General features: G+C 41.8%; 2 protein-coding genes across 4 annotated transcripts; one reads left to right on the forward strand and one right to left on the reverse strand.

Annotated features, from left to right (window-relative positions):
• The first annotated feature begins 4,389 nt into the window (after nt 1–4,389).
• Nucleotides 4,390–8,927, forward strand: dclre1b (DNA cross-link repair 1B). Of its 2 annotated transcripts, XM_026155158.2 has the most exons (5): nt 4,390–4,575; nt 4,762–5,045; nt 5,766–5,931; nt 6,055–6,237; nt 6,975–8,927. In XM_026155158.2, the coding sequence occupies exons 2-5, from the start codon at nt 4,848–4,850 to the stop codon at nt 8,186–8,188; spliced, it is 1,761 nt and encodes a 586-aa protein (XP_026010943.1). In that variant the 5' UTR covers nt 4,390–4,575; nt 4,762–4,847; the 3' UTR covers nt 8,189–8,927. The 2 variants fall into 2 exon arrangements, with proteins under 2 accessions (XP_026010943.1, XP_080151038.1); XM_080294912.1 differs by having other exon boundaries at nt 4,390–5,045.
• Nucleotides 8,928–29,039: 20,112 nt separating this feature from the next.
• On the reverse strand, nt 29,040–120,155 carry cpne5a (copine Va). 2 transcript variants are annotated; one of them, XM_026154853.2, is made up of 21 exons: nt 119,671–120,155; nt 107,596–107,636; nt 106,713–106,759; nt 91,487–91,590; nt 90,343–90,382; nt 89,359–89,373; nt 89,122–89,198; nt 72,677–72,740; nt 68,328–68,431; nt 68,006–68,110; nt 65,679–65,720; nt 65,393–65,468; nt 62,213–62,266; nt 61,600–61,661; nt 42,934–42,980; nt 40,611–40,792; nt 37,685–37,812; nt 34,997–35,099; nt 32,385–32,442; nt 32,063–32,136; nt 29,040–30,749 (listed from the first exon to the last, which is right to left on the reverse strand). In XM_026154853.2, exons 1-21 carry the CDS (start codon nt 119,778–119,780, stop codon nt 30,564–30,566), a joined length of 1,719 nt encoding a protein of 572 aa, XP_026010638.1. In that variant the 5' UTR covers nt 119,781–120,155; the 3' UTR covers nt 29,040–30,563. The 2 variants fall into 2 exon arrangements, with proteins under 2 accessions (XP_026010638.1, XP_026010634.1); XM_026154849.2 differs by lacking the exon at nt 89,359–89,373.
• Nucleotides 120,156–144,179: the final 24,024 nt, after the last annotated feature.

Consider the following 144,179-nt stretch of genomic DNA (forward strand, 5'->3'; position numbering starts at 1 on the left):
GCTCCTGGATTTTTACCAGCCTGGTGTTTTTCCTCTCTCAGTAAACTGTATACTAAGCTCCTGTCACAGGGATACTCACATCAACTTAACACACTTGACTGAGCTTCAGGCCCACTGTGATTGTGTGTGTGTGTGTGTGTGTGTGTGTGTGTGTGTGTGTGTGTGTGTGTGTGTGTGTGTGTGTGTGTGTGCGCGTGCGTGCGTGCGTGCGTGCGTGCCTCATTACCAGCAGGGTAAAGTATTGTTCTGACGTTTGCATGCTTTACCAGCCTGACTGTAGTAATAGGTATAAACAAGGTTAACCCCATTTTCTGCAGCTGCTCAGTGCCAGTTCCTCTGAAGTTTCTCTAAGCAAATAACCAACAAAACACCCCAGTTCTGCAGGCACAAACACAACAATCACAACAGAGTACTTCTGTCTATTCCCATTGGACAGAATTACTGCAAACATTGCTCAGTGCTGGATGAGAAGTAAATTCAGCCCTTTCTGTGCTATACTGTGCCATACGTGCATTATGCACATGGGAAGCACTTTGCTAAATCACGAGCAAACGCACCATTTGTCTTGCACATTGATTCACTAAAGTATATGGCAGCCCTGTGATTGAAGTTTCTTTGGGGCCTGTTTGATCAATTATTTATCATGTCTTTTATTATGGTTTGGTGTGCAGGGCACCACTGGCAAAGCTGAGACATCTGTGAAGAGTAAAAGTAAAGTTACATTCATGTCCATTAAATTAATTCAGAATGATGGTCTCTGACCTCGCCTTTCTCTGAAGCTGCTCACTTTAATCCGGTTTCTTGTGCTTGTGTACGATTGTTTTTTTCCCTTGCGAGTAAATTATGCTTTTACTGCAAATTTGCTTCACACCCATCATTTGATGCATAAGCCATTTCAGTAAATTACCTACAATAATAGTTCTCCAACGCAGGAAGGAAAAGAGCTTCCAAAAAGGACAATTTAACCTAAACAGGAAATCTATGAAATCTTGTCCCAATTTACATGAGGAGCATAATAGTAGAGCGTCAACAGCGCTGACTTGGAAGCAATTGAAAATCTGTCATCTCAGCAGCAAGCCAGTCATGCGGAACATGTTGCATGCTATGTATATAAATCAGATTCCTGAATGATCACACTCGTCTTCATCCTATGGAGAAAAATGATGTGTTTGTTGGCAGTGTATTTTTGAGGAGCTGACAGTCAGTTGTCAGTGTTAGTCTTCCTGTGGGACAACAAGAGGATCTCTCTATCAAACAAACCTGTCTGCTTCTGCAGAAATTGTGCCAAATCTTTAAACTCTCATTTTATCATTAAATCTTTTGCTTATTGCTCGGTGCATGAACACTTGATGTGCTGATAGTAAGGAGAAATAGCCTATTACACGCAACATTACACAAATTCAGTACAGCACAAAGAAGGAACTGCAGCGTCAGTGTAGTAAACAATGCTTGACTCATCTCACCACCATCTTAAACCGCTCTCAAGTATTTAGTCGGGTGCATGTGGGGGCTGTGCACAATAAAATGTGTCTAAAAGCACGTTGGCGTTACAGCATGTTTCTTGTGCATTTTTCAAACGGCTCGTATTCTTATTCTTTCTTTAGCCCCCGTATCTGTTTGTTCCCTTTTCAGGGGAAAGAAATGCTGTTTTGATTAAATGCTAGTATGGCTGACATATTGACCATGTCCCAGCTTCTCCTGATAGACAATTAATGAGGGTTTTCAGCCCTGCAGCTTGCATGTTACCTATATTAATCCTCACTGCTGAGGATTTTTTCATATCCCTGCATCATATAAAAAGAAATTTTAAAACACTTGGAGCTCTCTGGGATGAAAATTAGAGTCATTTTTCTCTCTGTATGCAGCATTGCAATGACAGTAAGCTACGAATCATGGCTGTGCATTCTGCGGCCCTAAAACTGCACCCTTAGCTGGTCCGTGGGTGATTTCCACCATGCTGACTACATGCCACACCTCTCAGCTCACTCCTGAAAGTCCAATAAACTGAACTTATCAATTCACATGAGGGGAGAAACAATAGTGCTTTTGTGGTGCAGCTTCTCCACCTCTATAGGTGTTATACAGCAGTGTGGATAAGAAGGTAGTGCTCAACACACAGGGTAAAGAGGACTAGACAGCAATCATGCTACTGTACTGTGGTATCATGACACTGTTTTTATGTCACACAATGAGAGCATAAAAGGTGTGACCCTTGAAACCCCATTGAGGATGATGGAATGGCAGAGGCTGAAGCAGAGAAAATGAAACAAAGAGCGCAGAGACTGGAGGAGGGAGAAGGTGAGAGATAAACAGAGAAAGACAGATGGAATAAGTGAGAGAGGCTGCCAAAATGAGGATATGTGTCCTCACCAGCTTCTTCTAGCCTGCAACTTGTTCTTAGCCCCCGAGGGACATTTTTAGCTCATCACACATGTCTGTAAATATCTCTGCAGCAGGGAGAGTGTGTGTGCAGCACCACTGCATCATCCCAGAAGGGAAAGAGACATAAGCCGCCATCGCCACTGAGTCTGACTGTACAAATTTGTTGACTCAGATGAATGGGGGTAATAAAAATAGATCACACTGGTCTTTATTACCGTGGGGATGGTTATATATTTAGGAAAAAAAACTAGAGAATTAAGAGAAAAACTTTTATGGGACCACCGAATCTCATTTAATCATCGTTGTCATTGCCAAAAAACATCAAGTTGGTTTACATCTTTTTATCTGTATTAATTTAAGTAACATTTTGTAGTAGCATTTGATAGAGGGGAATAAAGGATATGGGGACATTTGCACACCGAAATTAGCGCAAGAGAATGTGTTAGATATAAAGCATTCCTTTTAAAAACAGCAGTGGCATATCACAGACTGTGCAGCCATCTGCTTTTGAAGCATCACTGGTACTGTCTCACAGCACTTTTGTTTTTTTTTTTTGTTTGTTTTTTTCTTCTTCTTGCAGAACACCATGACAGGAAAGACAGCTCCTGCTGACCTCAGCAACCTTTGGCTTGATACATGTAAACAGCTGCTAATTTTAATCTTCTCCCTGCACTGACATTCCTATAATATTTGAAGAATCACAACAAGGCACGGTGGTTTTGTGCACGCGTTATTTAAGGAATTTAATTATGTTCGTTGCTGATTGAGAAAGAATATACTAAATAATAATGAAGTGCGTTACTGTTTATTTATGCACAGTTGCATAATTATACTTAGAATATCTATGAGAAATATTTGTCCTGTTATCAATATTTTACTTGTCTCTAGACACTGTTTTAACACTGCAGCTGGAGGTGTGAACGTAGAGCAGCATTACCCCCAAAATAAACACATCTATTGCACATCAGGGACAAAATCTTTATTAGTTACAGTTTCCCGCTGTGGAACCATCACAAAGATGTGAAGTGAATAGTAACAGGGGTTCCACCGAATCCTTGCAGAGTGGGCGCATGCGTGCATTTGGGGGTGATATAATTAACTGTAAAGCAGCGTGTGATTAATGCGCTCCTGTATGGAAAGAGAACTCATGCCGCGTGATAAGAGAGGAATGCGCAGCAGTCCCAGGTATTATCCTGAAAAGTGAACAGCGTGCAAAGGAAAAGGGTGGAGAGGTGCGGGGGGTGGGGCGCTACAGTGAATTCCTATCATCACCATAGCAATGACCCCATTTAGCAGTACCCCCTTCTCAATGTATATAACAAATAATGCATATTGGGATGATGATTTTTATGAGTGTTACATATATATAGTCATATATTAGATACAGTAAGTAAGTCTCGAAGGTTTCAGAGGGGAATCAATCCATCATCCAAACACCAAAGTCTTCAGTATATCTCTCTCTTTTTTTTAGAATTGTTTAAAGCTTTAATATATTTCGGAAATAATCAAGCGCTCTTCTCTATCAATTTATAATCTCGTAAAATATGAGAAACACAATAAATGCCCTGCAAAGTTGCCATGAAGCGACTGTTTCCGCTCTATTGGCGCCATCTTGTGGATACTACAACAGTTTACTTACGTTGTGTATGTCTGGTAGCCTCCTGTATTGAATATATATTTTTAGAGATTTACAAATACAGTTTTAAAAATGGATATTGTTGAAATTGATTTGCTACATCCTTGGTTTCTTCCTATAAAAAGAAATTTCATTATTTTTCCTTTCCACTGTCGCCAAGTGCTGCTCCGAGGGGACCATTCGATGAGGTTTTCTCTTTAACATTGTAAGTTTTTAGTGTTTGCCTTACATCATAAAGCATATTGAGGTGACTGCTATTGCTGGGGGGGGGGGGGGGGGGGGGTGTTTCTAGTTTTTTTTATATGGATCCAGCCGAGTGCCGCCTTTTGGTGGCAGTATTGTAGATAAGCAGCATGACCGCTACAATAAAGAAAACAAAGAAGAAGAAGGAAAAGGAGGCGTTGAGCGTTAAATTGAAAACAGAAATGGCGGGGCTTAACAGCTGCTGTTAGCACCGCAACTGTGAAAATGTAACGACCGGCCAGCTGTTTAAGGTGCTCAAGGTTGGGCTGAAGATTTTCTGAACCTAAATCAGAGGTCAATACGAGAAAAAAAAAGTATGTAGCCTTTAGTAACGAGTGTTAAATTTGTATTTAGCGATTCCGTTAGCCAGAAGCCAGTGAAGGGTTTTGTTTTTTTGTTTATGTCAACACGCTGTTGTGTTTCTGCTGACATTTTAATACGCAGTTTGCTCTGTGACAACCTTAACTGCCCGTCAAACTCCCAACTATTACTTTAATTAGTCTCTAACAGCTGGCCACAGGCGAAAAACCCGTGACATCTATCGACTGACCACACAGCTGGATGACCTCAAGCGGTGGCAATAACAATGCCCGCAAACGGGAAAGTCATTCCCCACACGCCGCTGGCCGTGGACTTCTGGCATGTGCGGAAGTGTCCGGGTACCCGGCTGTTTTTCCTGTCCCACATGCACAGCGACCACACGACAGGTTTGACGTCCACGTGGAGCAATCGCCCCATCTACTGCTCACCTACAACCGCCACTTTGTTGAAACTCAAGCTGCAGGTAAGGGAGGGTGTAGTCATTAAAAATAAAGAAACAAATGCATGTTTGAGTGTAGAAGCAGTGCTGCACGGGATCTAAAACCTTTAATTATTGAATTAGAGCTCATTAGAGCTATTGGCTACACCTGGGCTCGCACAGCACAGGTATAATTAATGATTATCCAGCTACATGATTTTCTATAGCCAAGAAGCTGGAGTTTTGGAACAGAAAGAACAGTAACAAATGTGTTTGGCTACTGTAGAGCCCGACACAGAAGCAGCAGGTAAAATGGCAGATGTTCTGTACCAAGGACACTTTGACAGATGAAGTGTCAAACCCTCAACCCTGCAGTGGACAGCTATAGTATGCACACTTATAGAAAACATTAAGTGAGCGGCAGTTCTCTGGGCAAAAATGTCTTGCTGATGTCAGAAGAGACTGGCCAAGCTGTTTCACACTCATAGGAGGCAACAGTAACTCACATAAACATTCAATACTGCCAGGTTATAAACACAAGCATCTCTGATCTGAGTGCACAACATGTCAACCCTATACAAAATATACAATAACAGTGGTGTGTTATTTCTATAGTTTCCAAACTTTGATCTTTTATCAACCTTAAACGTGTTTCAGACTAAACCTGACCGTGATCTGGAGTAGTAGATATTCTGTTGCACCAAAGTCTTTTATAAGGTTTTGATGTTTTTTGGTTTTCCTCTGAATGTTTCCATGTCTGCTTAGGTGAAAGAACAGTGGATCCATCCTTTAGAAGTGGGTGAGCCATACCTACTCCCACTGGATGATATTGGCAAGGAGAGGCTCACGGTCACACTGATAGATGCCAACCACTGTCCAGGGGCTGTCATGTTTCTATTCGAAGGCTACTTTGGCTCCATTCTATACACTGGTCTGTTTCTCTGAAGCTTCTCAGACATTGAAAAATGCAATTTCTCAAGTTGTGTCCTGTTGGATTTAATTTCTCAAGTTTTTGGTATCACGTAAATTAACATTCCGCGCCGATTTATTTCAGGCGACTTTAGATACACTCCTTCAATGCTGCGTGAGCCATGCTTACGGACCTACGCCACTATAGATGTGCTGTACCTGGACAACACTAACTGTGACCCTAACCGTACCCTGCCATCAAGACAGCGAGCCACTCAACAGATTAAGGAGATTATTCGCAGCCACCCCAGCCACAATGTTATCATAGGTCAGTTTAAACAGCTTGCTGCAGCCCTGTCAGTTACTGTATTGTGACTGTGCATAAATGGCTTTTTTTGTATTTTTTTTATTGGGTGTATATGCTGCCAAAGATTAATAGGAGTTAGTGCTGTCAGCGTTAATCTTGTTAATACAACGTTAACACCACAACCGCATTAACGCGGCAAATCCCCGTTAGAGAGTTAACATGGATCGGCCCTGGCGAGGGCTGCACGTGTGTTGATGCCGTGCAGCCCTCGCCAGGGCCGATCCATGTTAACTCTCTAACGGGGATTTGCCGCGTTAATGCGGTTGTGGTGTTAACGTCGTATTAACGCTGACAGCACTAATAGGAACCTTAGCCTCACCACCACCATTAGGGGACAAAAGCTAATGTTACATACACAGGAGTCGCATTGCACTCTTTGCCAAAGGGTGTGTCTGACAACAGTACATGTAAAATTAACAAAAACAGCAATATCAGTATCAATGTTGGGATTGAAAAGAAGGATTTTTTAAAATTTGTTTTTTTTGTAGCTGTGCGATATTTTGAACACAAAGCTCTTCCTCAGATTTCTGATAAACACATTGTCTCACTTTCAAAGCTATTAATTCACATCCTCAGCTTAGAAGGTGATGATTTGTCATTCTTGTGTTCACAACTTGTTCCTGCTGATTCTCAGTAGCTAAAAAAAGGTCAGTTATTGCAGGTCTAAAGTTTTCTTGTTGCTTTATTCCGTCTTGCAGGCCTTTATTCCTTAGGTAAAGAGTCCCTGCTATTGGAGCTGGCGATGGAATTTAAAACCTGGATTGAGGTGAGCTTTGAGAGAATGGAGACCCTTAAAGCTCTGGAGCTGCCTGATGTCTTCACTACTGAGCCAGGGGCCGGCCGTATCAGAGCTGTGGACCAGTCAGAGATTTGTGCCTCTGCTTTGCACCAGTGGAACAAAGAACAACCAACTTTGGCCATCTTGCCCACCAGCAGGCCGCTGATCTCTTTCCACCCTTATGTCCATGTAGTACCCTATTCAGATCACTCCTCCTACCAAGAGCTGGAGGATTTTGTCTCAGCACTTAAACCTACCTGCCTTATACCCATTGTAGGAAAATGTGTACCTGGAAGTCTTTCTGCCTTACTCCCGCACAAAAAACGCCATGAAATCCTGGTACCAGAGTCAGTCCGACACTACATGTCGAGAGAGCCAGAGAGGCAACTCTGCTCATCAGCATACACTAGCCTTCGCCGCAAACACTTCCATCCTCTTGTTCCTAAAGGAGTGGTATTTGAGTCTCCTGTAAGGGGATCTGGGAAGTCATGTGAAGAAGCCTGGGAGGCAGAGTGTGTGGAGCAGGATGGATCTGGGGAAGAGACAGAAACAGAAAGTAGTGAAAAGGACTCTGACTGTATTCTCCTGGACCTGAGCAAAGAGCTCACCCCCAGCAGAAATGGAAGAGGGGCTGGAGATGTGTGGAACCTCAACATCGTCCAGACAGTCACAGAAGAAAGAGCGAGGGAAGGGTCAACGCCACTGAGCGAAATCGCACCGAGCCGCTTTTCTCCAGTGGAGATTCTGGCAAACACCAATGCCTGCTTGAAGCCCAGTGTGACCACAACGTTGTCTTTAGAAACAAGTGCCAAAATAATCAATAACCAGCACAGTGAGTGTGAGAACAACCACACATTGCCAATTGAGAATACCATGAGTCAGCACTGCGGGATTGATCAGAACGACAGCGTGACATTATTTCAGAACAGCCCTGATAATGATTCCTGTGCTTCATCCAGCCCACTGGCTTTGCTGAACTATGCATATATAGAGGAGCTTGAAAACAGACTTTTAAAGAACCTCCCCTTCTCAGAGGAGGACTTTAAGAGCTGCGGCCTCCTGCAGAAAGGTTTTGTGCAGCAGTTTACCCCTTCACCTTTACAGTATTCAAAAGACAATGACCTCTCAGACTGATTTTTGTTTGTGGTGATTTTGAGGTTGAAGTTTTTGCCTTCTTTTAGAGGCCTTTTTGTGTTTTTGTGTCGTCATAAGCACTTTAAAGCAGTTATCCTACTTGTTCCTGCGCTTTAATTCCTTGTGCTATTTCTATTTTCTATTTTTTTGTTGTTGGTGTGGCCTGGACGTTATTGGTTATTGAGCAGGAACAGTTAAGTGATGGTTTTTGTTTTTTGTTTCTTTAAGCTTTTCCCTCACGTTTGCATTTTTCTGTGTAAGATCGACAGAAAATAATTATTTCTCATTTGGAAGACGTTTTATCCGTTTGTTGGTCGGGATATGTTGGTCGGGGAAAACTAATCAGTGACTTTTTGTATGGACAAAGCTGAGGCACATTCTCAGTATTATGTGTTGGTCGTTTTCACACTTTAGGTGTACATGCTTCAGCTATACCAAACTATGGGGATACGTGTTAAGAAACCGCACTGCACCATGGGCCATTTTTGAGAATAGTGATGATTCTCAGTTTCTCTGTAAACACCACTGTTTATAGTTTAGTTTCACTCCTGTGTCCTTGTTTGTATATTAAGATATCAGCCACATGTTATTGCTTACTGAGCACTTTTTGTTCCTTTTTAGTTTAAACAATAATTAAACTAAACAATTTAGTTTACCGTAATTATTGCTCGTGGATACCACTGATGCTGCGTGATGCAACTTAACATCCATGTGAATAAACATTTTTTCTAAATGTGAACATGTGTTAGTTACTGTTTTGTATTTTTTAATGTTTTTGGTAGCACAACCAAATCTTTATTCAATCTGTACAGTTTGTGGATTTTGCTGGGAAAATTAGTTTTAAGTCTCAGGATTAGAATTACATGTGAGAGAATTTGGTACCAGATTCGTTTTTTTATTTAAGCTTCTGTTTTATGTTTAATTTAATGTCCTATCAGGTGACATAAGGAGTCCATTTTCACCCCAACACTTTAGAAAATGATCAACTCAATTAACAAAGCAAGTTAGCAGCGCTATTTGCAACAATAAACAAGCTGTGTACGTTACAGTCACCTCCTGTGACCGTTTAACAGCCCACTCTGACAGTGAAGCAACCTTTAAGAGAACAGAAATGATGAATCTCTTGAGCTTAAATAGTAAATATAATGTGGTTTGTGTTTTAGGCAGAAACTTTGAACCATAAAGGCTTAAAAGGCTTTCTCTGGTTCAGAATTTGGCTGTACCGTGCACCATGTGTTTTCTGAACATAAGTTGCAATGTTAAAGGTCAAATCTGATTCTGATCAATCAGCCTGCCTGAGTGATAAGCGAACAGTAACATTTTAGCAATACAAAAGCTGTGAAAAAGCAACACAAGGTTCAGTAAAATGTCATCTTTGTGGACCAAAATGTCCTGCCAGAATAATGAGTTTAATAAATTCCAAATCCCTGGATCTCTCCAGCTGATCCAGGAGAGGACAACCGCTGCCTAAGCAAAAACCCTTAGTGATCCCTCATGTGACAGGAGTATCGGGACAGATGAGGTGCATTTTTTCTAAACACAGCGTCTCCATAGTTTTTAAACCCTAAAACACTCTGCGCCAAAAGCTGGTCCACCCCAAAGATCGGGTCCCCTGACGCAAACGAAGCAATGTAGCGTACGCTGTTAAGTGCCAGGAGGATTTCCATTTCCTCTGGCGAAGCGGATGGCACAACACAGAAGAGCTAACTTGTCAGTGATTGTTTGATCAGTGGTCATGGCGATTTGCATACTAATGATGGAAGAACTGACCTCACAGCTCACTGTTCATTCAGTGGGCTAGTTTGTCATTATGCAATGAACAGTTTATACGGCACCTGCAGTGCGCTGAGACTGAAGAAGTCACTTGCATGGGTGACGAAACATTTCTCCCACTGAAAACACTACATCCACATGAACAGAATCAACCTTTGGGGCTCATGCAAAAAAAAAAAAAACATGTATTAAAACCACATGTTTGATAAAGGAAAGCATTTATCTTTAGAGAGATTGTTTTCTTGTGAAATAAAGTCAAAGGAACTCCAGTTATGGATGTAATTACATCGGAAGAAAAATGAATTTATTTGATTTTTTTGTGAATGTCATAATTTCCTCCTCACTTAATTTTTGCTAATAAAGCCACAAAATAATACTAATAAAATATTTACACAAGATGTATTTCTGTTGATTCAACATCATTTTTGTCATCTGTTGTCATACAGATCTGTTTTCTAACATAAATCTATTTGTTAATATCAAAATATTTAAAGTTGTTATTCACTGAGCACATGTTAATTTGCACTTTTTAAGATAACTCACTACTAGGGATGGGTATCGAAAACCGGTTCTTGTTGAGAACCGGTTCCCACTGTTTCAATTCCTTGGAATCGTTTGCCATTTTTGCAAACGATTCCCTTATCGATTCCAGTCGCCCCGAATGACGTCACCACGTTGCGGAGCGTCATTTACCTGGCAGGAAACATGGCGCCTAAGCGGCTCAAACGCTCAAAAGTTTGATTATACTTTATGAGAACCGATGACAACAGGGCAACTTGCAAAGTAGATATTTCATTTAAGGGAGGAAACACTACGAATATGCAAAAGCATTTGCTCACAAAACACGCGATGACACGCGTTTTTAATTCCGCTCCGGACTCGTGACTCTCAACCCAGCAGCAGCGCTAACGTTTGCACGTCCTCTCCCGTTAATGCGGCAGGTAAATAATCAACTAACAGTGCATATTATGTTAGCGCAATCTGCCTTATTACAAGACCTGCCATTACTGTACATGTAGGTGACCATGATGAGAGAGACAGACAGAGTCTGGCTGGCGCTCGCTGGCAGTTCTCGCTGCAGTCTACCGGTAGCGTCTCCTTTCAGGCCAGGATAGACTAATGTCACCGAGCAGTGTCTAAGTTTGTGGTCAAAGGCTTGCACCCATTTGCCACAGCAGATGCCCCCGATTTTTGGTAAGTGAATGTGTTTAATTGTAGGCAGGGACATTACTGGATATTCTTGTGTAATTGCCACAGAACAATTTATGTTATACTTTGTTATTGCTACAGAAGAATGTTGCAGCTTTAAGGCAGGGATGACTCCTGGAGTTGCTTTCTCACTGCATATGCTTTATTTCACAATCAGATCGATTCGATAACAAAAACATACAGCAGCTCCTCTCCTACTCCTAGCCCTTCGCTGCGGTGGAAAAAAGAACGACTTCAATCCCCTTCAAGGAACATACGTACAAAATAGTTTTCCTGATACACCAATGGGGCGTTCAATGCCATCTTGTAAATATGAGTACTCTGGCAGAGTAACAGTTCAAATGAAAAATACACCAGAACAAACAAGCAAACAAAAAAAGAAGTGTGGGGTACCTTTGAACCAATGAACAAAGTATAACAATTTATACTTTTTAACATAACCCGACCCCGTCAATATGTGATATGTCTCACAAGAATATTTATTTTATTATTTTACATTTACAATTTTTTTTTCCTGGGGACCCTGTGACACCCCATTGAAGAGCCGTAGGCTGGATCTCTCAAGATCTCACTGTTGGGTTTGTAAGGCCATGTTACTCCTAAATTTCTATCTTGTTCAAAGAGAAGATATAAAACAAAGCTCTGAGCTAATCGACCTTAGTGTTCTCCTTTTTTAAAAAAAAAAAAAGAATCGATAAGAGAATCGATAAAGAATCGAATCGTTAAACAGAATCGAAAATGGAATCGGAATCGTTAAAATCTTATCAATACCCATCCCTACTCACTACACAAACTGTAGCACAAAGATTTTCAGCATTATGTGTAAATGTAGGCTAAATATTCCCCAGCTGTTTCTTGCTGCAGTGCTCTTATTCTTCCCTAAGATGGCAGTAGTTTGTTAAAAAAAAAAAAACAGCTGTTTTTACTTTATGTCTTGCCTGTCATTTAAATGTGGTATGAAGGTTTTTTTAATTTATATATTAAAATGAATAGAATTGTGTTTTTGAACAAAATCCCAATTTTCACTCTCTGTTTTATATTAATGAGCATTAAGTTTGATAGTCACAAAAAATATTTGACTGCAGTTGGCATTCAGACCATTTCTCTAAAAAATACCAGATTCCTGCAGCGCTCTTATTGTGAAAGCCAAATCTTGACTAGTTTCAGTCCTTTCCATGTTCATACATAAAAGCTTGCACACTGCACTGACTGCAGAGAAGGACTAGATGTCCTTCCTTTTAAGTACCAAACACAATGGTGTCTTGGAGGCCTATCTGTTTTTTTGTTGTTGTTGTTTTTTTTTCTCTATAACACAGGGAGGGCATCGACTAAAGAAACTTCAGCTGAACCAAAATCCACTCTCCAAGAGGCTGGTTTGTGTTAAACTGAAACCACAGTAATATTTACATGACTGCATATAAAACTGCCAAAGAACACAGAAAAGGAGCAAAAACTCAAAATAAAAAGTGTGATGCAGTGTTCTTGAAACTCTGCAGCACAGCACAATGAGCAGTCCAATAGCTAAAAAAAAAAGTGCATCCTATCCAGCTATATCAACATTTCTTTTTTCTTGTTGTTGTTGGCTGTGACACTAACACGTCCCATTAGGCTGGACTTTGAAAAAAAAGTGCCTTGTGAAATGTTGTCTCTGTGTGAAGTTCAGAAATCTCTGAGGTGTCACACTGCGACATCGTAAAGTCACCATCAGCGGGTTGTCAGGCTGACATGAGCAGCCAACAGGAGTCTCCTCATGTGCTCAAAAAGGATGAATGACCAGCTCCTGCATGGTGTTTAGCAGCATGTGTGGAGGAGGGAGGGCCGCTCGGGCCTTACTGTGTGCAGATAGATGTTTATTACGACCACTAGCTGATTGTGCACATCCTTTATTTAAGTAAAAGTATTAATATAGCAGTATAAAAATTCTCTCCACTTGGATTACTATCATATTTAAAGGTCCTGTACTCCCCAAAAAGCTAAATTTGCATGTCTTTCCTCTAAATGTTTACATTGTTTTGCAGTACGTTTCCCTGTTTTGGTGACATCATCTGCAGAAATGTTTGTAACCTAGTGACAAGGGGTCACAAAACAGTGCCCTCTCTTCAATGCAATGAACTAGATGCCATTTGCTCAAAGAACCAAAAAGTTACAATTTTTAACAATAATTTAAAAGAAAAAAAAGTCATCTTGTGAATCTTTTCAGGTATGAAAATGCATCACATGCAGTTAACTAACATTACAGCTCAGCCAAGTGGGATGCCATTGACGTTTGCCTCCTGTCAATCTGTCAAAGTTTTGTTTCCTCCTAAAGTGATATGGGCGGACAGCGTACTTTCCTGCATGAAGCTGCTCACAACCATGTTGGTGGATGTATTTGTTTTAATAACCAAATGGATTTTTGGAAACTCACATCAAAATAATCTAGATGGGAAAACAGCACTGCGGGGCAGGGGAAAACATATAAATTTAACTTGGTGTTGCGCTGCCAATTTAATACTATTTTTTAAAGCCCAGACTCTACATATTTCCCACAGAATTTTGCATTTAATCATTTTCTTTGACAAAAAATATTTCTCCAGTTACTACCGCACCTCTAACCAGTGGCTTGCTGTGTTAAAAGGCACTGTGTGTTCCTCCTATACTGGTGTAAAATCTGTTTATGTAAAACCTGACATTTTTCACTTTAGTGTAGTATCTTTTGTTTGGTTTCAAATTCAGTGTGGCAACGTGTTAAGAAAGAAGAACAAAGATTGCAGCTATTCAAATGCTAACACTCTGGGCTGTTCTGCATCATTGGGTTATCATAATTGTTTTCAACACGGCAACTAATCTGGTTATTTTTTTTACATACGATAATCTCCTGGTTGATTTCAAAATAAACTGATTTGTTAGTTTAAAAAATCAGAATTATATGTCAAAATCAAAATAATCATTTAAATTTTTAATGTCTTCATGTCACAGTACTCACATCAGTTTAATTTAATAAAGAGGTATAATAATTATTTTCTGTCGAGGTATATGATCAACCTTAAATTCATAGTGTGGGACAGCAGTTAAGTAAATGTACACAGAGCTCACCATCAGTGCTGGCTACACCGCTGACAGAGGAGGAACACAGCACCAGTGAATGAGTTGCTCCATTTTCTGTGGATAACCAGGATGCAACCTGCCCCGTGGGGACTCCCAGAAATTCAGAGAGAAACACATTGTTTTGTTGAGCTCTTATAGTGCCTTGGCTTGTAGCCATTTGCAGTCTTTCATGGCAGTAAGGGGGGCAGAGTTGTGTCCTCCTAAGATTGGTTGAAATGCAATCAGGACAAGACAACACAAGATGCTCAATTTGCATTAAGATTTCTGCATATTTAACGTGAACCTGTTTTTCTCTCACTTGCAGCACCAATGCTATTTTAAGACTGTGCACTGGTATCATCAAAATAGAAAAAAACATGTTCGTGACTAAAATCCTGACAATAATTTGGGCCAGGGAGAAGAAGGGAGCAGGGTTTTTTGTCTTTATTTTTAACTTTTTTTTACACTGTGAATCTGAACCTCTGGCAGTGAGGCCAGGAAATGAAAGGAAATGGAGTGTCACGTACCCCCACAAACATCGCAGCAGGGCATTAGAGCTAAAGTAATGGATTCCTCACACACACCATTACTTCAAAGTGGAAAGCATGAAGACACTGCCACCTGCAAGGCCAAGCTCTCTTACCACAAGTAAAATAGAATGACATGGCCTCTACAATTCACTCAGCCCCACCTTCAAATCAATGATTTTACTAAGAGTAATAATCTGATTAGCACCGTCTCTGGTTAGTTCATAGTCTCTATAGTCTCTTTTACATACAGAAATAATTGCTGATCCAGGTCATTCACCCAGAATCACAATGTGGCTTTGAGTATTTAACATTTCTCCGTGTGCTGAAAAGAAGAATGATCCAGCTGTGTAATTTATAGCTCAGCTCAAGCAAGCGCTCTTTGTACATTCTTCAACTCTTACTAGGCACTAAAATCCACTTACCCTCAGGACCCACAAATAAAAAAAAGTTAATGTACATGACGGCTAGTACACCCAACTTTGGTTTTTAAGTATCAAAGCACTAAATCTCAGGAATCACAGACTGTTGCCTGCAGACTCTCTGCTGCAGTTGTAGAGGGAAATCTTTGAACAAGACAGGAGTGTTAACATTGTTTTGTTGTGTGTGTGTGTGGGGGGGGGGCTTCCAGGTTCACCAAAGCTTCTGAGCTTTACTGGGATCTTTGCCAACAGGTAATCCAGCTGTTTTTAATGCTTCTGAAGTGGTGCAGGAGAGATCCAGTTTTGACTGCCAGCCCTAGATTGCAGCTGTCGTTTCAAAGATTTGCCTGATGTTCTCCTTTAGACCTCTCAGTTGACATCTAGCACCTCTTCTTCCACCTGTTGTGGATCTTATTTATTGCTTGTTATTAAATATGCGTGGATCTTGTGAAATTTTCCATTTAGCCTAACTAGCTGAACTGCATATTCAATCATTTCTCAATTTTAGGCAGGTTATTCATTACTTTCAGCTGATTTTTGTTGTTGTTTTGTTTTTTATGTCTGCTCACTAAATAGTACTCACACACTGTGGATATATTTTTGGCATCTGCAGAAATAACTCTGGTTGCAAATCACAGTCTTAGACAACCTCATTATGTATGTGGCTGCTTTTCAGCACCACGGACAGCACCCAGTGGAATCCAGCCCTCTCAGTCTTCCCCGAATAGAAAATGAACCTTAAATTTTTATAATCGGAGGCAGTTTTTTTCCTTATCTTGTTTTTATGGAAGTAAAAAATATTGCTAATATGAAAATGAATGCGTTTTCCACAAAACTGGGTTTTGGTGGGTTTAAAGAAGCGTTCATCCATGATGCAGAGAGAGCCCTCTTCCCCACTCAAGCATTACAACTTGACTGCTCATGTCTGAAGCAGAGGAGAGAAAAGTAAAACCAAACCTATCAGCTTGACAGACCGCTTGACTTGACACAGGACTTTCCTCCAGGCAAAACCACTGAGCAACAGGATGGCCTTTTAACTGACTCCGCAGGAAAAAAAAATTTAGCCCTTATTTCATTTCCACTTTAATGTCTCAAATGCTGAATCTGTCAGTTTTCCGGAGCTCTTCAAAGACTCGGAGCTCAGCATAGGTGACATCAGAAGAGTACTGCAAGTCTTTCAGCAGAGCAAGACAGTAAATAAGAAAGCCACTGGTTTCTGCACTTTATAGTGATTTCTCTCAGTCCCTTTTTCCCTGACTGTCGCAGAGAGTTGGAATGATGAAGCAGAGCTGTGTCACACCCACACAGCAGCAGAGGCTGTTATCTTTTCGCTCACAGTCTACTGCTATTTCTGTTGCCTGTGCCAGTGTTTCTGCATGCGGTGGTATGGCAGTGCATGTGTCTGAGCGTGTTCGGAGGGGGTGAACACACAAGGATGAGCGGGAGTAAGAGGGATGAGACTGAGCCCTGTGGTTGCAAAACATCTTTGTTGACTGGAGAGAATGGCAGAAAAGAAGGATTTGGGGAGGAGAGGTAAAAAGCTTCCAAACGCAAACAGAAATAAAGGCAATTATTTTGAGAACTGTAGTCTTACGATTCTCTTTTCCAGTCAAATGTTCATTAAAATTATGAGTTTTTCAACATTTTAAAAAGAAGCCATGCTGTGCCACTTGTGCAAAACAAAATCATTAAATATTGTTCAGGGTTATCAGCATGCGAGCTTCTGAGCGTCATCAAAAACCGCTGCACTGCAGTGCATGGACTGATTCGCTCATTGCAATATTTCACTTTAAAAGAGCCTCAATGAGACAGCCTTGGCTTTACTAAGAGAGACTTTATTCTCTTTATTTCTTTTTTTTTCTTCCAGAGAGAAGTCAGTGATCAATCTCTCTTTGTTAAAATCCCCCAGACCATAGTAGGGAGTCTCAGGCTTGCACAGGCTCTGATCCAGCTATTTGTGAATGACTCATAGGATAGTGCTTCCCTGTGGCGGGCTCTGTCTTCCTCTCCTCACTCCTACTGTACTCCCATGCTCTCTCCTGCTGTTCTGTTCTCCCTCCCCTGTGCTGTCTCTAATCTCCTTTGCTCAATATTGCAGCCCCCCCACCCTCCCTCTGTCCTTTCTTCACCTGACAGCTTTTCTATCCTTCCAGTGCTCCTCTTTAAACTCACCGCTCACCTTCCTCCCCTTGATCATCTCCTCCCCTCTATATTTTCTCTCTTCTCAGTCCCAGAGATTAGACCAGCCCCAGATCACTGTAGAGGTAACCTAAGGTGTATAGTAAATACATTTAGAGTGCACTGCAGAGAAAGCAGCAGACAAAGCAGCTGTCAGTGTGGGAATGATTATCCAAGCACTACGTGAAAACTACCACCTACTTTGATTTATTTGAAATCTCCAAAGCCTGTTACTGCATGACAGGCTGGTCAAGTCGACAACTGTGGACTTTTCAGTTTGATGCTAAACGGCACACGCAAACCAGACACTGATTCTCACTACTGAAATAATTTATAGCTGCTGAAAGCGCTCAGAAATGCAGCAGCCTTTTTATTTGGATCAGAGTGTCTTTAAATCAGACTTCTCTTGTGAGATTTATTGTATACATCAAGAGATCAGAATAGTTACACCAAAAGGGGTGTCACATGTGCCATGATATGGCTGAAAGAGAGAGTTATAAATATGAGCAGTTTTAGAGATGCATTTTTCAACCCTGGGCAATTTGCCCACAGGGCCATAAATATAATGTTGTTTGTCCGCGTCCTCGAGAACAACATATAAAACTGTGGCTGGAAATTACTTTGTCTGAGCCTCGCTTACATATTTATAAATGAATAATATATAAATGAATCAGATTTATCTATATATTATTCCTAAGACTGTTAAGGTTTATTGTTATTATTGTGCTACAGGTTTAGTTATTAATGGCTCATCACAGTTGCTGCTGGCTGATTTATCAATTAATGAGCCAGTTTAGCCTCTAATTATGGTGTGAAGTGCAGTAATGTGCAAAAGTCTTGAGTCACTCCTCATTTCTTCATATTTTGCTGGGAAACATGCACATATATGGATGGAAATACAGTATAAAAGTATTATAATGAGCTTGAAAGTCAGTGTTTGATATGACCACCTGTATTCTTCAACACAGCCAAAGTTTTCTTTTAATTTCTTTAAGCAGTCTTCAAGTTCTCCAGGCTTCTTTAAGGACAATCAGAGCTCTTCTTTGGATTTTGGCTGCCTTTTGTTCCATCAAGATGATGTTTTTCTATGTTTGTATTGCATTGACAGTGCATTTTGGATCTTTGTCATGCTGACAAATACAGCCATTGCCAAACCAGATTCTTTCCAGATGGTTTCTGTGTTCCTAATTCCCCCAGTTCAATCAATTCTGACAACATCCCCAACGTCACTGGGTAAAACGCAGCCTCAAACAGACCCAAATATCCATACATATATAATGATTTCAATTTTAAAAATTTACATTTTGTATTCTTCTCTCCATCAAACCTGTTGCTGTTGATTTTCACTCTAGTTCTTGTGTGTAATTTGGCACACACCAGGTTTTTCTCACTTCCTTAAAAAGGTCTGCTTGACCCCTTTTAAGGCTTCTTATTTTAAAATGTTTTTTGTGAACAGCACGTAAGTGAACAGTAGATGCATCAATTAAGGAACGGGATAAGGCTGCTTATCTGTTATGTGTATGTGTGCTTTTTTTAATGAATAGTAGGTGAATGTTAAGTGGATTATTAAACATTCATATGAAAATGGTCAGGTTCAAGAACTGCAATGAAAATGAGTAAAATGACTGAGAGCGCAGTCCTACGACAAAATCACATTATTATGTCAAACTCCTTGGAAATAAAATATAAAGGAATGTCGGGTTGCCCGAGCCTTTTTCTCTAGGTTAGGCAGTTGTCACTTTAGTGTACAGGCAGTTAAACTGCACAGGCGCTAGTTTTATTAGTTGTAGACTGGGTTATTTATCTTCTCAGTCTTTGTATTTTTTGCTGCCATATAGAATCAAATAAAATCAGCAAAATACCCCTGACAGTTTCAATTTCGAGTTGTTTTTGTCTGTAATGGAAATGCATTTTTATGAGGAACAGGCTGTTCCAGCATGAAGCAAACAGTAAATAAGGCTCCCTCTGCAAGGGTATAATGATATTCAGTACACCGGACTCCCCCCTGAGAAGGCAGTACTATCATTCTGTGGGCACTCAGCTCATCTGCATTTTGTATTTGTTGAATGCTCATGGTGTTTTTTCACATTTTCACAATGCCTCAAGGTTAAATCGCCACTGTGTTCGTTAGTTTAACTCTAAAACAAACAGGTAATGCAAATATGAAATTGTTCTCTTTCTTTACAGTAAATTTGATGCAATAATTAAGATTATCAATCACATTTATTTTGTGAGTCGACGGCTATCTCAGCTGACAAGTCTCCAATACATTATCTCATATAGGTGGTAATGGGAAACCACCCACTGCTCCACTCTCGCTTCATTACAGTGCTCTGAAAATGCACTTTCTTTTATAATATCATTCCTTATCGGAAGCCTAATGATGATTTATAGCCGATAGGAGAACGTCTAGAGAATTGTGGCGGTGAGTGGGTTTGTGCTGTTGAGCGAGACCTGAGTTGTCGCCCCGAGGTGAGAGCAGTTCGTTTTGAATAGCAGAGCAGAAAGCTTACAAAGAGGTGTGCAGTTAGTGGGAGAAATGATTCGGAGTCCGAATCTGAAAAGAAATGTGTTTGCAGCTGACCTGAGCTCTACGCATTGATGGATGTCGTTCCACCCACCACTGCCAGACATGAAGGCAGCTCACCTTGCTACCAGAGAGAGGCTGTTTTAATTGGGAAAAGCTGGCAGTTCTGTGATGACATAGTATGAAGACATCTGGTTCTGGTTGGTTTCCAGGTCAATGCTGAAGCTGCAGTCCACCCTGATCTCTTATTAGAGTGGGTAAAGCATCTGCACACCTCTCTCCTCACCCTGATGAGCAAATTAAAAACAGTCTGAGCAGTATTACCTCTTGACCACACTGAGCTCTGACCTCATTATGCACCCAGAGTTAATTTGTTTATGTCGGAAATGAAAAGCTGTCATTTCTTAATATAAAAGGGGAAACTTTTAGTATTTATTTTGGCTCAGTTTTATATTTTCAGCAGTGAATATGTTGACTTTTTTTTTTTTACTGTGCCAACTTCATCATTTGACAATGTATTACAGATCTGTCCAAGACTGATGAACACATATTAACAAACTAAAGAGCCAACAAACTAAATAGATGTTACCAATATTTAATTTAGCCGTGTTAAAGAAATAGTTCCACTCCGTATCAAGTACAGCTGGCAGTAACAGTAGGAAGGGTCTCTCATTCCCAGTTCATAATATATGGATCCTTGTCAACGACCCCTTGACCTTACATGCCAACACATTGGCATCTAAGCCAAACGATCTCTTTCTAAACCTAAGCATTGGCTTTCACTGGCACTAAAAGAAAACCAGTAATCACAGCAGCATTTGTGGGGGGCAGCACTAGTTCTGAGGACAAGTGTACAGAAGATCCATAGTTTCTTAGCTTGTTCTGAATTTCTTCACATCTTTTCCCTATTTCACTTGATCACTTCTCATTTAAGGACAGAAAGCCTTTTGACCACATAGTTTTAGTTTGTTGTCCTCCACTTATTCATATAGATTATATGTTTATACAGCTATGGCTGGAATTTAGAGAAAATTCATTGTTCATTGTTCTTTCCCCACATTTTGACTGGATGTCTATTATGATGGTCAATCTTTGGTTCTGAATATAAATTAAATTTTGAATGAACAAAATGAGTTAATACGTGTTTGCATTAGAGTAAAGATGTGCTGATCGCAAATGGTTTTGAGCAAACTGTCTGCTGGTAGAAAAGTAAAGAAGTAAAGTGTTCCTCTAAGTGTATTTAGTCGATGTTTAAATATCTTTTTTTCTTTGTGTGTGTGTGTGTGGGGGGGGGGGGGGGGGGTCGTGTTATCTGCCACAAATCCAGAATAGCTAATTGGCGTAAGATCTTCTGAGCAGAGCTCTCATATGAGTGCTTTTTTTCATATTATACATGTAAAATGTTACATGCACTGTAAGTACGGTGTAATTCTATGTCATTAGCTGTTGATTTCCCTCTCTGCTGCTGCTGCTTGGTGGTTATTGTTCAAGCAGTAAGTGGGTGGGCAAGGGAGGTGTTGCCTCTATCTTAGGCTGGTAATTTATGACTCCAGCTGCTGTCTCCCTCTCCCCAGGTGGACAGCTTGATTCCTCAGCAGTGCATCTAATTAGGAAGAGAAAAACACATTTCTGAGGGAGGCACAGTCTATGAAAGGATGGCACTCATCCCTGATTGGACAACAGTTTCTCAAAGGAATAGATGCGTAGATACAAATTAGGGAGCCTGATAAAAATAATTAAATAAATAAGTAAATAAAATGGAGGAAAAAAACATAAATGTGAGGAAAGTGGTTTTTTGTTTCTAATCTATGATACACACTGAAATTTCTATTTGTCTTAAAATAGCAGCAACTCGGTGCATTTAAGTACGGTCAAGACAGCCTTGTGAAATTCAAACCAAGCATCAGAATGAGGAAGAAAGGTGATCTAAGTGACTTTGAAAGTGGCATGATTGTTGATGCCTGATGGAGTAGTCTGAGTGTTCAAAAAACTGTGGTTTTCTGACATAAACATCTCTAGGGTCTACAGAGAACAATCTGAAAACAAAAATATCCAGTGAGCAGCAGCTCTGTGGACGAAAAGGCTACAGCAGCAGAAGACCACACCAGGTGCCGCTCCTGTGACTACGAACAGGAAACTGCAGCTACAATTCGCATGAGATCAAATTACACAACAGAAGATTGGAAAAACATCAGCTGGTTTGATGAGGATTGATTTCTATTATAACATTTGGATGGCAGGGTCAGAATTTGGCTTTATTAACATGAGAGCATGGACCCATCCTGCCTGCTATTAATGATTCAGGCTGCTGGTGGTGTAACGGTGTGGGGGATGAGTATTGTTACTGACCAGGTCCCTCTTTTCATGATCATAGTGTCTCAATACAGTAGAGCACCTCAGGATGTCGTGAAACCTGAGATCGCCCCAATTAAAGTGGCTCTGAAAGCAAAAATTGGGTCCAAACCAGTACCCGTGCATTGTAGTGACCAGTGAGTGTATTTTGAAAATAAATGAGACTGAGTCTTTTATAGTTGTGGATGGAGTTTATATGTAATCTGCTATGTTGTTTCTGATGTAAGAGCTATAAGTTAAAACAGGTATAATTGCATAATATATATTTAAAAAGGGGCCTAATGTGAACCAACAGAGAAATATAGCCAGAATCTGCAGCTCCTATTGCCTTTTTGCAGCTTTATTGTGAGTTTCATCTCATTTTCAGTAGCCAAGGCCACAATATTTTGGTTCGCTGTCCCTGCTCTCATTGCTTTGTTTTCTCCCACAGCAGGCAGCTGTTTTCAGCAGAGCTCTAAAAAGCCACTATAATCCAGAAGCATAGCCAGATATCACATTAAGAGTGGATATAACAACATCAGATGGGCCTGACTGCAAGGCCCTAAGGCACAGTACTCTTGGCATGTAAAGTAACTTGTTCAATCACTAGGCACCCAAGTGAACAAACAGAAAATAAAGTAATTCCTGATGGAGATAGTAGCCTGGCCAGATAGCCACACACCTGCAGAGGCACTGCACTTCCAGGGTTCATATGCAAACATGAAAATAACTTACCCAGAATGACTAAAGTGAAACTATTTCAGGTCAGTTTGAACAGCAGAAAATATTAAGAAATTTCACTTTGTGGGCCAATCTAAGTGAAATTAACATTTTTGCCTAAATAATAAATACCAATAGACTAATTACATTTTAATCTGTACTGCAATGCATTATAAAAATGCAGCAAATCAGGACCAAACATAAGAACATGTATTTTAAGTTTATACATATACAGTTTACAGTGGTTAACTGTTCATGGCAGGGCACTGTCACCCTCAGACCACCAGGAAATGTCCCAGCGCTCCCAGCAGGGTGCCTGAATGTATCAGTGTAACTCTTTTCCTGTCATGTCCATGTCACAGCAGTTTCTCTTCTCCTCCGTGTATGTGTGTGTAAACCCATCTCCTCACACTCATAGTGGAGCCTAGGGCAATCTTTTAGCTGAAATATGAGAACTCCTCTTCCAAACACTTTCTTGTGTATTCGCAGGAACACACCTGCCAAGTGTGAAGCAGCACAAATAAACGATTGCTTAGAAAAGCAAAGAACACTGAGACAGGCAGACACTGAGAGATAATAATAACTTATTACTTTGATGCTTATTATTATGAAATTCAGTATAATAAACTCTGGGCTGCATGACAAATACACACTTGGTTTTAGTTTTTGCATAGATCTCTTAGCCTTGTCAAATCCTATTATATATTAGTATAAATTTACTAACATCATCTACTCATTATTTTTACATGATGTTATTTAATAAAGTTGCCACAAGCAAAATACACTTGAAATATATTCATTATCTATTATGAATATTTTTTCACTAAAGATGCAGCTAGTATTAGTAACCTAATGCTTAACCTACCTAAAATAGTGCCCCCCAACCCAGTGTCTGTATTTATGTCTGTTCATAATTTCCTATAAAAACAAAATGCTCATGGGATCACAGCACAGTTTTGAATGATACGTGAGTCTAAACTTCACTTTTCTGTTTCTCACATCATTAGTGTGAGAGAACATGAGGCAACATGCGCTGTTTTACCAATTTTTAGGCCTGAACCCCCCCTTTCTCTGCTGTGAGCTGAGCAGTATACTGGAAATAGACCATTCCTGGGAGACTGCAATATTTTGCTATTGCTATTTGGGATTATAGCACTTTTAACTTCTTTAACTTTAAGTCAGTGAAAATGTTACAATCGCACGTGATCCATTTTCATGAAACCTTGGTGACTAGGTAGTTATAGTACCTACTTGCTCAGCAGGAAGAGCAGATATTTCCCCATTAGAGATGGTGCCAACAAGAACTTTTTCTTTCTTTGCAGCTGCATGCATCACATCTGCCAGCCAGCCAAGTTCAAGCTGACATCCACGTCTGTGCAGACTTGAACTTTGGATATGAAATGTCATAACATCTACATATTAGTCTCTCAAACCCACAACTCTAGTTGCTACTTGGAGCTCTTTAGCTCATCTGTAGTGGCTCCCCTTTGCAAAAAGCTACATTAATATAAAATAATTAATAATAGAAACTTAACCTTAATTGTTAAATCTATACACATAAATGGTTAGTCATGAGTCCCCTTAGCTATGGATTCAAAATCCCTTAAAAACAAGCCATGGAGAAAATTGAAGAATTTAACTGTGCATAGACAGATGTGTTTTCTGCACATTAGCCAAAATAAAACCTTTATTTTTTTCATTACCCTTGTTATATTTGAAGCTTTTTATTTGTTTGATTTATAAGAATGCATGTAGGACTCAAAGAAGCTATAAAGCTGCATGCCACTTCACGATTGCTCAATTTTGTTTAGTAATAATAAGAAGAAGAAAACCGTTTTAGCTATCGACACTCTCTGATTCTATATATTTAGCAACAGCATGGTGTTAATGGCATTGTAATAAAACTGCAAAGCTGAAGTGCTAAATAATCATTAATACCCCACTGTAGAGTAATGTTACATCTATTAGCAAAGTTGATAGGCTCAGTTATACTTAATATACCTTGTAACCGTAATTAAAATGAAAGAGGATCAAATATACTTTCTCTCAAAGTTGGTAAATTCTTTTGTTACATTTTTTTGACAAAACAAACATTTCACCAACAGCTTAAATAAAAAGTCATACATGTCTCTACTGATAGTAAAGTTTACTAATCCCTGTATTAGACATTAGTGTTAAAATATCTGCATATTTAACATTTATTTAAGAGTTGCTACCAAAAGCATATTTGTGAGATCACAGTGACCTTCTAGTGCTTTCCTTATCAAATTCTAATCAGTTCATCCTTGAGTCCAAATAAGCATGTGCACCAGATGGGATCAAATTCTCTCCATACACTGTCTTCAAATAAATGTTACTTTCACAGCCAAAATCTAATCAGTCCATCCTTGAGGCCAAGTGAATGTTTTGTCACAGTTACATGCTGACATCCAGGAAAACATTAGGCCTCCAGGCATGTCTGCCAATGGTTTTGAGGTATACGAAAACATAACTTTGAAAGATTGAATACTGGACTTAGCTGTCATGAACAAACTGTTTATAAAGTCCTCGCTCAAAACATTAGACTGCATATCAATTTATGTTCACAACTTACTGGGAATAGTTATTGCACTGTGCAAGTTATTCGAGTGAGGCATGAGAACTGTGCTGTCTTCCTTCCAATTCGGTGTTACGATACCTACAGAAATACTCTGACGTCTCTGTAGCGGTTGGCTGTATTAGTGATGAGCAGGGTCAGAAGTATAAAGCACTAGTGGATGATTTTGTGGGGTGTGGTCTAGGAGAAATCATCTGCTTCTGAATGTGAATAAGAACGGAGGGATTGTAATTGACTTCAGAAGAAAGAAGACGGCTGTGTGACTTCTGTCCTTGAAATGGTTGATCTGGGCATCAACACTGACAACAGGCCGAACCAGAAGACTAACACAGAGGCTGTAAAGAAAAAGGAGATGAACAGGCACTACTTTTTCTGTGTGCAGCAAAATAATGGAGATTTTCTATCACTAATTTGTGGCAAGCACAGTGAACTTTGATGGGGGAGCAGCATCGGCGCTGGAGACACCAACAGAATGAATAAACTGATCAGGAAGGCTGGGTCTGTGACTGGCTGCAAACTGCACACTTTTGAAGTTGTGGTAGAGAGGAGGTCACTGAACAAACTGTTATCAATCATGTATAATCCTGACCACCTCTCTGCACCGCTTAGACAGGCAGCAGAGCAGTTACTCAAATAATCTCTCATTTGAAATCTCTTATTTGGATCCACTGCCACAAGGAGAGATACAAGGCATCTTTCACACTGCATGCTCATCACCATCTTTAATCTGTCTGGAAGAAAGTCATCTGCCAGATGTTATTATTGTTATTATTTCATCTAGAAAAAAAATCACAAATATAAATCAAATAATAAAGAATTTCTCATTCATTCATTAAAAATCCAACTGGTATTCTGCCAAAGTTGTCAATATTTTATTCATCTTAAGGCAATCCATTACAAAGCATTTCACAAACCACAGTATGACGACAATATCATGTCCAACACCTGGTTTGGAAATATTCAGCATGCAAGTCAAAGACCAAGAGAGGTATGTAAACAACCTGGGATAAAACAGGAGTAGTGGCAAGAAGAACCCATACAGTATGTGTCTCATAGGAACAGAATGAAAGAAACAATAGATGCAACATGCTGGATGGGGCCGTTTATCTCCAAATACATCCTAAGTAACGATAATGACGCACTGGCAGATGCACTAATCAGGTGAAATGATGGCAAACTACCAAACTTCCTGCCACTTTGGCACAAACATGCACATTTTCTAAAGAGGCCAAGTTCAACTACTGAACACACGTTGGCACTGAATGTTCTTTATGCGGGGCCTATGTACATAATTAGAGTTCAGCCTCAAACAGAATTTGAAAGGAAGTGGAAAAAAGAAACAAAGCCATTTCCACCAAGAGAAACGGAATAATTCTGTTGCTGCAAAAGACATCATTTATACTGAGCAATAAAATTCAGAGGTGTCAGAGGTGTTATTGATTATTTAGCTTTTTTTCCTATATTACTAAGGATTGAAGTTTCTGATTTCACTGGGGGAATTTGTTATTATCATCTCAGAAAAACAGCAGTGCTACTTTTTAAAAATTATTATTTAAAACTCCACAGACAAAGTTTGGAAATTTGCATGCGTTTCAGGTTTAACGAGCACAGTATATGTATGTATTATGTTTGCACGTATCCTATTCCCTCCTTAATGAGTGGGACAATCTGAAAGAAACTTTGGAAGAACATCGTCATACATAAAGCATTTCTAATGTTTTTAAAGATTTATTACAAATCCCAATTCTTTGGATTTTTACATTATGCTTTTTTCATTGTCCTGCAAATGCGATGGTTGTTCTCGTTTAGCGTTTGTTTTGTGTGTCACATACAATGTTTTTGAGTCATCATTAAATACTGAATGAAGCATTTCAAAAAGCAGTGCAGGCCTGCATATATTTATATTACTTATATTTATAAGTTATTGAGTTCATACTTCATCTTATGATAAATGTGTTCAGTACAAATTGTTTCCCTTAGATTGACTGAAAAATACAGTACAGTATGTAGCATTTTAAAACAAAGAATCCGTATTCATTTTGGGGGGTTGTTTTCCCATATTTTCAACCATACACTGAATTTTATCATTTGACATTTATAGAAATGCCCATAAACTTCTGTAAAAGAAAAAAAAAAGACTTATCAGGACATTTTCTGTTTTTTATAAAAAAAAAATTATCATCGTGTTAAATAGCTTTCTGTAGAGGCATACTGGTATTTTTGACCATTATGTAGCTCAGCCTAATTTGAAATGTGATGAACCAAGAAATCGGTCAGCAGATTAAACCCTGCTTTGTCTTCTGAGAGGGAAATGTCATCACTAATGAAAAAGTTTAAAGGAAAGAAACCCAAATATGGGGCTGGACTCATGACAGAAGGAGTTCAGCACCTCAGGACTGACTTTCTGCAGTATCATCAGACTCTTTCTGCTCTCTGAGAGCAACACAGCCATGGGAGTCAAAGAACAACAAACAAAAACTCTAAAGCAACATGAATTATGCAAACACATTTAACTCCGAACACAAAAGAAAACACAACCGAGATTCACATTCACAGAGAACAACACAAAAAAAATCTTTTTAAACGTTAGTTCTCCAGTTTCATTGAGTGAAATCATTTTGAAACACTGTGCTAACAAAACAGAAAGGAATTTCTTAATAAAACCCATGAATGTTTACTTTTTCCTTGAGGCCATGTAAATGCCACAGCTGAATTGTAAACAAGTCTTGACTTTGAATATTGTACAACAAGGCTCGATGACACTGGTAGCATTTATTACTTCAAAGATTCTTAGTGAAGAGCTGTAAGTATAAAAAAGTGCAGAGCAGTGGCGGAGACAGTGTGTACCAGCTCCTTTGGCTGAAATAGTCCTAATCTCACAAGTGTTTTATCATCTCCAACATTTTCTGTGTGTACATCTTAAAACATGCTGGCAGAATCACACCTGGGTAACTAAATTTGGATATGTTTCCATATAAATAGGCACATCTGGATCAAGATATTGAGTGACTATGTGAAAATGGCCATTATATATGGATAACTTGATGTACACAACTGGGCCACAACTGTCTTTTTTGTTTTTTTACACAATTTATACACAGTTGCCATAAAGATATATATATATATATATATATATATATATATATATATATATATATATATATATATATATATATATATATATATATATATATAGATAGATAGATAGATAGATAGATAGATAGATAGATAGATAGATAGATAGAGATATATATATATATATATATATATATATATATATATATATATATATATATATATATATATATATATATATATATATATAGATATATATATATATATATAGATATATATATATATAGATATATATATAGATATATATATATATATATATATATATATAGATATATATATAGATATATATATAGATATATATATATAGATATATATATATAGATATATATATAGATATATATATAGATATATATATAGATATATATATAGATATATATATATATATATATATAGATATATAGATATAGATATATAGATATATTAACAAGCTTAAACTAAATCTTAAAACAGAATTGTGCAATTGTGTTTTTAAGCATTTAAATAGCATCCCAATGAGTTATAAAAATGGGCCATTGTGCATTAGTATAAAACAAAATGATCTGAGAACAGTCGAGAGACAGAAGACAGCAGACAGGATGGAATAAAAAAAAAAAAGGTCTGTTTTTGTTTTGCGCAGTCACTTAAAAAAAACACTCAGTGCCTAAATATATTTTTTACTCTGTTGCAAGATTTATGATTGTTCAATCTTCATTCTGGGGAAAATCAAACAAATCAAATTTAATGAGGAGAAAAATGGCTGTTAGTTGACATCAGTCTTTCAAAAGTATATCGTATTTGAAGTCTCCTTTAAAAATACTGAACTAAATCTCAGATATTAAACTGTCACCACAACAAACATAATGGAAAGAAGCAGCAAGATGGAAAATGATGGCAGCATGAGAATAGTTTTATCTACGTTTCCTTGCATACTACATGGAAAAGTGAGTATGTGCTTGTTTTTATGATAGATACAAGTTCATTTAAATATCAGTATAATAGTAGTGATAATCCTTTTTAAAATAAAAAAGACAGTGTCAAAAAAAATTCAGGGCCCTTTCCATTATTGTCATTGTGGCTAGTCCTTTCAAAATAAGAGGTTTTTTTTAGCTTATCACCACTATTGCCTTTGTGCTTTTTATTTGGACAATATTTAGTGCATTCTGTAAATATAAATATAAGAAAGATGTATAAGACATGGTGCTAAAATATCTATATAGCAACAGCTCGCAGGAGGTGCTCTACTTTATAGCTTGCAATTAAAGATTATTCATAGGTGAACATGATTAATAAACTGCTGAATGGGTTTTGTCACATGCTCTTATATTACAGTCCTTATCAAAGTAGAAATGGGGGTCGTTTTTATTATACTGGTCACAAAATATAAGGTGGAAAACTTCTGGGGAAATATGACTTTAATACCCCACCCTTTAAAACCCCCTAAAATGAACAGATCATTCCTGCAATAAATAAATAAATTATTATACACATGATTTCCTAGTTTACACACATTGATTCCAAAAGGTATCACAAGCATGATACACACTGGCACATCCTAATATATTTATGCCTTCAAACAGGCCCTCTTTATGGGCTCACTTGCTATCCATTACATCACCATTTTGTCAGGTTAGACAGTGAACAACTGAAAGCTCCTTTCATACCGGTCTCTCAGCGCTCCGGTCCTCAAGCACTCAGAGAGTAAGCTCCCTCATCATAGCAGGTTCCCCTCTGCAGTCTCACTGCTCCAAACCACAATGGAGTCTCATCATCTTTGTGTTACGCTGGATTAATATTTACGGAAGGGCCTCAAAAGCATTTTTGCTTCAAAGAAGTGTTGGTGGAGACGGGTTCCCATCAATCTCAACCTTGCTCTGCCCGACGCAGAGCTATGTGTGTGTGGGCGGGGAGGGGCTCACACGGGGTTGGTCGGCGGCTCATCACTGGGCGAATACACTGGCACAGGGTTGGGTTTAATGGCTCTGCTCTTCATGTAGGAGATCAGTTGGTCAGGGATCTCAGCCAGTACGTCTTTAGCCAGTCGAGCCATGCTCAGCACATGGTTACCTGTGCGGTCCATGTAGTCTCTGAATGGTACAAACTGTTGTGACATGAGAAAGAAACACATTACTTTTAAAAATCCCTGAATCAAACTGGCAATGTTTTCCTGGTTTCCTGGCTGGTTCACTGAAATGATGACTCAAAGGAACACCAAGGTTTGAAAATTCTTTGTAATGTCCAGAAGGGGGCGACTCCTCTGATTACAGAGAGAATTTTATAAGCCATGTAGGTCTATAAGAAAATTAATTTAGTTTTGGTTAATTTATAAATTCTGCAAACAATTTTGTGCTAAGTTTATGGTCCTGTTATTGCAAGACTCCACAGTGGTAGATTGATGTGCATACAGTCATGTGGAAAACAATCAAGTTTTCTCACAACTATAAGATGTGCTGTGAAAGACACCCTTACTGCTTCCATGGGAGTTAAGACTAAGCTTAAGGAGCACCGAGGTGCTGCTAATCAAATGCACTTAAAATGATCCTCAGCCAGTGTGAGCACCTCTATTAAAGAAGACGTTTTGGCAAGTTGCTGGTTTAAAGCATTCACATGTGTTTTAACACATTTCCAGCAAATTCACCTCAAGCTCAGACTGTGCAATACTCGGACAAATTGCAAACCCACCCAAGAACTATGATTCAGACTCTACAGACTTCAGTTAGCATATTAAACATTAATGTTCATGACAGTACAATATGAAAAGACTGAATAAGTATGGCTTGTTTGGAAGGGTTTCCAGGAGAAAGTGTTGCATCTGAAAAAATCACAAAAGTGCTGTAACAATGAGAGATGAGACCATAATGCACAACACCACATCTGGACAAAATCAATCACAGCATTTCAGCACAAAACCTCATACCAGCTGTCGAGCACTGTGGTAATTTAGGCTTGTTTTGCAGTCACAGGACCTGGGCACCTTTTGGTCAATGAGTGAACCGTGAACTCCTACCAAAATATTCAAATGTAGGGTATCTGTCCAAAGTATGAAACCTGGCTAAAACTAGGTGATGCAACAGGACAACGATCCCAATCACAGTAGCAAATATAAACAGAATAGCCAAAAAAGAAAAGAATCCAGATGTAGCAATGACCCAGTCAAAGTCCAGAACTCAGCCTGACTGAAATGCTGCAGCGGTACCTGCATCTGTGCATAAACAAATGCTGACTGTATGTATGAATAAAGCAGCTGGAAGATAAAGAGATCACCGATATGATTGAAATTGAAAAATGTATGCTATACTTTAAGAGATATTTTGCACTGGAATAAAAAACAGAACATAAGGTCGCCGTTGCCTAATGTTTTTATGCCTATAGAAAATGAGCTGTTCCTTCCCGTGACGAGCCGAGACGTCTCACCTGTACAATGTCTCTCTCTGCCACCTTCCCCCGTGAGGAGATTCTGACATCATCACCATCCAGCTCAACCATTGCTACAGAGAACAAAAATGGATTTTTAAACAAATCTCTAGTATACCTCAGCATCAAAATTATGTATACACTCTTTTTTAGTTCATCATGAAACTTTCCAGAGCAAATATGTCTTCATACTGTGAAGTCATTTACAATATTTATTATTCTTTGCAGAAAGTCTGAGCTGGTTTAATAAAACAAACCATCCCTAATCCGAAGAGGCAACAAAGTGCTTTCCACATATTTTGTGTGTAGTTAGTATTCTCACCATCAAACTCAGCCTGGCCAACTCCAACAATGATGATAGACATGGGGAGTTTGGCTGCCTGTCATAAACAAGAAGAAGAGACAGTCAGTTGTCAGTCACATGCCAGGAATACAATATTTTCTTTCAAAAAAACAAAAAAGAACCAAAGCCATCAAAGTTTTTCGCAGAGCATGAAAGGGTTACATTTCCAATTACGTTTATTTATCCACCAACACACATCTCATTAAAACAGTCAGTATGAACCGACATGCACAATTCCCCAGAGAAGACATAAATGATAATGGGCAAGATAAAATAAGACAAATATAAATTAGAAATAGCATAAGAACGTTGTCTTGACTATGTTACACATCACATTGTGTTGTATAGTTTTGTTCCCAAAGGAGCCAAGAGAAAACGCAAAATGCATTATTCAAACCAGGGCCTTCAAGGTGGATACAACTGTCAGCACGCACAGAATTTGTTAGCTAACCAATATACACACATTCACAATCTCATAGTAAAGATAACATAAGGTTATGCAATGCTCTTGTAGTTTGCAGAAATCCTGCAAACACCACTCAGTATAAAACCCTTTATTCAAGTTTGCTTATAGAAATGATTCAAATGCTTTTAACATCAGAACAGAAAAGGGCCGCATGTTGTGTCTATTTAAACGACAGTCAAAACAAATCATAAATCTACAAGATAAAAGGGGGCATCTTCTCAACGGTTTGTGGTGTAGAGGTTACTGCACTGCATAAATTCAGACCATGGCATTGGTGTGCAGAACGTGAAAGCCCTGGCACGAATGAATGAATGATATATGCTTGTGGTAGAAATGCATTCACAGGGGCAAAAGTAGGTCAGCTTTCCTGGAAAAACCTCTCAAGGGGAGAGGCCTGTCACAGATAGGAGTAAATAGACTGAGGAGGACCTCCCCTTTCATGGTCTCTATCGTTTTTCTCTCTCAGTCTCTATTCCTGATTTATTTCTTTTCTCCACTAGTGTTATTCCTCATGACCTCTTGCTCTCGCACAAAATAGCCTATATATTCTATTTTCCCAGTTTCCAGCAGACCAAAACCCTCAGGTATATACTTGCCAGAGCTGATACTGTTGCTTGAGCTGCATTATTCAGTTTACACCATTTGTTACTTTGCGTGTACTGTAAAGTGTCACTCCTCCAGTTTTTCTGATGCTTCACTTTCACTGCAGAGAACCACAACAAATCTAAAGGGACTCAGTAGATATCCGCTGTGATATCAGCAGTTTCATTTAATATTAAAGGACTACAGAAATATTTTGGGACAGGAAGAATGGCACCACCATGTTTCAATCATGCCCATGAATTTAATTCTTCACAAAACTTTTACCACAAAATCTAAATATGTACATTGCCTCTGCAGTAGCTTTCATTTGATTCTGTACCAACACTGTTACGTATTCTGTATCAGGTTGCTCCATCTCACCGAAGCTCGAAGATGAAGACCCAAATTAAGCTCCCTAACAGGAAAATATCCACAGTTTTATGAGGTTCCTGAGTCAGTCTCACCCAAACAGCAAAGTGACAACTGCAGATATAATCTAAATTTCGCATACAAATTAATTTATGTCTGTTCCTCTCGGGCTAAAAGCAGGCTCTGCTTTACAATTTTATTAAAATGAAATTTTCAGTTTCAAGGAAAAACATCAAAGGAAAAGAGTTGCAGACTGTATTTACCTCTGAGGCTGTTCTGTCAGATAAGTGGATATCAATCCCTGAAGGCTAAGCTGTTTAAAATACAGTACCATACAGTGTGGCCATTAGCAGTAAAATTACCAGTCAATATTTGCTCTGTACAGTATTTTAAATTAGCTCTCATGACAGAGCACAGCCTGGAAGAAAGAAAAAAATATGCAGAGCTGAGTGTTGGACACAGTTACTTGTTTATGATTCATCGTTCCAGGGCAAAGGCTGAATACCTAATGAAGCTCTTCCATCCAAAGAGAGCGAAGTCAGGTCCAGTGGCTGCAGGATGTGGCAGGTTGAGGTTGAGCAGAGCGCAGAGCAGCAGACAAGATCTTAAAAGGAAGGTGTGGCTGTTCGAATGGTTTGATTAACAGTCGCAAATTCCCTTTAAACCCAGTCTGCTGGGGGTCTGAACACTGTGTTCCTGTAAGGCTCTACCCGCTCGACGATGACTGATCGTCAGCCTTACCTCTGCGGGCAGATTCCAGCCAAAGGTGAGCTGCAGTGTTGTCAAGACACATGAAATATGCAGCAGGCAGTATGGGACAAAACAAACACCATGAAACTTTAAAAAAATTGGCAACACTGTTGCCTCAGATCTCAGATCAGACAATGCATCTGTAGCACAGAGGTTGAATCTCAGCTGAGCCTCTAAGCCTCTTGAGGGTCTCAGAAAGAAATAAAAATATTGGACAAACTGAGCCTCTAAGAAGTGGGGTAGAAAACATCCCATAAATCCTCAAATCCAGTGCTACTGGCTTATAAACCCTCAAAGTAACAGAAAGCCTGAGAACAGTGCCACAGTAAGCTTAAAGCACCTGCAAAACCAATGTCCCGCAGAGTGGAGGAGAATGGAGAGAGAGAGGTTAATATCCTCAGGCTAGTGTTAAATCAGCACTTACATTCACTATGGCCTCCTTGGTCTGAGCCATGTCCGAAATCACTCCATCAGTGATGATGAGCAGGACAAAGTACTGAGATCCGTCCTGCACTGCTGCTGCATACCTGGGTGCAAGAAATGGTAAGTGGTAAATGGCCTGTATTTGTATAGCGCTTTAGTAGTCCCTAAGGACCCCAAAGCTCTTTACACAACCAGTCATCCACCCATTCACACACTGGTGATGACAAGTGTGTGAATGTGTTGTAGCCACAGCCACCCTGGGGCACCAGTAGGCAACGGGTGAAGTGTCTTGTCCCAAGGACACAACGACCGAGACTGTCCAAGCCGGGGCTCGAACCGGCAACCTTCCGATTACAAGGCGAACTCCCAACTCTTGAGCCACGATCGTGAAACTGACTGTGACAGAATGATTTAAGCACAACAGCTCATGTTAGAAAAAAAAAAAGTTATGAAAAGCGCGCATGCAGGAGCAACCAGAGAGAAACTCTTAGAGGAGCAGAAAACAACTGTGTGAGAGATAAAAAATACATTAAAAAATATATTCCTCAGAAACAAACTCTCTCCGCACAGTGTGTGACACAAGAGCTTAATATAGACACGTAAAGAAGAAAAATATGTTGTATAGCTCTTCACGTCTCAGAGGTCTATCTAGACACTCTTACGAAACCCATCAGAGACACCACAGTGAGTGTGGCCTAGATTCAATCGCCCATCGCTGGCTGCTCTATGAATAATTTGTTAAACTGTTTATGCAAGTGCAGCAGTCTTATTCTTCTGGAACATTATTGATTGCCTTGCATTCATCTTACTAGACTTGATGAGCAAAAAAAGAGGGAGAAATGTGGCAGATCATTGCAAGAGCCAAGGACAGGTCAGAGGTGAAGCTTCACTCTTTGCATCCTGCTTGGTCAAATTGACTGTGAGGCACCGACAGTTTAATCAAAGAGCGTGCCCTGTCTGTGACAACAGCAAAAGCGATGGCTGCTGTTTAGGGGATTAAAGTGGCATTTGTCTTCCTTAGCTGACTTACAACAATGTAGGCCACACTCACTGGAGACTGTTCAGCGTATTAGCAGAGTACTAACAGCAGAGTCAAACTCAATTTGTAGATTCCTACACAGATGAGATCCTTAAACTGGCTAAAACATTAACAACTCAACATCGTACATTTACTATACATTATGCATCATGCATGAACATCTTTCCCCCTTTTATCAACATTTCCTGACTTCAATAATTTATCAGCTTTCTGCTTGTGGTGGATGGAAAAGTTGAACATGCACATTAAACACAACTACTCAAATGAACTGCATTGTTAAGATCATTTCCTGGTTATGCAAATAGTTATCTTTTCATCAGTTTTAAATTGGACATCCTTCTGAGACTTTTATTTATTCTTTTTTTTTTATTCATTGACATTATGCATAAAGGTCTGCAGGGGAATGTTTTCTTTGGTGCGTTTTAAATTAAATTAATTTAAGCTGCAGTTTGTGCTTTCAGTTATCTCAACACCCTAATCTTTAGCTTCTGCCAGTTGTTAGTGAGGCATATAACAGGATTTTAAGCTCTAAGACTGGATGATTCCAGGCTTGAAATAGCTCCTCCCACTCTACAACATCACTGGGGAAAAGGATTCTTCACAGTTTATAACTGTTATTATACAAATCAGTAAGAGATAGAGAAAAGCAAATATTATCTACATGAAAACCTGCAAAACTAATACTGAAACAAAAAGTGACATAAAAGCCCTTCAGATGAAAACAAGTTACACATTTTCACTACTCAGACTACATTTCTCTGATCACATTTGTATTTTGATTTATCTTTTTGATTAAATACAGATGATCTACTTACTAGCAGATAGGAAAAAGCTCTATTTTAGCACCATAATAGTTTGTAATTACGTAAGGATGGATATGACATCCTTTAACCTTCTGTCAGCTGTAGGGGGTGGGCAGGACATATATATATATATCTATATATATAGATATATATGTTACATTTTGTTAGTTTAAATTTTGCGCGTCGTTTTATTGAATAAATCTTTTTGCATAAGCTCTATTATTCTACTACAAGATTAATCTTTATGGGGAAAATATTAACAAATACACTTGAAACACAGGTCACAGGGACACGTTATATACATGGGACTTAATATAGTAATATCACAACTGTTTTTAGCCGCAAACAGCACATTATGTCTTCTGTGTGTTTAATGTACTGCTGTCGGTTTGTAGGCACAGCTTTTTAATTCACTTTGTGCACTTACTCTATTTGCAGTGACAAGGAGTTTGTAATGGTGAATTAATGCCATGCCTCATTTACAGTAAAACTCATTAAGTGACTAGCGTGGCTCATCGATACATGTCACGAAAGGCTGCATGACCATTTACAAGTTCCCTCCCAGAGACGCCGCCTTACCTCCCCACGTTCATCACGTTATATGTCTGCAAAATAAACGTCTGGCACCACAAATCCCTGATTACCATTTCTATTTGTCTTAGCCTGGCAGCTGATTGTTTATTTTCCCTTCATTATTTCTACTCAATTCACAGAGAAACCATCACTCACTGTCCTAATGCCTCTGATGGCATGGCTGCCTGCTGAAGATTATTTACAGACTGACTTTCAAAGAAAGGGCGACTGCACTCTGTCATATATCCACTGGGACAGATGTTTGCGTTGGTACCTTGCCACATGATTAACAACAGGAGCAAAGTTGGTGGGCCCATACAGCTGAACTGTCTTAAGGCTTTGATGGTACGCTTCAAGAATCCCCTCCATACCATTACAGTACGGGTTGTCGACGTTGCCATTCTGAGGAAAAACAACAAGACATAAATGGTACAAAAACTACAACAATGGCAGAGTCAAACAATCAACAAAAATGTATTTAACCTGTTAAAATTAATCTCATGTTAAAGTGTTAAACTGTTAAAGTGATTAAAGTGATTTATTAGATTTTCAGATGAATACAAGTGGATGTGCTAAATACTCCAGTATGTTTGCTAGCTGGAAGGTCACTATGCTTATAAGCAGCAGCATGTTGGACCAAACCAGACTGGAAAGACTAGTGATAACCTGTTTTAAAGCTCTGTATTTGTATTAAGTTTAGCAGCAACCACATAGCGACACCACTTTCTACCCTCCCTGCTACAGAGATTTACTAACATAAAGGTAACACCACAGAAAATGACATAAAATTATTTATATAATATTATTTTTTTATTTTTTTGTTTCACACATGGTACAGCAGTAATGCATTCCCATACACAACCTTCCTTTCAATTAAAGTAACACTGTTTCCATGCATGAAAAGGAGCAGGAAGAAGAATAAATTCATAAATTCATAAATATATCAAGACAGACTATAAATAATTTTTAAAAAACACGACTTGCTTAAAAAAAACCTCTAGGAAACATCCAGCAAGAGCTGCTAGTGTTTTAATAAGCTGAGTGTGTGATGATGGTGAAACTGAAGAAGAGGGCTTAAGCCACCAATCATCAGAGTGATGCTACTTAAATTACTTTGATTTAGACACCAGGGTTACTCGAGTAGAACAATTCACTAGACCATTACCTGCACATCTGTGAAATCAAACATTGTGCAATCTTTATGCTGTACAGTAAAGTTCATGTGAAGGGGACTAGCAGGTTAAGGATCATTTCAGGTCCCATCGGTCAGCGGTGCATGTATGAAAACCATTCATGACTAAAACAATACAACATAACTTTTAACTGTGAATGGTAGTGGTTAAAATGTCTTTTTCTGTGTGGGCAGGATGGCCAGATTTCCTCAATCAAACAAAAGTAGTTTAAAAAATTAGCTAACACATTAAAGAATCAAATATTCATACAGAGCTTCATTTAAAGTAGTGTTTTGTGCCAATCATAGCCACAAACTGAACCATATCCACCGCGTGCCCAGCTAAGAGACAAAATTATTTATTTAGGACTACATTTATTTAATTTTTTAAAAGCAGTGCTCTCAGTCAATTTTACTCAACTACAAATCAAAATATTTAGCAAAGAAAAAGCTTAAGGAAGTTTGTGTGTTACAAATTTAACAAATGCAACAGAAAATTTAATTAAACAACATTTAGGCTTTTTAAAAATATTAAAATATAACCAGCGGTCTAACAGCTATTCCACTTTTTGCAATCAATTTTTAATGAAGAAGAAAACAGACTCCCCTGCACTGTCTGTAAAGCTCACCACTGAGACAGGTTCACAAATTATCAGCGGGATTTAAGCCATGTGAGGAAGAAAAGGTTAGGTCATTATTCAGTCATTCTTGAGCTCTTAAGCTGCTCTGATGCTTGAGTATTGTCCTACATAAAATTCATCGCCCTCTTGAATGCTGCAGTGTTGTGTGGTATCTTCCAATAGCTGGCAGAAGGTCTGGGAGTTGCATAAAAGCTCCAACTTGCTCATCCTTAATGAGCACAGTCCATACCAGAACCTTCACCACTGTGCTGGCGCCAGTGGTGAAGTGGTGTCTGATGTCTATAAGTGATCCAGCCGCACACATCCATCTAGAGGCACTCTCATTTCACCAGTTCTAAAACCTTTAAAAAACTCTGTCTTCATACATTTCCTGGACTAATCTCAAATATGAAATTTGTGAATGTTATTTTAGTGGTGGGCATGTTTTCTGTCTATGCACTTGGTAGTTTGTACCTCAGGACAACATGTTGACACTGAAGCATCACAGGTTTCTGCTAGTTTCATGTCTTTTACGATCAGTCTTGCAACCCTCTTTACTGTAAGCCAATAGCTCTTTAGATTTGCATGTTCTGGAGTTTGGAAATGTAGAAATAACAACAAGATCAAAAGACTCACTTGCTTTATAACTGTGCATGGAGAGTCGAGGAACTTCAGGTTGTAATTTGGTCAAAGCTAATCAGTATTGTAAATAATATAACAATAGTGATGCAGTAACTGTATGTGCCACGGGTACTTCTAAAATACTGGTGTGGAGTTGAGGGCTGAATGGCGTTTTGAAAACACTGTTTTAGCCGACAGAGATGTTCTTGTCAAACTTAGCTTCAAAGGTTAGCGTCCTTGCCCATTAAGGCACAGTCCAAAGCAAACATACACAGTATAAGAAACATTTCACTCAAGACTTAACTTTACTTTTAAACCCACTTACATGAGTATGGCAAGAAAAAAAGAGAGACTTCAATTATATGCCGAGATGAATCTTAATTCACAAGTTTTAATGGAAACATGGAGTGATGCAGACATTACCCTGTAGACACAGTCCTCATTAGGCTGTACTATGCAGCAGCCAGAGCACATTACTGAGTGAAGCTAAATTGATATAAGAAGCCGTCAGCCTTACAGAACCTAATTTGCACTATAAAAGGTAAATGGAATTCAGCCTGAGCTCCGCATGTCAGAGATGTAGCTGCTTTTATCTCAAAATGCACACATCTACACTGCACATTCAACATGCTTACCCACACGTAGAAAATAAACACACAAATGAGCACTCCCTGGGATCACCTCCAGTGGGAGGGCCAAAATCATCTTCCCACTGATTCAGATTAAGTCAATGAACCAGATGCCGAAATACAACGTCGGTGTCTAAAATAATCACATAGTTTACTCACCAGTGGAAACTCGTGGGAAACCCTCCAATCAGGGGGCAGCTTAGCACCGAATCCTAGGGCAGGGAACATCTTATCACTGTCATAGTCCTGGATGATCTCTCCAACTGCCTTCAGGGCCATGGCATAGGCATTCATCTGGTATGGGTTCATGTAGTGTAGTGAAGTGGACTGTGATGGATTTCCTTTTAAGAAGAGAGAAGTCAGAGTCACTGATGCAGACCATCAGACTGAGAGGAAACTGACAGCCGAGGCAGGGGAAACAAGAGCAAACTAAAGCTAAACTGAAGATTTGGGTTTGAGGAAATGACTGCCTTATTGAAAATAACTGTAAAACTTGATGTCTATTTATTTTGCACTATAAGGCTTCCCTCCAGATAATAAGAGCCCTTATTATCTCACAGAATTAATATGTTTGCTGATTTAGTAGTTGGATAATATTATTAAACAGATTAATGATATCACTGAATATATTTATCTCTTATTTTTATTACAACTTATCCCAGATGGATCTAATGAGTGTTCGTCAGAAACACAATAAATACTTGTGTTTGATTACACTAAAAAAGACGCTTCAGCTGAGAGGATTTGGCATCTGTGCTTGACTGGTCATCTACTTTTATATTTTAAAGCTTCAATGCCATTAAACATTATGCAGAGACAGATAACTAATTAAAATAAACACTGGTATAAAGTGTCTTCTGTGTGCTTTGGTGTTAGTTCTACTGGAGGGATGAAAAATTGCTCTTCCAAAAGATATTCCCTTGGTTTTTTGTTAGCGATGGTGGAGCAGATGGTGCCGTGAAGCACGTTGGTTTAAAATCTACCCTAGGTATTTAGTTATGCTGACATCTGGTGACAGTGAAGGCCATAAGATGTGTGAGGCACTATGGGAAAAGCCAGCCCAAGAAACTAAGAATCCCAGCTGTGCACGCAAGTGGCCAAGCAATCAGGAACAGACAGACTTTCCAAAATTTCAACTGTTTGTTATTTTAACTTCACTCTCTGCAAATATCTCTCAAAACTATGTGTGGAAAATGTTGTTTATTGAGCAGTTACTTTCGCATAAACTGCTATTTAACCAACACGCTGTGTTGCCTCAAATCCACATCCTGGAAACCTCTTGCTTGGGAGGGGAAAACCCTGACTCAACACACCTGGGAGTGCAACCTGGCCAGTCAGCCAGTGAAATTTACCCTCTTAGTGATGTTGGCAATTGCCCCCTAAGCCTGTGGCAATAATGCTCTGAGGATTGTGAGTGATCTAAGGTTTCTTGCAAACCTAGTGGCGTTTTTAACAGAAGTTTAATCACTTATGAACGTGGTACAACTTATTGTTGGGATTTTCTCTCTATTATTGCAGGGCCTTTGACCTAGAATATAAAAGGACTTCGAGGCAATTGTTGATGTGAATTGGCGGCATATAAATAACATTCAAGTGAATTGAGTTGAACTAATTTATAACACAGACAGGTTGCTCTCAAAATGCAGTCAGTCTGCACCACAAGACATCTATGACACATCAGGAACTCAACTGAGCTGGTTGTATTCTGGTTGTATTCCTAAATAAGAGCAAATTGCAGAGCGTCTATGTCATTTTGCAGTTAAATCAACATCCTGAAGTAATTTTGTCACTATTTGTGGTGAAATTTCTGAATTTCTGTATCAAATCTGTGGCGTTCGGAGATTCTGACTGAATGTTAGCAGTAAATGTGAATTTCTGGGTATGTAAACGGCAACAGATGATGACACATTTGCAACCTTTCTGGATTCATTACAGTTAATCACATTATTATCATAAACATTGCATGTAATTACAACTTGAACCCCTTCAGTTTCATACTGATATCAACTGAATCCAGCTTATTGCCACTTTATCGCTGTCTTGATGCACCAGTCACTTTAAAAAGGGCAACTGACTGCAAGCAGCTGCAAACCCAGTCGCTGCATTTGAAGTAATCGTCACACAGGCAACAAGATCACAAGTTCATTGTACACGAGCGCACAAATTTTATTCATACCACGGTCTCCGGCCACTGAAGATTTTCGATTTTGTGCATTTTTATATTTGTACATGTTTGGGTATATATACTATAGCTACCATCTTTTTTAATTATCACTAATATGATTTAAAGTTTTCGTTTTATATATTGCAGGCTGGCAGGAGCGCTTAATAGTGTCTGACATGTGAACACCTTGAAAAAAAAGGGAGATCACAGGCAGAGAGGAAACTCCAGCCCCTCTTTGAATAATAGCAAATCTTCTAGTTATACATGAGATGACAAATGGAGGCAGAGCAGGGCGATGGTTGTTGTTGAAACACTCACCATTTGATGCTGTGAAATCAATGGCCACTGTGAAGTGAATCTGAGTCCTGAAACAGATGAATAGGGGAAAGGATGCTATTAACAAAAGCGAGGCAGGAAAACTCGGTGCTGCAGTTTAATGAAGCTCTCCCAGGTTTCAGCATCCTCTGTGGTCTTATTTGAGAAGAGGTGCGACAAAACTGAACCACAAACAGTGTTGACAATATATCTTTTGGAGTCAGGCTTTAATAGTTTAATTTTTAAAACAGTGAAGGAGATACATACATAAATTATTTATTGCTATACTGCATCCAGAGGACTGTTCAAGCCTTTTAATGATTACATTACTTAAAGATTTAACAGCACAACTACAAGACCATAAAAAGCAGAAAACCTGATAAGAGTACAGCCATTTCCCCAGTGATTTGTACAAACACATAATGAGTCGCTGCAGCTGGCTTAATGAAACATCCGGAAAGATATGGGGATGAACAAAGCATCTGAATAAAGTAACTCAGTTTCATTCACTGCGCCCAGGCTGAAAAAGCAACCTACAGCCAAAAAAAGAAGTCAAAAACTACTGGATATTTTTTATTCATGAGCCCATAATGATAGCCAAAACCTTGAAAAGAAACTAAACATGGCCTAACTAGTCTCTGCTGGATCTGTTTATTTCCCGAGGGAGAGAGACGAAGGGAGCGAAAGGAAGAAGGGCGTAGATCTTTCATTGCGATTAACACTGATTGCCTTTTCTTAGCTTCACCTCCATTCAGAAATTCCCACAAGCGCAGTATTGTAGATAATGGCACTGTCCTCCTGGGGAGGCTCTGACCTCAGCTCATTAATCAGCATTGAGCCGAGCATTCAGCTGACAAAGGGGAATTGTTGCGGTGGCATGTTGCCTCGATTTGAAAGTCTGATTTCTGTGGTTAGTTTGAATGTTTGGCTAGAAAAGCTAGATGGTGGGTTAGCATTAATACTACAGGACAGTAGACTCTGGGCATGTTATTCAAATTGTCTGTTGGATCACTATGAACAGTTTCATACTTAAACATTAATTGCTGAACTCTGACCTAAAATAACCCACAACATGGTTCAAATTCTGAAGTGTTTTTTTGCATCACATAGCATTACCTTGCATCATATTTGTAAATGAATAGTTCAGTTTTGTGCTCTCTAAATGTCTCCAAATTGATACTGCGTATAGGAAGGAAGAAAACACCTTAAAGTACCTAAAACCTCTGGACAGCACTGCAGGCCTATGTTCTTGGGACAAAAAAATCAATATGCATTCATGTTGACTGATGCTGTAATATTGCCAGTTTTGGCAAACAACCAATGGCTGATCTGGAGATGTTATTTTTATCCTTGTCCTTGACAGCTGGTAATTTCTCTGTCATTTTTTTAACTTTTATGCTCCTCTTCGAGCAATGTATCACTCAGTGGACAAATTAATGTACCATCACCATTTCCTATATTTCACCAGGCGTTTTTAAATCTGACATCAGCCTTTAAATGGCCTCATACAATCTAATTCAACACAAATCTTTCAGCACAGGTAGTCCGACAATTCCCTCTTGGCACCGGTTTGTCCTTTCACTCTGCCACTCAGTGTCTCCTCTCCTTTCAGTTTTGTTCCAAGCTAAAATGACGGTTCCCCAAACAGTTTGTGGATCACCTTGAATTACAGCAACAGTATAAAACAGGCAGAAACGTATCAGTGTCATATTGACTTTACCCTTCCAGTTAGACAAACACCATATGGCAAGGGCCTGTAATGTGAAATGCCTGCAGACTAAGCAATCTGAGCAGGGTGGGTTATTGTATGCAATGCAAAACCGGGAACAAACAATGTACCTACAGTTAATTTACAGTCTCATCAGTATGCTCTGGAAACATAAACTACACCAGTGAACAGACTGCCACAACAGTAAAGATAATTAACAATCCACTGCCACCTCATTAGTGCACCTACACTACCTCTCGTTATTTTAATATTTTGCTGCCAATGAGCCAGACTCTCTCATAATGTTTTTTAAATGGTCATGAGCAAAAATTCTCAAAGGTTTTTGACAGGATATTGGAATTTTTTCACAAATTTTCAATCCAGTTCTCATACCTGACCATTTTCAGAGGAATGATTTTTTGTCTGTTAAGGCTCTTGACACTGACCTGTGCATATTTCAAGCATTAAAAGGCACCTATCTCAGGTTTGTTATGCGCAGTCTGCCCATTTTATTAGTTCAATCTGTAAAATATACTAACACAGTTAGACATTTATAGCATTGTATTTTTGTACCAACGAGGGGATTTCCAAAGAACTATCTCAGCATTGTGCGCAATGCTTCCTTAACAAATATGAGGAAACTGGAAGAGTGGAGGGCAAAAGAAAAAGTTCACGACTAAATAAAGCCTATCAACTGCAGATGAACAGTATCTGAAAGTCATGTCCTTAACAACTTTTTAAAAAGCCAGCAAAGACCTGTCATAGATTAACCGGGCTTTCAGTTAATCCACCTACTATTCACTGAATCCACATCAGAAATTAGTTCACAGGATATCAAGAAGCCATTATTAAGGAAGGAAATGGCGAGGAAACAACTGCAGTATGCCAAATTACACAAGAACTGGAAATCAATGAATCCAAATTTGAAATACTTGGCTCAAACTGTTCTAAGTCTTTCCCAAGGGGGTCAGGAGAGAGGTAGAACTTTAGGGAAACATTTAAGCCAATGGTGTTGGGGAACATTTCAAAACTGATGGATGTTGAAGGTAAAAAAGCACCATCAGCGCCACTATGTTTTGCTTCACCTAGCCATGGTATTAATCCAACACCATCTGGAAAGCATCTGACTGGCAAGAGATTAATTTTTCAGCATCACAATGATCCCAAACACCATGCCAGTAACAGCATACCTGGATAGAAAAACACACAGTGGAACACTAAGTCATGGATTGGCCTCCCCAGAGCCTGAACCTCAACAATACTGAAGCAGTGTATGTTCATCTTCACAGAGAATGGAACAAAAGGCAGCCAACATCCAAATAAGAGCTCTGTATATGCGGACGTCATACCAAATATTTACTTTCAAGCTCTTAGAATTACTGTTTTTTGCCTTATATGCTGCATTTCCATTCTATTGCATATGTTTCAATAAATCGCTGCCCTTTTACTAGCAAAGTATAAATACATAATGCAGTCTAACTGTTATACTGACAGGGGTTTCTTTATTACTTTGTCCATTTATAGCAGTGCTAAGCTAGATTTTAAAAAGCACCTCAGACATTTGTAAATGAATGAGTCATTCTATAGATTACACTGAATTCGAGCGTAGTACTGTAACAGGATGTCACCACAACAACAAGCCAGTTTATAAAATTTCTTCCTCCTAGATCTTTAACTGAAAGTGGCATTAATGCAAAGTGGAAGCATTTAGGAACCACAGCAACTTAGCTACGAAGTTACAGAGCATGATCGCCACTGTCAATGTGCATAGTGTGTAAAAGTTGCCAACACTTTGCTGACTCAATAGCTGCAGAGTTCCAAACCTCCTGTGGCGTTAACATCAGCAGAAAAACTGTGCTGGGAGCTTTGTGGTATGGGTTTCCAAAGCCGAACAGCTCCAGAAGGTGTAATGTTAGGTAGTCCACTACTTCTCTATATGCTGCATATTTAGAAACTTAAAAAACTGCATGGGACATGATTGTAAAGTATTGGGGTTATCAAGCAATAGCTGTACACTGTGAGAACGACATTCAGCCAGACTTTCAAAAGAGCAACAAGCTAAAAACAAATTAAAAAGGTAAGTGGGCGAATGTAAAACTGGAAAACAGCAAAGGGGACATAGACCCCATGAATATCCATGAATATACAGCATGTGGCAGTAGAAGAGGCTATCAAAAAGAGTAGCAGCACTAACACTGCTGGAAACTGTCATTACTGTTTCTAGCTGTGCCGATTCCCTGGACAAAACGTATATCTTTGTCATACATAAATTTAAAGAATTCAAAGTGAACTGTTCTGCCTCTGGTGACGGTAAACTCAAACCTCTGTATGATCACAACAAATCACCAGACTGCACAGCCTAGCAGACCAGAAATATCTGTAAGGGTTTAGCATCAGTACATCTTGTTTAGTTATCATGTGAAAGTGCTTTGATGAAGTTTATAGTCCATGACCACATTTTGCCATGACAGACAAACACATGCAGATACACATAAAGGGAACAACACTGCATCACAAAAGTAACCTTGCAGAAGACTGAGTGTCACAGCTGAGAAACACCTCTCTTTCAAAAGTCAGCAAATAGCAAAGGCCAGTAAAAGAAGCAGACGAAAAGAAATTGTATGTTTCTGTGCAGTGCGATTTTGCAGTCTGACCACAAAGCTAACCTAAATCCAATAAAAAAAACCCCAGTATCAATTTCTCAGGATATTTTGGGATGAAACTATTAAACCTTAATAAGATCTCAACACAATAGAAGCTCCCCACCAGCCTTTATATGACCAATCTCACTAGAGATTTAATTTAAAAAGAAACATTTCAATATGTGATGAAAAGAATATAAATCTTTCATTAGCCTCTCAAAGCAGCATGTGGCTTTTGGACTTTAATTACCTCTATTTGACTATATCTCTGCCACAACTGGAGGTTAATGAAAATTAATGAAAAACCAATTCACTGTGAAACCAGTCAGAGTGCAATGGTGGGTCTTGAAAAGAAATTGCTTTTTCCCCCCTCTGCTTCACATATCATCCAAAATGCACCGTGCTAGTTATCACCTGTTAGAAACGGAACAGCAAAGCAAACACACATGAAAGGAGAGAAATCAATAGCAGCGATCTAAAATATCAAATCTGATATCAGATCTTTTGTATACAGCCTGCTGCTCAGGCTCCTACTCACATTTCTCATCATCTGTCTGAATGACAGTGTTGGCACGCGTTCAAGTAGAATCTTTTGCATCAGTTGAAGAAAACTAATCTCTTTCACTAGGCAAGTACAGATGCCAAATCAAAACTAAGTGATCCACGGGACAAACACAGAGTGTTCTGTGCCTGAATCCACGAACTGCATTTTTTTGTTCTTGCGAACGAGAATACATCAAAACAAAAATGAAGCCAAAACTAAATCTTGCAAGTTTTTTCTAGTGATTAGAAGAAACTTGCAAAATGCGCAGTAACTTTCCAATGTAATCTTATTCAACTTTTACATATTTGTATTTTTCCATAATATCACAAAACTGTGGTATTTGTTCACAGTAAAAATGTTTTTGTACTAAATGTATGTAGGAAATATACCTTGTTTCTGACTTAGTTCTCACACAGCTAACCTCTTGTTTCTCTAAGCATCTTTATTTTTCACATGCTACATAATTAAATAAAACAGCATAAAAGTGCACATAATGTAGCTGTCAAACTGTACTTCTCATTTCAAATGCTCCCAAACCCCCATTAGCAGTTTTCCAGTGTTTCTCAACACCCATTTAAAGGTTGAGGCTAAATAGGTGAAGTTAATTTTCATAATATGGCTAATGCAAAACATTTTGAGACACACATTTGACAAAATTATATAACTAAATATCATCTAACTCAGTGATGACAAGTATTTGCAGTTGTCTTAAGTTGTTTCCAGTCCTCCAAATTGGCAGTCTCTTCATGTGTATCATTTTTCAACGATACAGTTAATCTTTCCCATCATGGATAGGCAACATGGTCGTTGTTTTTCTTTCAGCACTAGTAAGCCTATTCTGATTTATTTTCTTCATCAGTCTGTTATGCAATCTGCTTCAAATCGACAGTCTGTTCAAAGCACCAGTTTTTATGCACCTTTTCTTATTTGATAAATTTTTCACAATTATGGTAATTTGATAGTCGGGTGGAAAAGTAAATAGATCCTATGGAGATTTGTTTTATGATGGGATATTTTGACATGCAAACCTCTCTTATACTGTGTCTATACATAAAGGATATCCAGGACTGTTCCTGTTGTGTCTGAAAGCAGCACAGCATGGGCAGCAGCGTGTGTCGCATGATTGACAACAGGACCAGAGCGTTTTGCAGAAACCCCAAAGAGCAGACATCAAAGTCTGTGTCAACATTGGGAAATCTGCAATGGGAAACTTTAAATATATGGGAGAGCAGAAAAGAAATTAGCCAGGGAAGTTGATTTTACAAAAAGACTGCTACTGGAGAACTTCCACGGGGACTTTCCTTGAAGACGTGCAAAAAATTAAACCAACTGTATATGAAGATGAATGGTTAGCTATCAGGGAAATCGCTGGCATCTTTAAATTCTTATTTGTCACGTTTCAGACAAACTTCACCCCCAACCATAGCATGCAAGGCGCTTCTGAGAAGGAGCAGCACAGTATTAAAGTGTGAAAGGATCTCCATCAGCAGGCAAGAGATTACCCAACCTTCATGATTATCAGTGTGATAAGAATAGGATGCACTGCCACTGCCCAGAGAACAAACAGCAGCCTTCTGTCAGAAGCATGACCTAGAGCATGCTCATCATTTTCTCTCACTCAGGGGTGCTGTGCACTGAAAATCTGTCCCCAGGGTCAGACTGTCAACACCATGTTTTACTTCAGTGCTCACAACTTCTCACCAGATATTCTTCCTCTTCCCCAAAATGTAACTAAAGTGGAAGGATTAGGATTTTAACACACTGGAGGTGTTACGTTTCGGTGTGTCAGTGTTTTGTTTTTGCGTGACTGTTATGTATTTCCTGTTTTACTTTGAAAATCTGTGTTATCTTAGTGTGTTCAGTTTACGTTTTCCCTGTCTCGTCAGTTCTAATTTGCCCCAGCTGTGTTTCCCTCCTGTGGTCCATTCCCTGATTGCTCCTTCTATGTATTTAAACCCTGTGTTTCAGTGTGTCATGGTCGCGATCTCCCCCGTGTTGTAAATAGTTTGGTGTTTTGTTGTAAATAAATAGTCTGTTGTAAATAGTTGTTGATACTTTCGTCATGGGATATTTTCGTTTTGGGATTTTGGTGGAGAGCCTTCGTGGTTTTATTTTCCGTATCTTTGTTTTTCTACGTTGCACCCCGGTTGCCTAGGCCGGGGTGTAACATATGGGGGCTCGTCCAATCACTGTGGGGTCCGAGGACCGCTTCAGCCTCCGTCTGTCTTCGCTGGAGGGTCCGTGGGACCGCTCCAGCCTTCGTCCGCCTTCGCTGGAGGGTCCGTGGGACCACTCCAGCCTTCGTCGTCTGCTGGAGGGTCAGGGGGACCGCTCCAGCCTCCCTCAGTTTCATCTGCCTCCGCTGGAGGGTCCGTGGGACCGCTTCAGTCTTCATTTGCCTTCGCTGGGGGGTCCGAGGGACCGCCTCAGCCTTCGTCGTCTGCTGGAGGGTCAGGGGGACCGCTCCAGCCTCCATCAGTTTCATCTGCCTCCGCTGGAGGGTCCGTGGGACCGCTTCAGTCTTCGTTTGCCTTCGCTGGGGGGTCCGAGGGTCCGCCTCAGCCTTCGTCGTCTGCTGGAGGGTCCGTGGGACCGCTCCAGCCTTCATCCACCTTCGCTGGAGGATCCGAGGGACCGCTCCAGCCTTCATCAGCTTCGTTTGTCTTCGCTGGAGGGTCCGAGGCACCGCTCCAGCCTTCGTCTGCCTTCGCTGGAGGGTCCGTGGGACCGCTCCAGACTTCATCCGTCTTCGCTGGAGGGTCCGTGGGACCGCTCCAGCCTCCACCAGCCTTCATCCGCCTTCGCTGGAGTGTCCAAGGGACCGCTCCAGCCTTCATCAGCTTCGTTTGTCTTCGCTGGAGGATCCGAGGGCCCGCTCCGGTTTTCCGTTTCCACTGGAGGACCCGTCCAGTCATCAGCGTCGCCTGCGGGACGGTGGCCGGTGCCGTATGGGCTGGACATGGAACAAACATTTTTCGTTGGGGTTGTATGTTTTAAATGTTTGTTTTTTTTGGGGGTGTTTCCTTGAATTAAACATTTTGGGGTTAATGTTAATTCTTGGGTAAGGGGGTGTTACGGCTGTGACCGTAATTGTGTGTGGATTTGAGTGTCTAGGTGCTCCTCCGGGATTGACGATTTGGCGTTGGTAATGTGTTGTTTTTGCGTGACTGTTATGTGTTTCCTACTTTACTTTGAAAGTCTGTGTCATCTTAGTGTGTTCAGTTTACATTTTCCCTGTCTCGTCAGTTCTGATTTGCCCCAGCTGTGTTTCCCTCCTGTTGTCCATTCCCTGATTGTTCCCTCCATGTATTTAAGCCCTGTGTGTCAGTTGTCATGGTCGCGATCTTTTTCCCCCCCCGTTGTAAATAGTTTGGCGCCTTGCGTTGTAAATAAATATCATTTTGCTTTAAAGAAAATAGTGGTCGTTTTGGGATGATTTTTGTGGAAACCCGTATTAGTTTTTTCTCGTGTGTTTTTTTTACCTTATTTTTATTTTCCTTATTTTTATTTTCCTTATCTTTGTTTTTCTACGTTGCACCCCGGTTGCCTAGGCCGGGGTGCGAGAGGTCCCGGGTTCAAATCCCGGACGAGCCCCCATATGTTACACCCCGGCCTAGGCAACCGGGGTGCAACGTAGAAAAACAAAGATAAGGAAAATAAAAATAAGGAAAATAAAAATAAGGTAAAAAAAACACACGAGAAAAAACTAATACGGGTTTCCACAAAAATCATCCCAAAACGACCACTATTTTCTTTAAAGCAAAATGATATTTATTTACAACGCAAGGCGCCAAACTATTTACAACGGGGGGGAAAAAGATCGCGACCATGACAACTGACACACAGGGCTTAAATACATGGAGGGAACAATCAGGGAATGGACAACAGGAGGGAAACACAGCTGGGGCAAATCAGAACTGACGAGACAGGGAAAATGTAAACTGAACACACTAAGATGACACAGACTTTCAAAGTAAAGTAGGAAACACATAACAGTCACGCAAAAACAACACATTACCAACGCCAAATCGTCAATCCCGGAGGAGCACCTAGACACTCAAATCCACACACAATTACGGTCACAGCCGTAACACCCCGGTTGCCTAGGCCGGGGTGTAACATATGGGGGCTCGTCCAATCGCTGGAGGGTCCGAGGGCCGCTTCGGCCTCCGTCTGTCTTCGCTGGAGGGCCCGGGGACCGCTTCAGCCGTCCGCCGTCGCTGGAGGGTCCGAGGGAGGGACCGCTTCAGCCGTCTGTCTTCGCTGGAGGTTCCGAGGGCCGGTCCAGCCTTCATCCGCCTTCGCTGGAGGGTCCGAGGGACCGTCCCGGCCTTCGTCGTCTGCTGGAGGGTCCGAGGGACTGCTCCAGCCTTCATCCGCCTTCGCTGGAGGGTCCGAGGGACCGCTCCAGCCTTCGTTTGTCTTCGCTGGAGGGTCCGTTGGAGGGACCGCTTCAGCCTTCGTCCGCCTTCGCTGGAGGGTCCGAGGCTCCGCTCCAGCCTTCGTCTGCCTTCGCTGGAGGGTCCGAGGGCCGGTCCAGCCTTCATCCGCCTTCGCTGGAGGGTCCGAGGGACCGCTCCAGCCTTCGTCGTCTGCTGGAGGGTCCGTGGGACCGCTCCAGCCTCCACCAGCCTTCATCCGCTTTTGGAGGGTCCGTGGGACCGCTCCAGCCTTCGTCCGCCTTCGCTGGAGGGTCCGAGGGACCGCTCCAGCCTTCGTCGTCTGCTGGAGGGTCCGTGGGACCGCTCCAGCCTCCATCAGCTTCGTCTGCCTTCATCCGCCTTCGCTGGGGGGAGGGTCCGTGGGACCGCCCCAGCCTTTGTCGTCGCTGGAGGGTCCGTGGGACCGCTCCAGCCTTCATCCGTCTTCGCTGGAGGGTCCGAGGGACCGCTCCAGCCTTCGTCGTCTGCTGGAGGGTCAGTGGGACCGCTCCAGCCTCCACCAGCCTTCATCCGGTTTTGATCAAACATTTCACTTGGGGTTACATGTTTGATTTTTGGGTAGGGGGAAATGTTACGTTTCGGTGTGTCAGTGTTTTGTTTTTGCGTGACTGTTATGTATTTCCTGTTTTACTTTGAAAATCTGTGTTATCTTAGTGTGTTCAGTTTACGTTTTCCCTGTCTCGTCAGTTCTAATTTGCCCCAGCTGTGTTTCCCTCCTGTGGTCCATTCCCTGATTGCTCCTTCTATGTATTTAAACCCTGTGTTTCAGTGTGTCATGGTCGCGATCTCCCCCGTGTTGTAAATAGTTTGGTGTTTTGTTGTAAATAAATAGTCTGTTGTAAATAGTTGTTGATACTTTCGTCATGGGATATTTTCGTTTTGGGATTTTGGTGGAGAGCCTTCGTGGTTTTATTTTCCGTATCTTTGTTTTTCTACGTTGCACCCCGGTTGCCTAGGCCGGGGTGTAACAGGAGGTGATCCAGTATCCATCAAAGATGCTGCCTGATGCACTGACAGGACTTCCAATGAGTGTTCCAAATATGGCAGCAGGAACAGTGTATCACTGCACGAGGAGACAGTTTTAAAGGGCAGAACAAGCCAAATTTAGATCAGGTGCAGTTTTTCATTGCATCTTGCACTGAACACAGCACAGCAAAGAAAAATACCTCCTCAATCATTCATTCAACAACAATATTAATAGATTTATTGTAATACTAGTCTTTGCCCTCAAAAGCTACGACTTCATCCTTTAACAGAAGTAACTTGCAGTTTAAGTTACTTCTGTTAAAGGAGATCTTCTGCAGTATCCATGCAAAAAATCTTCCACAGCAAGATGTTTATGGGATTTCTTGCAAAAACTCCCAGTTTCAATTATTTATTTCAGTGGGTTTCAAATATTGCCTTTCTACATCTTAACCAGGTCTTTCAGTGACACTCAGTTTTTACTTACAATGTCTTTAGGATTCAGCACACTTCACCTTTCAAACGTATGCCTTCACAGTAACTTGGAGCTTTCTTTGCTATAATGCTGAGCACATAGTTTAATCAAGCTGCAAGCTGCCCAGTCCCAAAGCAGCAATCCCAACTTATAACATTTTCATCACCATGCTCCACACTGGTTAAGAGATTCTGCTACTTGGTCTGTGCCAAACGTGTTTGCTGTCACTGTGACTGAACAGCTCAATCTTTGATTTGCCTGTCCAAAACAAATTATTCAAAGCAAGCTTGGGCTTTCCTTATGTGTCGCCAATTTTCTTTTTGAACAGCAAAGGCTTGTTCCTCACACTTTTCCCATATGTATCAAAATATCTCTGATTATAGTAGTAGTCTAAAAACTACCAGTTCTTGGAAACTGATCTTGTATCAAACTGTACTAAGGCTGTTTTATGGCCCAGTCACATAGGAAGTGACATGCACTGTGCTGTGCACTGAAACTCATTGTTTCTCTGTGACTTGCACAGAGCAATAATGGTTTCCCGCTGCTCTGAGCAAAGTGCAGCATAGGCATAAGGCCAGGGAGCATTCACATGCACCACAATGACATACATCTGTGCAACCTATAGAAATGCAGACAAGAAGCTGGCATATGTATTGTAGTAGGTGTGAAGGCCATGGGCAGCAGCAAAAAGTGACATACTATGAACTCAACACAAATTTTGAGTTATTGGATCAAACTAGTGGTTGGTGCAGAATTTGCTGCTTCCTATGTGAAAGGGCCTTAAAAATAGAATAGCGGCCTTCTTGCAACTAGGAAAAAAATGATGGTTAACCAGGGATTGCAATGACTTTTTTTTGCATTTGGTGACTGTTTGCAAGTAAGTACAGCAACCAACCAGTTGCCCAGAGGTTAAACATCCAATGTCATCATGCTCTGAGCAACGACTTTCAACTGCAAGGTGAGTGCACAGGTCGCCCATTTCCAATCGCGCTCTAACTGCAATCACTCTCAAAAATTTTGACAAAGGTTTGCAAATAATTGCCATCTGTGTCAATCAATCTGTGTCAGTCTGCAGCAGTGAGTGGAAATTGACACGAGCAGTGCACTCAGCCGGTTATGCAACTTGTTGTATTAAAGGTTTCCAGGTTGTATAGGTTGTATAGCAAGGTTCCCAGACACTAATGTGATTTTGCTTGGGTTACCACAACCTGATTTCATGTAATTGACAACTTTTTTTGCCATTTTATCGCTGTCTTGAGAGAAGCATCAGAATCGGTTTAAAGGTAGCAACTGCAGGCAAGTGGTTGCAGAACATTTCAAAAGCAACAAGATTGCAAGTTCACTGCACACAGTTGCAACAATTTTAGTCGTGCATCAGTCTCTAACCACCAAATGTATTTACCTTTCAATAGGTCTTAAAATCTGCACAATTCAGATGTAATACTAAAACAAAGTGCTTTATAATTTGTTGTTTATCAACTCTTTTTTTTTTTGCTGATGATAAATTCAATAAGTGAAATAATTAATAAACTTAAAAACAAAAATTTGCAACACCATAAATGTTTTAGTGATGGAAACTGTTAAGGAATACACGAGTTCATTTCTGGATCCATGCCATCCTACGCATTAAAAAGTAGTTTGGGTACAACATTATTCATTAACATGCTAAGTAAGAATTAATGTTGTGTTACACGTGGGATATTGACTTCAATTTATCATTCTCAAATTATTTTTGACAGCTGAGTCTAATGACATCCAGAATACATCTACATACTTTACATCTGCTCTCTACCTCTCAGATGATTTGGCACATAAGCAACTTGCTGACAACTTGCAGAGCTTTATTCCAAACAGAAACAAAAAGGGGACAAAAGCCTTGACTTAACATTAGCTCTGACTTAGAGAAGAAGATATGAAACCGAAATACTGAAACTTTCTGCAGCCTGTATTTAAGTGTCGTATTTTAAGTAGTTTGTTCTAGACAAATCTTCCAGGAGAATTTAAATACACAAGCACCGCCATTGTTAACAGTATTTCTCAAAGAAATCACTGGGGAGACAACAGAAGGGACAGAGGCAAGTCTTTCATGATGATGTAAAAAACCTCAGGAGAAAAAATAAGTGCACAGATGCTGCAGAGATTTTCCTGCAGAGATCCCATATTTTTTTCAAAGCTGCCACATCTTTTTAAAGCAGAAGCCTTTGTCATCAGCCTTTTTCACAGGCACGATGGGCTTCTAACGTCTCTAAATGGGTTGTAACAAAAAGATGAAGTACCACTCCACATATTGCCTGGGTCACATTAATTAATGGGATCATCTCTTTAACTTCTGTCTGAAAGAGTTTTATGTGAAAATTACCACAGGATGACTCAAAAGCTGTTTCAAGCTTCAAAATAAAACTCAATGTTTTAAAAACGTAATGAAAGCAGCTTGTGTAAAAAGAGATTTAGGTGGATGCAATGCATAGTAGCACCAGTAAGATTTGCACAGATTTCAAATCATTCAATAAATCCTCTGTAACAGAAACAAACATGTTCGTGTTCTTGGGTCCAAACACCAGATTTCTTACACACAGCAAATCAGAGTAAGGTTCCAACTAAAATAAATGCACCAATGGGACTTAAAAGGTCTGTGGGTCATCTACTAGCATTGTGCTAATTTATAAACAAAGATGCAGCCAGTTCTTGCTAATGACAGGCATTCTACCAAGAGCAGCACAAATTAGCAGGTCACAAAACATCAGATCTGATGACAGAGCAAGCAAAGTGCCAAGCAAAATAAGTCAGTGTACGCACAAGTGTTGTGGAAACATTGTGGCAGTTCAGATCAATTACCTGCAGCTGGGAAACGCAGAGTTTTGACATATGGGCAGGTTCTGTACGAAATTGCTGTAGAGTGTGGATAAATGTGTGTGGTGTCTGGATAATTCTGAGTGCAAGATTCAGAATGATCGGCTCCATCACCGAGCGGGGGTGGGGGGGTCGTGGTTTGGTCCCGCCTTCGCCATTGTGGTTGATGTGGAGGTTGGGATGGGCTTAGGGCGTCTGGAGAATCCCTAGGGACGTTATCCCTGGAGGGCTTAACCCAGGGGTTGTGCTCATAACCTGGTTAGTGGCTCTGGTTGCTCTTAGAGGGTGTTCTCCTTGTGGCTGCGTGCAGCAGGCCTGGGGGAGGGTCTGTGCTGGCGGACGTAGATTACTGGCCTGGTAGCCTGGCTGCCCCTGAGTGGATCCGGGGCAGGCGTGGGGGCTTGGGGTTTGGGAGTGCTTCGCCTCCGTGCTAGGGCTCTGGCTGGGCCTTGGGGGCTTCGGTCCTTGTTGGTGTGTCGCCAAGGTTGTGGGTGGGTGCATGGGGGCTCAGCCCTGGCGCAGGGGGCCTCTGGCGCATCGGCCTAACTAGGGGGCTCTTCAACTGACAGGTAGTTTGTTCCATCCTTGCAGGAGTCCACTCTGCAGGTGGGGGAGAGTCACAGGAGAGGTGGAGAATAAACTTAACCTGGGTGTCTACTGTCTTGTCCAGTCTGGGAGATGATTGAATGTTAGGGTGGGTACAGTTTCCTCTGCGGTGGGGTCGGGTGGGCTGCCCCGGGTCCTGTGGGGCTGGGCGGTCCTGCTGCCATAGGCCCCGGTCTGGATGGGCCTGGGCCCCCTTGCCTTGGTGGGTGCCGAAGGACGAGGGTGCCTACTGGGGTCAGCGGGGGAGCTGGCCCCAGGGAGGGGCATCTTGCTCCTCCCTTTTTTTCCTCCCCATCCCCGGCTGCCTCCCTCCAACACACCCACCCACACAAGTAGGGCCTTGGGGTGCGGGTGTGTCACCAGGGTGCAGGGGAGGCACCCCCCCCCCCTGTCCCCTTCTGGCCACCCGTGCCTCAATTTTATTCCACAACTTAGACATCCACATTAATAATAATAATAATAATAATAATAATGGATACTTTATTGATCCCCATGGGGAAATTACTTGTTTTTCTCTGCATTTGACCCATTCACTCAGTGAAGCAGTGGGCAGCCACTAAGCAGGCGCCCGGGGAGCAGTGTGTAGGGACGGTACCTTGCTCAGGGGTACCTCAGGGTAGCCATTAAGTGGATTCGAACCCCCGACCTTCCGATCATGGGGCGACCACTTTACCTACTGAGCTATCCCTGCCCCCTAAAAAACATAAATTTAAACTGGCCCGTACGGGGATCGAACCCGCGACCTTGGCGTTATTAGCACCACGTTCTAACCAACTGAGCTAACCGGCCCTGTACTCATTACTCACACTCGGTCTGTGTATTCAACCCCACCTCTGGCGCCGGTGCCCACCTCTCAATTTTAAATCCATGTAGACATTGAGGGTTCTCGGGAGGGGCCGTGCTAGCACCTGCTGCTCTCTGGCAGCAGCACCATGCTCTCCCGTGTTTTAAGTGCACCTTAGAACAACACGCAGCAACACTACATATGAGCAAGAGGAGGGAGGTTTGGAGCCTTCACACACCCCTGTTCTCTGCTGGCTATCGGGGCGGGGGAGGCTGGAAGGAGGTGTTGGCCGTTGGAGGCTGGAAGGAGGTGTTGGAGGTGTAACGTGGAAGCACAAAGGGAAATCACAAGGAACTACCTAAAAATAGACATTTTAAACCCTTATATGGAAGGTCTTTGGAGTGGTGTCTTTTTCTCTATATTTAGGAACCGTAGCAGTCTGACAGAAAGCGTCTCTTTAGTTTGAAAATGGCTTGGGGTTGATAAAGCAGTTTCTAGTATTCCTAACCACTCAAAGTGCTTTTTACACAAGCCACATTCTCCCATTTACAAGCACACACACGCTTAAAGCACTTTTATTCTACTGTATTCAAGTTAAGCACTTTATCTAGCACACACACACACACACACACACACACACTGATAGATGCATCAGAGCAATTAAGATTCAGCTTCTTGCTCAAGGGCATTTCCACATGCAGACCAGAGACACTGATGATCAAACTGCTGTCCATATTCACAAGTTCCTGTATATGAAGACAAAATCCAAGGAAAATGGTACACTAAATTCTTTACAGACCATTTTTTAATCTTACTTCAAGACATAAGCATGTTTACTACTAATTATTCAACGCACACTTATAAATAAATGCACACAATTTTAAACAGGTCAGTGCAGTCTCTCTCACAGCTTGGTTTGAGGCCCCTTTTTTTCTAAATGTCAGTTTAGAAAAAAGGCAGTAGGACAGTGCATGTTCCCCAAGTATCAGCTCTCATATGTAGGTTGCTGTGAACTTGGATAATTGCTTATCTGGTTTGGTGAATCCAAAATGATGATAGGTTGCCCCATCATAAAAATGAGAGAAAAAAACCCCCTAGAAGAACTAAAATCTGAGAGCAAATACAGCAACATAGTTTGATCTATCGTATCAGTACTTCTAACCTCATTGTTTTCCCATTTCCCCTCTTCCTCCATTTTTCTTCGGTTTCTCAAGGACAAATTAGATCAGAGTCGAACAAGTAGAAAAAGGTGAAAACACTGCTGTTTTGACAGTGAGTGAATGTGTGCTGTGTGTGAGGGTACAGTGTGTGTGTCCGTTTGTGGGAGCTGGAGAGAGACCAACGGGACAGATCTGGGACACTCAGCCACCAGCAGCAAAGCAGCAGAAAACTAAAACCAGGGCAGCCACTGATCCACTGAGAAACATTTCCATATGTGACAGGATGTTCGCCCTTAATTAAGCCCTCAGATCTTCTCCATATTCTATCATAATCATTCATATTCATTTACTCCGGAGTTGTGGCTGTGGACACAATCGTTTCCTTCGGGGCCACACTTTGAGCTGTTATGTGAAAAATCAGAAGCACCTCAGTAACCACACTCAATAACACTGAGGAAAACATGGATGAGTGCTTGTTATGCCATGGGCAGCAACAACAGGAAACAAAGTAAAAAGGGGGAGCCAGTGTAATGCATTTTAAAACTACTGTGTTAAATCTCACAGCCCTGACTCATTTCCGTGTATTAGTCACAGCGATGGCTGTCACTGTATAAAGTTTTAACACTCACTATTGACTGTTGTTCTACCAGATTTATGCATGGCGAAAATAAATTTGAATTTAAATTCTTTTATGACCTCTTTTCTTTTATTCTTCCTCCATTTGACAGCAAATATCTGAGAGCAAACATCAGAAAAGTCCAAGCAAACCCAGGTGCTCTGCACACACTACATCACTCTAGACCACTATCCCACTGTCATACCCCTGATTCAGTGGTTACACAATACAAGCAAACAGAGGCTGAGGCTCAGCATATCACTATTTACAGTCAGCAGCACCACTATCTATGACCATGAACACAGAACAGCTGTTTTTCTTGAGCAGATGACTCACTCAAACAGCCAGAGTGCTGGGTCTCCTATAGTTATTGCACAGATGCTAAAGGGTAGCATTAAGCGTTCGTGCTGTGTTTGGCGGGCTGGAGGACATGTTGGTATGCTAACAGTGAGAAATGTGATGGATGGATGGGAAAGACTGGGATGGATGTTAAGTGTTCATATACTGGATTGAGTGGTAAATGATCATATGATAATAATGATTACGTGCTGTGTTATACTGACAATATAGCATCAGTGCTAGCATAAAAATAGCATAAAAATCCTGAAACTGAGCCTACAAATGTCAATACAAGCATCTGCAATATCGTATTGCTGTTTTATTCCCATGAAATGACACCCAAACACAACCATTAATGCATAGTTAAAGCGTGTTAGTGTGGTGAAATCTGTAATTCCATGGCTTTCTAGGTCAGTGGTTACCTGAATGATATTTAAACACTGCAGATTTCACCACCATGCAAGAACAGCTGTGCATGGATGTCACAGTGATATGATACTATGATTATGATTATTATTAGCGCAGTCAGCATTAATCTCATTAAAATGAGGTTAATACGGTGGCCCTGAGAGGCCAAACGGACTTCAACTTCAGAAAACACCTGCAAAAAGAAAAATGCTGCAAAAAGAAAAATGCTTCTTTTTGCAGCATTTTTCTTTTTGCAAGTGTTTTCTGAAGTTGCAGTTCGTTTGGCCTCTCAGGGCCACCGTAGATTAATGCCATAACTGCATTAACGCGGCAAATCTCTGCCCGTTAACAAGCTAACCGTGCTAACGTGTTGATGCCGTGCAGCCCCACGCACGGGGCGATCACGGGTAACTCGCTAACGGAGATTTGCCACGTTAATGCAATTATCGCGTTAACCTGATTTTAATGAGATTTACGTTGACAGCGCTAATTATTATATTAACTGCTATATACCTTAGCTAATATTATTTTATCAGTGTGCTTAACACTTAAATGTGTAATAAACTGCAAAACAAGATTTGTTTTTAAACTTGAAATCTCCATCAAATTAAATTTTGGACACATAAAATATTCTGACAGGAATCATTAGAGTCTTATGTGCTAAAAGTTCAATTGCCTGTCTAGGAATAAAAAAATAATCCAAATGATGAATACATTTTCCAAAGCCCCTCTTCACAGCAGTCATTTTGACATGACAAAGTGGGACAGCACAGGTGTCTCTAATGATGTTAATGAAGGTTTTGTTCTATCTGCATGTAAGCCGTAATCAATGTAATTAGTCACACCTGTGTTTAAGAACTAAAAGGTCCAGTCGACAGATGAACTACTGGAAACAATATGTTACTTGTACATGTGTTAAACTCATACTAATAGGGAGTCTGCACAGCCATCATTGTGCACAATTAAATTCAAACAGTGAACTTCCAGTATGCAAATCAAATTTTTGAGTGCAGATTTGCAGTAAATGAAACTATGTGGTCATAGTTCCTGTGAGCCACTCGTAGAGGTGAAACACAAACAGCGTGAGTACATAAACAAAGTAATGTAACTTGCACACAAATGCATGACTCACCCTCCTCTGATGTAATCCAGGAAGGTGTGCTCTGACTCTACACTGAATGACAACAAGGATACCTGAGAGGGAAAAAAAGGCCCCAAAAGATTAACTCGTCCTTTTTAATTAAACAAAATTTGCCAATCTACACATTAACACTGACCTCTCAAAATGACCTATCCATGCAAAATGATTGCGTTGCCGAAGCAGCGCCTTAGAATTACAATCACTGAGCGTCAGTGTGCCTGTGGACTGATGGATGATCAGCTTGATGGATAGCTAGGCACAAATTTTAATTACAGAGTCACAGTATACGCTAAGAGCTGTAGCAAAGCCGCGGCTCATTTATGAACTTCTGTCACTATTCTTCAGGGAAAGGACACAGACACAAGTCTCTTTTATTTAGCTTTACAGACTTGAATAATCATCCCGTTTGAGGTCATGGGAATGTTTTCCCGTCTACTTAAATTCACTGTCTGGATCATAAGCTCAGGGAATGGGAATAGAAGAAAAACATTTAACAGAGTTCATGCAATCCACTTAGTGAAAACTTCCTGCTGAATACAAAAGAGAAGGCAGGCAGGGGTGTGCGTGCACAAGGAGATTTGCTCTTACAGTATCTCAGACTCACCGTCCCAGAGTTGATGTATCTCTTCTTCTTTATTTTCTTCTTGGCATTCACCACCTGGTATGAAGGCAGAATGGGAACGAAGGATAATGATAATGTAAACTTGCAGCACAATTCTTTTTATCCACCCTTGGGCAAGTAATAAAAACATCTTTGTCCTCCTACTCTATGTCTGTAAGGGTAATGGAGCATAGGGAGTGAATCCAATAACTGTAGCAGGTGAGAATGAGATACCATTGATCATGCCTTCCAGCTAAGTGCAGATAATTCAGAGGGATTTTTATAAGCATAAGCAGTCTACTGTAAATTTCACATGCATGCTGCCAGCTGTGGTGCTTATAACCACATACAGAGTGAGTGCAAGTGCACAGTTATGTGCAGTGGGGGTAGATGCATACAGCCAGGTCCAAGCTTTTGGATAGTGACACGATTTTTGTGCTTTTGCTTCTATGTACCACCACAGTGGAAGAAAGGAAATGAAGCTCAAAATATTGCTTCAAATTCAAATTTTCTGCGCAGTCTCTCCATTCCCATGCCATCAAAAGTAATTGTACAATTAACTGGTAAATTAAACTGATAAAAGGTATGCAGTTGATTCCAAAATTTGCATTTGGTAATTAGCCTGAGAAAACAAAGGCGAGCCATCAGAGAGAGCAGAAAATATAGGAGTGGCCAAGACAACAATCTGGCTAATTCTTAAAAGGAAGGAAAGCGCTGGTGAGTTCAAGCCTGGACGGCCATGAAAAGTAGCTTAAACTGAATGATCTCAGAATTCCTTTCACAACCTCTAGCCAAATCAAGAGCACCTCAACAGGGGTAGGCGTGTCAGAGCCTGCAATCACGACAAGTCTTCATTCATGTAACTACAAAGGGTTTAGCTCAAGCTGCAAACCACATGTGGCACTCAAGAACAGAAAGAGCAGATTACACTTTGCTAGGAAATGTCTTAGAAAATCTTGCCCAGCTCTGGAACAAGAAGTCTCTGGAGACAGATGAAACCAAAATTAACTAAGAGTGCCGAAAAGGAAAGAAGCAGCTTGTGATCTAAAGGAAAACACATCATCTGTCAAACATGGTGGAGGCGGTGTTTTAGCACGGGGATGCATGACTGCCAGTGGAAGTGGGTCACTAGTGTTTATTGATGATGTGACTGCTGATAAAAGCAGCAGAGACGACAGAGCTGCACTTTCTGCTCAGTTTCAGCCAAATGAAGAAAAACTGACAAGACAGCGCTTCACAGTGCACATGGACAATGACCCGAAACATGCAGTGAAAACAGCTTAAGAGCTTTTTGGCAAAGACATTAAATATTTTTAGATGACCTAGTCTTTCACCTGATTCCATCCCAAGTGAGCATGTTTTTCACTTACTGAACACAAAACTAGCCAAAAAGAAAAAACGCAGAGCTCCCTTAATAAGCAGTGACTGAGCGAGGCTGACAGCATTTCAAGCGAGAAAACCTTGCACTTTTTGATATGCATAGGCTGTAGCCTTCGGTATGTTTATATAGCTGACATTTTGTATTAAATTACTTTGTCCAGCTACATATGCTGTGAAAATAGAGGGACTAATAAAAAAGTCTGTAATTCCTAAACAGTTGGCTTGCTTTTCTGGTTACCCGGTGTATGGTTAGAGGTTATACGCTGCACTTCAATTAGATATTGGCTGCTTCATTTCAAATCCTGTGTGGTGGTTTACAAGGGCATGAGTGCAACACTGTGCAAACACCTATAGACTTCACTAAAAACAAAAAATTGGGAAATACTTGAGTGATATCCAAGGCAAGCAGAGTGATTACAGTCTTCAGTGCATTAAATAAAAGTTACATTTAAGCTTGCAGCCAAAAACTTGTATGCAACAGTGAGCAAAGTCAAATATCTGCACTGCTCATTCTAAAGGTCTGCACACAAACACAAAGCATGAGCCTGGAGGAAGCTGTGCAGGATAATAAAGTAAAAGGTATCCCATTCTACCCTCCTTTCGTCTCTCTTAGTAAAGCGCTATATAAATACAGGCCATTTACCATTTCTCTTCTCTACTCTTCCTTTCTGGTTCTGTACTTTCTAAAAGCGCCCCCTGAACTCGTCTTCCAAAAATTATGCCTCACAGCGTTGTGACCATCACTCAGCCGCCAAAACTTCACATGACATCACAAAGGAATCACATTCAGTTACAGCGTCCTGTACTGACATTAGCCTGCTGTCGTCGTATGTTTACAAGCTTTCTGCACGTCACGTTGAATATACAAAAATATGCAAAGAGCTGAAAAATGTGGCATGTGACATACTGAATTTCTTTATTTCTCCATAATGAGAAGGTGGTGTTATGTCATTTTTGTCCACATCACAAAAGTCTCTGACCTTACCTGCGTTTTATATATAGAAAGGTTTGGTGAAGGGTAATGGATGCACATCCTTATGCCGTGTCAGCAGTGTAAAAGGGCACCGTCTTTCCTAACCTAACTCATCAGCTTTTCCCTTACTCTCTACCTTTACTGGCCTTATTCTTTTCTTAGAGTGCTTCTATGACTGATTCAGAGGCTAATGTAATATGGCAACTGTTTTAATGAGCAGGGACCTATTCAGACTTTCTGAGTGCGATCCAAAGGAAGGAATAAGTAACATAGTTCTGTCGCATTTCCATTTGTATTCCCACCGCAGCAGCACTCTTCTCCAGTCGATCTATGGCACCACTTAACCTCTGAGAGGCTTAATAGCGGGTAGGGTGAGGACAAACAGGGGAGGCTAGTTGTTAATCTTGAACAGCCACAACTTTGCTCAAACAAGTGAGACCTGTAGAACTTCCTGTCATGAAAGAAGACCTTGCTGAGTATAAAGGGCACGCTGATTTGTTCTCAGACCGAGGCAGGTTTCTCACACTAGCATGCACAAAGGAAGCTGAGGTTTCTTTTTGTGCCATCAGAATCGTTTTTTGGCACAGGTGCTTCCAAGGTTCATTCATTAATAATTCGCACATAGCTTTGGCCGGTCACATTCAGCTCGATGTGCTGAATTTCACTTGAAACTGCGTCTGCCATAGTGGCTTCAGAAAGTGATTTGCATTCTACTTGGAAGCAGCTTAAAGCAAACGAGCTCCCTACAGCAGTCAACATTTGCAGCTTTTACATAAAGGTCCGCTGCTCTGAAGGTGATGATGGTATTGGTCGATTTTATCTCCGCTCACCTCATACACATTCAGCTGGTTCTGACCCCGACACAGCTCTTTGAAACTTGTGGTGAATTCACCGATGAAATCATGGCTGGTGGAAAGGAGACAAAAAGCGTCATCACAGCCTTGACTGGTGGAAGATAAAAGCACATAACCATTAATGTGTACTGAAAAGAAAGTAACTATAATTTAGTAGTCAGTAAGGACAGTAAAATAGCGTTGTCTATTAGGGATGAAAAATTTTTTTTGATAAATTTCTCTTGTGCATGTGTGTGCACACGCTCCTCTGTGTATCAGTTACCTCCCATCTCTGTCCCAGTCATACACCTCCACCTTGATTGTCCTAGGAAGCACATCAAAGAGCAGAAAATGTGTTTGTTTCCTTGTGTGAACATATTAATGCCTTGCGTGAGCTACAAACTTAATATTCTTGAGGAGAAATGTTACAAAGAGCATTTTGAAAGTGACAAACCAAGTTACTTAAGCTCATTAATTGTTAGTGAAAGCTGAATTAAAGCCATCAAAGAGAGCATGCTCTGTGTTTTGCATGCAAAAGACACAAACATCTTTCTAGAGATCTAATGGTGACAACATTTGTTTTCTCTTTGAAGCTATACTGCGTGGCAGCCTGAGTCATGTTAGGTTTTCAAAATTTATTAGCTGATTATTAAGCACCAGTCTCAGTAATTGCCAACATTTAAGCAAGACTGACAATAATACAAATTCACAGAGCTTATTGGGTTTCTGTCTGCTTAATTTATGTATAAAAAAAATATGGTGCGGATTAGTAAACTAGCATTAAATATTTAAATGAATTGTTTTTGTGTATCTCACAGAGTAAAGAGCTGGGCGACAACACCAACAGTTTAGGTAAAGCATTTTCTCCCCACATGCCTAAGACAGAAAAGTAACCTCTTGGGAAATAGCATATTTTGCAAGTTCCCAAAATAAGTCGGTAGGAGAAAAAAACAAATGAGCAAGCCTGAGAGAATATAGGCAGAATGAGGAAGATGCCTCCTCTTTTCTTCTCAGACTGATGGAAACTAGACTAGTGGCTTGCCACCCCCATCTTCCCATCAGCTGCTGCTGTCAGTCACTTGTCAGAGGATCCAAGAGGCAGATAAGTATCGGAGGGCTACTCTGTTATCCTGACCTGAACTAATTGTGTCTGCACTATTTTTCCCAGCTAACAAATGTCCAAATTGTGTAACGCACAAAGAAAGGAGACTTCCTCTAATGGTCTGTGATGAACTCATCACTTGTTTCCCTCTAAACCAACCAGACATTCAGAGTCAGAGTTAGAAAACTTTGCAATCTTGACTAGTATGAAAAAACAAATGATTCTTGACACTCAGGGCCACTTGTGACAGATGATTTGCCTGTGATGAGTCAGCATCATTATAATCAGCAGAGTTGGGGGCAGCTCGATCCTCGAATCAATTTCATTTTAGTTTCTGAAACCAGCGTTGTGTTGGAGTGGAAATGGGAGAGATTTCACTTTCTGATCGCTATCGAAGACAAATGATTGCAAGAGATTTATCAGATTCTCATGAGGGTGAAAAATGTGACTGCAGAGAGATAGTCAATACATCATTATTAATATATTGTAAATTTTGCTGTATATTTGCAGGAGAAAAGGGAACAAGAATGAAAGACGGTAGTGCAGAAAATACAGCACAGACCAGCCTGTCTGTGCATTTTACTGGAGTCCAAAAGAAAAGCCTGTGGGGGAGAAACCAGGCCATTTCTACTTATACAATTTAAAGAGAAATAAAAATGTCATGATTTGAAAAGTATTGGATGAAAAGACTGATAAATTGCAACAGCCGTGCTGCAGGTCTCCTGTATAGATCTCGGAAACTGTAGATATTTTAAAAGAAAAGCCAAGAGACCCTAAATGGCTGCAGATTTCTCTTGTCATCAAAATCCTCAAAGGGAATCAGGATACTTTCATGCTTCTGCTCCATCTGTCTGACCCAATTAGCTTCTCCGGGCAGGTGAACAGAGACAGGATTGAAAGCAGCGAACCTTCGCTGACACCCAGTGTAGCGGAGGCCATGGTTTGACATGTTCTTCTACACACTCGCGCGGCTGTCTGGGTCTAAACATTTTCCTGCTTCTGCACACAAACACACATAGAAGGGCTCCTGTGTTGTTCCAGCCACCTGTCAACATCTTTAGACGGACTCTCCCTCTCCTCTCGCTCTCTTTTTTCGCTCGTGTTATTTTATCTTCCTGCCAAAACTCTTCCTGCTCCTCGGGTATTCTGCAATGCCCTTCACTCTGAAAAGATTCAGATAAGCTAGAAGTTGCCACCAGAGAAACCAATCAGAAACCCTGCAATGCTCTGAAAGGCTCTCTGTGATTGTGGAGAAATCAATAAAGAGCCAGGCAAGGTGGCATGTAGTGCTAGTCAGCCTGTAATAATTGTCTATTTCAGCAGCGGATAGAATAACATTAGAAAATCAATTTGCTCTAAATCTGATAGCCCTGATCCACTTTGTAAGAGCTACACCACATATTAAAACTCTGCACCGCTTTAATTTTTCCTTAAAAAACAAACTCTGAGTGTGTGGGAATATTTGTTTGTCTTCATGAGACTCACCTGTACATCATCAGTCAACCTACCTGTCATAGTCTCCATTGCAGAGCGCTCTGACAGGGATGGAGAAGGGCTCCCACACAGGGTTCAGTGTGTTCTTCACCACCTCGGTCTTGTGGCAGATAGTGAACCTGGAGATGCAGTTAAAACAAACATCTCTAAAATATAAACAAACACGTGTTTGAGTCCATAAGAAAAGATTCATTCTTATATCTGAAGGAATAAATATATTTCAATAAATATTAACGTTAGCCCGCGACTTTGTTCCAGTTTTGAATTTTGGCCCACTGTGTATTTGAGTTTGACACCCCTGACTTACAGAGACGCAAATGCGAAAGACAAACTCACGTGCCATCCTCATTACTTCTGTAGAAGACCATGAAGGGGTCTGACTTTCCAAAGAAGTCCTTTTTATCCAGTTTGTTGGCACAAAATTGCATGGTGGCGTAATCCTACAGACAAAGGAGGAAGGCAGTCAGAGAAATGGAATGATGGAAAAGTACAGGATACTTTAAATCCATGCTACTGGCTGTGTTTGCCTCCCGATGTTTGTGTACACATGCTGTGTGCCAAGATATAAAAGCACTGAAGCACCAACTAAAAGCAAAGTGCTGACTGAATCTTAATAAGAGGACAGCAAATCCAAACAGTGGGCTCTAGTTTCAAAAACCTGCAAATGCATTCATTACCATTTCTTTATTATGCAACACCTGCATAACAATGTAGATGGAACACGGCAAATGAAAATACCTTGTGCTGTATAAAATAACAATAAGAGTAACCATACAGAGGCACATAAATGGATCCTAACACCCTGCACACAGAGAGGGGAGGGGCCTGTGTACAAAAGCATGTGGGGGGTGTGAGTGCAGCTAATGATACATTAGAAAGGCTGGTATTATCATAATTATACTCATTTAGGCAGCATTTCAATGTGTACTGCCACATCAAAGACAAAGAGCATGCTCCATAATGTTCTTGATTCCAGTTTGGCTCCCTGTGGTCACTCTAGAGTACAATAATGAAGCTGCATAATGGGCACACTGGACAGGTAAATGTCCACATCAGAAGAAAAGCTCTGCAAAGTGTTCTCCATCAGCATCTCAATCATCACCTTCACCTGAATGATGTTCAAACCTTCTTAACAGCTTTGTACCCCCCCCCCCAAACGTACCACATATGTAAATTGGGGGTCTTATTCTCACATCTTAGAGTCTGTTAAAGTTTTATGCCAGAAGACATTGAAGCTTTCAAGGAGCAAAAGGAGGAGCTGTCTTTACCCAGCTGGTCTTCAGGGCTTTTAGGTTTTGAAGTGCTGCTGTTAGATCTAAACCAGCATGGTGCAGAGCAGGGCCTCTATTGATTGCTTTGACCCACATCAGTCGGACACGGTCTGCCACTGACCTGCCTCTCGCTAACCCCCAAAAACATCACTTTTTGCCTTGGACACAGCACTACCACGGAGCTACTACATAATTCAAAGTACAATAACTCCTGCAGTTTTCTCCTTAAGAGGGGGATATTATGCTTGTCCTCATTTTCTGCCAGTACAAAAGATGGCATAAAAGAAGAGGATGAAAGGTGGGCGTAGCCACGCGCGAGTTTCATGCCGCAGATAATCCAACATTTTAAAACCTGGTATGACCAAGATTTTCATAATAGACCTAATTTTCTATTCAGTATGATCTAAAATGATTGAGTGAGTCCATAAACTTAGCAGGAAAGTATTTACAGAGGCTACATCAGAGAGCTGTATGTTCATAGACTTCTATAGGACCAGAAGACTCTTTGCAGCAACAGCTATTTCTATTTAGTGGCCTTCAGATAGAATGACACTTCACTGGCGTCATATTTCCACACTGGAAGCTATGTATTTTAACTGTATATGCAGGACTCCAACCTGCCTATTGTTCAAGGAGCTCACTAAAAAGAAGAGTGGACTAAATAAGAGTATTCAACAAGGTCCAATGTCCAATCCTTTCACTGTGGTGGAAATGTTGAAGCAGGTGAAGAGTAAAGCTATGATTAAAACAGTCAGCGCTGGCAGCTGAATGGGTTGCTATATATCCATTTTCATTTCCTACTGTCATTTTCAGTTATTACCTACCTTTCTATCCAGCCTGCAATATCTTTGCATTTTCTACCTGCAGTGTGTCAAGCTCTCCCTCTGTGGTTTTTTCACAAGAACGTTTAATTTTCCAAGGTGCTGTTTGGTGCATTAAAACTAACACATCATGTTGGGAAAGTTTGCTTAGGTCAGATATGAAAGCCCTTAAAAAATAGATCCGTAGTATAACTGTCCTGTTTAACCCTGACACAGCTTCTACAATTACACTATCATGGCAGCACAGTGCCCTAAGCCTTCATTAGGCATGGATAACACATACCCACATCGGAGCCTAGCAGTGTTCTCTCATTAAGCGAGGAAAAGGCAGAACATTCATTTCAGCCACTGAGGTTTAGGAGCAGCAGGGGAATAGTGACTTCAGTCTACATCCTCCTACCCGTTTCTCTGCTCTACTAAGATATCACCGCATGGGGTAAGTGGCAGAGCAACGCACACTGCCACTTACAGAGAGTGGGGTGGGTCTATTCAAAGAGATACAAAGCAATGCACACAGTGCCTGAATTCATGTTACACAAGCTTATGACATCCTTGGGATTGCAGACTGTAGTGAATCACAAAATGAATCATAAGCTTCGCGCATCACTCCATTCATCCGAGCATTCGTCTATTATGACTGTAAGCCACAGGTGAAGGATTTTTTGTCAATGTAAGGATGAGCGTTATGTAAGCTCAAGAAGTGAAGAACGTTTGCTTGATAAATGAAAAATGTTAGTGTAATCAGGGTTTTAATGTTACCAGAGCTAGTTTAAATTCATTCAAGAGGTTTTGTGTTATTTTATTTCATTTAATTTACTTGATTACTTTTTCCATATTCATAGGACGTGAGGCTGTTCTGTAAAGACTAAAAAGCCTCTGTAGAAAACTTGTGGTGTCAAGTTTTATAAACAAAATCGCCACTTTGTGAACAATTGTGAGTCGAACTGATAACCAGGACTGAGGTTTACAGCTTCCATATGTTAAATGTTGTGTGGTTTACTTTTATTTAAATCAGACAGAGCTGGACCGTGTGGAAGATGTGAAGCGAGCCAGCCACTGCTCTGCACTCCTATGTGCCAGAGGCAACGACAGCCAAGAGGAAGCCTTTGATCTATGCGGAGGCTGTTTCTCTGTCTAATGATACCTGGCAAATCCACCACGAAGGTGAGAGCCAGCCCAGTTCTCGATTCACAGTCCCTGCAGAACTTCCCCAGTCGATTCTCCCTCTGCTCGTCTCACTTTCCCCAAACAAGAGTTGCAGTGTTTACCTCGGGCGATGCTGCAACTCAGCTGCCTCCATTTATTGGTCACAGGTGGATTATAGAATAAACAACAACCAGATGGATGGTGGCAATCCAGACTGTAAGAATTCACAGGTGTGGTGTTGTGCTGACAGCGCTGTCTTCTGAGTCACACTTTTAGTACGTCGTTGCTTTCATTTGCCTGTTCTTTTCTCAAACCTGAGACATTTCTGTTCAGGGTTAAATTCTGTGTATACAGGGCAGGTCTGCGGTGACATGTCTAGTCGGTGTCTCTCTAATGGAGTCCGGGAGAAGGGAAATCATCATTTGTACCAGTAACGATCATTTGCATTTATATTACTGAATCGCCTCTTGAAGAGGTGCTTTGCATTGATGATGCTAACTCCTATCATTCGCAGATCCAATGCACCTGATGACTCACAGCAGCCCTCCAATGACTGTGAGCACTGACACTTCAATCCAGCAGTGCAGAATCAGTAATGCTTATCATGGTGGTTTCATTATCAGCATGTCTTATCAGTCTCACTCTAACAGGAGACTCTTTATTTGTCAGGGAATAAACAATAAGAAAAAAAAAACACCTAGTCAGGTACAATGATTGTTAAACAAGGTGCTTTTTTAAGCTAAACAAGTATGTCAGGAAATTAGAAACCACTGAATCATTGCTTACATGTATTAGGGAATCATAAAACATTTACAGAGAAGCTCAAGGGCTTTTTGTTCAGCCTCTGAGGGAGGCCGGTTGTTCCGGTCAATAAGTCCTGCTCCACTGGCAGCAGTATAATGTGATTATTTACTATCTTCATTTAGCAGTGTGGAGAGAAAGTCAATGGGCATTAGTGGACACAGGTTATTAACGCAGACTCATGGATTAACGCACACTACATAGGAGCAAGTGCCTGTTTTAGTGATTGAAATGAAGGCGGTCTCATTAAATAGCTATTCAACCTCATAGCATATCCACTATGTACACAAGTTCCAAATGGCAAACGCAATTGCAAAGTAACACGGCATATCCTGCTCGTTTAATGGGGACAGTTATGGCACAATATATCTCGCTGGAGTAAAGGATATTAAATATCCCACTTCACTTCAGCGGACTCGTGAACATTGCTAAACACGGATAATGGAGCAATTCCATGCAACGCAGGCGATCTCACAGTGACGTGTCACAATTTAACAATTCGCTCATTTAAAGTCAGATGTAATGATGCTTAAGGGTCGAGTTCACATGAGACAAGTGAACACTGCAAAACATTTACTCTGACACTTAAAGTGTAAACAGTTACAAAAACAAAAAAAGTATGATGGTTAAAACTTTTTGGACTTACTCGGCAGTTTCCAAGCTCCTCCGCAGACAAGATAACAGTTCCACATTTCTTCCCGGGTATACCACTGTGAAAACAAACACATATCCTTCTCTCATCCAAGTAAAACTTTCACAGCGATCCATTTTGACCATTTTTTAGATGTTAGCAGGTGAACAATTAGAGGCATTGTGTTGCATTTTGTTATACTAATCCATGATGCCAGTAAACAGCAAGAATTGTCAGTAGTTCTAGCATCCTCTTTTGTAAATTCCACTGAATCCGGTTATCTTTGGGAAAGGGGCCGAAACATCTAAGTGGAGCTGAAACGCTTTCTTGTGTCTTTCTATTCTACAAGTTTGATTTCACACCTTCTGAGCGATAGAAGAGGAAAGACCACAGATAAGATTCATGGATGTAGCGAAGGAGGACACGCACAGGGCTGGAGTGGCAGAACAGGACACTAGGGATAGGGTGAGATAGAGGCAGAAGATTTCCTGTGGCAACCCCTAAAGGAACCAGCCATATAAAGAAGAATAACCTTTTTGAGAGACAGAAGTATCAATAATTAGAAATATTTATGTTTCTAAGATTCTTCTTTGTTTGAATTGTACAATAAGGCTTCATTTCTGGCTTATTTTCACATCCAATTGTATTTTAAATTCAGTAGTATATAGAATTGCAATGTTAATTTAGTATGACAGTGTGACAGCTCTAATGAGCACATTATTCCTTTTTCTCCACCTTAAGTGAATCAAAAACAAGTTATAAATATAGGCTCCCAAGTTTTCAGAGCAGTGTGATATCAGACTGCTGAGAAGCCGAGCTCTTCCGATTCCCGATTGCCAGCACCATATTGAGACTTTAAAGCTGCAGTTGTTTACCACTGATTCACGCTCCAGCAGATGATCAAGACATATCGCAGCACAAGAGGCGCTCTCTGCATGTCTGTGTTTCCATACATCACCTCTTCACTAAGCTGCCAATCCAGTGGCTGATTCTAACAAAAATAGAGACAGCGCTGCATCACAGTTTGTCCTAAATGTTATTTGGCTGTATTTTTTGAAGCGGAACAAAATGACTTTTTTTCCCCTGATATCCAATCTAACCAGCTCTCAGCATCCACTGAAGCTGTGAGAAGAAGGCAGAATCCATTCGACCCAACACGGAGCAATACACCATATCTGTTTTCCAATCATACAATAGCATTCCAGCTGCTACAGCTCCCATCATCCTTCTGGATAAAAAAGGAAATTACACGAGTGTCCTGCTGTGGCCTTAGCTGGAGACCAGTCATTAGAAGGTCAGACTTGCTGTGACAGACTTGTTCATCAAGCTGTGATAGCTGATCTGAATATCAGTACTACTACATACATACTGCTAAGCAAGAGGCAGCCTTTGACTATAATGGCAAAAGTTCCTTTATTCATAACATCAATCTCAAGCACGAACCTAAGTGAACTTTCAGAACTGGATTATATCAGAGAACCAGGGCCTGCCTGCACATGAGATTTCTGTAATGTTTTTAGGACGTATGGTACGAGGTGTTTTCCATTCATCTCAATCAGGTTTGCCAGGACTGCATCACAAGAAGTAAAGCTCTATAAAACCAGTTGTCATGCTGTGGAGGAATAGTTCTCCAGGCTTCTCTTGTGCTTGAAGGACATCTGGCCACTCTTCCATTAAGAATATTTCAGACTAGAAATGTTCCTCTCAGGTCTTTGCCAGATTTTTCTTATTTCCTAAGAATATGATTTGCTGTTTATCTGAGGTACAGATAAGGACACTGCAAAGTAGAGATATGCAAAGTTTTCAGCTAATGGTTCTTTGGGAATCACCTTTCAGCTAAAGAAAGGAACAACGTCTGTGTTGTTGCAAAAGCCTGTTAGTAACAAAGTGTCTAAAGATGAGATTTTAAATTGTCTGTTTGCCAATTTGTCTAAGATGTAAAGACAACACTGGTTCATCCCTTGAGTTAGGCGCCTTTGTCATGCTTGAAATATTCATAGGTCAAAAAAGTGCTCAGATACAAGCAATAGACTGAAAATGAGTGAAAAAGCAGCCAATGCTCAAAGAACAACTTTGAAAGACCTTGAGCAAGCCTGGACAACTATTGCTCATGACCGCTTTACAAATTCTTTACATTTAAAAAAGTCCAGCTCCTGGGTACTAAAATATAAAGAAATGAGGGTCTGAGAGAGTTTTATACAGTACTGTACCTCAACACAAATCCACTTAGCACTGAATTGTGGCTGCTGCATCTGCTTTCATGAGGCAAAAGGAAAAACTGAACTCTCACGGAGCAGGTCTGCTTAGTTTTCGGGCTTTATCTTGGAGGTCCACAGAGACCCGTCTCAGGGTGAATTAACTGTCCTTGAATTATTGATGCTTTACTCCAAGTCACCACCGTGCAGTTTGATGGTGCCTTGAAAAGCGAGTAAAGCTCTAACCAATGATGCCAGTAAACCCTGCACGCTCCACAGGTCACATTATCTCCCTGAGGTCACAATAATGTTAGATATTCCTATTAAACCAGGAAATGAGATCCAGCAATTGGTAAAGTATCAGCTCCAGGCACGTTTAGATGCACCACCCTGCTCTAATCTCTGCGGCAGAGAAGAGAGCAGGTACCAAAAGGGCAATGGTCTTTTAAATCAGGTATGCATTATTGAGTTTGCAATTTCCCCTGACAATGACTAGTTAACATGAAGAGCAAGCAAGCAAGCAAGCACTGAATGGATAAATACAGTTCCTACTAATTATCGATCAAACGTGACTTTGGGGGTTTTTTTCTCTAAATTTTTCTGCTCCGTGCTGCGATGTGACTGCAGGTGATACAAAGTGTCCTGCATCAGGAGGCTTCATTCTCACAGCACTCATATACTGATGGTTTTTCAGTGGGGAAAATGCTTTGATGATGAAATTATGTGAAATTTTTGGCTGTGGTCCTTCTTTCCTGTAAATCCCCAATGAACACAGTCTACATTCTGTCAGCTGTAGGGAACCAACAGGATTTAATCAAGTTGGTCGTGTAAGTGCAAAACACATTTGTAACATTTTTAAACGAGTCCGGTACAACAAGATGAAGCTATTTTGTGATGTTTCACAGCCTGGCAATCCCCAGCTTAGCACAGCAACAATTTGAGACCTTCACTGTTTCAAGTTACACCATCATGAATGTTCATGTCAATACACAGTATTGCCCTGAATATGTTTTTTTTCTAGCACACAGATGGCTCTGTTTTACAGTAATTCCTGGAGATTGTTCTAGATACATGGCAAAAGTCAAATAGTTGGCTTAGTAACCAAAACTGTAACAATGGGGAATGACGCAGAGAGAGAACTCTTTTAAAGAAGGAATAACAGCATTTACATTCTGAGTTACAGAAAGTCTTAATGTGGACAACTTGTTCAGAGAAGGCTGGCAGCCTGTTAATATAAAAGGCTGATTAATGCAATATGGTAATATTCCTGCAGCATAGCAATACAGGTGAGTGACTGCAATAACCGCATGCTAAGTATGTATGATGATCCTTTCCACCATTCTTAGTCCTCCATAATTCATCCAGTCACTTACAGGCTTCCCTTGGCACTCAGCAGACACAGTACCATAAGGGCCTGACCAACTAAATTCTAGTCCAGTGCAGAAACCTCAGCAGGACTAATTTTTAAAGTCAGATTAGCATCATGTCTGCTGTTCCTCCTTTTCCACAGAATCCCCCAGGATCAAACAAAACTTCATGAAGAAGAGAAACAAATAGAGAGAGAAATGAAATAGCGCCTTGTAGCACAGCAGCTTCCTTTACCCAGAAAGAAGAGATAAGATAAGATAGAACTTTATTAATCCCTCAGGTGGGTTCCTCTGGGAAATTCGACTTCCAAAAAGCACAGCAACGACCGAAGTTACAGTTACAGAATTGTTATATATATATATATATACACACACACACACACACACACACATATATAAATACAGAGACAAATATAAATAGAATATACAAAGGGGATAAATAGAATAAATAGGAATAAAAAATAAAACAGAAACAGAGGCAAGAAGTGCTGTCATGCTCTTAGCTCTGAAACAGAGGGTTAGCTACAGCTGCCTTGACAGAACCCCTGTTTGATCAACTGAATGGAGAGAGATCAAGCAGCATATTTCAACATTACTACAATTACTTGGCCAAAGTTTTTGATACTGCTGTTCTGCAGAATACCGATGAGAGTACTGGGTGTCTCTATTTGCCAGGGAACCATGTATGCGAACCATTTATTCCTCCAAAACGCAAGCATCAGAGATTATTAGGCATGACATATTATAATATGGATATTCAGGCTCAATGTATGGCCTCTATAATTTCCCATCTAGAGGCAGTTGCTGTCATGAAATAGTGATTCACAATCCCTGTATTCTCCATTACCTATCTGTGCGGAGGTCGGGTGGATGGAGGATGGTGAGATTAAAGTCCGAAGAGGGAGAAGGAAGCAATTGTTGATGCCGTTCACATTAGGTCATTAGGATGAGGGATGGTCTTGATATTTAACGACAGCGCAACGTGTCACGCATAAGAGAGTGAGAGAGGGTTATCTGCTCAACAACATGAGTGAGAGTCCTAGAAGAAGAAAGCGATTTTTTTTTCACACTGCAGTTTCTGCAGGGTGGGTCTGCATATATTTTTTTCCTGTGACGCATAGTGGCTGCACTGCTATCGTGCAAAGAAGTGTTATATTGCAATTTCACACCTAAATGGCAATTAATCACTTAAAACAAATTATTCAGTAAGGTTAGGTGCGAGCACAGCAAGAAAAAAAAGGATCGGTTTAACTGCATTTCACTGCAACTGTCCAGGTCAGTGAATTTAGTAAATCTGCCTGGATGACAAGGGGACTGATATAAATGAACAAATCTAACGAGTTCCAGTCGAGTCAAAGGCTAGCAGAGATGGGTGGAAGGCAGATAATCGGGCTTTGTGCCACTGTAACCATATGGGGCAGTGGGCATATCATAGCTGAACAGAATTAGCCAAGGTTGCCAAAACTCTTTGTGGGTTTAAATGGGATTATACCACTAATCCCTCTGATCTTCATATACCGATAAGAATCCATAATCCTTCACCTTCCCAAGATTTTTTTAAGAGGATGAAAAGTGCAACGGCTTATTCAAAAGGGCACCAGAATACCCGCTGTATTTCTCAGACAGGAGCTCCTTCCTACAGGTATTGCAGGAGGAGATGCTGTTTGTGTTCAAGGCTGGTAGCCACAGGCTACCTGTGCTTAGCTTTTTGAGGCTCTGTCAGAATGAGCACAAAGCTGGTAAACACGGCAAAAACTGTGGCACAGAAAAATGTCTAATAGATATTATTAAACCATCACAAGGAAAAAATGTGTTTACATTTTACCGATGGCGCATGGTGCCATGAACCTGCCATCCTTCGTTCCATTACTACTCCAGTCACGTGTTATTCACTGGGTACCACTGACGGGTAAAGACCATCACCACAATCTCCCTCAATGGAGCTAATCGTGTAATTTATATAGTGACTAATTAAACAAGAAATTTGATTAAATTAAGACTGTATTCCATTCTATGAGTATAGTGATGTAATGAGATTGGTGTTGACGTTTTGATTGCATAAATAACAGCGCAGGCTTTAATCACTATAACAATCTTTGCTTTATTGAGATTTTGAATAAATGAGGCTGTCATCAACCACCTGCAAGCTAAAAATCGCTTGTTTTGACAGCAAAAGAGAAGAAGCAGCTGTCAGTCAGAAGGAAACTTTCTCTCTCAGTCTAAAGGCAAAACCTGTTCATGACAGCGAGCTCACTCTAATCCCCGTGCTCTGCCAGTAACAGAAACTCTTCAAGAGAGCATAACGAGTCAGTTTCAATTTCCCCCTAGCAAGCAAAGAACATCTCTATAGGAAACGCCAAGAAAGATGCCCAATTTCCATTGCTTTTATACTTGGAATGCATTTTATTGCACTTTTAAACTACTGTCATGGCAGAAAATAAAGAAAGTACACCCTCTGTCAGTTCTAAGGTTTTACATATCAGGATATAATGAAAATTTATTTGATCCTAACCAGGTCTGAAAATTTGATAAATGCTACTTCAGATGAACAACAAAACATGACGGTTTCCACCCGGTCATTAGTTATTTAACAAAAATTAGGCCAAAATGCAGAAGCTGCAAATAAAAAACTAAGCAAACCTCATGGTCAAATAGTGTATTGAATCATTTTTTCAGGGATAATTAAGTAACTTGAAGTAATCACTTTCTGTATGACTTTATCAGTCTTTCACATTGTTGTGCAGAAGTTCTGGCCCACTCTGTGCGCATTAGAGGATGCACAGCTCTCTTAAGGTCAGGTTACGGTCTGGACATTGCAACACCTTGATTCTTTTCTTTTTCGCCTTTTCTGTTATAGATTTGCTGCTGTGTTTGGGACCATTGCCATGTTGTATGACCCAATTTATGGCAAGCTCCAGCTGTCAGACTGCCTCACATCTGACTCTAGAATACTTTGGTAAACAAGCTCAAATCATCACCACTCCACCAACACGCTTACAGTCGGTATGAGGTGTTAATGCTGTGCTTGGTTTTCTCCATACATGTCACTGCGTATTGTGGCCAGACATCTCCACTTCAGTCTCATCTGTCTATAGGACTTTGTACCAGAAGCCTTGTGGTTTGTTCAGATGATATTTTGTAAACCTAAGCTCTGCTGCCATGTTCTTTTTATAGAGAAGAGGTTTTCTCCTGCAACCCTCCCAAACCAGACTTGTTGTTAATTGTAAAGTCATTAACTTATACTTAAACTCAATTAGAGAACATATAACATGCTAACTGAGGCCTGTAGGGCCTGATGTAGCTACTGAATTTGATGCAATTTCTCTGAGCACTGCATGAGGTAAATTTCTGGGATGTCCACTCATGGAAGGGATAATAATTGACTTGAATGTTTTCCACTAGTGAATAATCTTTATCTCTTTGTAAATGGTCTTATAAACCTTCCAAGGCTGATGGGCAGCAACAATTGCTTCTTTAAAACAAACAACAGAATTAGAATGTATAGAACAGAGTTTGAATGAAAGCAACAGAATTCTAAAACAACCAATAGAATTTGAATAAAAAGAGTGGAATTAGTATGAAATGACTAAAATTTGAATGAAAACAGAATTTGAACAAAAACAACAGAATTAGAATGTACAGAACAGAGTTTAAATGAAAACAACAGAATTCTAAAACAAGTAATAGAATTTGAATAAAAAGAGTAGAATTAGAATGAAAACAAAAGCATTTGAATGAAAACAACAGAATCTCAATGAAAAGAACGGAATTAGAATGAACAGAACAAAGTTTGAATCAAAACAATGAAATTTGAATGAAAACAACAGAATTTGAATGAAAACAATGGAAGTTTAAGACCTTTACTGACGTCTTTTCCTGTTGGAATCATGTTAACACACACCTGAATGCTTCAGACCTTCAGTTAAACAAGTGAATTTGATTAGCAGCACCTGCTTCTGACTTAGTTTGTTACATAAATAATCATAAAATGAATATGTCGATTACTCTTATTATTCCGCAATAACTAAAACCATACTATTAAGGGTGTATTTTCTATTTACCATGACTGTAGGTAATATCAACTCACAGCTCATTCTGCCCTCTGTTTTCCCTGCAGTGTTACTGTTGAGCCACCTTTCGCCCCCTCATCTAGCGCTGAGCACATGTAATGAAATTCATATGATGTTGCAGTGGGTTGCCCTGACCTCCTCTGATTGTAATCTGCGCACCGACAGATTGTTTTCAGCCTCTGAATAGATAGATCAGCAACACAGAGTGCCTTTCAGTTTGCTCTCTCACCTTTGCAGCAGACACAGCTTGTGGTCATAACAGAAATTAACACTGTCTGCTCTGACTGCAAAACCTCCACTGCCCTTGCCTGCACTTGCACTATTAGTAGTGTTAAGACAACAATCTATTGCCTTATTACCTGCAGAGCTTTAAGAGACAATACTTATAACAAGCAGGGTATATATATATATATATATATATATATATATATAAAAAAACACCCAGCACGCCCCTGCGGGCGGTTTATCCTTCAAGCTCGGGTCCTCTACCAGAGGCCTGGGAGCTTGAGGGTCCTGCGCAGTATCTTAGCTGTTCCCAGGACTGCGCTCTTCTGGACAGAGATCTCCGATGTTGTTCCCGGGATCTGCTGGAGCCACTCGCCTAGCTTGGGAGTCACCGCACCTAGTGCTCCGATTACCACGGGGACCACCGTTACCTTCACCCTCCACATCCTCTCGAGCTCTTCTCTGAGCCCTTGGTATTTCTCCAGCTTCTCGTGTTCCTTCTTCCTGATATTGCTGTCATTCGGAACCGCTACATCGATCACTACGGCCGTCTTCTTCTGTTTGTCTACCACCACTATGTCCGGTTGGTTAGCCACCACCATTTTGTCCGTCTGTATCTGGAAGTCCCACAGGATCTTAGCTCGGTCATTTCTCCACCACCCTTGGGGGCATCTCCCATTTTGACCTCGAGACTTCCAGGTTATACTCGGCACAGATGTTCCTGTACACTATGCCGGCCACTTGGTTATGGCGTTCCATGTATGCCTTGCCTGCTAGCATCTTGCACCCTGCTGTTATGTGCTGGATTGTCTCTGGGGCATCTTTACACAGCCTGCACCTGGGGTCTTGCCTGGTGTGATAGACCCCAGCCTCTATGGATCTTGTGCTCAGAGCTTGTTCTTGTGCTGCCATGATTAGTGCCTCTGTGCTGTCTTTCAGTCCAGCTTTGTCCAGCCACTGGTAGGATTTCTGGATATCAGCCACCTCCTCTATCTGCCGGTGGTACATACCGTGCAGGGGCCTGTCCTTCCATGATGGTTCCTCGTCTCCCTCCTCTTTCTTGGGTTTCTGCTGCCTGAGGTATTCACTGAGCACTCGGTCAGTTGGGGCCATCTTCCCAATGTATTCTTGGATGTTCGTTGTCTCATCCTGGACTGTGGTGCTGACACTCACCCCTTCCTTCCGCATATATATATATATATATGTATATATATATATATATATATATATATATATATATATATATATATATATATATATATATATATATATATATATATATATGTATAAATGAACCATTTCCTTTCATCGGAGGCACAAAGCAGAGATTTTCCAAAGTCCTTGAAGAGTCATAAACAGAGCAATGTAGCTGACAATTTATCTGAATGAGTGGGAAGGCAAGGCAAACAAACAGTTTGTTGTGAGAGCTGCGCTGCAGAGAGGGGAGGCTTTTTGCTTCTTATGGAAGCAAAATGGTACCTAATAAATCCCTGTTTCATCGGACAAAAAGGGTTCTTGTACACTCAGCACAGTTGGGGTTTTTATACATCTAAGCAGGAATACACATTATTAGAGAGGGACTCTTGTTAGTGCTCAGCCTTAGAGCCCAAATTGGCATTTAGCAAGGCAGCAGAATGGTCTAATTGTGTGTGATGCTCCGAGGCAGAGAATGCTGATTAGTATAAGCCGTCTAGAACAGTTCACCTCCCAATTAAGTAAAACAGACAAACACGGGGGGCTAAAAGTTAAAGAAACACTGTACCTGGCTGCATGTACCCATCTACAGTATCAAGAATAATTGGATTAGGGATTTTCAGTTTCACTAACAAATAAACTTCTCTCACTCCCACTCATTATTTAAATCTGTGATTTTATTTCATCTCAGAGGAAGCGCCGCCATCAGCCATCTACATTAACCAACAACTTTCAAAGAACTGTGAGTCTCTGAAGTCAAGATGAGACAAGTAATGCCCTTTGTTTCAGTGTTCCCTGAGTAAATTTATGGTAAGTTATCGCACTCTGCGAGTTTACACAGCAGTTTGAAATAATATTGCGGGCATGACATTACGTATTTGATCTTTTAGTATACATTTCAACTGTTAACTTTGAATACAATATAATGCTGCATTTCATAATTAGCTTATGTAAAAGAACCCTGTTAGAAACCATTTCATCTGTGGCTCTAACTGACCCGTCACCCAATCCATCCCTCGAGCAGAGATCGTATTGTCATAACGACATTAGAATGCAGAGACAACCTGAATAGGAAGCTATTTATTGGCTCCTCCAACAAAGAGACAATCATGTGCACTAAACCAGATGAGCCAAGCAGAGGTTCACAGACATATCTGCTGGCTATTGGAGCGTTGGAGCCATTTCAAGTTCAAGTATGAAAATCCCCTCATATTTTCTATTGAAAAACAAACACACACTATATGGACAAAAGTACTGGGACACCTACAGCACTTGCTCAGGCATGGAAACCTGTACCATGAAGCTCCTGCACACAGTCATTGCGCTGATGTTAATGTGAGAGGAGATTTGGAACTTGGCAATTATTGATTTAGCAGAGTTAAGTTACAGACCCTCTCTGTAACTTGATGTGGGCTGACACTTCATGGCAGGGTTAACATGGTTCCAACGCTTCCACTTTATAAATGTTTATAAAGGAAGACTGAATGGGCGGTGATTTTATAGTCGTTGGGCAATGGGACAGAAAACATGTGAATTCAAAGATTAAGAGGTGAGCAGCATACTTACTGTTTTAGATACCAGTTTTTAGATGTTTTTGAAGTTTATTTATCTCTTTGTTTATTTTTGTTATTTTATTTTATTGTATGTTCTTTTACCAGTCTTATTTTTCACGTTGTCTGCCTCAGTGTTTGGTCCTCTTTTCAGCATTATTGCTGATGAGAGCAGCCCACAGAGAAAGTAATGCAGCCTGAGGCCATCTCTGTGTGAATCAAGGACCCATTGTTTAGTAAATTACTATCAATTTCAACACACGATCTGCCTTTTTTATAATTGCAAACAGCCTGTGTGCATATAAGACTGCAAAGCAATTAAGAGAAGGGGCTCGGCAACTACTGCTTACAAACATATTTGTTTCAGTGAATTAATAATCAGGTACAACTTCATCAAACTTCAAGATGACACAGTTCTGCTCAAAGATGAGATTTTTAGCACACTGAAATAAGTTGGACTGCAGTTACAGTGTTTTTTCACCCCAACGTGCACTGATGCCCGGTGACCAGAAGGATGGAATATAAGTCTAATAAAAACCTTGGTTTTTAAGATCTGACCAGAGATACGGATGAAAATTAGCCTTTTGAAAATGAACAAAAAATATTAAATATTATTAAATATTAAATGTGAAAACATAAACCGGATCGCAACAGATATGAAAAGTTTAGAGTTTCAAAGATTTTTATCCTATTGCTGTTGTGCTAGATTGCATCAGTGTATTGCTGTTGTTGTCTTGAATATCTGTTCAGTCCTAAACTCAATTAGAGAACTGACACAATGTTTTTTTGATATGTTGAATTTTGACTTGTTTTGACAGAGAGATAACTCAGTAAATTAAAGTATTGCTGATTTGATGAAAGCAGAACTAAGCTTTATTTTAAAAAAAACATATTCTCCGTTCACTGCTTATCTTTCAACATCTGCGTTGCGCTGTTGTGATCAGATATCACTTAACATGTGACAAACGCAATTTGATAAGTCTGTACTGATTGACAGATTAACATTTGTGGTGAAGTTTTTTTGCATTTGCAATAACATGACCTAGAATATCTTCAGTGATGTGATTCAGCATCAAATACACTCAAACCAGTCTGGGTTGATGAGGCCCTGGCTTGTATCCCAGCAGCACTAACGCATGGAACTTTCCTCCTAATCCAAAGCCAACAGGAGGCTCTTTCTTTCACGTTTTCTCAGCCCCTGTGATGTTGAGTAGCATGTAGATCTTCCACAGTGACCAACCTGTGAATCCTCTGCCCCCCACTTCAATAAGCTTGCGGCATGCCTTCCAGTCTCCCCTCCTGCAGAGCCCCACCAGCTCCTGATATGTGGATTTCTTTTTTTCATTTGCCTCCTCCATGTGCTCCTCCCAGGGAACTGTGAGCTCTAATAGGAGCAACTGCATGGAGGAGACTGATAGAGGTGCCCTGTCTGGCCTCTTTGAAGTTTCTATACCTCTCCAGATCCAGTTCCAAGTCTGACGCTGAGGTGAGCAGCCACATTGCAGGTTTAGGCTGAGATTGTAGCAGTTTCCCAGTCTCTGCTGGCAGATATGTTTGCTCTTGGCCTTGGTTTTGGAGATGGTAACAGTGATGGTCTTTAGCATGTGGTCTTGCTTTCATAGCAAAGAGGATATGCATGTGAGTCGATCTTTTTGGGTTTTTGTCAGTCAACAAGCTCTCACTGTATGCTGAATATCCATGTAACCTGGTGCTGCAAGTCCACCATCACGCTGTTCCGCTCTTCTTTGATGCCACTTGTCCTTTGCCTGACTAGATGTTACCGCGAACACAAAAAGCTTATGTTTCAGCTGGGACTCTGATGCCTCCAGGCATTCCTGGGCTCTCCATTTCCTGCCTGTCTGTACCATGATGCCTGCTGATACCACCCAGGAAACTTTGGAGTCCAGATATAGTAGAGCCTCTCAAATACAAGCAACCCTGAACTCGTCCCCAAGGCTGCTGAACAGGAGTTGCATTTGCATTTGCTTTAACATCAGTAATTAAAACTCTGGGGGCAGAAACACTGAGCTGTCCTGATTGAGATGCTTTCCTGTTTCCAAAATCAAACGGACACATAGACGCCTGCCAAAGTATGTAAAACTGTCATTGTGGTGTTTTCTAACGAACTAGGTATCTCCAGTTACCACACCGTCACAATGACGCACACACTCTGACTCACGAGGGGAAAACAATAACAGCTTTGACATTGCACCTCCCATATGAGAATGATTGGTGATTATTTAAAATAATTGTAATTATTATCATCACAAATCAGGTTAGACATGAACGTGTTGTGTGGCACATTAGCCACCGCACTAATTAAGCCACATATTCTCACAGCAGAGAAAACAAATTAATTATCAGCAAATCTGAGATCAAACTTCTTGAGATTTTGATCAAGTACTACACTTTCTTTTATCAAAGGACGCTCAAAACAAATTATATCTTCATCAAAACAAGTAAAAATTCAAGAGAAAATTTATCAGTTTAACTACACTTTCATCTTTTCTCTTTTTAGCCCTACCCATGGGATTACTTAATGCAATTTCTGCCTGTCCTTTGACTTTGATGTTTTTATGCACAGTCTGTTTAGCCAAAAAAAAGTCATTAAAGGGTATGCAGCATGGCTATAAGTACATTTATGATAAATCAGGAACATCGTCAGAGTTCGACAGTCATAAATGAGCCAAGTTCAAGCTAAACTTGAAATGGTAAGTACATGTAAACAGTGAGTTACAGCATTGAATTGACGAACTTAGTACCTCTGTCTTTACTTAAATAGTTATAATGAATAGAGAGCTTATTCATTTCCTTATAACTGCAGCTAGAAAGAGGAGCTAACACAGAACAGATTCATGTGTGAAATGCATGAGAAGTGCAACATACTGTACCTATCAGAAGGTGTAAAGATTTTTTTTCTTTGTCAGTTATCCTTCTGTATTCAGTGCTGGAAAAACATCATTATTCCTTTGAAGCGTTGGTTTTCCCACAGGAAAACAGGTCAGGTGAGCTTTTATGTGAGCTCTCAATTTATTCAGTTCCACATGCATGCCTTTGATATGTTATTTTTGTATATTTCCAGCTTTCCTCCCTCCCTGTGTGGGTTGATCGACACACCCGCGGCAGTCGTACTCTTCCTTATGGTTCATTTCCAGCTTTAAGCATGCAGCAGAAGGGCACAGTAAGGGTAGGCTAATGGGTTTAGCATGCTAATCTTGTGCTGCATTTATATGCTGTACAAACATATTGTGTGTGGTATATTTCACCATACCGACAGGAAAGGTTACAGCTATTTTTTTAAATTAACACTATTATTATGGTACCTACACAACTATATTGTGATTTGTTCCTGCAGGCAAAACAACAACAACACAAAAACAATCAAAGCTAAGAAAGCTGTGTCACAGCACCCATGTGGGGGGGTTTTTTTCAAAGAAGCCATTCACCCCATCAGTCACTCAGCTTGACATTTCTTCCTGCACCAATAATTTTGATGCATGCCTCTCATTAAAAACAGATTATAAACGGAAGTATTTGTACCACTATGTCTGTAATGAACCACTGGTCTGTTCCATAAAACTGCCTTTACAGGAGTTGTTGGACCTCTGTGTGCAGTAGTATGAATGACGGACACGACACATAAGGTATATTACTGTGTTTGCATTTTGATTTTCTGTAAACTCTCTTTCTATATAGCAGCATGCATTAATGTGCTAATCTTAACTCAGATATGTGTGTCTCTCAAGCTAGCAGCACTCCCTGAGAAAGGAAACAAAAGTGTTCACGGGAGTTTTGCACCCTTGGCAAGTGGAGGGAAGGATGTGATGTTATATTTTATTTAACTGAACTGTGAAGCACCTATATGCAGTTTTTTCAGTTATAGATAAAATCTCATATTTCTCATTTTAAGGAGATCACTCTGTATATTAGCCTGCTATCTTTGTCAGAATACTGACTGACTATAGTTTTTCAGCTATGCAAACACTGGGAAAGCGAGGCTAAATGTCAACGGCTGGCAAACCAGCTTTACTCCTCATCTCCAGTGTCAATGTTCTCTCTCTATCCATATTTTCCATCTGTCTCTACTATCTGTCAGCATGGGTGAAAATGCCAAAATTGCTTGCCTCTATCCTCTTGCCAGCCAGTAAAATACTACTGCTATATTGTATAGCTGTAGAGGAAAGAGTTGAAGCCACATGTCTTCCAAGCTGATTGCATATGAATCTGTAAACACGCAGTTAGGTCCTAAAAAAGTTTAAAAAAGGGAGGCGGAGGAGTTAGAATTGCCTTTAGATTTAAAATCAAAATTATGACTGGATTAAACTTTGGGTAAGTTTTAGGCTTTGATATGTGCTTGCGTGCTGGTTGGAGCAGAAAGAAAAAGAGGGAGAGGTCTGGAAGAACAAAAGGAATAAAGAACACGATGAAGAAAAAAGGGGTCAAGCCAGAAGAAAAGAATCTGGTAGATGGAAGGAAGACGAATAAATGAAAGATGAAGTCTGGAAAATAGGGAAAGGGGTGCTGATGTGCTTCTTAAGCAGGTCATTGAATGCAGCGTGCCTTGGGAGGGCTCCTTTAAGCATGACTAACAGATTTCCTCAGTCCCTGCAGGAGCTGTTCCTCAAAGCTATGGCGCAGAGAGACAGTGTCACTTTAGGATGTATGACAAGGAAATGGAGCACAAAAGCCATTAAACAACTTTTGGGATTTCGTCTATCACAGGAGGGGAGAACAACTACGTTTCTCATGCACGTTATTTAACTATTCAAATAAAAAAAGAGGGCAGATGAAAACTGCACCCTTAACTGAGTGTCATGGAGTTGAAAAGAATCAAAAGAAACCTTCACTGTTCTTGCGCTTCGTGAATTGTTACTTCCAAACTTGAAAGGAACAGCTAATAGCAACCCAAGTGAAAGTTTTCACAGGGGCTCATTTCTTGACTTTCTAATAAATTGTGGACTGTAACATCAAACTTATGATCATCATCACCCTCTCAGCAATGATCAAGGTACCCTGCTGAGGTTGTGGAATCAATACTTTTCTCCATCATGTGTGCCTGGGGCTCGTGATCCTCCTCCCTGTCTCTGATGTGAGGTGTGAAGCCTAGTTTATGTGAAGCCTAGTTTACAGCACACTGGTGAACACGGTCTCTTGATCCTGCTCATCCTCTTATTCAACACCGAAGGGCACCGAGCTCTGTAATCCACAACCCCCGGTCCCTGGCTGAGTTCATGGTCGACACCAAAGCCCTGCTGTTCTCACAAACCCCCCCGCTGCCGGGGCCAGCACCGCCTCATACTTCACATAGAGGCATATATTTTGCACTCGTGGTCTCACACACCAACACAGGCTTCACAGTGTGTCAAACCCTCCTTCGCACTCTCAAAAAGACACATAACTCAAAGAGCTGCACACAGGTCTGTGGGTGCCAAGTGCTTCAGGCTTTCTTATTTCCCAGTTTACACTAAGGAGCTGATAGTGTCATGTGTCTCCTGCTGACTTCAATCCACTCTTAGAGCTAGATCACCTCCCTAATGACAGTAATTGTATTGTGGAAGCCCCTGGTCATGTTCAATTACCCATTCCCATCCAAGCACATTGGTCTAATCTCGCACTGTAATGTACAATAAAGATGGCTCTAGAAGGGAGATGTCAGCTTCGCTGGCATGGATGAAATCCAGCAGAAGAGCCATGCTGTGATTGAATAGGCTGAGAGGTGGCACTGAGTTTTCATTATCTCATATCTGAAAACTTCCAAATTAAAACTGCTCTTTGTCTACTTCCATTTAAAAAACACTGAGAGCCTGCCATTCTTGTCACACAACTCTGCAAATTGAACACTGTGAAATCTCCACTCACCCGAGCGGTTTCTCCAAGCGACTGGCAGGTGAGCCCACGATCTCTCCCAGCGTACAGAAGACCTGTCCCAGGAAGTCCTGCCATGGGGAGGAGGGCATAAAGTGGGATCGAGAGAGAGACGTAGGATGGGAACATTCAAATGGATCACGGGGGGTAACAAGGAGAGGCCGTGAGGAGTTAAGCATAATTGTAAGCATTGTACAGTTATTAATTAGGACGTCTGAGGCAGACACGTACGTTAAATTCGGTTGGCTTCCGGGGTGAAGAAGGAGGAGGAGGAAGAAGAGAGAGAGACCAGGCAGCAGCAGTGACACAACAGAGCATATCATGGAACAGAAGACACATGACTCAAATACCAGACTGTCATCAACCAAGTGCGAGAAAGAAGAGCAAAAGTGAAAATGTGAGAGAGCAGAGAGGCAGAATGAGAACAGCAGAGGGTAAAGAGTCACAGAGCCTCACAGGAAGCGAACAGGAGAGCGAAAGAGCGCAAAAGAAGGAAGGTGACGGAGACACACATCACACAGGTTGTTTCCAGAGTATGGAGCACAATGCAAAAGCGCAACAACAAAGCGTCACGTGACATATTTGATGATGAGCATTTTGGCAGTATGCAAACCAAGTGCTGCAAATATATTGTTTTGTGTCTGCATTGTATGAGTTTATCTATCAAAGCTTTCAGCATAAAAGACGACACTAACATACATTCACCTTAATGAGCTGTTCTCTTGAATGTATGCTGCACAACAAAGGACCTCGCCTTTCAGACAGTCCTGCCATTTTAAAATAAATAGATACTGTTTAGAAAAATTGTCGGCTGTCTTGGAAATCAAAATTCGCAGCTGCAAAGAGCACCACGGCGCACACAGGGAAATGTGTTGAATAGCTTTGATAATGATGTGCAATGCTTCATTTCTCATTTAAAAGAAAAAAAAAGTAATGAGTCTATGCCAGATGCAAATGAAAGTTTGATTATTATCGCTCCAGAGGAATAATATAGCTCATTTTAGCTGATGAAAGACTAAAAAAAAGTCATAATAATAACAAACAACATTTTGGCAGATGAAGCACAATTCACTCATTATTTCTGACTATATTTGAGCATTTAGATGCTACAAACTTTGGTTTGCATAGAACCTAAATATCACATGCACTGACGACTAAAGGGTTGTGTATGAAGTAAAGCTGAGCTCCCGACTCTTAGAAAAGTTTTTCACTTACGTGCTTTGCCAGATCTGGACTTTTAGAATCAATATCATACCTGAAATCACAAAGAGACCACAAATGGCAGAGGTTAGTGCGTGGGCACGACAACAGAAGATTTTTTTTGTGCTGGTGCTAATTAAAGGAAAGTGACTGCGGTGTGGACACTTTTTGTCTGTCAATCACACACCGGGGGAGAGCCGCCTAGCCCAAAAAAAAGAAAAAATGGGGAGGGGGGAAGAAACACGTAAGCAGTAATGTGACAGTTAATTAAGGAAGTCATTCTATAGTTTATGAATGTAATTTCCACTCTCTGCCAGGGGGCACATACTGAAACAATCCACCAAAGGAGAGTGGGTTTGGAGCATCTGCCAGTCAAACTTAATGGAAAAGTAATTAAATCTGAGCACGCCCTGCCTCCCACCTCTGTGATAAAAGAGAGAAGTAAATGAGTAACACAGATTGTGAGGGAGTGCACTCCCTCCTTTACTGTCCCAGTCTTGCACCAAATTAATTCATTAAGTGTCTAAAACTCCTCAGAGACCTTCAGTGCAGTCCTGGAAGGAAACATCCTAGTCCACCAGGGAATTCATGCTTTGGCGGATATGGATTTTTGTAAGAACATCTCCAATCCTGCAGGAAGAAGGGGGTGGAGAAATTATCCTGATTCTGTTCTGGGAGACCTCAAAATGAAGCTGCACCTTCCTGACCCTTTCACTAGTCAGACCTTTTCAACAGAGGAACGCCAGGACAGCGGTCTTTGTGAGTTTTATGGGACTTGCTTTCAGACATTTGCTTTTCTTAGCAGCAGGAAGATTAAGGATAAAACTTTATATGAAATATTTATCACCTTATACCAATCTCCACTCAACGAATGACTACTGAGACACTGCACCAATGAATAATTCCTTGGGAGAGACTCAAGCTGATGACGAGCAAGAGAAGATAGAAAAAGAGTGACTTTGAGAGAAAATGACAGGCAGGAAAAAGGGGAGAAGGGATGATGAGATAGATGGGGGACAAGGAAGCACGGTAAGGGAGAGGATGTTAAGAAGATGCTGCGTTGGAAATAAATGAAGAACTGGAGAAGAGGGCAGCATAACTAAAAAAAAAAAACCTCAGTGTGTGTCCTCAGAGAAATGGATCAAATAGAATAACTCACACGTCAAAGCGCAGATTCTGCTTCTCCTCGAAGAAGTAGTCCAGGATGTACTTCCTGACAAAGTCTGGGTTTAGCGTGTTGTCTATCACCTCTGTTCTCCCAAACTAGAGACAAGACAAGGTAGACGTGAACAAGAAGCTTTGAGAATCTGTATTTACTGCTCTATTACCTCACACCATCCCATCTATCATGCTACCAAACAGCCATCTGAATTAGTAGCTTTCATTGAGATCAGAACAGGAATAAAAAAATCAGAAGGTTCTATCTTCTTCTTTACCTTTTCACATTGTGCTGGGCATGCATAAGCTTGCAGAAGGCATTTTATTGAGTCCAATTACACTAATTTTCTTTAATACCACATTCACGCCTCCATCATTCTCTAAAGCCACTTCTAGGGTTCCCCTTTGCTTTTACAAAGGGGAACTAACAACACTCCTGCAAAAGGAAGAAAAAGTAAAGCTGCCAGGGCAGACACCAAAAACCATTACATCAGTGTTACACAGCAAGACTTTGTGATGAGGTGATGTTCTGACAAACAAATCAACAAAAATGGAAAGAGTTGCACCCTCTTCCTCGTGAGCACACGCGCATTAATTGTTATCCGACATGAATAATTCAGTCAGAAAGTCAGAGAAGTGATGTCAAGCTGCATAAATAAAACATCGCCGGTAAAAAAGAGTAACCATAAACTGACACGGTGAATTAATAATAGCAGTGTTAGGGCTTAATAAGGAGATGAAACAGCGGGATTACAGACTCACACTTTTGTGATTACATCCAATGGGGTTAAGACTCAAAGTGAGTCCTAACATGAAAGCAGACAAGCCACACTACGCGAGCAGAATACGTTGAACGGATGGACGCCGATGCTAATGCAAAGACAGTCAGGGTGGATTGTGTGCAACTTATGACAGCCTAAGAGTGTGGGTTTGTTCAAGTGTAGCCTGCCATCAGGTATAAAAGTGTGTCTAGGTCTATAAAAGTTTAACTACTTTGTGTGCATGTGTGTGTGTGTGTCACTACCTCCTCTCCTGCTTTTCCTGTCAAAAAATGTGAGAGCTCTGCTCCAGCAAACGCAAAGAAGGTGAAATCTGTCCCGAGCGAACAGCAGCCTATTTTTAATGACAGAAGGTGTATGTGGCAGCGGGAGGGCTATAGCATATTCACTTTGGTGCCACGCCAAACATAACAAAGGAAGAAGAATCAGCACCAGAGCAGCTAAAAAAGCCACCCGAGGAAATAACAGATCTCCCACTCCACACATTATCTCCACCTTGGCAAGTACACGGCCAACATGTAAAGCCAACGTTGCAAAGCTCTACAATTAACTGTCAAGAGAGAAAAAAAAGACCCTTCCTGCAGGGATATCCGGGTGCTGGCAGTGTGACTTCTTTCCCTTAAGTAACCCTGTACTGAAATAAATTGTGAGCCCTAACGTTAGAAGATTTATCTTGGTAAAAAGATTAACGTCAAGGAGTTTGAAAGGAATTTATGCAGGTTGTACTATGTCAGCTGCTCAGGTAAGTGAAAGTGCGAGACAGGGGAAAATCTGTCATGCACCTGGAGTAATAACTGATGAGGGAGTTGGATATTAAGACTTTAAGTCATGCTGCAGGAAAATGATGGATTGTCAGATTCATGTTGTGACCAAAAGTGAGTTAAGAGCTCACTGGTTTCTTAGGAAGCAAAACACAATGCATGTGTAACATCTGCTTTCATGTTCTTCTGTTGATGAGGTGTGTGAATGATCAGCAGCTGATGGGGAAGCTTGTCCCGTAGAAGGGTAATTGGATTACAGATGGCTGGTGGCACACTGGCTACCAACCACACTTACTCCCAGGAGAACAAAAACACATTACCTGACAGAGGGGCAAAAGAGGCACTCCGCTTTATCAATTCTGCACAGCTTGACTCGGCTGCTCGCAAAGCCAGCTGTCATCTGCAGCTGAAGACACAGGCCTATCTCCTTCAGGGAGAGGCATTCAGCCTGCACCCACAGTTTGTACGCTCGAGGTGGGGCACTATAACCCGAGGTGACAACTGTAGGAGACTTATCACGAATGAGTGCAACACTTGATGCTCATCCATATTTGCATGATAAAATGTTAAAAGTACTTTCTGGCTTAGGAACAGAATATTACTGCGTTGATACCAGTACAAAGACTTGCTTTTCTGCGAGTCAAGGCCGGCAGACATTCGTTCAGAGACATAAGAGGAAAAACTGTCAAGCATCAACCTCAAGTGTTGTTAAGGCTGCAGAAAACTTTCTTCTTCGTCTTCTCTTTGAGATGCACTTGGCAATGCAAATCTGCAATGCATGTCTGTTGACAGTAAATAGTCTCCAGTCTGCTTCTCCTCCCAAACTGCTCAGTCTCAGTAGAGTAAAAACAGGAAGTCGATCTCCTTGCCATTAGGAAACACACTGCCAACACATTGCAATCAGTCTGAGTCAGTCCATGCCAATGAGGGCTACCTTTAAGTTTTTTTACAATAAGAGACTCAATTCAACTGTATTCTGGTTATATTTGTATATAAAAGCAAGGCTGCTGAGTGCTTGTGTCACTATTAGTGGAGGAATTTCTAAACCTCTGTTTCAAATCTGTGAGGTTTTGTTTAATGTCAATTTCTTTGTATATAAAGGGCAAAATATATTAAACAGACAGCAATAAGTAGCTTTTTTCTGATTTACCAGAGTAACCTTGGTATTATCACAAAAAGATTGCATGCGATTGCCAACTTCATCACAAAATCATAGCAGACCAACTCCGTATTTATCGCCTTCTGGATGCACCAAATCTACCTTAAAGACAGCAGTAGTCGCAGACCAGGTCTCCATGTTCGAAGCAACCGTATCAAAGGCAATAAGATTGCAAGTGCCTGTAGCATAATATGAAAACTGTGTGATGTTCAACAACATCAACATGAGCAGGTAGCTGTCCAGTGAATTCACAGCAAACAAGTGTATGCACGGTGCAGACAGCACCATTGCCTAAATCGAAGAGTATTTCAAGTAGCGAGAAATCACTTAGGTGTTATAAAGGCAACTTTGGACTGTGTCCTGACCTGATTCTTCCAACATGGCTGGCTTTGAATGAAAGTCAACCTTTTTTCCAGAGTCAAAGGGTTGGCCGGCAATCGATCACAACCATAAGAAACATTAAGACTCCGGCATAGAAGTACCAAAAAAAGGAAGGGAGAAGGGAGAGAGCTGAAGATGACGAGCATCTCCAAAAGTTGATTCTGTTCATCTGGACGTGGCGTTTTGTGGGAGAAACGTTTCGTCACTCATCCAAGTGACGTCTTCAGTCTCAGCTGACTGCAGGTTTCAAGCTTATAAACAGGAAATTTGCATAATGACTGAAACCAGCCCACTGAAGGAACAATGGGCTGGGAGGTCAGTTCCTTAATCATAATTATGCAGATTCTCATGACCATTGATCAACAACCACTGACCAAAACCCACTGATCAAAGACCACTGATCAATGGCCATGAGTACCATTCACAGAGAGTTGGGGAATGGCTGCAATCACAGCATTGTAAGATGGCGAAAGATGTACCCTTAGGCCCCCTCCTCGATTCAGAGATGGTCTTTCCCTTTTCACGTAAATGGCCTCCTTGACTCCGCCCTCAAACCAGCGTTCCTCCCTGTCCAGGATGTGAACATCCTCATCATTGAAAGAGTGTCCACTGGCCTGTAGGTGTAAATAGACTGCAGAGTCCTGACCTGACGAGGTAGCTCTTCTGTGTTGTGCCATCCGCTTCGCCACAGGTTGTTTGGTTTCCCTGATGTATAACGGTGTGTTCACACCGAACGCGATAGAGGCAGGCAGAGCGTCAGGCTTACATGTAAAGTCAATGGAAAGGCGCGCTGACCCACGATTGCGGCTCCTGCGAAAATTCGGAAGCAGATTTGCGTCGCGAAAACGCCTGAAACGCGCTACACTCACGCGCGAAAAAAACCACGCGCGTGAGTTTATGTGTTGCATTTTGTGCATACACGCGTTTCGCGTCCCCCGCTCGAGTTGGAAAAATCTGACTAAACTTCAACAGTTAAAGGCAGACAGCAAAGTGAAAGTAGCAGCTGCACGAGTAAGTGTCAGGTTCGACGGTGCCCCGACCGGCGACCTGTGTGTGTGTGTGTGTTTGTTCTCCCGCTCTGTTTTTGTCTCCGTTGTAGTTGTTACGCGGTTGCGTAGCAACGGGAGATGTCCGACCCGGAAGTTCCGCCACTCTGAGTGGTCCCACCTGCAACTGATTCCTCGCCAGCTGCTGCCAATCATCCACCATTGTGACAGAACTATTTAATGGTGTGGCTGAGTGACAGACAGCGCTGGAGTATTCCACCAAGCCGGGCTACGAGTGAGACGGAGATACGAGAGGAGAGACGTCACTGTTTACGAAAGTCGTATGGACACACGAGGGGAGCACGGAAGGGACTTAGCACTATGGATTACTTTGGATTTGCTTCACTGTAAATAAAGACACTGTTCAATCTTAACGAGCGATCCGCGTCTGGGTTCTCTTACTCATCACCCCCGTAACAGAATACTCCAGCCACTTACATGGACCCAGCGGACGCCGCTCCGGTTCTGCGAGAACTCTCGATTCAAGGTGAGATGTTGGAACGCCATGAAAAAATGATGAAACATGTTGTTGAAGAACAAACTGTGTTACGGCAGCTGGTTGCTGAATTAAAAGGGATTTTGCTAACTCCCCCTGGGGCTGCAGCTGATGCTCCGTCGCCCGGGCCGTCTCTCAGCACAGCTGCGGCTTCTCCTCTGCCTCCTTCCCCTCCCACACTGCAGCGCGAGCACCCGCTGCCGGCCCCTGAGAAGTTTAGTGGGGATCTGGATAAGAGCCGCGGGTTCTTAACACAATGTTCGTTCATTTTTAGAGAACAGCCTCGGTCTTATTTCTCAGATGGAGCCAAGGTGGGGTTAATGGTGGAATCAATGACTGGATGCGCTTTACAATGGGCCCAGGCCGTGGTAAGCATGCAACCTGCTATCTCTTATGAAGATTTTTTGTGCAAATTTCGTTGTGTTTTTGACAAAGGCTCCAGCGCCGACAGCGCAGCACATCGCATGTTTTCCCTGAAACAAGGATGGAGGAGTGTAGCGGACTTCTCGATTGACTTCTGGATTTTGGCCGAGGAGACCGGCTGGCAAGAAAATGCACTACGAGGGGCTTTCATAAACGGCCTGAACGAAAATCTAAAACGTGAGTTGGCCTCAAGAGAACTGCCTAAGTCGCTCAGTGCTTTGGTGAATGTGTGCATTCAGTTGGATGAGCATAGGCGTGAGTTTGGACGGCGACCAGCGGGCGGCAGCAAAACCTCGGCAGGGCCCTCTCTCGAGTGGAGACGGGAGTGGGAGGAACAGCCGTTGGAGGAGGAGCAGCCCATGCAGATCGGTCGAGCCAGCTTTAGGTCTGTGGCCCGACGGAGAAGACCTCAGGGGGGTGAGTGTTTCACTTGCGGAAAGAGAGGACACTTTTCTGATAAATGCCCAGAGTCGGGAAAAGACGCTGCTCGTCAGTAGCCGTGGGCATACTGACGGGCATTACCGCAAACATCTTGCCCCACCTCAGCTGTCCTGCCAAATTGATTTTCCAGTCCTGTATTCACCCATGTAGTGCTTTAATCGATTCGGGGGCCGAACAAAGTTTTATTGACGAAGCCCTGGCCCAGACGTTGGGCATACCTGTTGAACCCTTACCTGAGGTCCTCCAGGTGGCGGCGCTGAATGGTGCCCCCTTGGCCAGTATAACACATCGCACTACTGATTTGACTCTTTCTCTTTCCGGAAACCATGTTGAACAAATCAGCCTGTTTCTGTTCAAGGCTCCTCACACTCCGCTAGTTTTGGGCTACCCCTGGCTCGAACGCCATAACCCGCAGATCGATTGGGAGAACAGCAGGATAACTGGGTGGAGTCCTAAGTGTCATGAACAGTGTTTACGTTCTGCTACAGTTAGCCATACGTCCACTAGCCCATCTTCACCTGACGCTCCTCCCGATTTGACTGCAGTTCCAGCTGAATATCACGACCTAGCCCAGGTGTTCAGTAAAGAAAAGGCCCAGTCTCTTCCCCCCCATCGTCCGTACGATTGTGGGATAGACTTGCTACCCGGCGCCCCCTTGCCCACAAGCCGTCTATACAGTATTTCGAAATCAGAGCGAGAGGTAATGGAGGGCTACATCACCGACTCGCTGGCTGCCGGGATAATCCGGCAGTCCACCTCTCCTCTCGCGGCAGGTTTCTTCTTCGTTGAGAAGAAAGACAAAACGCTCCCCCCCTGCATTGACTTTCGAGGTCTTAACAAGATAACCATTAAGAACAAATACCCGCTTCCTTTACTCACCTCTGCTTTTGAACTCCTTCAGGGGGCTGCCATCTTTTCTAAACTGGACCTCCGCAGTGCTTATCATCTGGTGAGAATCCACCAGGGGGATGAGTGGAAGACGGCGTTCAACACGCATCGTGGGCACTTTGAATATTTGGTGATGCCTTTCGGGCTCACGAATGCTCCGGCGGTCTTCCAAGCCATGATAAATGATGTTTTACGGGACTTCATTAATCACTGTGTTTTCGTTTATCTAGACGACATCCTTGTGTTTTCTCGGAACCCAGCTGACCATGTCAAGCACGTGAGAATGGTGTTGCAGCGCCTGTTGGAGAACCGGCTGTTTGTAAAGGCAGAGAAGTGTGAGTTTCACGTGCAGACAGTCTCCTTTTTGGGGTTCATCATCGAGGAGGGACGGCTGCGGGCAGATCCGGCCAAAGTGAGGGCAGTGGTGGAATGGCCTGAACCCAAGAACCGTAAGCAGCTGCAGAAGTTTCTGGGATTTGCCAACTTCTATCGACGGTTTATCCACAATTTCAGTCAGGTCGCCCTGCCTCTCACCAACCTAACCTCTCCTAAGCAGCCATTCCAGTGGTCTCCCGGCGCTGAACGGGCTTTTGTGAGACTCAAGCACCTCTTTTCCTCAGCTCCGGTGTTGGTACAGGCAGACATCAGTCAACCTTTTTTTGTGGAGGTGGATGCTTCAGACGCAGGTGTGGGGGCAATACTATCCCAACGAGTGAATGCAAAATTACACCCATGTGCCTTTTTCTCACGTCGCTTATCTCCTGCAGAGTGCAATTACGACGTTGGAGACCGGGAGCTCCTCGCCATTAAGTTGGCGCTTGAAGAGTGGCGACATTGGCTCGAAGGCAGCGAGCATCCGGTGGTTATCTGGACAGACCACAAGAACTTGACCTACCTCCAAGCGGCCAAAAGACTGAATGCCCGGCAGGCCAGGTGGGCTCTGTTTTTCACTCGGTTTAACTTGACCATCTCTTACAGACCTGGCTCCCGCAATCTTAAAGCAGATGCTTTATCGCGCCAATTTTCCCCGGATCTCGACCCAGACGAGAAGGAGAGACCCATTCTGCCATCCTCGTGCTTCGTGGGGGCTCTGACCTGGGACATAGAGCGGGTTATTAAGGCTGCCCAGCGGTCGGAACCTGATCCGGGCACTGGGCCCGATGGGAGGATGTTTGTTCCCGCGGCGGTCCGAAGTAAGGTCCTTCACTGGGTCCATACGGCCAAGTTTGCCTGCCACCCGGGTAAAAACCGCACTATCGCCTTTCTGCAACGTTTGTTTTGGTGGCCGACTCTAGGGAAGGACGCTCGGGAGTATGTGGCCGCTTGCCCCGTTTGTGCCCGAAACAAGGTCTCCTGTTCACCCCCTGCTGGCCTCCTTCGTCCGTTGCCTGTGCCCAGCCGCCCGTGGTCTCATATTGCACTGGACTTTGTTACCGGTCTTCCCCCCTCCTCGGGTCACACAGTCATCTTGACCGTGATCGATCGCTTCTCAAAGGCTGTTCATTTCGTTGCTCTGCCGAAACTCCCTTCGGCCATGGATACTGCCAAGATTCTCACGCAGCAGGTGTTCCGTCTCCATGGGGTTCCCCAAGATATCGTGTCCGATCGGGGTCCCCAATTCACGTCGCGAGTGTGGAAGGAGTTTTGTAAGGAACTGGGGGCCCAGGCCAGCTTGTCGTCCGGCTTCCACCCTCAAACCAACGGGCAAGCGGAACGGGCTAATCAAGAGCTCGAAGCGATGCTGCGTTGTGTGGTCTCTTCGAACCAGTCATCATGGAGCGATCAACTGGCGTGGGTCGAATATGCCCATAATGCTAGCACGTCGGCGGCTACTGGGGTTTCCCCGTTTGAGGCCTCCCTGGGGTATCAGCCCCCGCTTCTCTCTGTGTCGGAGGGGGAATTGTCGGTTCCTTCAGTCCAGCACCACCTGCGGCGCTGCCGGCGGGCATGGCGCGCCACCCGGACCGCCCTCTTGAGGACCGCTGAGCAGAACAAGAGACTTGCGGATCGCCGCCGTGCTCCGGCCCCTGCATACCAGGTCGGGCAACAGGTATGGCTGTCTGCGAAATATGTTCCTCTGAGGGTCGAGTCTAGGAAACTGGCTCCACGCTTTATCGGGCCCTTCCCCATCCTGGCCGTGTTGAATCCTGTGACTGTACGTTTGTCTCTTCCCCGTTCCATGAGAATTCACAATGTCTTTCATGTGTCCCAGGTGAGGCCTTTCCGGACCAGCCCTTTGTGCCCGCCCTCCGGGCCCCCGCCACCCGCCCGGATTATCGACGGCTCGCCGGCGTATTCCGTATCGCGGATATTGGATGCCCGGCGCCGCGGTAGGGGCTTTCAGTTTTTGGTGGACTGGGAGGGGTACGGTCCGGAAGAGCGTTCTTGGGTGCCGCGGTCCGCGGTTCTCGATGCTGCCATGGTGAGAGACTTCCGCCGCAGGCACCCTGATAAGTTTGCTGGGTCGCCGGGAGGCTCCCATTAGAGGGGGGGTACTGTCAGGTTCGACGGTGCCCCGACCGGCGACCTGTGTGTGTGTGTTTGTTCTCCCGCTCTGTTTTTGTCTCCGTTGTAGTTGTTACGCGGTTGCGTAGCAACGGGAGATGTCCGACCCGGAAGTTCCGCCACTCTGAGTGGTCCCACCTGCAACTGATTCCTCGCCAGCTGCTGCCAATCATCCACCATTGTGACAGAACTATTTAATGGTGTGGCTGAGTGACAGACAGCGCTGGAGTATTCCACCAAGCCGGGCTACGAGTGAGACGGAGATACGAGAGGAGAGACGTCACTGTTTACGAAAGTCGTATGGACACACGAGGGGAGCACGGAAGGGACTTAGCACTATGGATTACTTTGGATTTGCTTCACTGTAAATAAAGACACTGTTCAATCTTAACGAGCGATCCGCGTCTGGGTTCTCTTACTCATCACCCCCGTAACAGTAAGAGCCCTTAGCGCTCAAAATGACATTGAAAGCCATGATCAAGTGTCCTGCTACAACTTAGAAAATTCCGCAAATCTCCCCAACAGCGCACCACGGCTCTCTTTAAATCCACAAGCACCAACATTTAGACCTCACAATACTACTCCAGAACGTGAAGAACTTAGCTTAGTTCAAGCCCTCGCCAGCTCTCTTACCCTAAACAGGCTTCCTGTACCTGAGCCCACCATCTTTAGTGGCGACCCCCTAAAGTTTATGGATTGGAAGGTATCCTTTATGGCACTAATTGGTGACAAACCTTTACCTGTGTGTGAGAAAATGTTGTATCTAAAGAGCTATCTTGCAGGTGAAGCACGAAAGGCAGTAGAGGGATATTTCTTCCGCAACAGTGAGCAGGCATACGCAGGCATTTGGAGCGTTTTAGAGGAAAGGTATGGCAGCCCATTTGTTATCCAAAGAGCCTTTAGGGCTAAACTCACAAAATGGCCTAAAATAGCTGCCAATGATCCTAAAGCACTGAGGGAGTTGGCAGATTTTCTCCAAAGCTGTGCAGAGGCTATCCCTCAAGTCAAAGGCCTAGAGATCCTTAATGATTGTGAGGAAAATCACAAGCTTCTAAGAAAACTGCCTGAGTGGATAGTGCAGAGATGGAGCCGCATTGTGGTGGAGGAGCTAGACAAAAGCCAAGACTACCCCAACTTCGCTCGCTTTACAAAGTTCATACAAAATGAAGCTAAAGTAGTTTGCAATCCTGTTGCCTCACCATTCCTAATAAACGAAAGGGCATCAGAAGAGCAGCATGTTAAAAGAGCGAAGGCACTCAGTACTACCATCCAACCAAAGTCTCCACCAATCCCAGTATCTACTTCTAGACCTAAACCCCCATGTTTGTTTTGCAAAGAAGAATCGCACGGCATAGCTAAGTGTCCTGCTTTTGCAGCGAAAACTAGTGATGACAAGAAAGTTTTCATTCAAGAAAATCGTCTCTGCTTTGGGTGTTTGAGGAGGGGTCATGTAACCAAAGAATGCAGAGGACGTCACTCCTGTAGTAAGTGTGGTCGGCGTCACCCCACCTGTCTACACACAGAAAGAGTGAATGAACCTAAAGAAAAGAAAACTGAGGATTCTAAATCCCCAGATGAAGGTGCAAACAAGGAAGTGCATAATGTTATGACTCATGTACTAACAAGGAAACTATCTTCCACATCCAGCATAGTACCAGTATTTGTGTCAGTTGCATCTGAGCCTGAGAAAGAAATACTTACATATGCCCTGCTTGACACCCAGAGTGACTCATCCTTTATTTTAGAGGATTTGGCCTCAGAACTAAATGTAGACGCCCAACCAGTGCAGTTAAAGCTTAGCACCATGACTTCCATCGACACAGTCGTTGCAAGTAAACTTGCCAACAACTTACAGGTGCGTGGGTTTGATTCTGAGACTCGTGTCCGAATAGAACACGTCTACTCTCGTGACTTTATCCCAGTTGACAAGTCTCATATCCCTACCAAGGAAACTGCACTTCAGTGGCCACACCTTGAAGGCTTAGCTAACAAGTTACAGCCATTGCAGAACTGTGAAGTAGGTCTATTGATTGGTTATGACTGCCCATCAGCACTAGCCCCCCTAGAGATCGTCACAGGCAAACTACAGATCCCAGACAGTGGCACTACATTGACACAGCTCAGAATCCTGCAGATTACGCCTCTAGAGGGCTCAGTGCATCAGAAATCATGTCAACATGTTGGTTGTCTGGTCCAAAGTTTCTGTGGGAACATGACATTTCATATGCACCCAGCCCCTCAGCTGTGTTGTTAGTAGGGGATCCAGAAGTCAAAGCTCTCACAACTCAAACAAGTGAACAAGACAATATCCTCAGCCGTTTGTCAAGGTTTTCAAGCTGGTCAATGCTCCTTAAAGTGGTTGCAAGGATAAAAGGATTGAGATCCAGCAAAGCCCAGTATGGAAACTTTGTAACAGTAGATGAACGGAGAACAGCTGCTGACACAATAATAAAGCTCCTTCAGCAGCAGGCCTTTTCTCAAGAGATGGAAGTGTTGAAGGTGGGAGATAACCTTCCGAGTTCAAGTCCCCTCTTTAGAGTAGATCCAGTGCTAGATCAAGGACTTCTCCGTGTTGGAGGAAGACTGAAGAAGTCAATACTCTGTCAGGGACTTAAGCACCCCATCATCCTCCCAAAAGACCATCACATTACAAAGTTGATCATTGCTCATTTTCATGCACAGATTTGTCATCAAGGTAGAAGCCAAACTCTCATGGAAATCAGATCGAATGGGTTTTGGGTGATTGGTGGGAGCAAGGAAGTTGCAAAACTAATAAGCAAATGTGTTCAATGTCGAAAACTAAGACGTTCACCAGAAGAACAATGCATGTCTGAACTTCCAAAGGAACGAGTTGAAATCTCAGATCCTTTCATGTATTGTGGAATGGACTGTTTCTGACCATTTGTCACAAAACAAGGTCGCAAAGAGCATAAAAGATACGGACTCCTCTTTACATGTCTTTCCTCACGTGCAGTCCACATTGAGATGCTTGAGGATCTTTCTACTGACTCTTTCATCAACGCTCTGAGATGTTTCATCAGCTTAAGAGGAGCTGTTTGTAAGTTGTACAGTGACCAGGGTACAAACTTTATTGGAGCCAAAAATGAGCTAAGAGAGTCTCTTAAACAATGTGACATGGATGCCTTAGAAGCATTCCTTGCCAATAAACAGTGTGAGTTCGTCTTCAATGCCCCATCTGCTAGCCATGCCGGAGGTGTGTGGGAACGACAGATTCGAACCATCCGCAATGTTCTCAATGCCACCATTGCTCAATGCCAAGGCAGGCTGGATGACAGCTCTCTAAGAACTCTATTCTATGAGGCGATGTTTATAGTTAATGGTCGACCACTGAGCGTCGATGGAATCAATGATCCTAAATCTCCTGAACCTCTAACTCCAAATCACCTCATATTGATGAAATCAAAGGTTGCACTGCCTCCACCAGGAAAGTTTGTGAAAGAGGACTTATATGCAAGGAAACGTTGGCGCAGAGTCCAGTATCTCACTGAGCAGTTTTGGAGTAGATGGAAAAGAGAGTACCTTCTGAACATATCTATGAGACAGAAATGGCACCTACCACGTCGAAATCTTAAAGTCAATGACATAGTCATTATCAAAGAAGACATGCTTCCCAGAAATCAGTGGCAACTGGCTCGAGTGGTTGAAGCTCCAGAAGAAGATGACGGTTTGGTCCGCAGAGTCAAGCTTCAAGTTGGCGATCGAGGCTTAATAAAGAAGCAGGGAACAGCACACAAACCTCACGTAGTTGAGCGACCTGTTCAAAAGCTTGTAGTTCTATTAGAAAATAACTAATTGATGTTTCAATCAATACTGTCACATCAGGCGTATTTGGGAAAGTTTATTGATGATGTATTTGAAATTGTGTTCGTTCTTGTAGTAATGTCCATATGTTACAGCTGGAAATCATGTAAAGAATGTTGTTTATTATACATGATTTGGTGGGAGTGTAAAGGTCCAGTTTTGTTTATTGATCTAAGCCTGAACAGCTACGCGTAGTGTCCAGTAGAGGGCTCTGTTGTTTAGTTAGCGGCAAGCTGCACTTCCAGCTCAGACCGGTTTTGTGGCACACATTTCCCAGTAGGCAGCTCTCAATGAAGCGTGAAGCAGCGTGATACCGGACTCTAGCGAAACGAACAATTTGCAGCCCTTGGAATGCGGAGCGAGGTACATGTTTTAAGTTGTATTTCTTTGCTTAATTGATATTTTGTTGTATTTTCTGCTTTGAGTTCATATTTGTAATAAGCGTCTAAGAAAATGTATTTTGTGTTTCTGTTTAGTTTTCACGGTGCATTGGCGCACCTGGCGCACTGTTAGATTCTGAATGAATCTCAAAGTAAAAATTACTGCACCCGTCGAGGCTCTCTCTATTTCTTCCTTGGTCCGGGGGACTGCTACATAGGTTACCGAGTTGATCATGCAGACGATCGGTCTTAAAGGTGCACCCTGTTTATGTATTTTCGGTAAACCATACAGACTTGGTGTAGACTCCCCTGGGTACAGCCTGTGGTATGAGGTCCGGTCAATAGCCTTGTCTTGTTCTAACTGCTTCAGACAGTCTATCACCCTCTTCCTGTAGCCACTTCCTGGGTCTCGTTTTAGGGGCTCGTAAGTATTTTCATCACTAAGTAGTGACAAAATCTTCTCATGATAGTCTTTCTGGTTTAGCAATACTGTGCACCGACCCTTGTCTGCCAGAAGGATGATAATGTTGTTGTCATCACTAAGTGATGTGAGTGCCTTCCTCTGCCTTCCTTTATGATCTGTCCAAACTGCATGTCAGATGGTCTGCTACCATCAGAAGCGCCCTAAGCCAGCACCACTCTGAGGTCAGATAAGGGGTGTCTGTGTCACACATTATCTGTCACTTTTGGAGATCAACAATCTGACATTCACATCCACTTCAAACTGTGATCAGCCACTGCGTAGAGCCCAGGTTTGTACTTCTTTTACGACCTTGTATATCGACTTCCCCTCCTTCAAAATGCAACACCAACGTCAATGTCTCTGTGGAGGAAATGTCTGGAGCAATGCGCCATCTCATCACCATTTTTCTAGCGATCCACCAGTAATTTCTTAGAATTCTTTGAGTTCATATCCTGAATGTAAAAAAAACGAGTGAACAGGACTACTTGGGCATAGAATCGACAATTTTCTGTTTCGAATGTAGTGAAAATTTCCTCCATCTTTCACCCTGCAAATGGCTAATTCTTACTAATGCTACATTTATTTTGTCCGTGGCACCTGTGGAGGTGCTTTATGGTTATGATCCTGGACGAGCCATTCATACAGTGAAAAATATTATTAAAAAAGGCCGATGGTATGCTTTGGAGCAGTGGAAGAGCTTTTGGTGGTTTATCACCCTGTCTCCTTGCCCACAGTGCTTTTTCAAATGGCCTGTTTGCCACACTGTTTCTGGTAATTCTTGTTGATCCCTGAGGTGGTTTCTCGTGTTATTTCTCACCTGTTCTTTGTGGTACTCATATTTTACTCATATTATCCAATCTGCTGGTAATCTTTCTGGGTCTGCTTGTGTTACCTCTGTTCTCAGTTCAGTTTTTGTTTTTACTTTTAGACAATATAATCAAACTATGGAGAGCTGATGGAGCATTTCCCAATCTACTTGTGAAAAGATGTAATTTGTGATTCAAATAAACATTTGACCTTTTCTCTGAACTCATTTCACATCTCTTCTTTGTAGTTTCTCTAAGCTAAAAAAGAGCAAGGTAAAAATGGTGGAGTGTAAAGCCATTTATACTGAGGTTCACACAGCAGCTAAGCAGAGTGGCTACAGGTATAGATTATTCTTTAGGTTTGACAGTCAAACTGAGATCATTGCTGCTTTCCCATTTTAAATCTGAAGTCACACCACTCACCGTTCAATCCCAATCGATTTCAATGTGTAAGCAAAGAGACTAGTTCGACTGCCTTAGATCAAAATAATAAGAATTGATTTAATTTAAGTTGCAGTTTCAGTGTATGCCTTTAATTTGTGATTACAGTGTCACATAACAATTCCAGACGGGCCTAATGTCTTACTGCAACCTCTGTCTGCTTTGATCAGAGGGGAAGCCAGAGGGGACAGCGACACAGAGGAAAATCTTTAATGATACATGTAGCTGCCACCTTAATCAGTCACAGCTAACACAGTGCTGACCAGAGCACCAGCATTTACAAGGTCAGTCAATTGCAAGTGATTGGCACTCACAGCATTTACCTTGAGACAGAGGAGGGTGGGGAGGGGGTAAGCGGGATAAACAGAGTAAGATGTCACGGAAAAGAGACGGACTGACTGAGCTGTGTTGACAGGGAAACGGCGTGGTCGCTTACCTCTCTCCACTGTTTGGTCTCTACGCCCTGGGTGTACAACACAACCACTGAGAAGTGATGAAGAAGGATGAGATAGCAGCGAAGAGAGAGGAAAAATGCAAAACAGAAGAATACGTCACCAAACAATCTCAATCAAGAATCCTGCCTCTTCAAATTATGTTTGTTTTGTTCCTTCTTTGCTGACATTCATGATTAATTATCTTGCCACGCCCTGACAACATAATGAACTGCCAAGCTTGATGGTTCTAGGTATGCTGTCCACAATCAAAAAAGAAAATCAAGATAGAGAGCCCCTGAACACAGCGACACCCATGCAATCAAAATATAATTTCTTCATTGTGGGATTCTCCTGATTCCCATTAGATCTGGCGACTTTAAATGAAGCTGGGGCGGGTGAATACCACATGACCTGTCATATATACCGAGGTTCAGCTTCAGGCGAATACAAAACAGGGTGTCAGCGCTATTTTCCCAGTAGCTTATTTACACAAAGGGCTTTTACCTCCTCCCTATTATGTTAAATGTTTCCCCCTCCATTCTCTATCCTGCAGGGAGTATCAAAGAAAATGCCTTTATGGCGTTTCCCCATGTGTCTCACCAAAAGATAGCCATTTGTATTCAAAGGCTGGCGTTTACACCCTGCATGCATTAAGGTACTTTAGCTCTCAGCAAGGAAAGGTTGTCACATTATTGTGCAAATGATATGCAGTTATTGAAGGAACACTTTGAAACAGCGCAGTAAACTGAATCAAAGTTAAGCTCAGCAAAAATAAAAAGTGAAGCTTTGTAAATGGAGACGAGGTGTCAGCGAACCATATTCTGAGCAAAATCTCCCGCAGGAAAATCTGAGCTGCAATTATCATCGTAAAAGCTGAGAACTTACAAGGGTCAGATTTGGAGAAAGTGTCTCGGTCCAACAGATTCCTGTAAGAGAAGAAAAGAGTTGCACATCAAAATGTGAAAACAGAGTCCTGCATGTGTGTGTGTATATGCAATTTCCGTTTAACTCATTCACTGCCATTGACGTCTATAGCCGTCAATGGCAGTGAATGAGTCAATGGGTTTAACTCATTCACTGCCAATGGCTGGCAGTGAATGAGTTAAGACTGCAGGGCAACAGCTGTACACAATACACAAATGCTTCTTCTTTCATGCTGTGAAATCACTGAATGCCATATGCAAAGAGCTACAACATAATTGCACGGTAATTCAACAACCATACTCAACTTCACACAAACCACAACTCCCCGTGGGATATCATTTCCATGTGAGTACAATAAAGTGCAGTGGAAAGAGACAGTGGTAACAGGCAGAGGTGCCTTTCAAAGTATGGACACTACCTATAAAAGCAGCCTGCCTCTACAGTGCGCTCAGAAACTGCAAATCCTTTTAAGAATATGTAATCCTTAAATAAAAAAAATGCAGAAATGTGAGTATTAAACAACAACATTTTTTTAAAACACCTGAAGATAGAATAGCATACATTAAATGTCAGATTTCTTTTATTCGTGTAAGTTTAGTAGATAACTGTAAATCTAAAAATGATGCAAAAAAACAAGTGGCATAAAAAAAAAGCTCAAGAAACAGATAAACAGTTCAAACTAGGCATATTTATGGCTGGGTAATGTATTTAATTGTACACTCAATCACAGATTTAACTTTCAAAGATTATTAAAATAAGATAATCAAGTTTCACAATAATTTGCTTCTTTTTGTCTCGTTTTAGAAATCCTGTTCATCTTCCCCTTCACAATTGTGCCTGCACCCATTCCTATAAAAAAAAGCCCTGGAGAGCAGGCATTTTTAGCTCAGCTCAAACCCGAAGGACAAAAAGACAGTCTTTGAGCAATGGGAGAGGATAAAACAGCTGCTCGGAAACATTTTGGCTCCAAGTAATCTGAAAAGTAGATGCGGACACAAAAAATTGTCAGGGCTCTGTGTGCGGGCAGGCGGAGGGGAGGATCCAAACGCAGGACTCGAACACTGAATAGTAACTCAAAAAAAACCCTCAGCTTTATTTACTGGCAGAAAACAAAGCAAACTGAGCAACGGTACACGAAAGTACTGAACACAAAAACACACAGGTATAAGCCGAAGGTACGACACAACACCAAGCACGGGAAAACACAGGGCTTATATACACAGGGTGGTAATGAGGGAATGGGCAACAGGAGGGAGACACAGCTGGGAGAGATCAGGGCTGACGAGACAGGGGGAGCAAAGCTGCACACACTAACATAAGACAAGGACTTTCACAATAAAACAGGAAACATGAATCACTACTCAAGGACACAGACTCAACACAGAGAGGCAGACAGAAAATAATACATGGAACTCAAACAATACATGAGACAATAAATCCTGACCACGAATAAACAGAAAGATAGAATTCTAATAATAATGGACAAAGCACAAGAGGAACAAAACGATCATTCAAAAAATAAACCAAAACATAATAAACTCAAAATGCTGGGTCGAACCGACCCAGAACCGTGACAAGAATAATACAATTTGTGCTCAAAGTTCAAATAATGCCTGATGTTTTAAAAGTTAATAGATAATCAAGTTAAATAATCCAGATCTCAGCACTGACCAAAATAATCATGATCACAGCTTCTCTTTAGCACCCATGTACAAACCAATGAGCAGCCTTTATTGACACTGAGCACAGCACCCAGCTTTCCTCATATGTACATGGCAACGCAGAGGAGAGAGTGTGGCAATTAACAGGTTAGCAGCTCTGTCGCAGCAACAGAGTGAATGTAAGGTGTCCAAGTGACTCGGGCCAGGAACCAACAAGCTACAAAACAGACTACATATGAGAATTTATTTAACCATTCAAACCAATATCATTAGACTGAATGAGTCCATCACTATCTGGTGGCCTGTAGCATTTTGCACATGCTAAACTCTCTAAATAAAGCATTCACGCTTTTGTGAAAGATCTATCCAGTTTGCTAACACCGATCATCATCAGCTGGCACCTTTTCAAGCAGCCACACACCCTGATTGGCTTATTGACTCAATCCACATAAGAGGCGCAATCAGCAATAATATTATTCATGTCATCCTTATTTTAAGCTAAAACCCTGAACATTTTCCCTTAATATGTTCCCTCTGTGCAAATTCTAATAAGGTAGGCATCACCTTTACAACATAAAGCAATGCTATCATCATTTACCATTTTAGATGGAAGACATGTTCCCAATGTTTTCAGGGATCTCATTAGCATATCTGTAAAGTGCAAAAGCTTGTGCCGCTAAATAACTTGATCGCAATTCAGAAAAGTCCTCTTCCCTTCAGGGGACAGCAGAATTTCAATGAATATAGATGAGGGTTCAGGACTGAATCCAAGCAGCAGGGCACCGTTCGTGTACATGTAATTCCCCATTCCTGGATACAAAATCTTCTGTGACAGGGAAACGTGGGGAAATGACAGATGCGGTGTTATTGGGTATTAGCCTTGGGCTGACCTGACTACAGTTGGACGATTGTCAGTGCAATTATCATTGGAAGTAACAAAGCCATCCATGACTAACCGCCTCTTTGTATCCACCTGTTACTGTCTGGCATCCATTACCCTCAAACAATTAGCTTGTCCATCACCTTATCCCTGCTCTCAGAGCAGACAAGAGTAGAAAACATGACATCCTCTTTTAGTTTTGCTCCATGTTCCTGTAGAGCACAAGCCTTCGTTTACCTGGCTAAACCTTAATTTGTTTTTGCAGAACATTTTTATTCCAGAAAGAAATGATTAGTATACAGATTTATACGCCTGTACAAATTAATCCAGGAGCTTAATGTGCGCATGGCCAGAGTTTGCGCATCAGTGCCGTAGGACGGGTATTAACATCTCAGATAATCCGTCTGCTTTCACTGAAGTAACGCTGCCTATTTCAAAAGTTAACTCCTTCTCTTTGCAAATCTCAGTGGGATAAGAGAAGATCATTATCCCGAAAGCCAATGTAGGAAAAGTTTGTTGATGAAGATGAAGTTCATTGAAAGTAGGACAAAAGTAATTAGATACAGCTATTTTTCATTCACACCATTTCATGTATCCGCCTGCTTTCAGATCCCAGCGCTTTTGTGATCACTATGGCCATCTCATTTAAAAAACATGTAACGAAAACAGCAAACTCTCCTTTTTTCTCTATTGCTCTTGATCCCGTCACCTTCATTAAAACTTTGATTGCAATAATCTCTTCTTTCTTACTTAAGCTTTTCATATTTTAGTGCGCCTGGAGTAAGAGTCAGCAGTGCATTATTAGATGTTTAACAAGAATAAATTCAATTTCGCTGGAGAAAAAAGCAGAATATAATCTTAATAGCTTTCTTTTCTCTGCCTAATCATCCCTCACAAAGTGATGTTTGTTTATTCGGCAGTGAATTAAGCTCATAGTTATTGGTTATGCACACTTCAGTTGATAAATACAATAAGCCACAACCAGGAATTTCTGTAAACGCTGAATTAGCATCGGCCCAGAAATGCACGAGCTCTTAAATCAAATCTGCAAACTCTCTCTGCTGGTATAAATGTGTCAAAAGGCGCTGTAGTTGATAAATGGTTTCACTGAATGCCCAGTGTGAAGGAGATTTGACCTCTAAAGCATGGCTGGCTGCTGAACTCTAATTAAAAAAGAATATATTAGGAAAACGCTCCCTCTCAGTCAGATCCCTGGAGATATTTTAGCAACTCCATGGTCCAAGGGGCTGATTATTAAACTAAGAAATGTGGAATTTAATTCCCGTGCCCACAGTGCCTTATTGTCACCAGTCCCTTAAGTCTCCTCTGCTTCCTTAAAGTTGTCAAAGTCCTAATTGGCAAGTTGGAGAAATGGTATCTAATTCAGTGGAAAGTGGTTTAAAATTGTCCTGAATCTAACTGGCCAATGAGCTGCTGCCTCATTGGTTTTTACGAGGACATGACAAATGAGAGCCTGAAAGTCAAGTAAGACTGATTTACAGGAAGAAAACTCTCCATAATACATTAGAGACGGCGGAGAAAGCCGGGAGGTCAAACAGAAGGATGGTTTGCATTTCAAGTCTTCTCTGTCACTTCACTTTCTATTCTGCCTCATGGCTCTCTCTCTCTTTTGACAGACGACAGACCTCGCCTTTTCCATTACGGATCATGGGGTCCGTGGGACTATTTCCTGTCTAACATGCCCTTGAGCAGATGTAAAGGGTCAAAAGGTCAAAGAACAAAAAGGGGAACGTATATAGTGCTACAAAGAAGAGGAATCCCATTATGTACAGTGAAATATTCAGCTTTTCCTTAAGGGTAATTAATTTTTTATAGCGCAAAAATTATGTTTAGCATACCATATAGCAAAGCTCATCAGATAGCATGCATACAAAGGAGAACCTTCTCTGAGATTTAAGCAGAAACAAAAATGAAAACACAGCAGATGAAAATGTATGTGTGGCTTTGTTTTGCTGCATTTTGTCTGTATTTGGAGTCACGATCAGCGATACAGGTTAATGTTGCTTTTGTCGAGAGCTCTAAAACCTCCCCTCTGTTACATTAGACACACAATCTGGTCTCCTTATTAGTGAAACGCACATCTGCTGTCTTTCACTGTGATGGCACCAGGTGTCTTCTTTTCCTCCATCTTTTTAATTATTCAGTTTCTGCCTCGAATCTCTCCAGGTCGACAGTACCTGCAGCAGAGCACTCCCTGGGCAGCCATCTCACAGGCAGTGACAGGATCTCAGTCATAAACCTGCTCTTCTGCTCGTGTAATAAATGAGAAAGCACATACGCTGCAAATCCCTGTATCAGGTTGGCTTTTGCCATGTTGCTAATGTCCGATCTGGGAATAATAACGTTGCTAATTGCATACTGTGACAGCCCAGGGTTTGTGCAGAGAAAGATTCCTTTTACAAGAAGGGGAGGGAAATACAGACTGATATTATAGGGCTTATAACTCTTGGCAAAGCTCTTTGCACTGAGTCTAGTGTGAACTTGCGGCAATCCAAAAAAAGCACCAAGCTCCAGGCATACACTATCCAAATCAGCTACAAAATGGCAATATAAAGCACTCTGAATTGTACTCTAGGCACCACACTGGGCACAGTAAAGAATCAGCTCATGCATATTTTGGCAACTGATCATTTAAACAGAGAGAAGACACTCTGCATGCATTCTGCCAAGTGTGGAGTGAAAAGAAAAGTGATGATGATCATTTACAAAGAAATGATATCACTAATTGAGGTTAGTGAAGCATCAGAGAGCTGCGAGCGCACCTTATAGTGTGGAAATAGAGAACTGTGGCTGCGTAATTGGTGGTGGACACATGTTGAGCATCAATAGGTGAAAGCAACACACAGCAGGTGGGTGGTGGTAAACCGTAATGAGCATGAAATAAGAAACACTAACTAATGCCGGGAGAAAGAAAGACGTAAGACCAACTTGTGACACACGCCTATGCACTCAAACACACACTAATTGACTGGGTTGGAAATAAGTGTTCCATGTTTCTCAACAAATATCTTCCTCTATTTAATTTTATGAGATAAACGCTGTAATAAGCATGTCCATATTAGAGCCCGAACAGCGTAGGGTTTAAAGACCAGTACCCACCGATACAGCACACAATATATTTTTACTTTCAGACACAAAAAACGTTTATTGCGAGTAGTTATTTGCCTGTTTATGCTCTGCCTAACTGCGCTCGGATCAGCTAATGGTTAAGTTGCCGACTGCCCTCTGGTGGACGCTGTGCGATGACAACAGTCGGAAGATGGTTGAAGGGTGTTTCTCCCAACTGTTCCTTACTTTTATTTTTCATTTATCAGCTGTTGTAAATGTTTATGCTGATAGTTCAGCAAACTGCTAATACTGTATATGGCCCTAACAAAAAGACAAAAGGTCGCGCTACAGACTTCAAGATTTATTTACTGGGAGTGGCCAGAATGGACAGGAATAGAAGTGAGTACATCAGAGGGACAGCTCAGGTTGAGCAGCTTGAAGACAAAGCTGAAGAGACGAAGCTGAGATGGGTACTTTGGACATCAGCACAAGAGGGATAGCGGATATACTGAGCAAAGGGTGTTGAATATGAAGCTGCTGGGCAGGAGGAAAAGAGGAAAACCTCTGAAGAGATTCATGTGTGTAGTGAAGGAGGACACAGATGGTTGGTGTGACAAGAGGATACTAGTGAAATGGGTGAGATGGAGGGAGATGATTCGCTGTGTTGACTGCTAAAAAGAGCAACGAAAGAAGGCAAAGAAATAGAAGAAAAGCCCTGATGGGCTCGACCCTGTATAGCAAACCTTTCATTATTTTAACAGTCTCATCTCTGTAAGTCAACTTTTTCATCCAATCCACACTTATTCCTGTTTTTATGACATCACTGTTCATAAATGTGGCCGGTTGCTTGAAGGAAGCCAGGATCCCCATTCTTATTCCCAACGAAATCTTTCTTTCTACCTAAACTCTGATTCATTAGTTGCCTCTCCACCTGGGGAAGAAAAGCAGTCAATAGCACAGCGGCAGATCTATTTAAACAAATCAGAGATGTGTGCGCTGGCCCATATCCAAGGTTTCAAGGCATTCAAGACTTTATAAATTGAAATTTTAAACATCTTTTAACAATTGATTTTTTTGTTACTTTGTTGTAGAACTTTTTACTTCCTATGGCTTTAACCTGGGTTCAGCTTACTCAATCTGCTTAAAAACTACAACCTTACATGCTCCATTTGAAAGCTTCTAACATAGAAAAACCCATTTCAGTGAAAATTTGACTGAATTCCTCCACAAGCTTATAATCATTTGCTTGGTAGCGTGTAAAAATTTGACTGATAATCCATTTCCCAATAGAGAATACTAAATATATTTGTAATTTTAAAAAAAAAAGAAACACGCACAGAATTATGCATAGCTACCAAAAGCACACATTCTCACACATGTTGGCTGAAATGTCCCTTATGGCTACTGGATAACATGTCCACTCTAATGCAGAAACAGAAAAAATCCTCAGAGACGACAATAAGCTGACACTGAGTAGCTCGTTTAGCCCTTCAGCTAAGACTGCCAACGAGTGAAAGACCTTCAACATATGCAACGCAGTGTGGAGAAATCTTCACCGAGTAACCTGTCACACTTTGTGCAAATCTGCCACCAGCTCTCATTTTCCAGACACGCTGTGATATTAGGTCAAATACGCCCTCACGACAAATCCTCCAACATACTCTGCTGACCCTTAAGTTTTTCGGAAAATAGTGACAAAAGCAGCTTGATATTTCTGAGCCACTGGGGACTGCTTTGATCTCTTATTGCTACAACACACTCTTGACTTCCCCTTTCATTCCAATCAACACTTTCACATGAGGCAGGCAACATGCAGAGTGTTATAAACCTCTGGCATGGCACTGCAGTTGCGCTTCCATGGGATCCCCCTCTGCTGTCATACATCCCAAATGAGAATATATTAATAACACCGACACCACCACAAGCCAAGTGTCTGGGATCCAAATTCATTTTCACTATGTCAGGGGTTCATGCATAATTATCCGCTTCATCGGCCTGTGAGACTCGTCTGCTGCAATGTAACATCCACAAAAATGGGGAGTAAAAAAAAAAATTAAAATCTGCCTCCTCTTGGCACCCTGGTGTCGTTTAGCCTTGATCACCAAAACAGATGTGACACATCATCCACAAACACAAGCCATCCAGTGAGATAAAAGCTGCAAGCTTGCCTCAGGTCAGTCTTAACCCAGATCACAATATGAAAAGCACAAGGAAAACGCTGCAAATTGAAATTTCTCTCTTACTCAGAGAGATCTTTTATTAATATTTTATGTTCTTACACAATGCAAACTGGTTCAGTTCAAACTTGCTGCCTGCCAGAGCAAAACAAAAGCATTTTTCAACCAGAAAAACCAGGTCACAGCTTTTACTAAATGGGTATCCAAGACTGAGTGAGAGTAGCAGCTATAAGAGCTATTAACATAACAACAGCAGCGAAGTTACACACCATGCCAACACATTCAAATAAACAAACGGTTGGTTACACAGCTCGAGTCCAAATTGCTCTGCTCGAGCAGTAGCTCTTGCTGCATCGAGCAGTGACACCAAACATCCTAATCGTCCTGATGATTTCATTACGCCTTCCCCTCTGCCGCAATGATTGTCTCGGGAAGAGACCAGATCCAGAGACAAGCCTCAAGTCTTCAGACTGACCTCGCGGGGACAGCAATCAGTGGCCCTGTGCGCCAGGGGAACCCCTCCTGCACAGGTTTGCCGCAAGACTGCTGGAAGTCATGTGGTCCCTGTGTGTTTCAACAGGTAATGAATCCCTCGGGTGATGAGTGGCACGGATGAGTTACCCCCCCTCCCTCCAGCTATGGAATGCATCGATTGAAGGCATTGCTACTCTAACGAATCTATGACAGCAAATGAATGGTTACAGGGAGGCACTAAAGCAACAGCAGGGAACAGAAGGGGATGGACGAGCTTGTAGTGTCTTTGTCTTTGTGAAATAGGTGAAGGGGGCTGATAAAGTTTGTGTTCAAGCTGTCAGGTGGGAGGTGGAGCACAGTGGAAAGGGAAGGCAGCTCTGTCACCCAGTTTTACTTGTAATCACCTACCTGGGTGTGCTTTGACAAGCCGAAGAGGAGCAGTAAATTTCTAGAATTGGCCTATGTTGGCAAATGGCAAGGAAATAACTAATAAACATTTGTCCTTCTGCTTGCTGGTGCCATTGGTCTATTGTGCTAAAACAATCAGAAAAAGGAGTTTACACCTCTGAAACAGCCACATGAAAGCCCTCATTCGTGCAACTTTGTTACACAACTTGCTTTCATATAAGCATAACAAACGAAGCCAAATGTTCAGTTTATAGCAAGAAACTTTTGATTAAGTATTTTAAAAAATGACCTTGATACCACTCTAGCATCCTTGCTGTTTCCATATCCCGCCTTGAAAACACACGCATGTGAACAGTGCGCAGTAAATCACAAGTGCATATTTTTTTTGTTTTAACAAAATAGTTTTATTATTCAGTCATTTCTAACTATATAAAAAAATGCGATGCCAAAAAAGTAATCATTCAGAAGCAGGATCCCCACCACCACCCCTCCGTCGCTGTGTTCTGATAAGGGTTGTAAACCTTTGTCAGGCTTGTCGAGCTTATCAGAATGATTCCCCTCCCTTGTTACGGTCACATAAGCGTAAAGGGTAAACACAACATTTACAAATCATTACTGGATTTATATGCACATTCTGATGAGCAAACGAGAAACTGGGGGTAAAAAATCTTCCTTAAATAAAGTTCAGCGTGTCAAGCCTTTAGCGGCTCTTCGGAAGGGGGGGGGATTTTATTTGCTTTTTTTGTCTGTGTGCAAATTTCTTCCAGCATTCATTCCTAAAAGTGGAACCACAAAGTTAAAGCCCCAGTTTCCCTAAAGTCATTGTACATGGAAACTCTGAGACAGCCTGCTAAGCTGAGATATAGAGAGGGCACATTCTGCAGTCCACGAGGATTCACATTTACTCCTTTGCTCATAATTAAAGCAAACCACACGAACAACTTAAAAAACATTCACCAGAGCTGCTTTAATATTAGCTAATCAACACATTTATTACTGCCACATAAGACTTGGAGGGGTCAACTTGTAAAAAACACCAGGGGACAACTGGTCCTAATCCAGTAAAATGTATTCACTTGACTGTGTTTGATAAAAGGCAGATGTAGGAAAAGAGGCTACTTGAGTTTGAAGAGCCATCTTATCACTGAGTTAGAGTGCAGTCCTCGCAGCTAAGAAGCAGATGCTCGGGGTATGGCTCACTGGTTGACCTGTGAGCAAAGCCAATCAGAGCCATAGACAGGGAACAATGTGCTATCACGGTGATATGCACTTGTTTTGATAAGCGGTTGTCTGCCTGAGTCCCTCTAGTTTGTCAGACGGGCTTGCTGCAATATTGGCAGAGGGTTATGAGAATGCCTGTAGGGCTGCACGGCACAGTTCAATTCCATGTGCGCTGCAATCTCAGAGCTCTCAGGCTTGCTAAATCAATTACACAGAGTTGTGGAGCCCGGGCTTCTCCCCTCATATAACACCAATTGTTTCTGTTTGCTTGCACTGGATAGATAAAATATACACTTCCTGATAAGTGGATAAAATAGCTGCGTGCATTGGTGTGTATTCTGCATGAGTTCAACTTTTGAGATGTCCACTGAAGCAGCTGTCAGAGGTCAGACTGCAGCAATCCCCGCAAGTCACAAAGAAGAACAGACAGCAACTGAAGCCTTTGCATCTAAAGCAGACGATGCTTCAAGGCCCCAGTGAAAAAAGGAATAAATTTTCCTTCTCCATCAAACTGAGTCCAAGAGCTAGTGTTTGGAGAGAAATTAATGACAAGGGCGCTGCAGATCAGAGCCTGGGGGCATCAACAGAGCCCTGGCTTAAAGCTCGGATGTCTGCAGGGAAAAAACAACAGCGTGCTCCAAGAGGGAAGCAACACAAGTCCAGCTGCTACTCGTACCAAACGCCCCACACTGGATAAAACCCACCCTAAGCTCCATGTCTGCCTCAAACGCAATCTTCCCACACACTCGAATTTACCACAATTTTACACAGTTGACTATTTTTGTTGCATAAACAAGGGCTACAGCAGAATGCTCCCACGGGGCTTCATGCGGCTCATCATCCTCAAACAAAAATCAATCATCATCTCGTCACCTGTCCGCCCAATAAAGGTCAGCTGACACGTTTTTGAAATCTGGCTAATTAATATCCAGAATGTCACAAAAGGTCAGCTACATGCTAACGGCTTTGTTGGTTTTGTTAAGCTGTTTGTTGAACTCGCAAAGGTAAGATTACAAAGCTTATTTAAAATTAAAAATCACAGTTTTAAACAAGATCGACAGTCAATTCTCCTTCCGGGCAACTCACTGAGTAAATATTGCAGACGAGGGAAGAAAACAATGGCAGCGGGGTGTTTGGCTGATAAATCTCTCCCTTGTGGTTTTATTTACTTCATTTACATGCACATAACGATGCATGTAGCCGGGAGGTGAAAAGAGCTAAATACTGTGAAACAGGGCAACATGAGAGCTGGAGGGAGGCCATTGAAACACAGATTCACATCACATTTTATGAGCAGCTCTCATTGAAATTGCACCTCCTGCACGCTTAGGCTCTCATATGTCTCAGCATCATACTGTACATACTGTGCGTATACCTGCAACCAGCGCTGCCCCACCCTACCCAGTCGAGCAGGCTCCTGTCACATCCGTGGTATTTTTCCCGCTGCATCTACTTTGGGATTCAGCTGAAGGCTGCTGGGAGGAAAAAACTGTTTAGTGTTCATCTTTACGTCTCGGTGACAAACTACAGTCGTTTCGGGGGAGCCTGACAAGCAGTTGCAGAGGCTGACACATGACACGCTGCCTCGGGGGAAACCTCTCGGGCACGCCAATAATAACTCCACGTCGCTCGGCATCTCCCGAGGCACGCGACTGGGCGCGTGCACAGCACACAGCGTCGTACCCGACCTGATTTATGGAAATAAGACACCAAAGTGCAAATCTTAGGGCGGAATATGCGTAAAGTTTGCATCGCTCTGGTTTCTATCACAGCATCTTTTGCTCACTGTAACCGGGGGAGGACATCACTGCAGTTCTAATTAGTCGCTGGGTGAATTTCTAATGATATATTTTTTTAACTGCTTAAAAATAATTTTTGCTTGTGGGTTTATTGGTGGGCTGGAAAGTTTTTTGTTGTTTAGCATGTTTATACTTCTTTTTAATGGGGAAATATTAAGCAGGGTTATTAAAAAAACAATAAATAACAAAGTAAAAACATCAAAAAGGTAAATGACGCCTTAAAAATGAAAATAAAATGAAAAAATTACCAATTTAAGTGCTTCTCACAAAAAAATGTAGCCAAAAGACGCGCTAAGCTTCCCAAACCTGACGCAGACGGGGCAGCATCAGCACCCCGATGGACTCACCTGCAGGACACGGTTATCTCCACTTTGGTGGCCGGGATGCTTCCGCTGATGGGGTCGAAGTCGCGGACCGTTGCCGTGGCCTCCACTTTGTCCATAACGTCTCCCTCCATGCGTGCTGGAGACCCGGGCCAGCTCCACTGGCCGCCTGAGCCCCTTTGAACCTGGAGAGCCGAGGGTGGAGAGCCGGAGCGCGGCGGACGGGCGAGCGAGCGGGAGAGAACACGGTCCACACAAACCTCCAAAGTGCTGTCCGTCGGACGGGCAACAGCATGGAAAGTTTAATCGGGGGCTGCAGCGGTGAAGCGATTAATCTGGCTGAAGGAGGGGTGGGGGGGGGGGGGTCACGTGCCCGGGACGCCTCAGCGCCAAACTCCGCGGTTTTCCAGGCAAAGACTGAGCTCTTCTGCCAGAGGAGCTTTGAAAAGTAAAAGACGTGAACTCCTCCCCTCCCGTCTGCATTCTCCTACACGCGGGGCTGCGACTACACTCTCACTCGTTGCAGATTCGAGCTGTAGATAGGTGGCGGACGCCTTTTATTCTGGTCCAGATTGCTTTTTAAATCGAGTTACAGAAAATAAATAAGCACCGGAGGGCGCAAATAGCCTCGAATTCTATAGTGTATATAAATATATATATATATATACATACATATATATATATATATTGTGAAATTTCCCTTTTGTTTCGGTTGTTTGGCTGTTCTAAAAATTAAACCCCTGCTTGAAAATTAAACCCAAAGTAAAATGTTCAAAGACAAGTGTTAAAAGGACACGGGTCCCTTCAGAGATACCAGCTTTTATTTCTCACTGGAAGGCTGTTTGTTGCTCCTTCAGCATCTGGACAGCTCCTCAAACTCCTGCGGCTTCAATCACAGCCTCTTTCCTCATTTATCTTCATAAAAACAATTACAGTTTCGTTTTTTTTTCCTCCACACCTACAGAATATTCTTCTTCAGGAGTGTGCATGGGAGGCTGTGCTCTCAGGGGAGCTCCATTTGCATTTCATCATTATTCCTGATTGAACAACAAGAGGAAACCAGGAGAAATGCAACCTGTCAAAAGCTCAGTTCAAAGGTAGACTTCTGTGTATGTGTGCATGGTTGTGCAGATCTATGGGGGAGTTATGTCACAGTAATCAGTGATAAAAATAAAAAAAAAGACTCCCTGCTCTCATACAAAAACTGCAAATTAAACTGCACATTTGCTACACAATGAAATGCCCACACGTGTACAAACTATAGCTATTTCAGCCATAGAGTCTGTATGTGGTCCATGCTATAGGCCATCCGTCATTGTGAGAGATCTACAAACAGTGGTAAGGCACCACTATTGCTACAGACTTGAGCTGATTGGGCGATGAGTGCTGCATATTTCGGACAAAGCACCACCAGAGCACAGATTCATCATTATTCATGTTCATTGTGTAATTAGGCTCCACAGTGGCCTTTGGTTGGCTGATTTCAAGCTCCCTTCTGAGCTCAGCTCCCTGCCACCTGCTGCGAGGCTCTCCTCTGATTCTGCCCGCAGCCACCCCATTTCCTATAGCTCTGGCAGGAGTGCAATTACAACTGTGTGAACCCTCTCAGCAGGGAGTGGGGAGTGTGTGTGTGTGTGTGTGTGTGTGTGTGTGTGTGTGTGTGTGTGTGTGTGTGTGTGTGTGTGTGTGTGTGTGTGTGTGTTAGAGACAGCAGTGGCACCACCCACACCTGCTCTGCATCTGAGCATCAGCAGGCCAGCTCCAGCAGCACTGGTGAAACCGACACCAACAAGAACAAAAGGCTACAAGTTACTCTGTTTTTCATTTTTGCATTTTTATTTTGTGCAGCATAAAATAACTCGAGATAATGGCGACAGTGCAGCGATCATTTTGCTTCACATCATTTCCCTGATATCTCTACTTTTCAGACACTAACAGTATTTCAAATATTTACTCAAATATAGTCATACTAGTCAACATGCACATCTATGTAGATCTATTGCAACCAAGTGGAACATTAAACAACAGTTTTAATGTTAACTGCTGATTCTACCATCTACTGTACTGCACAATAGTTTTGGTTTAGTCATAGTGACTGTATAGTCATTGATTTCACCTGACATGTGCTAATCAACACAGATACCTAATCAGCCAATCACATGGCAGCAAATCAGTGCAATTAAGTATCTAGACATGGTCAAGAAGACATGGCACATCAGCTTGGCATGGTTGTCTACTTTGCCGCTCCTGTCAGCTAAGAACAGGAAACTGAGGCTCACCAAAATGAAAGAATACTGGAGAAATGTTGACTGGTCTGATAAGTCTTCGTTGTGCTGCAACATTCCGATGGTAGTGTCAGAAACTGCCATTAAAGTGTTCATCCTGCCCGTCCAGAGGTTCAGGCTGGCAGTGGTGGTGTAATAGTGTGGGGATATGTTTTTGCCACACTCTGGGCCGCTTAATACCAACTAAGAACTTAAAACAAACAACAGAATTAGAATGTATAGAACAGAGTTTGAATGAAAGCAACAGAATTCTAAAACAAACAATAGAATTTGAAGAAAAAGAGTAGAATTAGAATGAAAACAAAAGCATTTGAATGAAAAGAACGGAATCTCAATGAAAAGAACGGAATTAGAATCAAAACAACAGAATTTGAATGAAAACAATGGAAGTTTAAAACAAACAACAGAATTAAAATGAAAATGACGGAATTTGAATGAAAACAATGGAATTAGAATGTATAGAACAGAGTTTGAATGAAAGCAACAGAATTCTAAAACAAACAATAGAATTTGAAGAAAAAGAGTAGAATTAGAATGAAAACAAAAGCATTTGAATGAAAACAACGGAATTTCAATGAAAAGAACGGAATTAGAATGAACAGAACAAAGTTTGAATCAAAACAATGAAATTTGAATGAAAACAACAGAATTTGAATGAAAACAATGGAAGTTTAAATGTCATAATCTACCTGAGTATTGTTGCTGACCATGTCCAATCCTTTATGGCCACAGTGAACACATCTTCTGATGGCTGCTTCAAACATGTCACGAAGTTCAAATCATCTCAAACTTGTTTCTTGAACACAACAGTGAGTTTACTCTACTCAAATAGCCATCACAGTCACCAGATCTCAATCCAATAGAGCATCTTTGGGGATGTGTTGGAACGGGAGGTTCACCTTATGGATGTGCACTCAATAAGTATGCAGCAACTCTGTAACGCTATCATGTAAATCTGTTACCGAAATCTCTGAGGAATGATTCCAACACCTTTTTGAATCTATGCCATCTAGTATTGGTTAGAAAGCTTTCCAGCGTTTGAATTGTTTGTGCATCCTTATCGTTATTAAGTTATTGTTCCACTATTCAGTTTAATACTAGCTTTTGCCTGTAATGGAGATAAAAATCAACCTTTAAATCCACTATTCTTACAAATGTCCTTCTCTGCTCCTCTTTTTCAATCAAGCGGCCAAAAACAACAGTTCATGCAGTGGTCATATGACACTGTAGCTGCTCTCTCGTGTGACTGTTCTCCTCTACGCCTACTTACATAGTGAAAGTAAGTATGGGGGACAGCAGTCACTGAACTGGACCTCCTGATCATGTTGGTGTCTTTTGGAGCATTTTTAATGGAATAACCATAAATAATGGCTTGCTGTGTGGTAAAGTCTGTGTGTGGTAAAGTAAAAAAGTTTGTGCTTCAGTTTGTCAAGTGAAAGTCTGGGATCTTATTAGTCAGCTACATTGCACCATTATAGTGTTTGAATGTGTCCATATTGGTTCATTCTTGTCTAAATGTGGTGACATCTGACTCAAAAAAAAGATCAACAATGAGCTTTCAAAACGCTACAAGCACATCAGTGATCTCACAGTGACTGCGTCCAACTTTAATACACAGTCTGTGGTATAGAGTTAAAAATATGATGAACATGAACACCTGAAAAAGAAAGTGTGTTTGTTTGGAGTCGAAGACGAAGGCGAAACTTCGCCATTACATAACTGGACGAATGTTTTGTTTTTGTTTTTATGTTTTAATGGTCGTTATTTAGTTAAATCTGAATGCAGACATGATACAGATCATTTTAGATACTGACTGACTGACACTTTTTCAAGTATATAATTATCAGTGCTAAATAAATGTCTAAAAAACTCTTAAACCCCACTCACAGCACTTAGCTGAGTCACCATGTTTTAGGTCTTCTTCAGTGTCAAAGTAACTCATAAATAGTTGTTATTCCATGCAGTGGCACATATGAATTAGGTATGATCAATTCAGCATACTTAATTCTCAAAACAAAGATTAAATATAATGGGCCCCAAAATGAGGCCAACAACTCACTGAATCCAGAGCACTTCATTAGCTCCAATTTCCAGTTATGGAAAGAAAAGAGGAAGGAAAACATCTATCCATGGTGACAACTCTTATTGATCAATGCAATGTAATCTATACATACAGTGAAAGAGACAGTCAAAGAGACAGAAAGTCAAATCCCATTTTTCAAACCTGTTATCCTGCCTGAGTGTGTCTACAGCGATACAGCCTTCTCCTGTGTTTGAAAAATCTGTAGTCACCATTTAGCATTCAAATAAATATTCTTATCTAAGAGACATACACATTTCATTTTGTGTTTTTAAAGGAGTAAAACCGGCTCGTCTATTCTGTTATCAGCTGCTCCAGCAGGATGCAGGATACTTAAGACTGGGTGGAAAAAACAGAAAGTTAAAGCTAGTAGTTTCTGCTCCATGAAGTATATTTTAAATTATCAAATCCCCAACAAAGCCGCATGCTTCATGACGACTGGGGGCCGCCAAAGATTGCATGTATTTAACTATGTTTATTGACTCAAATTTTACTTTTCTGTGTGTGTTTTTATGATAACAGTGAAAAAAATAGATTTTTATTATTTAAATGACAAAAGTAAGTAATCTGTGCTGTTGAGAGTTTTGTAAAATTCCACTATTCATCCTGCTTTTTACCCCTCTGGTCTCAAATACCTTCAGAAACAGGTGATTGTACATAGAGTACCTGCTAAACAGTACAAAACAAATCATTGACACACAAACACCTGAAGAATAAACCAAAACAATGAGAAATTAAAATGCTTCATACAGCTACAGCTATGGATTTATCATAAAGGCGCCCATTTCACAAAACGCAGGCTTGTTTGATTAATTAAATTGATATTAAACAGAGCTCTGAGCACAATTTTCAGTGTGGATCTTCTGCTTGGTATTAATTTTTCTACTGTGATAGCGCTGCATTTCCTAAAGGAGGAATTTGTATATTTGTTATACCACTAAATGTTATGACATCAGTGCATCTGCACTGCTGGCATTTCCTGTTTTTGTGAAATGACTTACAATAAAGACAGAGCACTCTCGAGAGTCTGTAATACCAACTTTTATTGTGCAGTCTGAAAACATTCCATGCATTTGCTTTGAAATGAACATCTCTGAAGCAACCCACTGTAAATTTACAGCAGATGAACTACTGGAAACAATTCCCAAGTTCCTGGTTGCTAACGGTGGCATTTTGCCTGTTTGAATTTTAGGTCTTGATTCCATTTTTTTTGCCTCTCTGTCGATTAGCAAACACTTTTCAAGGACAACCGTGCCATCTGTGCAAAAAGTTAGTCATGTTTTAGAAAGAAAAAAAGAAACACTGAATGAATTCACTTAATTTCAGTTCATCTTTCCTTTCTTGTGGAAAATAAATGTCTAATGCAGAGACTGAGGCACAAATTTGCAGCCTTCTGGCATCAGGCGAGAGCAGCGCGAGATGGAGAAGAAATACTGACAGCAGCGCTTCTTGCAATCACCAAAATCTGTTTGTGTGAGGCTGTTTGCACTAAAAAAAATGTGTTGATGCATCTGTTTTTGTATTTTTACCTTGCTTAGTGCTGTTGTTTTCTAACTATGTTTACACAGTCGCCTCAGTTGCTTTGCACAGTGCCTTCCCTTTGACTACAGTGCTTGTTTTTTAACCTCGTCTGATGACAAGTGTTAGACGTGGCTTTTAGTGCTTTGTACACAGGGATGTTGCTTTGTATTCTTTTTGGCTAATTATGTGTCTTTTAGCTTAAATAAAACGTCCATGCTCACTTAGTAGTCTGAGTAATCTAGGAACTGACAACTACTGATTGGTCAATCTATGTCCCTGCAGCTACAACATGCCTGTCACTTCATTTAGAATTCACGGGGAAAACCTGAACTAACAATTTGTGCTGGCAGCTCTAGAAAAGCACAGGAAGCATCTCCTATTTGTGTAGCATCTTTTAACATGAACCCTGAATCTCCTAAAAGACTAAAAGGAAAGCTTCTCCCTTTCATCACATAAATCATCGCCTCTGTGCTGAGCTGGAAACACATTTGTCATTCTCCGTTTCAGACCATCCGATCACTTTGTCAGTGCTGTTTCCTTCCTCTAAAGAGAAGGAAACGGGAGTATTAGATCCCTCTGGTGCAATGATGTTCAGGTTACACTTAGAGGAGGTGTGTGCGTGTGTGTGGATATCAACTCATACATAACAGTACAAATGAACAATTGAAGCCAACTGAAAAATTGTGTTTAGTCCATTTCTACTCTGCTGCTCCGTCCAATTGAGCTGCACTGATGTGAGGTGGTTTCACTTAGCATGCCGATGGGAACAATGAGGGATTTTGGCTCATTCATCTTCTGTGTGTCGAAGAAAACCACAGAGGGCATCACGGGACTGGTGCACTCTGTGCATATGCATGACATAGATGTGTATGTGTGTGTGTGCCACCATCATTGTAGCAGGGATTCATCCGTTACACCGATTGAGCCAAGAAATGTGATGTCTCCAGCCGCTCTTCCACCATCGCTGAAAATCAGGGGACAGAAAACAGGCTTGTTTTACTGTATTGAAGCCCTGCCAGTCCCCTGTCAGGGGGTTCATTATACTGAGACAGAGATGCAAGGCCCTATAAAGTGAAGGCATTCCTTATTATAGAGCACAGTTAGGAGGTTTCAGAGTCTTGTAAGTCAAGGCTGGAACCAGCTGCAGAACTCACAGATAATGTCAGGCCAGTCTCCGGTGATAACAGGTTGAGAATTACAGCCACGGATACCTTTGTAGTTACGTAAGCATGTTTTGAAAAGCTCAGGGTTCGCAGGTTTGTGTCTCTGTGGTTTCTGCTTTGAAATGTTGCGCACGTACAGTAACACGGGGTAATTTATTCCAATCGTTTTCCGTCCAAAAGAAAAATGAACAGAAAGAAATAACTGGATTTATTGAGAGCTGTCATGCATACAGGGATCATATAACCTTTCATAATTCCCAAGTGTGATTGCAAGTGGTAGAAAAAAAATGCTTGCACATTTTAATAAAAGAAAATAATACTGGGGTCATTCCTCATATCCTCTGACAGATCTGTTCCTTAGGCAGCTGAGACAGCTGGGAGGACTCGGATGTGTGGCAGACATTTTTTCTCTTCATACCCAAAGGAAATTTTAACTTTGAACTCAGCTTGTGGATTGTATTATTAATGCAGATCATGTACACAGCCACGGCAGTTTGTAGCACAGGCTATGAAATTTGTCAGCTGTTGTAATTTCTTTTGTAATGATCCTGGAGAGAGAGGAGAGCAGAAAACAGCAGCAGCGGCTCTGCACTGCACACCCACCTTACCTCAGACACCACTGAAGGGTCACTGGGATACGTGAACCACAGCGGGCCACGGTTGAATCTTTGCCTTTTTATTTTTATCTCTCGCTTATTTGTCTCCAGGGACTCTGCGTGGTTTGCAGGTGTGCTTCCCCCCCCCCCCCCCCACCAACAATAGAACGACTCTGGCGGCCTTCTCTCTGGCAGCGTACGACATCGCTCCACCATTTTTGTGAAAATATGTTTCACATTCTGTTTGCAGAGCGGTCAGATTGTCCAATCAATGAATCCAGTTGCTGTATTTAAATGCCAAGCTGTAAGAGACAGAAACGATCCCTAGAGAAGTCATTTAGGGCTCGTCGGCTTGATGAGCCGCCTCCCTCTGAATGCCAAGAATGCATAAACTTGTTGGAGACATAATCTGGAAAAGTTAGGGTTCCTCGCATCTGAGTACCTCTTGAGGGTTTCTCTGAATAGCGTGGTGTTGCCGCATGCCTCCTTGCTTCACTTCACAGGCAACTCATCATCCACCAGCAGCCTGACCTAGATCCTGCCATCCCTGTGCTCAGTTCGTATACATATTCATTGGGCTCTCTTAATCATAAGACAGCCCCTTGAGCGGAAGAGAAAACTCTCTAATTAGTTGCTATCATCCGATGGCAGCTCATTGGGCTCCGTTTGTCTTGCCTGTCACATGTTTTTGTCACTGTGTGTTGGTGCGGTTGTTTCGAGGCCGGTTGTCGTCTGCCATAACTGCGGTCACTTGCAAAATAAGGGTTATGATGCACCTGAAATCCAATTACAAGTATATTGAGGCACGCTTGATACTGTCTCTTCAGTAGTAGTAGTAGTAGTAGTGCTTCAGAGACTCCACCACGTGACCGTCATAATGGAAAGGCTAGGGTTTGTAGCTGCCTACTCTCAGAGAAATCCATGAAGGGTGCTCAGCTTCTTCAGAGTGTGTTACTCTTCTCTCCTTGTCCAGAAACCTCCAGAGTTTTCTGTGTAAATAAGACCCTGGATTTAATTTAGCTTAATTGGTTTTAATATGTATCTTGGGCCCTCAGATCATGAGTGGATACATCCAGTGCAAGCGTTAATGACCATCAAGCTGCCTTGTGAATCAGTTACATAAGCCACTTCAGTAATCCTCCTTGTCCTGACCCCACCCTAACAATGATACTGTAAAAATGTCCGTCTTGTCTTGTGCCCGCTAGCAAGTTGCAAATGACTTTGTGCAGCGAGCAGTAGCTGGAACGGGTCATGCTAAATAAACTACATGCTTGGTTCACAAGGAACAGTTGAAACAGTACTTTTGTGACAGTCTTTGTGTTGTGATTCCACGACTGAAATACAGGGACACTGAGATAGGATTAATAAACAAAAAATGAGCTTTTAAGGACCAATGCAACAAAATCCAGAAACAAACTAAGTCCAAACACTGATCCAGGATTCGTAAGGAGCACAAAATGTAAGGGGAGAACAAACCAGACAGAAAACAGGCAAAGTGGCATCTAACAGGGGGAGAAACAAGACCCTGAAAGCCCAATGGACTCAGGTGACACTATTAAGAGAGGCAGACAAGTCAGACAGTCATTACCACAATAAAATAGGAAGTCACAGTGAGGAAAGACAAGAAAACTAACATACTGGTTAAACAGAAAAGGTCAAATACAAGGAAACCCTCAGAAAGCAACACACAATGTCCATTAAATTAAAAACAGGAGCCCAAACTCAAATACTAGACCTCGACTTTCTGGTGGAAGTGATACTCAAAGCAAAGAAATCTACGTATACAATCACATTTTAAAACCAAGTGTAGGCAGGGTCTTAGAGCTGAACTTTAACCAGTCATATCAGTGCTACATCCAGTGGATTGCATCACACTGTTAAGTTCTGTGAAAAATTCAAACCACAGTGTGTTTCTGGGTCTGTAAAGCTTGTAATGTGGCGCATTATTGGAATAAATGTGACACTGAAACAAATAAAATTTGCAAATAAGAAAAACAAATTAATAGAACAAACTGAGGGGGGGTTGTCTTGGAGGATGTTAACATCCTTCTTCCCTAAAGTCGTGGAATTTACGAAAGAAGCAACAATAGAAACAGCAGAGGCCGAGCTGAAAATGTACTCGAAGCATCTTCATAGCATTCTTTGTAACATCCTCTGTGTTTAAGTGTCGTTGTCCGTCAAGCTATATCTGTGTGACATTTTTCAACCACAGATTATTACAAATCATACCAGACTGGTTTTAATTTGATGTGTAGCACTTCTCTGGTTAAGAAAATGAATTTGACATGTAAAACTGCTTGAGTGCATCTTTCAGTTGCATATCATGGAGGACAAACCACCTTCCAGGAAGCTCAGGTGTGCAAAAGATGAGACACAGACGAAGAGGATGGAGACAAATACAATTCTCAACAAAAGTCAAAACACTCAGAAAGAACTACACTGAAATGTGGTGAATAAAAGAGAGCAGTTCTCCTATCAGCCTAAAGTTTGACAGAAACAGACGTGTTAGAGGGCTTAATGAAAAAAAAATCCTAATATCTTCAAAGGCTGCAAAAGTTAAAATGCCAGAAAGACAAACAAAGCTGACGGCTTCTTGTTATTTTCTGATGAAAGAATTCAAAAAGAAAAAAATAAACACACAAGTTTGTGTGCTTCTTATATATGTGAGGACATCAATCCCTGAAAGAAATGAATCCACTCTTCAGTTCCCTTCTTCTCCAAAGAGTTTTTTAGCATCTTTAATCTCTTTCCCAATTTTTATCATTTCGGTTCACTCTCGCCTCTCTTCTTTGCATCGTTTTTGCCATTTGCTATCCCATACAACACCTTCCTACTTCCAGATTGCAGAAACATTAGCCAATTGAACGTAGTGGATGTTTTGGCCTCTGGAGAGGAAGATCTGTCTTCCAGGAATTGGTGAAACCCTAAAACGTTGCTAAAAAGAGAGTTAATATTGTACTTTAAATACTAAATCTCATGTGGGCAAAAATTCAACCACAAATGATCATTTTACCCATCAAGTTTTGGGGGTTTTTAAGGCTCTCCGGTGGACTGTCTGTCATTGTCTTAAAATAAAAAGACCCTCAAACCTCAAATAGGCTGCTTACGATACAAAACACAACGAAACCTGCCCCAAAGAAATATTGAGCGGAGACGGTTTCTATCTCAGAATGAATCTTACAAAAACAGAAGTGCAATAAAACATGCGCATACACACTTGTCACTATTTGTCATCGTCCACAAAGCTGCTTTTTCTTGTCAGGGGCTGAATTGTTAGAAATTCCTGCCTGCCCGCATCCACGGCAGACGTTACTGTGTCCAGTGGAAATCAATGAAATAAAATGAATTGAATTACTTTGGAGGCTGGGAGCCTGGGAGAAATGTATCATCTGCTGAATTATAGTCCACAGCATCATCTACATTTTGCATTGCAGCGTCGTCGTGCCACAGCAGCACACTTGTTATCAGCCTGCTTCAGGATGCAAAGTGAAGGAAGTGCGGCTGTTCATCTTTAACAAAATCTGAATAATTTAGATGTTTGATAAAAAATAAAATTGCCTTCAGTGGCACCATCACGGACTGGGCTACAACTTAAAGTGAGAGAAACGAGGGGCCTCCCACCCAGAGCACTTTCCAAAAGCATTTTGACCTCATCTATTTGTTCAGTAAGCACTGAGTCTATTCTCAAATGCTGCACCCATGTAGCCTTGTGCCCCTGCAGCGCCAAGAGGCAGGGATACTATTCTCTAGCACCCTGATCAAAGTTTGCTTTCCACTGTGGGTGGGAGGGACTTTTATCACAGTGTTTTCTCACAGCTATATTCATGCAAATTATTGCTCTTGTTCCCTGTGCACTGTGTGCAGAACGGCCGGGAATGACTACACAGAAAGAGTTATATGTGAACATTTGCTGTGTAAGGCTCACAACAGGTAACCACCAATGGCTCACTGAGGGGAAATAGCTGGATTCCTCCCACACAGAGATCAGACGCAGGTGCAATGGAGCACTGCTGAGCCAGAGGAGGACTAACAGTACTGCACACATCCCTGAACATTATCAAGAGTGATCTGCTTGCTAAGTAGAAAAAAATCTGAAGAGTCCTGTGGTACGAGACTAAACACCACTGTGGCTGGTTGTTGTCTTTTTGCACTGCAGCAGCGTGCAGTGGTGTGAACTGTTTTTGGAGTGGAACCTGTATGTGTGTGACAGCATGATTAATGTGACTCCCCACCCTCGGTGTTATTCGACCCTCGTGGCTCTCACATATGGATAATGAGGAAAGCCTGCCTTGCCGGCTGAAGCAACCTCCTCCCCTGCTCTCCATGCATAGACCCTCTGGTGCAACCATCACAGCCAGAGGATGCTCCAAGCAGGATCTGCCATTATGGTTTTCCTCATTACAGGAGCAGCGTGATTTTTAAGAGTTGATGGGCATATGTGTGCACACAGGGGCCCAAGGAAGTCATTGCTGGCAGGCCAAAAAAATAAAGCACTCATCAGTGGAGAGTACTGGTAGCAGGCTTGCTGTGGACTCGTTAACGTCAACAGTCCCTCGAGCTATTCCTTACTACCAGCAGCTGCCACTTGACAACTTCCACTGAAATGACAGCTCGCTCGCCTCCGTCGTATTCCACAATCAAATGAGCGAAGAGGCGATGAAGTGAAAGGGACTCATTGCTTACTTACAGCGAATGCTTTTCTTCATTCGCACAATGTTTACAGTTTGTCCTTCACACTTTCCAAAATTTGATTGTCGCCCCCTTAGGCTAGGATTACAGAGTCAACACATTTACATTGCCATTGTACCTTCTGAGATGTCACACACATATAGAGTTCAGTGTCACATGTGTTTAGCATCTGTACACTGTAACTGCCTGTGAGTTTAAAAAAAAGGGGGGGGGGGGGGGGGGACTCTGAAAATCTTTTTCTGTTTCAACAAGTGTCTGGTAGAGTTCTTTGAGCTCCATAAACAGATAGCCTATATGGTAAAGCAGCGTTTCTGCACACCTTCAGCTCCTGCCACATTACTGCAATAAATCAGCTCACAACGCAAACTTCAAGTCAAGTTGGGGTTCTGGAGGGCACTCTGTCTGTGGGCTGGGGTTCTGGCTGGTGTGTTGCCAGGGTTGCAGGTTGGTGCATGCACTGGGGCCACGCCCAGAAGCCTTCAGTGCACTGGTTGAACAGGGAGGGCCCTTTAGCTGCCAGGGAGGTTTTTACCATCTTTTGCAGGTGCTCTCTACCCTTTAGGAGACCACTCTGCAGGCGGGAGATCGATGGACGCAACCTGGGAGTCTATTGTCTTATTTAGTCCAGGAGTTGACAGAATGTTGGGTGGGTGTAGTTTTCCATGATACCACCACACATGCAGGGTGTGCAGGTGCAGGTGCATCACTGAGGTGCAGGGGAGGGCCTCCTTCTCTGTGCCCTCATGGCCGTCTGTGTCTTAATTTTACTCCACAACTTAGACACTCTCATTACTTACATTCTCATGACAAGTACATATAGGACACTGGGAATGGACACAACAAACAACGTTCGGAGGGCTTGTTCATTCATTCAGCCAACAATGTGGTGCCGGTGCCCCCATTGAGGGTTCTTGGGAGGGTCCATGCTGATGCCAGTTGCTGTCTGGCAGGAGCTGGCCGTCTGGTCAGGGTCTGGGCTGGTGGCTGCTCTGTTGCTGCAAGCACCGGGACTGTCTGCTTGTTTCCACCCCAGAGTGAATGGGACCATTACTGGGTGTGGGGGCTGATTGCCCCTCTGGGGGTATTGGTGCCTGGACCTGGGAGTATAGAGTGTGTATGAGGAGTGTGAGTATGGAATCCATTTCTATGTGTCTCTCACTTGAGTGTTTGTGTGAGTGTTTGTGTGCATGAGGGTGGGAATGCATGTTTGTGTCTGTGTGTGCGTGTTTGTCTATGTCTGTGTGTCAGCTCAGGTCTTAAACTCCCCCTCCCTGTTGTAGATTCTCTCCTTTTCTTTGTCTATCGCTCTTTTTCTCCTCTATTTTTCTCTCCCTGTCCTCTCCTTCCATTATTAACTTTTCCCTCCTTTTCCACCCCCAGTATTGTCCGTTATGGTTGTAATAATCCAAAATAAAAAATCCTTTTTTTTTTCTTTTTTTGGCGCCTGTCCCGTTTGGCTCTTTTGCCATCAGAATTGTTGTCTAAAGGCAAAGAAAGCTGCCCAACGGATTTACTTTACCAAATTGACCATCCCAGCCTTGCCGTAATGGTCCATTTGATTCACCTTTTATTGTTTATTTTATTTTCACTTACTGAATACGGGACAGACTTGACTGGGGGAAAGAAGGGGAGAAAGAAAGAGGGAAAGAGAAACAGCTGAGAAGAGGGACGGGGGAGAAGGGCAAAAGACAAAAACCAACAGAACGGGCAGAGAAAAAAAAATGCATATATCAATCACCTGGATCACCTGCTGAGAAAGAAAAAAGAAAACAAGCAGAAGAGAACAAGAGTAATAGAATAAACAACATCACAATGATATATGGGAATATGACAGTAAATACTAAATGTTAAACATTATTGTGCAGCACGTAAGATCAACAGAACACAGTGTGCTTTGAGGTAGGAGCCAAAAAGGGTGTAGTTTGTGGGTGTGATCACCCGTGTGTACACCTGTGAGCATGGACGCGCTTGTTTTTTTAAAAGGTTCCTTCATGTAATGATCTGCTAGAGGGTGTGGGGGGGCCACAGCCCCGTCCTCCAGGGCATGAAGCAGGTGTGGAGGAGATCAAAACTCCAGACATCCAGAGGCCCCCAGAACACAAGAGACCAAGGAAGACCAACAGAGGGGCAGCCGCGCCACTGTCCCAGAAAGAGCTGAGGAGAGTCCCAGATGAGGGCTCACTCAGCAGCCGTGGAGCAGAAGCCAGGGGGGGTTGCAGTGACGCGCCCGTGAGCTCCGCCGGCAGCCAGCTGTGCCTGAGTGACCCCACCTCCGAAGTGGCCCGAGCGAGCCCCAGGCTCCAGGCCCCGATAAGCGGCTGCCAAGGAGTGAGCCGGTGTGTACCTGGACGCCCATCCCCGGACACAAAGAACCACCAACGCACCGATGTCTGAGGGGGTCCGCCACTGGCAGGGGAAGTGGTGGTAGGAGGAGATAGGCCTCCAAACCTTGGAGGGCCTGAGATGTCCCCAGAGAGGTGGCGCCTGACACCCAACCTGACATATAGACACAGACATACAGGCACACACAGATACAAACATCCATTCCCACCCTCATGCTCTCATATGCACTTACTCCACACTCAACCAACGTGGAGACAGACATAAAGAGACGCTGTACACACGATCACACTCCCCAAGCATATTCTACAAACCGGGTCTAGGTACCCTTGCCCCTGGAGGGGGGAACTGCACCCAGACCCAGGTGGTATTACCCTTTTCCCTGTGGTGGGGGGAGGCAGACCGCCCCGACTCCACAGCAGCAGGGAGGCCCCACACTCCAGACCGCAGCCGGACGGCCAACTCCTCCTCCTAGCCCCCCCCGCTCCAGCAGGTCGCAGAGAATGGGGGTGAGAGAAGACTCCAAACCTCCCTCCACCCGCTCATTGTAGTGTTGATGCATGTGTGTTCTAAGGTGCATTTAAAACCCAGGAGGGCATGGAGCTACCTGCCAGAGAGCAGCAGGTAAGCGCATGGTCCCTCCTGCTAGCCCTCAATGTCTACGTGTATTTAAAATTGAGAGGTGGGCAACGACGCCAGGGGTGGGGTGTACACCCTGATGGTACTTTGGACTCCGTGTATTGTGCCCACCCCCAAGATCCTATATGTATGTGTAATGAGAGTGTGAGTAATGTGAATGTCTAAGTTGTGGGATAAAATTGAGGCAGAGGCAGCCAGAAGGGGACAGAGGGGGGGGTAGCCTCCTCTGCACCCTGGTGACATACCCCTACTCCAAGGTCCTGCATGTGTGGGTGGTTGTGGTGGAGCGGGAAGAGGGAGGCAGCTGGAGATGGGGAGGGAAGGAAGGGAGGGGCAAGTGACCCCTCCCTGGGGCCAGCTCCCCCGCTGACCCCAGTAGGCACCCCCATACTCCGCGACCCGCCAGGGAAAGGGGGCCCAGGCCCATCCAGACCGGGGCCCAGCGCAGGAGCGCCTCCCGGCCCCACAGAGCCCGGGACAGTCCACCCAACCCCACCACAGAGAAAACTGCACCCACCCCACCATCCACTCATCTTCAAGACTACATAAGACAATAAACACCCAGGCTGAGATCTTCCTCCACCTCTCCTGTATCTCCCCCTCCTGCAGAGAGAGCCCCTGAGGAGAGGAAAGCTCCTGCGAGATGTGACAATCTTCCCCACCAGTTGAAGAGCCCCCCAGGTGGCTCGATGCACCGGCGGCACCCTGCTCCAAAATAAAAAATCCTAATAAAGTTTTAATCAAATATGACAATCAAGTGGACCATTATAGCGAAGGCAGTAATGCTCTACTTGTGAAAGTAACTCTGTCAGTTTTTAGCCTTCAGACAACAATTCTGATTACTACAATGCCAGACAGGACGAGGGGGGCAGGGGGGGAGAGGGAGAAAGGAACTTCTAGCAGATGCACAAATATGCTGTGTGTGAAGCGAACACGTTGCGAGAATGAGAAATGTCTTTGCATATGCAGAAACTTCCTTTTGAAGCAACATCCTGTCATCGCCGTTTACATGAGCTGGCATCATCATCAGTCACTGTTTCATCAGCATTCGATGCAAATAATGTTTGTTTGGATAACATCCGTCTGAGGAACCGTATTGCAAATGTGTGAAGATGAGCTAGCAAGGCACAGATGCTATACACTCATCTCACACTGAACGTTAATGCCAGCAGGGTTTTGGTATGTGTGCGTTCACAGTGGAACTCTTGAATGTGAACTAAGTCTATCAATATGCTTTCCATAGTCATTTCATATTGAAGCATGCTGCTAAGGGGCAAAAAAAAGGTGTGGAACATAAAGTGTTGCATCATATCAAGCTTCAGCAAAATCTAATGTTGTAGTAGCATGATAGTATGTTTTATACATTAACATATCCAAAATAGAATACAATGACAATACATCTCATATAAATACTATAATAAAAAAAAGGAAATCGTGTTGTTGGTGGTGTTAGTTTAAAAAAAAAAAAGAAAAAGAAAACCACTTCAGAAGGGGTCACTTTGAATCTGATGCCAGCAACACGTTCCAACAACGTTGGGAAAGGGCTGTTTATCCCTGTGCTGCATCAACGCTTCTTTTAACAATGCTCTGTAAACTGGTGGAAATTAAGACCAGCTGTGTTTTTGAAAGTGAAGCTTTTTCTTCGGATCAGCAGTTCAGAGCCTCCTTTGTTTGTATTTTGTTTCAGCCGATTCTGAACCCACTGTGGAGCAGTGTTGTACTACACGGAGAAGGTGGTTTGATTTTGTCTCGTTTGCTTCAAATGGACTGCTGGGTTTTTGTTTCTGTACAGTGCTGTGCAAAAGTCTCGATTTACCCCTCATTTCTTTATACTTCCCAAGGAGCCAGACTTTCTTGTAACCTTTAGTCCTGAGCAATAGTTCTCCAGGCGTTTTAGAGACAAAACCAGTGTTTTGTTTACACATAGCACACAACTTAGCAAAGAACCAATTTTAAATTGCGTCTTTATGAACTTTGTAATGAAACTTGTCAAAGATAGCACTGTTTGGCAGGCATGAAACTGTATCATTGCACCAACAAGGTGATTCTTAAAGAGCTCTTTGCTGCAAATTTGGCATATATCAGCATGGTGTGCAGTGTGTCCTTAAGTAATTGAGGAAGACAGACAAGTGGAGGACAAAACAATATGTGTATATCTACAGCAGGTGAACAGTGTCTGACAGTCATGTCCTTAAGATCCAACAAAGATCTGACACAGGACCTCAACTGTACTTAAGCAGTGCGATATCAGCTTAAGAGAAAACAGAACAAAAGGCGTCTGAAGAAGAGCTTTAAATGTCCTTCAGTGAACCTGAAGGCTACTTAAAGAAATTATGAGAACGCTTACTTAAGAGAGCTCAGGCTGTGTTGAAGAATAAAGGTGGTCATACCAAATATTAACTTTCAAGCTTGTTAAACGCCATATGGTAAACCAGGGGTAGGCAGATCCAGGCCTCGAGTGCTGGTATCCTGCAGGTTTTAGCTCTATCCTTGAGCCAACACAGCTAATTAAAATGGCTAAATTACCTCCTCAACATGTCTTGAAGTTCTCCAGAGGCCTGGTAATGAACTAATCATTTGATTCAGGTGTGCTGACCCAGGGTGAGATCTAAAACCTGCCTGGAGTTCGACACCTCTGGCATACAGACAGGAGCAAATGGGGATCGAACCACCAACCTTCCAATTAGTAGGTGACCTGCTCTACCTCCTTAGAATTGCTAGAATTGTGCAAACCCTGTTTTTGTCTTATATACTGAGTTTCCATGTATGTTTGGACATTTCAATAAATCGTTGTACATATTTCCCATTTTCCTAGCAAAAAATAAAGATATGGAGGGGGGGGACTTAAGAGTTTTGCACAGCGAGGGGTTGTTTTCTTTGCAAAGCAATCAATAAGAAAAAGCTTCATGATGCTGTGTAGCCATTTCATTTCATTTCATTTTCATTTATTTATTCATTTTCAGGCACAACAAATACCTATATTGAACATAAAATACACAAAACAAAAAACAAAACTTGCCTGAAAAAGGAGTGGGACGAAGAAAACTTATTAAATCCCACCCCTATACTCACTCATCAACAAAAAAAAACAATAAACTTCCCGCAGCTACGCCCATCATTGCATACAGACCCATCAACAGCCCCGGGCAGATACAAGCATCTAAGCGGCAGCTCGCAACCAACAATTAGAGCCTTCATAACTGAATACAGAATATATAAATTATAAATTGCATTACCACATTTGAACTGCACATTAGTGTTTTTTATTAATGCAGTGCTGTATTGGTGGCGCATTATTGGTTTTCAGTCTTGTTCCTTGTGTGCAGAAATTTATCCAGGTTCTCTGAATCTTTTTTTGTTATTATCTACTCTGGGTGATGAAAGTCCTTATTTGCTTCGCAGTTTTGTGTTGCAAAATGTAACCTTTAAATAGCAGAACTATTTGTTGAAACAGTCTTTCGGCAAATCAGAGAGGGGTGAAGCCTTCCTCGTCATTACTTCTAAAAGACTCAGCTTTTCTTGTATAATCTGGTATAATCACCCAATCATGTTTGGCCTACTGACCTGTTTGCCATCTCACTTAATTACCTCTGAGATGTTCCACCAGGTGTTCTTTCTTTCTTTTCTTATTTTAAGCATCAAACAGCCTTACTAAAGGTCTAAAGGACTTCTAAAGAAAAATGCTTCCATGTAAACATGGTAATGCTGTCTTTATACTGTTTTCAATTAAATATAGAGTTCGAGTGATTTGCAGAACATTTATGTTGTGTTTTTGTTTACATTGTATATCACTTATATTTAATTAGAGCTGTTGAAAATACACTGGTTGACAAGAATTGGATGAGAAGATTATTCTTAACTTTCATGTCTGTCTATTACAAAAAAGTCAAGTTTAGCACATGCATGCACATGCACACAGGAGAAATGACAAAGTGGCCCAAAACCATTCTCACCCACACAAATCAATAAAGAGTAGATGATGAAACAAACAAGATTAAAAGCAGTAATTAGTGAGCTTGGAAGGAAGATTTTGCAATTGTTGGACGGAGCCGGTGTAGCTGTTCTAATCTCTGTGCTTAGATAAACTAATCCCCTGCGTGTTACATTTATCACAGGCTACAGAGCAGGAAAAAGAAAGTCAAATTATTCCCATAAATCACAGAAACATATCTGGAGCTGCTTGCTGCTTTCTCCTTACAACAGCACTGTGACAGCAAAAACTGTATTCTGTGAATATTTCAATGAAGAGAGAACACAGTCAGAGAGAAACAGAAACAGTAAACATCCTGTAAGCGAGCATGCTTTTTTTGCCATGGGGTGAACTTGCAGAGAAGAAGAGTGACACAGGGAGTGGGCTGAATCTGCAGTAAAATCCTTCACAGTCCAATTAACAGCAAGAATTTCCCCACAGCTTTTGCAGCACCGCCTCGCCAAAATGTTAATGTCGGGGCGGGGTTCTGCTTCTTATTACTTCTTCTACAAGGTTGCATAACGACTGAAGCCTCAGTCACACACACACTGACTGAAACAGGCACTCGTGTCTAAAAGTGAACACATCTGTAAAAGACACACACAAAAAAGCACCTGCAGGAAAACACGGACAACATATGTCGCCTCTCCTCTGTTTGGGCCACTTGACAGACATATTGATGGTGACATTTCAAAAAGGGCACTCCACATCTCCACATCATGACTGAAATATAGGTGTGTTTTCTTTAATCTTTTGAGAGCCTCTGATATTATACACACACATACACAATCAAAGTTCAGAGGTTTGGTTCTTTGCACACTGCCGAGTCAAGCAGAGGAGATTTGAAAAGAAAGAATATCAATGAGATTCGCCCCCTGAGATAAATGTGCCTTCTTGTCACGCATGTCCTTGCATAACTGCACCCCTACCTGATATCTCATGCAGAGTGTGTGTGCTCGCAGGAGAAGCCGGTGTCGCGGCGCCAATAACAGTGTTTTCACGGGGATTTAACCTGTCAGGAGGACTGAATGATAACCCCATCACAGACTTGATATCATGTGCACATATACACACACATTGGGCTCGGAGACAAAGAAGGGCATCTGCAGGAATAAACACACTGACAAGTCAAAGAGTGAAAAATGCAGCTGTGGATTTCCTGGTGAAGTTTTCATATCAAATGAAAACCAGTGTGACTGAAGATTTTGTAAATTAATACATCAACTTGGAAGTTTTCTGAAGCCAGTTCCCTTCAAAAAACAACACACCACGAAGGATTTGTTTAAAATACTCTTGGGTTCAAGATCAAAAGATGGCACAGGAATACCCTCCTCTGGGAGGAAGGTATGATCTATATCGAGCTGTTCTCTTTTGTGTAAAAGCCCTGTATGTAAATGCAAATGTGTGAACAGTGAGGACAGTCTGTTCCTTGTCTGGCTGTTTGTTCGGGTGGACTTATGGGGGGGGGGGGGGGGAGCATTGCACTCTTAATCAATCCTCTGTGCATAGACTGTAATAAGTAAGCTCACTCACTTCAGTCAGTACACTTAATGGCATACTGCCCCCTCTTGGACACTGATATTAAAGGTTTTTGGGGGGTTTTCATCAAAGAATAATCACTTTCAGTCATTTTCTGTGCTTTTATTTATTCTCTTTGTGCACAATGGCAGTCTGTTTGTAGTGTTTGGGTATAGAAAAAAAATCTCATTACTGTGACGCCAGACACACATTCCAAGAGCTGTAACCATAGCCGATGCCTCAGTTATCCCAAAGGTAGTGATGCAGGGTTGTTTGGGCGGTGTGGAGAAAAAAATTTGCTCTTTTCTCTGTTTGAAATAACAAGATGTGTCTAACTGAGGTCTGGATCAGCTCCTGCTTTCTGCTGCCAAGTCATGCCGACTCTACAGAGAAGGGATAAAAGAAGATTGGCCTCAGAGCCGGCTGGACGAGCATCCATGGAGCGGCCGTGGCGTAATGAGGGAAAGAAAACATTAATGGAGGGGTCAGGCGTCAGGGAGGAGAGGATAACATTTGGGTTGTTTCCTGAACACGAGCTGTTGCTGTGAGCGAAACACAAAAAAATGCGACTGTTCCATCTCTTGTTGTGGGCAGAGCTGCAACCATTACAGCACCTGCACTGAACTCACACGGCTCGTTATTTTAAACAGTGTCTGCAAAGAAACAAAGGCACGCTAGAGCAGGGTCAGGGCGACTGATACAACAGAAGGAGGTGTTTAGAAGGATATTACTGTACTCACAACCTCAGAGACATTAAAATGAGGGAAGTAAGGGAAAACTAGAAATGCACTCAGAGACTGGCTAGTCTTCTATAACAACCCCGCAGCATACTGATTGAAGAGGTTTATTAAACTGAATACTAAGTAGAAGACCGTCTTATTATTCTCCCCCCAACCAGCATCAATGGGCTGCACTTTCCTCTGGGCTAGTCATAAAAAAAAAACAGGGCCCGAGTTTAATATTCAGATGAAATCATCTTCATATTTAATTGGCACTGGCATAGAAAGCTAGTGTAGTGTGGTGAAAACTGGTTGTTTGTCATGAATCCAAAGTCCAGGAAGAAAAAGTCTCTTTTTTCTTACAGTCAGAAACCGGAAGATGACACATACAACATTAGTGTTATAGTGAAAAAAAGGAAAGAGTGTGATGATGACAGAATATCTGGCAGGTTTTCCAGAAAACATTATGACGCACTCTTCTCTAAGTCACACCAGCAGACTTTAATCACATCAAGGAATAAGCATGTCGCTCATTTGATGAAAGTTGGCCATAAACGTAATAAAGCTGCCGAGGTTATTAGAAGTGCCACAGGCCATTTTACAACAGCTCACACACCTTATATTGGATTATAGGGAGAAATATGATGAACCAAGATAGTAGAACTTGCCCATTTACAAAGGACCGGAGGAGGTTTAATGGCTTGTGACTGAAGCCATTCATACACATTAATTCCTACAGCAATGACAACCTGCAGTGTTTTTCTGAGCCCTCTGGAAAATCTCTGGCATCGTTTAACAAGGGCAGCAACTCAGTTGTCTGCAAAAATGAGCCAAATGCTGACTGTATACACAATATGTCACAGTATGTTTTTTTAAAAATCTGTAAGTAAGTATTTAGTTGTTTGTGGGTTGCACATATGTTTAGAGCAAGGACATCAAACTCATTTTACACCACGGGAGACATTCAGCTCACTTTGATCTCACGTGGGCGGGACCAGTGAAACGGCATCATAAAGATGAAAAACTTACTAACTAACACTAATGACTTATGAAATGATTTCCCATTATTGTCCTTTTGTTAATTACCACACTATATATTTGGGTTTTATGTGACATAGTAAACTGTATTGTTGCATGATCCACTTATCTTCTTAAGTAGAGGACAAACACACCAATATTTTCAAAGTTTCTAGCTGTCTGCTGGCTGTTTGGTGCTGAAAACTTATTTTTTCAGAACATTTGTGCCAAATGTGGCTGCCTGCACCTAAAAACGGTGTCATGAGGGTAACAGAACATAACAGAAAAACAATAACGCTTTCCAATAACAAAATAATCAACACTAAACAATCAGCCTTGAAATTGCTTATTTTCTGTAATTGGTTATTTAGTGTAGATGAATGAAAAAAAGTTTCATTATATTACTTTTTCAAATGTTAGTGTCATAAGTGCTGGTAATAAGTAATTCAATGATAAAAATCCTAATTCTCTCCACCAGGGTCTCCTCCTTATCACTTCACTATCAAGTGAGTCAGTTACTCACTTTAACCTGACAGACGGCTTCAGGAAGAGTCATGGAGATTGAAAAGTGCTTCCTCTTTATAATAATGAGCTTCCAGGAGATTTGGAAAAAGTTGTATTGTTTTTCCCTAATCTAAAGTCACGCCGCAGTTTTGTTTTGAGGGATCCTTGGACGAACTGGCCTGGGTTTTGGAAATGAAATGTTTCCATTTTTAAATTTACATGATGCAGTATATCAAAATGTCTTCGCAAGTGATGATTTGCAGCATAATCTGTTGTATGAGGTACACAGAAACTCTATTTAAATGAACTCTAAGAGTGTGTGGATCAGCATAGGAATAAATGAGCTTTTTTAAGCATTTTTTCAGATTTCATCACCAATTTAACACAATATATTACTCTATTACTATGCTCCAAAATAAAAGGCTTCTGCTTTGATCTGAGGAGAAAAATCTCTTAACATAATAAATTAATGTCAGACTATAACATATATGTATGTGTGCCAAGTAAAAATTTAATTAAAAAATGGAAAAACGTTATAATTTTAATGACAAAACAAAGTTGTTAACTCCATTTTGACTCAACATTTTTCAACGCAACTCCTTCCATACCTGGATGGATTATTGAGCTGGGCTGTCTATAGCATTATTTGGCAGCCTTAAATCCACCAATGCATAACATTCAAGAGGATATCACTTGGATTCAAGGGTGGGGAACGTAAGGGTGCGTTAGTGGCATCAGTGTCTTCATCATCCAGGAACTGACTACATACTCTGGCCACATGAGGCCAGGCTTTATTTTGCAACAGAAGGAACCCATCGCACACTGCACCAGCATAAGGACACTGGCTCTCAGACCATCACTGACCCACTGTCAAACTCATCATGCTGGATAATCAAAGTCAAAGTCAAAGTCAACTTTATTTGTCGATTCTGCCACATGTACAGGACATACAGAGAATAGAAATTGCGTTACTCTCAATCCCTAGATAAATAGCAAATGAACATTTAAATATATTTAAATATAAAAGTGATTAAAAATGCAAGTAAAATAATTAAAAAGTAAAAATTTAAATAAATACAATTTTACATATAACAAGAAAGCTATACAATATACAATATAATGGGTAAGTGACATTGAGTGTAAACCAGGCAGAGTAGTGCAAATAGGCAAATAATAATAAAAAATGTTGCAGGCAGCATAACATTCACAATGGCATTTCCAGACTCTTACATATCTCGCACATGTGCTCACTATGAACTTGTTCTAATCTGTGGAGAGACTGGGTGCTAGTAACGGACCTGCCAGTTTAGGTATTCGCTTGTGAATGCCAATAAAGCTGCACGGCGCTGAGCTGTGAGCACAGGTCCTACAGAAGGACATCAGGACCTAATGCCACAGTCATTTTGTAGGGCTCAGCCAGTCCTCCTCCTCCTCCTGTTCCACTCAGAAAGGAGCAGATACCAGTCCTGCTGCAGGGTTGATGCCCTTCTGT

Source organism: Astatotilapia calliptera, chromosome 20, assembly GCF_964374335.1.
Source record: "Astatotilapia calliptera chromosome 20, fAstCal68.1, whole genome shotgun sequence".
NCBI lineage: Eukaryota > Metazoa > Chordata > Actinopteri > Cichliformes > Cichlidae > Astatotilapia > Astatotilapia calliptera.

What these genes read in the sequence shown, in the direction of transcription:
- cpne5a (XM_026154853.2), bottom strand. Translation starts at nt 119,780, where the DNA reads ATGGAGGGAGACGTTATGGACAAAGTGGAGGCCACGGCAACGGTCCGC. An exon ending in TTTCTCCAAATCTGACCCTT is followed by an intron (nt 106,760 to 107,595) that starts GTAAGTTCTCAG and finishes ATCACTTCTCAG; the next exon opens with TGGTTGTGTTGTACACCCAG. An exon ending in AGACCAAACAGTGGAGAGAG is followed by an intron (nt 91,591 to 106,712) that starts GTAAGCGACCAC and finishes TCTTGTCTCTAG; the next exon opens with TTTGGGAGAACAGAGGTGAT.
- dclre1b (XM_080294912.1), top strand. Translation starts at nt 4,848, where the DNA reads ATGCCCGCAAACGGGAAAGTCATTCCCCACACGCCGCTGGCCGTGGAC. An exon ending in TGTTGAAACTCAAGCTGCAG is followed by an intron (nt 5,046 to 5,765) that starts GTAAGGGAGGGT and finishes ATGTCTGCTTAG; the next exon opens with GTGAAAGAACAGTGGATCCA. An exon ending in TGGCTCCATTCTATACACTG is followed by an intron (nt 5,932 to 6,054) that starts GTCTGTTTCTCT and finishes GATTTATTTCAG; the next exon opens with GCGACTTTAGATACACTCCT.